General features: G+C 26.7%; 6 protein-coding genes and 1 long non-coding RNA gene across 10 annotated transcripts; 4 read left to right on the top strand and 3 right to left on the bottom strand.

Moving 5' to 3' along the window:
- Nucleotides 1-4,508: 4,508 nt before the first annotated feature.
- LOC132925745 (uncharacterized) lies at nucleotides 4,509-10,829 on the top strand. Its single transcript, XM_060990113.1, is given in 5 exon segments — nucleotides 4,509-4,674; nucleotides 8,759-8,809; nucleotides 8,912-9,093; nucleotides 10,613-10,756; nucleotides 10,758-10,829. Coding segments are annotated over 5 exon segments (615 nt in total).
- A 17,277-nt stretch (nucleotides 10,830-28,106) lies between these two features.
- LOC132924219 (phenoloxidase-activating factor 2-like) lies at nucleotides 28,107-51,344 on the bottom strand. The gene is made up of 6 exons (XM_060988393.1): nucleotides 50,954-51,344; nucleotides 39,020-39,276; nucleotides 35,678-35,974; nucleotides 34,270-34,538; nucleotides 30,786-30,949; nucleotides 28,107-29,183 (listed from the first exon to the last, which is right to left on the bottom strand). The coding sequence occupies exons 1-6, from the start codon at nucleotides 50,990-50,992 to the stop codon at nucleotides 28,971-28,973; spliced, it is 1,239 nt and encodes a 412-aa protein (XP_060844376.1). The 5' UTR covers nucleotides 50,993-51,344; the 3' UTR covers nucleotides 28,107-28,970.
- A 7,725-nt stretch (nucleotides 51,345-59,069) lies between these two features.
- LOC132928072 (leucine-rich repeat-containing protein 51-like) lies at nucleotides 59,070-62,491 on the bottom strand. Its single transcript, XM_060992639.1, has 3 exons — nucleotides 62,392-62,491; nucleotides 61,188-61,405; nucleotides 59,070-59,442 (listed from the first exon to the last, which is right to left on the bottom strand). Exons 1-3 carry the CDS (start codon nucleotides 62,489-62,491, stop codon nucleotides 59,122-59,124), a joined length of 639 nt encoding a protein of 212 aa, XP_060848622.1. The 3' UTR covers nucleotides 59,070-59,121.
- A 1,946-nt stretch (nucleotides 62,492-64,437) lies between these two features.
- On the top strand, nucleotides 64,438-68,646 carry LOC132927936 (uncharacterized). The gene is made up of 3 exons (XR_009661905.1): nucleotides 64,438-64,732; nucleotides 64,822-64,986; nucleotides 68,453-68,646. It is a non-coding gene; the product is annotated as an uncharacterized LOC132927936 (long non-coding RNA).
- A 6,642-nt stretch (nucleotides 68,647-75,288) lies between these two features.
- LOC132926332 (uncharacterized) lies at nucleotides 75,289-81,820 on the top strand. 2 transcript variants are annotated; one of them, XM_060990680.1, is made up of 18 exons: nucleotides 75,289-75,530; nucleotides 77,409-77,470; nucleotides 77,636-77,664; nucleotides 77,738-77,788; nucleotides 77,858-77,879; nucleotides 79,516-79,592; nucleotides 79,700-79,727; nucleotides 79,800-79,852; nucleotides 79,921-79,948; nucleotides 80,008-80,078; nucleotides 80,140-80,170; nucleotides 80,244-80,297; nucleotides 80,356-80,405; nucleotides 80,468-80,533; nucleotides 80,595-80,818; nucleotides 80,887-81,174; nucleotides 81,234-81,491; nucleotides 81,564-81,820. In XM_060990680.1, the coding sequence occupies exons 2-18, from the start codon at nucleotides 77,419-77,421 to the stop codon at nucleotides 81,781-81,783; spliced, it is 1,602 nt and encodes a 533-aa protein (XP_060846663.1). In that variant the 5' UTR covers nucleotides 75,289-75,530; nucleotides 77,409-77,418; the 3' UTR covers nucleotides 81,784-81,820. The 2 variants fall into 2 exon arrangements, with proteins under 2 accessions (XP_060846663.1, XP_060846664.1); XM_060990681.1 differs by having other exon boundaries at nucleotides 81,234-81,495; nucleotides 81,564-81,699.
- Nucleotides 81,821-86,991: 5,171 nt separating this feature from the next.
- LOC132926328 (uncharacterized) lies at nucleotides 86,992-97,688 on the top strand. Of its 3 annotated transcripts, XM_060990677.1 has the most exons (22): nucleotides 86,992-87,143; nucleotides 87,217-87,291; nucleotides 93,198-93,244; nucleotides 93,302-93,343; nucleotides 93,417-93,452; nucleotides 93,520-93,548; nucleotides 93,627-93,677; nucleotides 93,745-93,766; nucleotides 95,152-95,274; nucleotides 95,334-95,437; nucleotides 95,537-95,564; nucleotides 95,636-95,688; nucleotides 95,757-95,784; nucleotides 95,844-95,938; nucleotides 96,003-96,033; nucleotides 96,111-96,161; nucleotides 96,221-96,270; nucleotides 96,340-96,408; nucleotides 96,471-96,694; nucleotides 96,766-97,053; nucleotides 97,113-97,370; nucleotides 97,438-97,688. In XM_060990677.1, exons 3-22 carry the CDS (start codon nucleotides 93,208-93,210, stop codon nucleotides 97,649-97,651), a joined length of 1,833 nt encoding a protein of 610 aa, XP_060846660.1. In that variant the 5' UTR covers nucleotides 86,992-87,143; nucleotides 87,217-87,291; nucleotides 93,198-93,207; the 3' UTR covers nucleotides 97,652-97,688. The 3 variants fall into 3 exon arrangements, with proteins under 3 accessions (XP_060846660.1, XP_060846661.1, XP_060846659.1); XM_060990678.1 differs by having other exon boundaries at nucleotides 86,992-87,291; nucleotides 95,844-95,932; XM_060990676.1 differs by having other exon boundaries at nucleotides 86,992-87,291.
- A 3,423-nt stretch (nucleotides 97,689-101,111) lies between these two features.
- On the bottom strand, nucleotides 101,112-108,360 carry LOC132926329 (ATP-dependent RNA helicase vasa-like). The gene is made up of 9 exons (XM_060990679.1): nucleotides 108,162-108,360; nucleotides 102,970-103,588; nucleotides 102,684-102,905; nucleotides 102,440-102,616; nucleotides 102,131-102,329; nucleotides 101,856-102,056; nucleotides 101,621-101,793; nucleotides 101,457-101,558; nucleotides 101,112-101,391 (listed from the first exon to the last, which is right to left on the bottom strand). The coding sequence occupies exons 2-9, from the start codon at nucleotides 103,579-103,581 to the stop codon at nucleotides 101,353-101,355; spliced, it is 1,725 nt and encodes a 574-aa protein (XP_060846662.1). The 5' UTR covers nucleotides 103,582-103,588; nucleotides 108,162-108,360; the 3' UTR covers nucleotides 101,112-101,352.
- Between the last annotated feature and the right edge of the window lie 8,677 nt (nucleotides 108,361-117,037).

Raw genomic sequence — 117,037 nt, 5'->3', positions numbered from 1 at the left:
AACATGGACCATACAAATACTGTAGCTGAGCAAGAGTCAAAAACCTAATATCAAAATGCAATTTATCAACGGAACTCAGGACCGATTTAAGATCGATTACTAGAGTAAGATCCTTCAAAAATAAGCATAAAATATTATATAAGTATATATCTTATGGAAATTTCTGCTGCAAAAGAATCTATAACCAACAACAAAACTGGATGGATTAAGGAAGAAGCTGATTTCAAATATCAAAAACAAAGTCAGCAAGAAAAAGCAGCCAAGCAGTCAACCACAGAAAAGTTAAAATGTGGGGCATGTGGTCGATCAAACCATACACAAAAAGAATGCCGATACAAAGACTACAGCTGTAATATTAGCAATATCAAAAGTCATTTGGCTCCTATGTGTAAAAGTAAGAATAATAAACCAAAATACGATAACCGCTCTCAGAATAAGTTTTTATCTGATAATAGATAATAATTCAAACGAAAACAATCATGGCGTCGCAATCGCGTACTATTTATCTGACACTTTTTTTTAATATGGTTGAAAATAACTTTCAAAATAAAGTAAAATCCTACATTATTAATTTATCAATTGAAAATAAAGATTTAAAATTCGAAATAGATACTGGAGCTGCACATGGTGTTATGTCAAAAAAACTATATGATTCCAATTTTAATAATTTAACTTTATTACTAAACGATATTTCACTACGTGATTATGTCGGAAATTATATAAACCTATTTGGCTTCTGGATTTTCTAACTTTAAAAAAAAAAAAATAGTTTCTAATTACTTCAAAAATACTTACGCCCTAGGAACTTTTTTGGAGGTAGATTTCCTCTGATACAATAGCCACTAGTACTAGGTTCCTCGCTTGTCTTCGTTTCCATGATGGCCATACGACATCCACGCTGATCACCATGTCCACGCTGGACATCACTGTTTAAACCCGGTACAACATTTTGTTGTGTGGTGATTATGGGGGCCCCACTACCTAGCATCATTTTATAGTGAATATAAATTCTATCTGGGATGCAAAAATAAATTAATTAATTTCAATTAAAAAAAATATTGTTTCTATTTGTCTTGATAGTTGATATAAATGTATGAAAATAAATACTAGATAAATTAAACCTATTAAATCAGTTTAGAAGGTTATATTACTATATACCTGTGTACTATATAAGTATTAATACTTGTTTCAAAACTGTTTATTATTTACTATTATTATTATTATTATTATTATTATATTTATTTTGCAACAATAACATATTTTTGCATATTAAACAAAATACAACATATAAATTTATTAATTAATAATATTGCGGCACCCCCTAAAAGAAGAGCAAATACTTAAATTCATAATAAAAATTAAAAACTAAGTTTTTTCGAATTTATGCGATTGTAATGATATGCTCACACATCATATAACTTATTGTATATTTTATTATCTTTTTTAAATAAATAACGGTAAAGTCGTCGCACGCAGATAGCAGTCAATAAAAACCAATAATCCCTATTGATCACTGATGAAAGAAACGATTTACATTGTTTGGTCACGTAGGAACTCACACTTTATTGCGACAGTATGGCGCAAGGCGTGTGATCTTTTACGTGTGCCGCCAAAGAAAAGGGATGGTCCAATGGGGCTCTCCGCTGTCACTTCTCGAAGGACGCGGAGGCCTTTGTCGGAGCCGCCTGCGACGCTGGCAGGATTGACCACGTCGTCTTCTCTCATCAGTGCGTACGCACCATTAGAATTAGTAACATCTCTCTAGAGTGCATGAGCACCAAATACTTTAATAATACACCCACCACACCGGAGACAGACTGCGAGCGACAACTGGACCATTTTCACTACTACGAAATACTTCAGTGTTGTTTTTTATTTGGATCCGTGTGATCAACCCATTCTAATTTTGTTAAGACAATTACTGGTTAACGAGTTCAACAGCGAATAAGGTAAGGTGCATGAGCATTATTTCATTTGCGTTGATTTGTGTAAATCTGCTTTTCTACACTTAATCTCTATACAGTGTATTTGATTATATTCTCGAATCACGATCTCGAGAGCCCTCCAACCATCAGGAGGAAGGTAATAACGTAATTTTAAGTAATTCTAATATTTACATCTAATTGGTCACCATAATTCCCCAGCACTTATAAGTGTAGGAGAAAGGTTCCATAGATCTGACATTTGTTAAAGGCTTGTGTCCTTTGTACTTATCACTTTAAAATTAACATAATCTCACTATAGGCTACCCATCTTTTATTTTTAATTTCTCTTATTTTTGCGTTATTACACGATCTAAAATCATTTTTCTGCTGAATTCAAATATTTTCTTAGAATCAAGATCAGACAACATTAACTAACTTCAATTTTTTCATTTTAATAAGTAAGTTGTCGTAAATAGTGAATTTTTATTCTTATTGAGATATTGACATGTGCATACGCCTACAAGAGTGGCATCCGTCGGCAGCTCCAGCTGGTACCCACATTGAATTTCACTCACAAATAATCATTTACTACTGACACATAGATCCTGGGCCCCTTAAATAATAGCCGTAGCGAGGCCAAACTATTAACTACTATATTGTTGATTATAATTTATGAATGATGTTTTATTAAATACGTATATATTTGACATAATAAACAGGGCGGTTCTTATATCATTGTACACTCATTAATTCAAAAAACGCTTTTTAAAATTTTTTTTTTCCAAATTTTTAGTCTTATGTCATCATTTTTACTTTTTTTCACTTTTATATTTAACTCTGAAACCATTATCAACTTTCAATTTTCAAATGGCAACCTATATTTAAAATATCATAAAATAATAAGGCTATTTTTTATGAATTTTAATGTTCAAATTATTATTTTTCATTTAACCGTTCGCGAGTTACAGCAGCTAAAAATTGGGTGATTTGAGGTTTCAAGGTGTTAGTCCTAAATGTTATTACAGCTATGAGGCATCGATTTGAACACAATTATTATTTACAAAGACCAGTAATTCAGTTATAAATCGTTATCGTTCGACTAAAGGTACTAATATCTTTGTAGTTTAGTACCTCCTACAAGTCCTATTACCTACACGAATACGGAATACGGACTATCGTGGACTATAGTATCCGTGATATCACAAATTATGATTAATCAGATGAAACCACGGACTAAGATATACAGGACTGGACACGACAAGGTTGGAGGGTGTGGGGGTTGACTACGAAATTTAGTACAACAGGCGGTGTTCGAGAGATATTTTCCTTTTAGCATTACTAGCGCCGTCATAGTGGATACTTTTGGAACTAAATTTGTAATAATGTGATCTAGTTCCATAAGTATTAACTAAGACGGCGCTAGTAATGCTAAAAGGAAAATATCCCCCGAACTCCGCCTGTTGTAATACATTTCGTAACCACAATATTCATCTCGTGTCCAGTCATGTATATCTTAGTCCGTGGATGAAACAGAACTTATCATTTTCAATTTTTATTATCCTGATTTCATGATTACAATATCATAATATGAAAGTACCTCCTAAACTAATAAATTAGTATATTATTATTGATATTTTTATAAGTACAATTATGTGAATGGATAATACATTGTTTATTATCTGGTATAATGTGATTACTAATCACAATTTTTTTTATAACAAAATGCCTTTTTAATAATAATTACTGATAGAAACATAAAGATAAAATTCTGTATTTATGAAATATGCTTTAGACTATAATTAAAATTTAAATTCAAATAAATTTTTTTTAGTTCAAAATTCAAATATAAAACATTTCTGTCATAACAAGTATAAACTATAACTGGAAAAATAATATAAATGATGGAAGTTTGGTGACTTCATTTTCCATTGGAAAATATTACCTACGTTTGATTCGCGGTTAATCGAGAAAAAATAGCAGAACACAGAACCGCTCGGCAACATCATGAACGGCCATACACCACCCATCCGAAACGGGTCATCGGTTATTACAGGTGTGGTGCTCATTGTGATAATCCCGTCGGGCAGGTATCTGCCGATAACAGTGCTGAAACAGAAGTGAACCACAGTTGGGGCAGGGTACACGATGACAGAATGACAACGTCGCACTATGACTTCACTCGTATCAATACGTTATAGGCCAATATGGTGTGATCGGAATTTCTTTATTCGTGATTCGCCTATTGTCCAGTGGGGCGGTAGTGACTACCGAATATACTGTATATGGTATATATGCGCTTACGAAAACATTCCTTTTCAACTGCTGTGCCATTATTGCCACAGCCGCTACTTGTATCACACACTAGTTGAACATAGTCATTCGGCAGTACTTTAGCGGGTTTCTACCAAGGACACGTTATCTATACCAACATCTTTATTAACATTCGTTCGCTAGGTAAGTAACGACGACGATGATATTATTAATATTACCGTGATAAATATACTGTCTTATAGCACAGATATCTAATAAACTATTGTTTTTTTTTTTTTTATCGTAACGAACATTATTGCAGTCTCCGCCAAAATGCATAGGTCTGCGGGATTGACGATGAGAAAACTGTGCGGGGAAATTGTATGTCCCAAATATCACTTGTGCCAGAACCACGATCTTCAGTGCTACCCATGTGGATCGTACTGCAATGAGACATCCAACAATTTCGACGCCAACATATGTGAGCAACAGTGCCAAGGTACGTTTATATTATAGGTATAACCACCGTTATAGAGCACAGAAATATATTCATATACCTATATGTTTTTGTTTTTACGATTTTGAAATTAAACACGTATAACATAGTGGTTAAACTACCTACTCTTTTTCTAACAATTCTCGGCTACAATTAATGCTTATAGCCGTGTAGGTCTCAGATCACACGAGTATATATTATGCTCCATACACAGATACTGGTTACACGTAAATGATGTATGGAGTGTTTAATAATTTACTATACATCTATTTAATTGAGGTCCTTTAATCTAAAATATTTTTTAATTCATATAAATCCAGAAACTATACCAATAGGTAACAATAATAATAATTAGAATCGTCATATCTGTTCACGCGTTATATTATTAAATTATAGCTACCTTATACATAGCCACGATACAGTGTTTTTACTTTTACTTATTATAATAATAATTTCCTCGTCTACACAGTAGTCTTTTATGCGAAATCAACCATGTCGTCGTTTTTGGTGAAAAAAAGTAATTAATTAAATTGTGATGATTCGGCGATAGCGCGCGCGCACTAAGAACCTTATTTTATTTAAAACCAACCTTCTACCCACCCTGAAATTCCGTCTGTTCACCAATCTTAATTACCTACGTAATTTCACATGTACGATTTTACTATACCCACATAACTTATAACATGACTCAACGATTATTTATTATAACAGTGTTTTTCAACGAGTGTATCGCTGAATAAATCCAAATGTGTCAATAAGTACCTATATATTAAATGACACAAAATGTTCAAACATTTTCCAATACGATTTACGAAGATTAATAGTTATTTGATATAATTTCTATAATCATTAAAAATAAATTATCTGTTATCGACATATTTTAAATAACCAATTAAAAATTAAATTAAAATTAAACACTATTCATTATACTGATTTGTTTAATGTGTATCACGAAGAATGAAATATTTGAATAGTGTGTCATCATAAAACTAAGGTTGAGAAACACTGCATCTCACAGTTCTGCAACCAACTGCTAATACCCACTCCCTTCACAATATAGCATTCACGTCCTTTCGATTACAATGAAGTTTGTTACCCGAAAAAATTTCTCCTAGTCCGTAAACTCTAGTAATCACCGGAACCCCGAATTACTATAGATACCTATACATACAATAATAGAACATTATACATCGTTATAAATGGATAAGGTTTTAGTGTTTTATCTTTTCCTCAGAAGATTATATTTATGTACATTTTATATAATTTGAAAATTTTTTTTAAATGTCTACCAAATAAATTAAAATTCATAGTAACAATAAGTAAATTTTAATTTTATAAATAGAACGTGAGCCGCATCTGATTATCTGACTATGACAAGCGCCGCGTGCAGCTCACGGGCCGCCATTTGGCCACCCCTGATATATAGTAACGAGGTGATATTGGTTGGTGGTTTTACTTTGTTATTTTTCTTATTGCCTAGGTATACGATTTGAAGGATAATCCCAAAAGGAATGTCTTACATCAGTATTGTTATCTATTGCTTGTACGTGTGTAGATAATCAATAATGATTTATAGTACCCGTAGCTGTGCATAATTGTTAAGTCTTATGCATTTAGGAGACGCGCGTTCAGAATGTTCAGATTACAAAAACGTGTTACATTATTTCAAAATGTAAAACATTTTTATATTTCAGGCATTCTAATAGAATTGTTGTTAAGTTAGTTTATATATCATATATGTATATGCAATTAAATTATATTTGAAGATCAACTGCATGCAATACCTAACATTACTTATTTTAAAATTAAATATAAATAAATAATTCTTGTAATTAATTAAACTAATTAAAGAATTGTATTTAAAAAAATAAAATATAATTAACAAATTTTAATTATACAACTACGACAACTTGTTTAAACGATTTTCGGTATTTTTTTTCGTGCATTGGGTATTTTAATATTTTTTCTAAGCTATTAAATGGTATAACTACGTACCTATATGTCGTGAAAATATTTTCTGTTATTTACTTGGTACAATTATTGTTTTCGGATGTTCGTGCATTCATTTTATCAATGAATTTTAAAACAAATTTGGACGATGCGTTAAATAATTGGTAGTGGCGCCAAGTAAAAAAAAAAAAATAACTTAGTAGCCACTAACTGAGCTGTACTATTGAAAAATCGTGCTAATTTCCAGCTCTACATGCCTAACGGCTGAACATATTAAGTCGTATAAGATATCAATCGATCAGAAATATTGTGCAGATAGGAACAGAGGGGACTCCCAAACAGAATGGTTAGATGGATTAACGTTATAAGTTATAACCAAAAATGTCCAAGTACTTTTAAGGTCAACTTTTCATACGCGACGAAAATAACATAAATTATAATATGCCCCCGATCCGCCACTTATTAATCCTACTAATCTCATTGCTGCGGCGACATGCGACGTGACGACGACGTCGGACCTACGGCGTTTGCCGTATCACCATTGTAATAACTATTAACTATTATTAGGTACTATATATACTAATAAATAAAAATGATCGAAATTTGAAAATTCATCTTCACGTTTAACAGTCAAATAAAATCGCGACTTTTTGTATAAAAAAAATAGCTAATATCATATCAAAAATACTTCGTTACAACTATATGTAAAAAAAAATCCTGTAGTGACATTACATTTAGTAGGTAATGATTAAACCTTTAAAAAAACGTGATTTAATATAGAAACTAAGTAAAATGCCATTTTTAATATTACAAATGCTTATGACGACAAATAAGATTAATTGTAAAGTTAAACACTTATAGTTTAATACAATTTATTAAATAATACTATAATAATAGAAACACATAAAATCAAAAATTTAAATCGATATATGTTGAAATTTTTGTAACTTTTGATGACAACGTTTTAAAGCAGGTTCAATACAATTGCGTACTTTTTACCTTTTTATTGGCCAAAAAACCACGATTACAAATAGTATACCTATGGCTTGTCTTTTTTAATTAAACACAAATACAACACTTTGAAGAGCCAAAACAAAGTTCATGTACGAAATAAAAGTGGTAAAAATTGTTTCATTTTTATTATTACCTAATATAAATATACAAGTACATAATCTAAATGAAGATTTATATAGATTTATATTAAAACATAAGAATAAAAAAGGCATCATAGACTTTATTTTTGGGTAAAAAACCAAAAGCGAAAAGACATTTCACCGAATCTAGGAAAAAAATCCACAGGAAAAAAAACCCCCGGAAAAAAAATCCCCAAAGTTTGCTTTGTTGAGTTTGCAAAGTTTACTTATATAATATAATTGTACACCCTAAACGGAGACAACAAATGTCGGTACAGCGTCCTCTCAATAGTGACCAATTAGTTTGAGTCCAGAACGCATAATAGCCGTTAATCGCATTATCGACAGATAAAAACGTTATCTACGTATCGAAATCATTATAGTAGTACGATTGACATATATCGACATATGATCGGAACAAAATTTCTTAAGTCTAGAACAATATTATTGGTGGTCTTTTTATTACCCCTCCGCGGACTGCAGGCCTATATTATAACGATAAATTATTACGGTTAAACCTTAGGCGGTTAGTAAACTTCTATAGTTCCTGTACATAGTTCAGTATAGAGTACCTTGTCTCTGAGTAATTTTTATATCTGTGACTGTAATTATGGAAATACTTAAATCCACTCAAGGATCTAGCTGTGTGATCAAGATAATATTATAATAGTTATCATTCAAATTTTATATTTTTTTAAAATTATTTTATATTATTATTTATTATTAAATATTATTTTAGAACAGTTAAGTATATCTTTGGGGATTTTTTTTCCGAATACCATTTCACCAGCCTAACCAAGTATCTATTTATTTTGAATTTTATTCTATTTATAGGTTATTATTAATTTTTCTAAACCAACTTTTCGTACACATACTGTTTCAGGTACATAATTTAGTGCATTTTTTTTAGGTAACAATTTAAATGTCCACAAATTTGATTTATTAATTAATTGACTAACAACTGATTAGCATTAATAATTTATCGTTTTTAATTTTTTTCCCAGATTACATTCATGATTACATTCAACGTTATGTTAAAGCTGATGAAATCCAAGGTGAGTAAATTCCTACAGTTGTAAATTTAAACTACAGTATTTAATAGATTTATCAATTTTTTAATATCTAACTCATAAAACATGATTTCACGACGAATTCAGATTCACTTCAAGATTTGAAATTCCTGAAATTTTGGATGACGTGTTTAACGGTGCTGTTAGTCATTGCGTTCATTTCATTTTTTTTGGCTTGGATGATTTTATGGAAACGCAAGAGGGAAACATTGAACATTGAGAACGGGCGCAAAGATTCGGGTTTCAAAAATAAAATAGTTTCTTTAAAGGTAAAAATACAATATACCTATATTTTTTATTATTATAACTTATACTTAGAACTATAGAGACTTCTAGCATGTTTTTAAATAATCATTCAATACCTTACTAAGTTATATAGAAATTTGTCTCATAGTAAGTACTAGACATTTTTATTTTGCATATTTAGTTCTTTTAAGTACATATTTCACATATTTTACTATAAAAAAAAATTTAAAACAATATGTGACAAAAACAATACAATTTTTATTTTAAACATACTATACAATATTTATTTTAAATTTTCAAGACATTGCAAAGTAATAGATTAAAATGATTAAATATCAATTATTAAATAATCTATCCACTGTGTGTTTTCTCAATTATTTAGGAATTGTAAAAAACATAAAACCCCGTCGGTACGGAAAACCACAATTTTAAAAAACAGGTTAATCATCGGCAATACGATTTATACACTGCTCTGGTTCTTTATAATCGTCCGGAAACGCATATTACGGTAAATTGATAACAATTCGTCTGTTCGTATAATATTCGTTTTAGCCTTGTGATAATATAATTAGATTAATATTTTAGATAAGCAGTAGGCAGAATTTTGGAGTTTTAATGAAAAATAAAATATTCTTAAAGCATAGATATTTAACATTTTTTCATATTTTTAGAGTATAAATGCATGTATATTTTAAAGTGTTTTAGAGGACAAGTCTCTAATAACCCTATGTATAATAGACACTGTCTCAAATGAAAGGAATTTTAGGTGGCGGCAACGACTGCCGCGCACTCAAGAGCAACACTTTATTATTCTATCACCTATATGGTCTTTCCAGCGAGAGAACTGGTCGGTCTGCGGCACGTTCTCTCGCTGGACAGAGTATACAGTTTATATTTTAATAAAGTATTTCATGACCACGGCTAATCATCAGAAACGAAAACTTAAAAAAAATATTTCCATAAAATTCTTATTACATATACAAAAACTAAAAAAATAAATTTAATTATTATTTATTTTTTTTAAAAAATCACTCAATTTTTAATTAATAATTATACGAAATACAGACAACATATTAAAGCATTGACTAGAACATTTTTGTAATTTTATTTATCTTGTGTTATTATTTAACACATATTAATATATTATATAACAATATTATAAAAATAAGTTCAGGCCGTTCTGTGTTTCTATCACACTGGTTACATATCATAAATACACAGCTGAATTATACTGCAAGATGTTATCAAAGTTCAAAGAAGACTAGGTACTTCCATTTTGAAAAATTATAAATAGCTCTATTCTATCCTTTATTAGGACATAACTTATGACAAAATATATTGTAATAAGTAATGCAATATTGAATTGTGTGATGATTGTAGCTTTAAGTCTTGAATATTAAATGCAAAGTTAATAATAGATTTTTTATAAGGCTCCCCCCTCCCCCCAAAAAATTAAGTTAGTAAATACGCCACTATCATCTACGTGTATATAAGACTTTAGTTTATTCTAAAGATTGTAAGTGTTTTTTTTCTTTTACACAGTTCAAAGACAACGCGGTAAGTATAATGAGTGAGACAATGGACAACCCTTTGACTGAGTCAACGGTGAGTTCGTCATTCAACCCACAGGCCAGCACAACAAACTCATCACTGAACAAGATGCCCTGCGAAGATTTCACACTTGAGGACCCAGGATTTTATCAGCTACGTCAACTTGGGGATGTGGAAAATGCCCCCCGCGATCCCTGGAAAACTGTAACCGGTGATATTTTATAAATGTATATGATTTATATAATAGATATGAAGATGACAATCACTCACCTACAATAATATAAAAAATTATGTATATATTTTTTTTTAATAATAACTATTTATTAATATTTTACAACAATAAAATATTTAGCTAATAATATATACTAATTTATTTATCTACTGTAAACAAAACTTAAGTTGGTGTTGAGTTAATAATAGTAATTTTCATTATATTATATTATAACACTTACATCTAATCTATAATAATAAACAAAATAACACCAGCAAAAAGAAGAAAAAAGTAAAACATTAGATTTAATAATGAATAACTTAAATATCTATTAACATTAGATCTTAAGTGGTATTTTTTCACATTTAAATTTAAGATTATTGAACAATGCAAACCCTAAATTATCAATTAAATTTTAATTGTACTTTTATTTTTAAATAATTTATTTTATATAATATACTATGATTTCACGCTTATTAATATATTAAAAGTATCATTACTTCACTTATTTTAAATAAAAGAATGTTATAAGAATATTACTGAACAATAGTTTTTCAGTAAAAAAAATGACTCACAGGTAGAGTAAATAACGTTCATCTTAATATGTCTTTGATAGCTCCAGATATATATTTTTTTATTACACATTTACAAATAGCTTTATTTTGCTGTCTAATTAATAGCTGAAGTATATATTATATAGTACCCCCTCGTACAATTCCATGTTAACATAATATTGATTGATATATTATAAGGTGACATGTATATTATAATCGAAGCTCGGGACTTATAGCACTTAAAATCTTTAAAATAAGCACTAAAAAACATCAGTATAAGCACTCAAATAAGCATTTAAAAAACATAAATTTGAGCAAGAATTTTTAATCAAAAAAAAAACTTTCTTTTCATATGATAAAGTAGGTAACAGACATAAATTGTAACTGTGCTAAAAATAATAAAATTAAACAATACAAAAATATTGAAACAAAATGATTAGGAAAAATTTCCAACTAAGAAATAACAAAATAATAAATATAAAATACAAACTTCAATTTATTAAGTGAATTATTTAAATTAAATTTTACACAGTTTACTTTTCTGATTGATTTTTATAAAGTACCTACATATTATTTATAAATTGCGAATTTTCGAATTTCATTTAACAAATACTATTTTTTAACTACATAGGTATTTTGTGTTTATAAATAGGATATTATTGACATTAATTGTTCTAACTTAAAATACAAAATTAATATCATGATAAACATCTTTAAAGTAGTCAACTTTAATATATTTAAGTAGATTTACATATAGTACTTCCTAATTCATTTAAAATTATGCAAGTGGGAGTCACATATTTATGTGTGAGCTCAGCCAAACCTACGGTTATGCGAAAGGTCTTTTTCATCTATTAAAATTAACACATAATAAATCCGAGCCAACATGGCTTAGAAACAATTTAATTATTTTAACAATACTAAATATTGGAAAATATATTGCAGTAGACAATGCAATAATATTAGATACATTTGCTAGAAGTAACAGGAAATACAGCTTTAAAATTGGCCAATAACTTTTTCTATATATAATGTTCTGTATTAAGTTGAAAATAAATAAAATTTTTTTGTATTATTATTTTGTTGTTACATTTACTTAGATCTAATGACATACATGATGTAATTGTATAATGTATATTATAAAAACAATTTTGACATTACAATTAATAGTAGATGAAATAGTAAATAAAAAAAAAAATGTGTATTAATCTTTATTGTAATTAGGGTATTCGTATGTATTCTATTCGAAATTGAGGAACCTAACCTGGAGGAAAAATTTTTAGGTGTCTATAGGTAATAAATAATAATAGACATAAGGACATCGTGATTTATGATTTACTATATAAATAGTTATGGAAGACAATGACCATAACTTTTCTCTTTTAAATCAAATGTCTCAATCAAATAATAAAAACAATATAATATCTATGTTTTCTTCTTTAGAAAAAGTCTTATTTTAAACCGATGAGTTATTTAATGAAAGTAAGTATAACAAGCAGTAAATTATTAGTATAGTTATTGTAGTAAGCAGAAATTTTAATAATTTTATTGTGTATACCCCTATTTTTGATTTAATAATGTAAAATATTCATGTTTTTAGAAAATATAGTGTCTTCTATTGGACACTCCACAAATAAAAGACCATCTGTATTGAATTCTCCTATTGGAAAAATAACTGTTGGAAATAATGACCAGAACATTTCTAATCTTCATTTAATGTTCCAATCAAATAATAAAAACAATTCACCCAATAATATGTTATTTTCTGTGAAAAATAATACAGATAAATTGTGATATTTTTATTTATACATTTTTTTATAGGTATTATTATTTTCATTAAAGTTAATTTATTCTCGTTAATTGTTGTAGATTTTTCAAACATTTGTAATAAATTCACTAACAAAAATGAAATATGACATATCTGGCATTAATTCAAAAACAAATGATACAAAATATATTCTTTTAAATTCTTTTTTAACCGATTCTGGAAAGAATATGATCATACAATATTTTAGTATTCTTAAATGATCCTTAAGATGAACTGTTTCAATAAAAGAGAATTAACTGCGGTACCAGAACTTTGGTTTAGAAATGGCTCTTATGCTTTGGCATGAAATGGAGTGGCTGGAGGGGCAAAGGGGGCTATATCCACTATAGTCAATGATATTGAAATGTGATAATTATGTTATAATTTTTAAAATGTGATAAAATTTCTATCAGGTATGGGCCAAATGATTAAGATTTTCATGATAACATGACACCTAATGATATTGAAATGTGATAATATTATGTAATAACTTTTTTTTATATAATTTTTAAAATGTACATATTAAAAATATGTATTTTATTATTTTACTATTATAAATCAACTGTACTGATTATTTTATTAATGTACAAAATATTAGTTTCAAAGCATTGTAAATATATTTTTTATGTACTTTTAAAATATGAAAGGGATATACATATGTATATGTATATGTTGTACACACTGTTATTTTGTTAGTATGCAGTTACTTTTGAGGTTATACACATACACATACAAGATAATGTGCTCATTCTTGTTATTAAAATGTATATGAATTGTGATGTCAAGTAAAAATTATTATTATTTTATTTAAGTATTAAACTATTGACTAATTGAACAAAATAAATAAATAAAATAATATTATTATAATATAGTAGTGAATAATAAAAGAACTCTTGTAGTTATATTTAATCTGAGATCTAAACAACTAATTATTAGGTAAGTAGAAATAATTTACAATTACTAAATAGTTGTTATAAAAATTGTAAAGTGTATAAAACAAAAGTAACAAACTAATTAATAATTATGTTATTTAATGTAAAATATGATAAAGTAATCAAAATGATACATTTATTAATACATGAAAACCACACTATAAATATGAATACTTATTAAGTAAAATATATCATTTTCTCAGCATTTACTACCTATCTGTGACACTTAATATTTACAACCTTCAATAAAATCAATTACTTTGTTTTAGAAATCATCAATATGGCAGAAAATTGGGATAATATACCAGGAATAAATCAAGAATATGGACAATTAGACTTAAATGCAACTGATGGTCAAACAGATGAAAATGATTGGATTAATTTAGACCAAAATATCAGATATATACCATGTACAAATTATACAGATTGGGATCCTTTAAATAACAATGGTCAAACCGATGATGATAAACTAATTGAAGAATATTTTAAAAATAAAACTACAATTATTGAATCTGCTGATGATACAAATGAGGATCGGGACGACTCGAATCAAACAACATCTGGTATTGAACGTCAAGCTGATACAACTACATCTGATGTTGTTGAACAATCGGTACATGATTTATTTATTTTAAATATAACTTTAATACATTGTCCATGTTATTATTAATTCAATGTTTTCGTAATGATTTGTTTCATATTTAAATTATAATGTTTAGCTTGCCCTTCATGAGGGAATACAGAGGTATACATTCCAAAATACATATATCATTAAACCACCTATGTTTAAGCAATAATTATCTCAGCTAAAAATGGATGTATAGAAGTCTAGATATATGATTTATTTCATTAGACATTCAAAATATAATGCAGTGTAATTCAAAACAGTTTATAGTTAGAGTGAATTCAATTGTTAACCAAATATTTTAGATTACATTTACTCAGTTTTTTTTATATAAACTCGTTTACACTGTTTTATGGTAAATTTAACATCAAATACCGATACAAAAAAAAGATTATTGATCAAACATTATATTTTTAAATATATTTTTCTACGCATAAGATTGCCAAAATGACAAATAATTGAAGTTCTAAAGTGAAAACATTTTGTACTGCAACAAGTATTATAATTATTATTTCCATATAAAAATGTCAATGTTTTAGTTTTTAAGTATTTGGCTAACATAATGGTGATTAAACTCAATACTCTTTATAATAATCTGAAATGAAATATAATTTTTATTTCATAGTAGCATGTTTTATTTATTTTTATGCTATACTTTATTGAATAAAACTAAATATATTATATTAAAAAAATGTTTATAAAATTATATGAAAATTAAATTAATGCATGTTCTGTATTCTAGAATGTTCCAGTAACATCCGAGTATGTCCAAGAAGAGGAAGAATGGTAATCATAGATTCCTACAACTACACCGAATTCAAGCCAAAAAATAAAAAAAAATAAAGTAATCTTAGTTATTAATTTACTCAATTGTGAATTATTACTCTTTATAAGCTCAAATCGATACAATTTAACTTTTGCTACCATTTAATCCAACAGTATTTTTTTCAATTATTTTTTTCAATTATCACTGAAAAAAATTTAATTGTTACCTATTATTATAATTTATTATTGTATAACATATATTTTTTTAGTTATACTTTATGAGTTAGGCCTGAAACTAAAGACTTAAAAAAATAATAGGTTTTGTTTTTATTTATTATTTATATATTATTGTACAAAATTGAATTTTTACATTTAATTATTATTGTATATATCATATTAAAAATATATTAATTAATATTATTAAATTTTATAAATAATAAACATATAGTTACTTACCAAGAGACTGTCGTACACTTTTAGCTACTCCACAATCAATTGGTACAAAACTTAGATGTGTTGCCCCAGGAGAGTGTTTTCATTTTAGATTATCTAACGGTATACTAAGATTTGTATCATCTAAATTAAGTGAGATACCAGTTTTTATTAGTGTGAATGGTTTTCCTTTAACAAAAAATATTTTTAGTTAATTTTGGCCTATATTGGCTTATATTGTTGGTACCATTAAAATTGTTTTTCCGGTGGGTGTGTATCATGGTTTTTCTAAACCCATGGATAAGTGATGTATTTTTATCAGACTTTATTGCTAAAGCCAAAGATTTATTAACTAATGGAATAGGTATACATTTAAAAGTAACTATTAAAGGTTTTGTTTGTGATGCTACTGCAAATACTGTTGTACTAAAAACTAAAGGATACTCAGGCTTTTCATAATGTAGTCAATGTACAATTGAAGAAGAATATTTTCAAAATAGGGTATGTTTTCCTTTTTCTAAAAACAAGTGCCCTAATATTATAACTCATGAATTATTTTTTTCGGGCACCCCTTATCAAAATTTACTGGATCCGCGCCTGTGTGTGATATTATCTAAACCTCATAAAAATGGACCATTAATTAGAATCAATAACAGTATAATTAAATATAAATAAAATTAAAATTTATACAAATACTTCTCAAGATAGTTATATATTAATAAGAAGTGGTGAAGTAAATAAAAAGCTTAAAACTTAAATTAACTTATTAACTTATTAACTTAACCTTAGGTTAAACATTTCGAGATTAGTAAAGTATACAAATATATACAATGAGTTCCTGAGTTCCGCTTGATGTGATCATTGGTTTATAGAATCAACCATTTATTGGAATCAAAATTTAAAATCCCAAACCAGTTCTTAAGTTATTAATGTTAAATTAACCTTTTATTAGAATCACTAAGTACCGGATAATTGAATCATTTTTAAGAACATTCTTATCGTTTTAATTTTATTTTAAACTTTCACCAAAAAGAATCAAGAATTGTTTTGAAAAAGTTAAAAGGAGCTATTCAAAAATATGTCGAGAACGATACTTTTCAGTTGTTCCAAAAGTTTTAGGTACAATATGTACATATATTTTTATTTATTTATTTTTAAATAACTAAATCATGTAATATTAACTGAATATGGATTTTAATTTCAGGCTAATATGAAAATGAAATTAGTAGATTTTCAAGTACAATAAAAATAGATAGTTTCTTAACTTTATTTTATTTTAATCTAATTTTAAACATACATATAAATATAAACTCATCAATAAAAAAAGATGTTTTACGGAATCAACCGGTTAATAGAATCAAAATGATCTGAACCAATGTAATCACATTAAGCGGTACTCATTGTATTATATTTATGTTAATATAAGTTGTTGTTTTTAGAATGCTTTATGTATTGATAAGACCCTACTTAAAGCTGAAATGCTTATTGTGAATAATAATTTTTTTGTATTAGTAAAGATAATTTTGGTTAAACATCTATTTTATCAGAAATTAACAAAAAAGTTTTTCCAAATTTATATAAGCTATTACAAGTAGCACTTACTATTTCAGTAAGTTCAGCTTCATGTGAAAAATCATTATCATTAATTTGGCGAATAAAAACATGGTTTAGTAATTCTATGACTAACGATATTATTTCAAATCTATCGTTATTCCATATTGAGTGAGACTTAGCTAATATTATTAATGGTAAAAAAGTAAACATTTAAACTTGATGCTATAGGTAATAAACTCCCAATATTTTATAAAACAAATAGTAACAAAATAATAACAAACTATACAGGCGTCAGACAAAAATTACTACATTCCACACAGAGTATGATAAAAAAGTAGTTGTAAAAACTTGGTAGTTTTATTAATCTTATGATCGTATATATAAAATTCTCGTGTCACAATGTTAGTTACGTCCATACTCCTCCGAAACGGTTTGGCCGATTTTTATGAAATTTAATGAAATTTAATTTATGCATTTATATGCATATTTAGTAGGTCTGAGAATCGGCTACTATCTAAGTTTGTAAGCTGTACGATAAGTGGTTCCGGAGTTATGGCCTCTTAAGTGTCATCAGTTGAGGTACGCGGCAGCGGTATACTCAACAGGCGTGGTACGGGTTCATGATATTTAGTTATTTTTGTTGGAATTATCGACTTTCATTAAAATCAAATAATATTTTTATTATTGTCAGATCTGTTATCGTGTATGCATGCACGACAATAATTCCATCAACAGTCGTATTTGACGTGGTGCACACGACCGGTGACGAGTGATGACGAAGTGCCGCTACCGAGTAGTTTTTTCCTTTATTTAACTCCGGTCGACTATTTGTTATTGTTCGTGTTCACGTCTCCACGTTGACGACGTTAAATGAAATAGACAAGCGTCTATGGCATTAAAAGTTACGTTTTACGACAAATGTTTTAATGCTTTCACTATTAAGAGCACTAACTTCCACAGATTTTTTTTCACATCAATATATTTAAGAAAAATAAAATTTTTTGCTTTCGTAAAACAGTCTAATATTTAAATATATATGTATATGTATGTGTATACAATCAAAGATTAACATACATTATCACTACAGGAATTCAATTAGTCCTATTTATGTGTGTTTTGCACATATTTCAATGCCAACAAAACGCAAAGGGGCTAATTTGAGACGTAATACAAGTAGACCCAGAAGCATGCGAAATACAATAGCCTCTTTCACTCATTTACCACATCCTTACACACTTACAATAATAAGTTAGTTATTTTTTTTCTACACTATAAATTCCCTAGAAATAATTTATATGGCAAAACAACGTTTGCCGGGTCAGCTAGTTAATTTATATTAATTTACCTAATAGTTATCACATTTATGTGATTCAATTTAGTATTAATTCACTAATTAATATTTTAAATGTATTACTAAATACTATTTCCTACAAATTAATGAAATATTTTTCAGAAAATTAATTAAAACATTTTAGATAGGTAGGTAACACAATTAAAAAGTAAAACATCTTGTATTATCTAATGTATAATAAATATGATAATATTTACTTTTTAAAATTTGTTGGTTTGGCCCATATTCTAATATTTCTGGATCTAATTCTAACGATTTTACATCACTAGACTCTACATGACTGATTCAGTCAGACTGAATACAATTAGTTTTTCTGGACTGGATTCTACCTCTGCGCTGTCAATGTTAATACAATTTGGTTTGTCTTCTCCATACTCTTCATCGGCATGTTTATTAAGATCACTGGAAACTGGATTTTTAATGGGCTGGTTAATTATGTGTCTTTTTCTTTGCATTATTAACAATATACTAAAAATACTAAACACCGTTATTCGTTAAAAATTGTAGGTAGGTATAATATAATAGTAGAATAGCGTAGTAAAACCGTTTAGTGTAAGGCCGACCGATTCACAAGCACAACTAACGAATCATACCCATTAATCGCGTCTCGTTAACGTTGTATAGCTACCACTATTATTGGACTATTTTTATCCTTGACAGTAAACATTGTAAGTAATTTTCCCAGAACCATAGACGGACGATGGCGATAACATAATAGTCTATTGATGATTATATTATTATAACAAAATATTATTATTATTATTAATAATAATAATATCGATGTGATTACTGAATCATTTAAAATTTGAATTATCAAATAAAATATTTTTTGGATATTAAAATAAAAATAAATAATAGGTTCAAAAATGTACCAGTTCTCATACATGGACGTATAAAATAGTACATTTTTATACAGAGGGCTATAGCCTTATACATAGGCGTAATCTGGAGGGGGGGCAAGAGGGAGCAACTGCCGCTCTAGACATTTTATTGAGGGGGCAATAGTATCGTTTTGCCCCCCTTTAAAAGTTATAACTTATAATTCAATTTCTATTTTATTGTTATATACGCATTAGCTATTAGTATATAGTATAAGTAAATTGTATATTAATTATAAGAGTATATTATTGTAGTCTGTCGATAACGAATAATGTGAAGGCGACTCACAGAATAGTGTACGCGGAATTCACGAGCGAGCCAGAGAGTCAGTCGATCCAGCACTCTTAAAACTAATAAAACTGTACGTCGTCTCGACGACCATTAACGAATTGTACATTGAATTAAATATTTCGACTCACATTAAAATTATATTAGTATAAAAATTCTTATAACTGTTTGTTGTACTTTCTCCTAACAAATTGAACCTCACACTAGTCACACTACCGAAAAAACAACGTTCGAACGGAACAACCCGGACGAGCACAACATTATCATTGAAAAATTAAACAGCATAATGGATTGTATAATAATTAATAATAATAGATTTATCGTTTTGACTTTTTGAGTGTCTCAGTTTATTACCTATTTATTAATAGTATCATTATAAACCGAGCGCCTTCATATCGTAATACGAGGAATTGCAGAGAGATGACAGTGATGGCATGGCGGGTTATTAGTTATTACCACAATAGCACAATGCGAACTAAGATTATTATCATGTTTATTTTTACCATTTATAAGGCCCGTGGTGCCAGTTATTAACTGACTACAATCAAATTATATTACTATTAATAATAACAACACAATAATCATATAATCATGTCAAGTAATATTAAGTAGGTATATTGTATAATTTTTAATAATTTTGTTGAATTTTATATCGTTTTATCAGTTTTATAATGTAAAATTAAAAAAAAAATGAGTTAAGAATTTTTTTATTTATTAATAGTAATAACGCATTTTTAGTTTTACTACTGCTTGCCCCCTCCCCTCGTATTGACTCCAAGTTACGCCACTGGCCCTATAGGCACAAGAGCCATTTATAAACCAAAATGCTGGTACCGCAGGTCCGCAGCTAATTTGTTATTGTCTTTAAACAATACAACAATCTACATTCTATAAAATTAAAAAAAATATATTGTTTTATTATGTTATAAACATATTAAAGTGTATTATATTAATCCAAACGTTAATTAATAATATTCAGGTTCTGTCGTTCTGAATATCACTGTGATATCACAATAAAATATTACAAATAAAACAAATAATACCTACATAATATTAATATAGAACTTATTTAAATTATATAGGTACACTAGATAGAGATCTATCTTAATATAAATATTATATTGTTATAATAAAATAAGTATGTACAATTATTAATTACTAAATATTTAAATTATCGGTACATAATTCAATAATTGTACAATGTGCAAATATTATAAAAATTAGGTTTTATTTATTGTTAAATTAGTAACATTCAAAGCTATTATTAATCCTAAATAATTTTATTTGAATACTAAAAATAATATTTACATAACTATAACATCCGATATTCTTAATTGACTTGAATTTGCTGAAAGATTTTTCACAACGAATATAATATCAAGTTCGGGTGATTTCAATGGTTTAATAAACATATCTTCTTTTCTTGTAAAGGCATGGCCAACAAACATTTCATTATCTAGCAGAAATTTGTTAATTTTAACAGTAGTTCCATTATCTTTATGTTAAAACAAAAAAATCAGGCTCTTTAACTTTAAGCTTATAAGTTTATCATTATCTCTATTATAAGTAGTAGTATTGTTGTTCTTTATACCGCCTAACTATTTGTTGTACCTAATACTTGTTTTCCTAGCCACTGTTGTTAATAAGTAGGTGTTAGAAATAACTTTTTGATACAATTAATTTTAAAAAGAGTATCGTTCTGCTGTATAGTAAAGGTGGAGAGTATGTCACTATAATGGATGTGTTAAATTTGAATGCAATATTGAAATTACTGGTAGGTATCATTATTCATTGTATCATTGTATCATTATATACGAAAAACGATTCTGAACTATATCCTCTAGTATATATTCTAGTATATATTATATTATTAAGTACCTATATTTAAATTGTAATTTATTTTTCTCAGCTATTGGTGAAAATTTCAAGTTTCTACGACTAATACTTTTTGAATAACGACAAATATTTTAAATCGTTTTAGGATATATCGTTATTTTACGCGATTTCGTAAAAAATTAATTTTCATACGCTCATAAATTGTTTTCTATATTGATGTTGGAGTTTTTTTACAGTTATTTGGAGAAAAAATTATGGAGAAGTTTTTTAGTCTTAGATGTAAATCACAAAAATTATATGAATTTTCAACTTAAAAATTCCTTACAAATTTTTGCGATTTTGACATATTTTGTAAACATTTGAACTTTAAATGCTTAAAAACAAAAATTGTGACTAACGATTTTTGTTTTTTTTTTACTATAATAAATGCAACTTATAATAAACTTGTATTCAATTTTAAAGATATTTGGAAAGTAAAATTTATTTATAAGCATTATAAGAAAAAAATGTAGACAAATCGAAAATTCTAATTGTCTATAAATAGCTTAAGAAAATTCTAAATATTTTGAAAATTTAATCGTAAATAGATAACGCTAATATAAACGTTTTTTAAAATTTCAAGTATTTACAATGATTCATTTTTGAGTTACAGCCAGTCGATATTTTAACTAATATACCTACTGGGCGACATTAAATGTTGCCTAGAGAAAATTTTTTGTCGCCTAGCAGATGATGTATTTAATTACTGGGCGACAACGATATTTTGTCAAAATGACAATGTTTGAAATTATTATATAATTTATTTAATAATACTATTTTTTATGTTTAATTATATGTTGTCATTTACTCATTTATTTATATATATATATCATTTCGTTTGATAATTTGAATTTTGGAAGTACAAATTTAATAATTATTTAGAATGGAAAACCTATGTGACCGTTCACCGTAGGTACCCAATACCCATAGAATAATAATAAAAATTTATTCCATGCGAAAATATAACATGTTTCATCTGGTCTTCAGTCTTTCCACCAAATATCTACAAATTAATTGTTTTCGATTTTATTTTAGTCATTGTTCCTACAGGCTACAAGCTATAATAGCTAAAATGTATTTCACTTTAAACCAGGAGTTTCCAACCTACAGACCACTAATTTATGTTGTTAAGATAATATATTAGGTTCCATAGTTTTTAATTTATTTAATTTATTAATTTTTTCATTTGATGTTATTCATTGAACTCGTGATCAATGGGTTTTTCTAACTGCGCAAGTATACAGTAATACAGTAGGTAAATAATATTGAATTATATATTTAATACAAAAAAGTTTTTTTAGGCTCATAATATTTGTTGATTTTAATTTTTGATTATGACATATAGAGTGAATTTATTTTTTTAATGTCACCCAGTAAAAATTCCCTAAAATATCCACTGGTTACAGCAAAAAAAAAAAAAAAAATCGATTTTGTCAAAAACTGGTTGTGCGTAAAAATTCCCGTTTTTCCGTTACTTTTTCAGGGTTTTCCTGATGCTTTTGAAAACTACTGGATAATTTTTACTTTTGACCTCCCCCCAAAGTACCAACTAGATTCAATTTCCTTTTCAGAGAGGGGCTGAAGTCAAAAATCAAAGCATTATTACTATTCCAAAACGTGATGACAGACATAAAAATTTAAAAATAACACACATCATTGTAAATTTGTAAAATTAATACATTCATCTCTTCGTTCATAATCTAAAATATAATAATAATAGGAAAATAATACTAAAAGTTTAAAATTATTAAGATTAATAATTGCATTAACACATTGAACACAAAAACTTAAACAATGACGTATTAGGTATAATGGTAGGAATGCGATACATAGTCATAGTACCTAACAGTATTAAAAGTACATATATTATTATTGGTATGGTATACATTGGTAATAAATAATAATACATTATACATAGCTGTAGGTAGTTAGTATATTTAATTATATAGTAATATAATAAATTATTATATATGTAGTTACAATAGCTACCTATTATAGGAAAAATATGAAATTCTTACCTGATAGTGATATATTGTTCCACCAAAACTTCTGAAACCGAAAAAATTATATTTCTAACAAAATTCCCAAACTTAGTAACTATAAAATTAAGTTAATTGTTATTTCTCGTTGAAATTATATTTATAATCATTTTTTTTTTCAATAATTTCTTAAAGACGTAGAAGGTAGAAGATAAACAAAAACCCTCAAACATTTTCATATTCCATGCGATATGTTTATTGATTTTTATATTGTTAATGCTGATCGCTTAATTTTAATACATTATGATTTTACCACTAATAAACACTTATTTTCAATAAGAAGATTAGTTTTCTACACAATTTTAGTAATGTTCTTAAAGTGAGTTCTTTAAACTATATTGTTTTTAAATTTAATTAATATATATATTAAGCAATACATAAGTAGTACATGCTAAAGTAAATAAGTATATCAATAATTGTATATAGCTTAAATCGAATATAACATAATATGTAAGTTGTAAGTAATTATAATGATTAATGATTTAAAATATCTCAAAAGTTTAAATGCATGGACATCAATACATCATCCCATCCATTTCTAAATCGATTTATCAATCACATTTGAATTGCTTTACCAAAACTAAATTTTTATTTTTTGTTTTGTTTATAGAACAAAAACCGAAGTAATTATATATGCTTAAGTAACAATATTATATTAATGACATGTTGCAGTTGCCAAAAGTAGTAGAAGTCATGGAAGTTTTTGGTAAAGGAGAAGTGGATCCTATTTTACTGAATCATGCAAAGGTTTTAAAAACTTAAAATGCACCTAAATAATTATACATATCGTATATATAAACAATTAAAGGTACTGGTCTAGTTGACTCTCGCCAAAAAAGTATTCCTCCGCTACTCATGCAGGTTTAAATGACGTCTGTTACTTACATCTGTAGTATTTTAAAATTTATAAAAAAAAAAATGACATGAAAACTATTTAAAGCATTTATCATACTTACTATATTTTTAGATTGTACCTACACTTAAATTAAAAATATGTATTCTATCATAAATAGGTCACCTATTATAGGTGGCCAAAATTCTAATACAGTCGAACCTTTATTTCACAAAATTCTCTATATAACGAAATATTTTATGGAATCATGAAATTTTCATTCGAAAACGTTTCTAACTAACGAATAAAATTTGTGTTACTTTTCTTCAACAAACGCAAAAACTATTATTATTTATAGAGTACACACTCATCGTGAGTACTTATTGTATGCTATTATACTTCGTTAAATTTTATCACCTAAGATTATTGTTATAGATATATAAGAGACAATATATTATAAAACCTATAAAATCAAATGTCGCCAACTAGCCGTCGCTGGTTGTTTTTGTATTTTAGTTAATTCATTAATACTTATCTATATTGCATAGAAATTATTAAATACATACATACATATTCGCATAAATTTCGTACAGTAAAAAACAGTTTACTTTTGAGTTATTATAAGGGTCGGGTTGTTAAATATTATAAGCTTGCCAGAAATCAGATAAAATGGTAGATTCAACTCGTGTATACGTTCATAAATTATTAGCAATAACTTATTTTCCAACCGATTAGGTACACATACAACGAAGCACTCATTGTTCTTATTTCATATGCCACCAAAATATATTACCCATTGCTTCAGTATTCAACCCGTATTACCTACTTGTGGTAACAAGTAACACAATTACAAATGTGGCAAATAAATTCTCATTGATCTCAACAATACAACCAGCACCTTCTATTTTTAAATCACCTTAAGAAAGTTTCCATACACATACTTCACTAATAAAGTTATACTAATCTATTACAGTAGATTTGCTCATCCCGATTTCGCAATTACATAAAGTCCATTGATGTTACTGTCACTCCGTGCATTCAGTGCACCGTGTCGTGATAAATAGTTCTAAATTTAAATATATGATTTTTTAAATCATAGAATTCTCTTTAAATCCAAACTTTCAGCTAAAAAAACGTCTTTTTTATTGTTATAATATTCGCTCTCACTGCTCTCATGATGTTATTAATTGTAACTATAATGATTTACAAAAAGTGGATTATAAATATTTGGGTAATAAATTAAAATGGATGTATCATATTAATAATTTAATTTCTAATTTCCATACATTTTTCAATTTCTTTAAGGATGTAAAACAATATTTTAATATTAAAATAAAGAGAATCATTGACATTGATTCGATGTAAAATATTTTTAGTTATGGATTAATGTTTTGGAGTTGTGCTTATAATAAACATTTTGAAAAATTAAAAATCACAATTAATAGTATAATTAAACTTTTGTTGCAAAAACCAAAGTTTTATAGTACAAATAAATCTTATTTTTAAATATTTGATGAACTTAGTATACTTAAGGTATTTTAGACTATGTATTATTACTAGATCCGACTATTAAATACCCTAAAAATCTATTAAATATTTAAGCAGTTATGTTTTAATAATAATTGTCAAAATATGATCTAACAAAAATAAAATAAACTAAAATAAATTCTAAAATTGTACTTTCAATGAAATGATTATCTACTTATATTTTATATATTACACTGCTAATGATTTAAATTATTGATTAAAAAAAGGCGTATATTTCGTGTTTTAAATTTCTGTTCATCTGAAAACCAAACAAAAAATATTAAAAACTTTGAAAAATTTATTATTTTGTGAAGATTTTCGATTCATTAAATTAAAAATTTACGAAATCCTAAATATACTCTATAAATACACAAAATCATAAAATCTGCCGAAAAAATTCAAAAACTTCAAAATATGAATAATAAAATGTACCTATATCGTACAGGACCTTTAGGCCATGAAGTAGATTTTGGTGCAAACTAGCTATTTTTGGACCAATAACAACATGCAAATGCATACAAATTTAAGCCCTAATTTTTACTATTTATAAACATTAATAGTAATATCAAAATATATAATATTATGAAATGTACTTAGTGATATAGACTGACAGACCATCTTTGCTCAGAATCGTTTTTTTGTATACAGTAATGATATATCATTGAATTCAAATTTAACACATCATAGTGGACTCACTCAATACCTATTTTACAGTATAGTAGTACCCACTTTTCTACCTTTTGCAATTCCTGATTATTAAAAAAAAAGTACCTACTGATGAATTTTCAATTTTTACCTATCAAAAGTTCTAACTTTATTCAATTTTCTACCAGAAACTCCTCTCAAAGTTTATGATTGGAGCACTTTTTTTACTATACAAAGTATTGTTAAGTTCAAAAATGAATAAAAAACACACATCACCAGTAGCGCAACTAGAAAAAAATTTCAGGGGGAGGGTAAAGGGTTACATTATTACAATATATATACATAAGATACTACCTAGGTTAATATACTAGGCCTCGGAGAAATTTCGGGAGGGGTTACAACCCCTTAATCCCCCTCCCCCGGTTGCGCCACTGCACATCACAGTAAATTCAATATTGCATATCAATACAAACAAAATAATATATTTCTAAAAGTGAAAAGGAAGATCAAAATTAATTTTCTTAGTAAGATTTAAAAAAGAAATTAATTGAATTTTCATAGATAATTATTTATTAGAAAAAAAAACGAAATTTCCCAAATTTTTGTAACAACCAAAACCAGTTAATTTTATATTATTTTTAGTAGAGCTCAAACGCCTCAAACTTATAAAAACAATTGATATAGAGTAAAGCCTATAAATATCTACTATTATTACATATGAAGTGTTGTCAATCACTTTGAGGTAGATGGTATAACTGGTATGTATGCGTAATTAAAAGTACAAGTATGATTTATGTTAGATGTACCTACCTATATATTTTACAAAATTTGTTTTTTTTTAGAAAGTTATTTATAGCTACTGGTGAATTATTTGATACATTTTCTTTTGGTTTTGAATATAGATACATTAAGGTTATAAAACTAAATTTATTATATACCAGAAAGGCAGAAAAAAAAGTTAATGAAATGTTAAAAAAGTTAAGATAATTATTTTCATTTGAACAGATTTTCTATTAATATATTTTGTTATAACACTTATAACATTAAAATTATAATTTAAATAAAAAAAAATTAAATAAAAATAAGAAATAATTTAAATACAACGCAATTTTTCTACTTACAGCCAAATAACTTTGAAACTAGGATTTAAAATACAAAACAAAACATAATTATTGATATTAATATTTTTAATATTTCATAGTTTCTCTTATAAACGACGAATAGTACAATATAAAATCAAAGAGTAATTAAGTATTCATAACTTCATGTTTAGACTAAACCTTACGACATAGGTAATTTTAGCGTATAGGTAGTTTGTAGTTTCACGTTCAAATGTTATTTCACATAAATATAATAATTAATACAATATAAATACGTTATAAATTTAAATTATGCAACCTTAGGTACTATTTATTTTAACTCAATAGAAATAATAATATAATAATTTAACTGAGGATAATTTATTATTTCATTATTTTCTAAACATCAGACCGAATCATATTAACGTCTAACGGATAAAGTGATAACCACTATACATGTCAATAACAATATTGTGCCATGTATAAAAATGGATTATATAGGGCACATAATATCTTATATTAAATGAATGAGGCCTATCAAAACTGCAGAGTCTTGCGGCGGAGTATTCTAATTAGATGTTTGACTATTTTGAAAGGTGTAGTGTTTAAAATAATTATTATATTATATTGCGATTTTCTTGTTTTATTTTCTAAAATTGGGTTTCTATGGATGTACAATTAATTACATATTAAAATTTCAAATAGATCACAAGTCATTATACGACATTTTTTGTTCGGTATAGTATAATAAGTATTTGTAATAATTATAATAATGATGCTAATGATAAATACACTTGACACATCAATTTACTCCAACACGATTGTACTCTAACCTAGTCAATCTTAGCTTCATTCGACGGGTTGCTTGGTGGCAGAGAAGATATAAAAAGTCGAGAGAGAGTGAGAGCGGGAGGTTATATGAGTGTCTGTAAAGGAGAGAGACATAGAAACAATTTAATTCCCCGGTTTGAAGTTCGGATCATAGTAGCTCGTATCGAAATTTTCCTTAACCATCTGTTCATCGATCCAGTTTCTGAACAGAGCCACGTTCACGTATATTCCGGGTGTCTCGTCTCCGCATCCGATTCCCCATGCTACCATTCCAGCCTGTTGATACTGTTCGGGATTATTATCAAGTGGACACGCCAGAGGACTACCGCCATCTCCCTGCAAATATATTATGTTATAATATTTTATATTTATAAATAGTAGATTAGACACTATTTTATAAATTAGTTGTTAAGAATATACATAGCAAATAAACTCGGAACTACGAGTATTTAATAGTATTAAATATAATAATTTGTATTATTAAAATATTAAATATAAACGGAAACGTGTTTGATGTTTCACATGATTAGGTATATTTTTCTTATTCTGTACATGAAATATTTACTATTAAGTAATTAAGACGTTAGGTAGAACTCAAAATGGCTAAAGACCTGCAGAAGATCACATATTGGGAGGGAGGACCTAGTGTTGTAACGCGAGATTTATTGATAAATGTTTTTCAATTATTCATATATTCTATAGTTTTTAAGTATCATCTAAAAAATCTATTTTTAATATAACCTACATGCCATCCTATACGTAATAATGTTTTATGTAGGTATTTACAGATTTTATTTATTACTTAGGTTGGTAGAATGCTGGCAAAATAAAAAAAACTATTTTAAAGATTCGCTTTTTAATGGTTTGAATGGTTTCATGAAGAAAATTGAAATGACATTTTGAGAATCTTAAATGTTTTTAAATATTTATTTAAAGTATTTTAAAAGTGATCCAATGTAATTACCATTGTTTAATGTTGTGTAATGTATAGAAAAACTTTTTCGAAAATTAACCACTTAACCTACAGTCGTAGTTAAGAAACCAAATTTACAATACAAGGAAGGAAATAATATTAGCTGTGTCATGTTTTATTTTAAGTAATTGTTTTAAAACCTATCAACGATGTATACACGCATATATACTCGCACATATAAAAATATATAAAACAAATACTGTCATCTGTATCGACTGTATCATGTATACATATTTTTGTTTCTCATCTATTATGACTATAACATAATTAAATATTAAAATAATACTCATGGCTTATAGTGTGAAAGAAATAACGATAACTGTGTACAGTGCAAACCGATTGATGAGTTTTAAAAATAAAACAAGATACAAAAAAACTTAAGCTCAAACAGCCACATTTTTTAAATACAAGTAGGTATCAACTATTGAAAAAAACCATTCAAAAAATTACATAATCAAATAAAATTAACGATTTGAAAAATTTGATATGTTTAATGCTAAGCCCTATATAGTAATTAATTTTAAGATTTCCATCATAATTAAATAGTTTGTTTAATAATAAAAAAACGAATTATAATTAAAGAAGAAAAATCTCAATGCACTTAGTATTGTTTTTCAATATGAAGAATAATAACAAGAAATATTGAAGAGTAAAAAGTATACAGATGTATACTGTGATGTAACCTACAACTTACCTAATCTAACCTACTTACCTAAAACATTTTACTTTAATTATTTTTTTTTAATTTCTTGAGAATTTTTAATTTTTTAAGATTTTTTAATTAAATATGTTTATCTATATTAACGTATTTTTTATTTTAGGCAATAAAATACTAAATAGATTATAATTATTAAATACCTAAATATATACTTATATTATAAGTTATAATGCTTGTTTAGATAACTATCTACTAACCGTGAATTTATAACATAATTATAGGAAGAAAATGGTTGAGATACACTTACCTTGCAAGTATCTCTGCCTTTTTCCCCGCCGGCACAAATGAAACTTTCATGTAATTTGTAATTAATTCCCAACCTAGTTTTTCTCAACAGTTCCAAGCATGGATCATATGGTACGATCGGCAAATCTATGCTTTTCAAAATGACTTGATACTCGCCGGTTTTACCTATAACAACGAATCAGAAAGAAATATTTTAAAATAATTCACTATACGACATACGTAAATAATACATGTTTTTTAATTTGTTATCAATGTATATATCATATTAGTTTATTATTATTCATGTTCTTTCAAGTTCATATGTTTAAACATAAAACAAATATATATATCATTATACTAACCACTACTGTCTACTCTGTTACACCGCTGTAAGTAGATCATCTAATATCACCGAAGTTACTAGTTTAGCAAGGTTTTACACGAAAGTCAACTTTTAGATATTGGAATTTCAATTTATTTGTGGTAAGTTCCAACATAATGATAAAATATTTTACACAGTTAAGTTCCCACAAAACAGATATGTTATTTTATTTACTTCGTGATTCATAACAAGTTGTCGAACATTGATTATTTTGGAAATATCAATACTAGCTGTGAGAATAAATGGAATTGTATATGAACACTAAAATGTTTCCAAAACTTCAGACTTTTCTTAACTCTAACTTGACTATTACGAAAAATTCAACAGATTAATAAACCGATCTTTGAAGTTTTAATTGATTTAAATAATTTAGAAAGTTCTACTATTGTCTATTAGTATTTAGTAAAATATATTAATACATGTTATATATACATATTTTTTAAGACAATTGCAAATTGGAATATAAAATAAATTTAAAAATGAAATATATTTAGCGTATATATTGTTATAGCCTATAATTATATAATATTTAGAAGTTTATGAGAAATAATAAATGTATTCTCTATTCTATATAATATATATATCATAATACATTATTTACAATATTGAATATATTATATAGACTAGGAGGTATTGAGGTACCTACCTATTGCATGTCTATTAAATCGCCTTATTGGAACTTAAATATGTATATTGTTACCTGTTATCTCTAATGTAGGAACTTACCTAGGTTGGCCCGTCCACCACAGATGAAAACCCTTATCCCTTATCTGTTACTACATATACCGATAATTCTATAAATTAAAACAAAAAAATGTGTTCATTCGTTAAAAATAGTAACTGAAAAAAACATAAATAGACCATAGAAAAAATCAAATTTTAATAAAAATACACTTTTTTATTGAATTAAAACTAACAAACTATTAATTAGTTATAATTGTTAATTGGCTTTATACGTCGTACACGGTGGTAATTATAATAGTGTTAAATGCTTATACCTAATGTAATATTACGAGTATATACAATATGTAATCAAAAATTTGTATAATATGAAATCTAAAAATGTTTTATCAAAACGTTTTATCGTTCAAAAACCAAACTTATAACAAATAATTTCTTTTTTTCTTAAAATATTTAAGCACTGAAATCATCCTACAATTTACGATGAACACATGAGAACACCTCTTATTGTATCTTTTTGTGTTTAATTAATGCATTATACACGTTTTATTATATAGTAATCCTTTTTAAATGCATCCTAATTTTACTTCAATATCTGCGAAAAATATCATTTAGAAATTGGGAGATGAAATCATCTTTTTTTTAAAGTTCCTATTGCATAGATTATATATGACATAATTCATACTTACATTAAATTATTGGTTATCGTGGTAATTTTAGACCAACACCCTTTTTAGTGAGCCAGGAGGCAGTACTACGCACCCCTATTTAAGTTGGATACCAACAATTTGGCGTCTCAATTATATACTAATTTTGACTTTTTTGAGCTATTTGTAGACAATTTTATTGAATTTGTTTCTTATATATTTTTTTAATGCCTACAAAAAATTTATGAATAGATAAAAATGCTTGATAATATTTTAATACATAGAGCTCTCAATAAGTTGTTCATTATTTTCCAATTGAAAAATTAAAATTTTTAAAATTTAAAGCCTTATAAGTATCTTTTTGAAGTTAGACAAAATTCATCGACATTTCGGAAATTTCAATCAAAATTCAAGTCTGTAAATAATTGAAATTTTCCCCAAATGTTTATACCTATCATCATTTTCTATACAAAGTATAATTTTAAAATTATTTTTAAACTATTTGAGCCATTTGAGCTATTTATAGCTATAGTTATAAGAAAATTTCGATTTTTTTTTTTTTATGAATGTCAATAAAAAATATTTGATGGGTCAAAATTTCTGAACATTTAATACAAGATCACACATAAGTTGTTCTTATATTACTTTTATATAAGATTATTGAAAAAACATATTATATAAATACAAATTTTTTTTATATTCATTTTAACTTTAAACTTTAAATTCTTACAAACATTTATCAAAATTATAAACTATAGTTTGTTGTAAGAAATGTATAACATTTTTAATTTTATAGTTTAAGTTTAAAAATATAATATATCCTAAAAAGTATTTTATACTGGAACTAAGAAATCTAAAAAATGGACAAACAAATATAATATTTTGTAAACATTTGTAGAAATTGTAATTTAAAAATATGACGTGTTTCAACAATGAATAATCGATGTTAGGTGACCTAACCTATATAGTTATAAATCATTAATCAATTACATTATTCGTGAAGACTTAAAACTTTCACTTATAGTATAATATTATTATAAATTTTACTATACAACTACATAATGACGTTTTTATTTATTTTAAGATATTATCTATTTATATTATGAAACTATATTTTACTGGTTTACTGATTTTACAGAAAGATATTATTATATTTTTTAGTTATATAAGTCAAACAAATATTATTATACTAATAAAATATTAATAACGTAATAAATGTAATATTTTCGGAAAAAATTGGTAAAATAGATTACTTTAATAGATGATATGTAAAAAAGCATAATATTATGAAGTATACTTAGTGATGAAGACTGGCAGACCGTCCTCGCACAGAATCATTTTTCATATACAATGATATATTATTGAATTCAAATTTAACATACTCATACAGTGGCTCACTTAACATCTAATATTCTAATGTATATAGCAGAGCGGTACCCACTTGTTCGACTTTTTTTTTATATTCCAACTACATTAACTTTAGCGATTGCAAAGCTAAAACATATCATGTGATTCTTTTAATGAACCACACATTAAATTAAAACGATTGTAAGAAAATAAAAAAATGATAAAATATTATATAATTTGTCTCACAATTCAATGGCTCCCTGTAAAAAATAATGAAAACCCTATCAACAATTTTTTATATAACTAGCTATTAATTAATGATATTGGGATTAATGTCATAATAGACATTTTTCGCAGATATTACAGCACCTTTACACAATTTTGCTGAACGATCAAACATATACTAATGATTGTAACAATATTTTACAAATAAAAAACGGAATGCTTACCGAATACATTTTTGCCCCAACCACTGGCAATGCATCTTTCATTAGAAAACACGTAACTCTGGCTGGGCAAACAAAGTGTGCCCACATTTTCTCTGAGTAAGAACGGCTGGGTGACAATGATTAGCGCCACATCGTTGTAAAGTGCACCACCGTAATATTGTTCGTGTTTGATTATTTTAAAAACCTGACCGTCTTGTGACGGTAACAGTTCGTTTTCCGTTTGTGTATCCCATTCACCAGCACGAATTACTAATTCGTTCGGGTCTTTGCTTTTATGGGAAAAAGAACATTTGATTACTGTCAATAATAGTATAACGTTGTAAAAGTATAAGTAAAAAGAAGAGTCATGCAATGAAGTCCCAAATTTGGAATAATATTTATAACCTGAACCTCTAATACCTAATACAGTAATATACTAATATGCTTGATTATTTCTCATACTAATATAAATCAATGGTAGTCCATTATAGGTGCTCGGTAGTGATATTTGACATTAATAATAATGATTAAAAAAAATTTAATTGCAATAAAATACATGTATATCATCCCTTTTATTGGTATCATTAGTTAATAATAATTATATTAATATTTTAGCATTTGATATTCTGACAATAATCTGTTTACTAACAGTCAAAAATCTGTAAAATATTTTGTAAACTCAATTACGTTATTTTTTTGGATCAAATTACAGAAATAGTTTTTTTTTAATATTATAACGAAATATTTATGTTTTATTAAATTTTTCAACAGTAATTCTTTTTAGAAAATAATTTTCCTGTCTGGTTTAGGAAACATGTTTTAAATCGACTGAATGTTTGGGTATGACACAAGTTATTTCAATTTTTATAATCAATAACAACTATTTTATAGTTGTAAACTTGTAAATTGCAATTACAATACTATTTTTAGTTTACAGAATGTTGACTGATGAAAATTAAACATTAATCGACTAATATAGTCGTGAATGTACTTGACCAAGTATCACGTAATAAACAACTGTAAATATACAATTTGCAATTGTACATAATATTAATATTGTAGATATCGATATTATTTTTATGATAAAATGAATCATTAGAATAATCATCAATTTTAAACAATTTAACAATTTTATACTATGACATACCTATTCATAAAATTTAAAAATAGCAATATTAGTAGTAACGAGAAGATTATCTGTAAAATATAGTTTTCTGAATGTTCGTTAAAGATTTATTTTGTAAAGGTGTGAATAAATAATAGAACATTTTGACAGAAACTATGCCGATTTTTGGTAATGTATAGTTGAAAGGTAAAAATCAATTTGAAAAAATATATGCATTAATCATATCTAATATAATATGGTATTTGGAAGTTGCAGTAGAACTTTTTAAAAACAATAAATAATAATAATTGATTAAATTTTTACCCGTGTATGCAATGGACTGCAGTCAACACGACTTGTGGGTGAATCAATGAACCACCGCACAGGTAAGTTTTCGATTGATTGTATGAATGTAATTTGAGTATTGCCACCATCCAGGGGAACTCGCCGAATTGCGCTTCGTTGTGGCTGTGTCCAGTTATTCTGAATCCTACACCAGAAGGATTCCGATGGCCACAGATCGTGCGCTTTTCCTCGTAAGAAATATTTGTAGTCTCTGACGATTTCATAGGGTCCCGGCAGCACACCTTCAAGTAGTCAGGACACGGGCCTTCTTTAAACCTGTAGATTAAATGTGATGATGGTTATTTATGAGTTTATGGCTAACATAATAAAGATAATATATAAAAACATATTCACTTCTCATTTATCTATTTTCCGCGAGGGACAATGTAGTTAAAAGCAGTGTATTTATTTCATAATTCAGGCGTAAAATCTTGAAAAATTTACGCCTACTTAGAATAATCGGATTGAAATATTATTTAAACATATTTGAGTTATTACTACTTACTTATTAGTTATAACCCTTTTTTTTTCTTAATGGCTTACTAGCTATAGAAGATAGATAGAAGATAGAAGATAGTAGATTTTAGATTTGAAGTATTCGAAGTAATTTTAAAATTATAATATTATAATATAATATTTTAGAGCTGAGCAAACTTTTTTTTTTTTTTGTAAATGAGTATACACAATGTTTGCTTTTCATTTTTATAGTGATTTTGAATATAAAATTGTATCTAATTTGTACTTTAAAGAGGTACAACATTTCAAATATTTTTTTTAAATAACCAGGAAAAAAAATAATATTCTTACGCAAATTCAATTTTAAAAAGTATAAAAGAATACATATTTACTTCCTTGATTTTTAATCAAGTAAGTATGGTAATTGAAATAAAAAAAGTCTAAGTTTTTAAAACTTCAAGAATTTTTGTTAAATAGGAAAATGATAAATATGTAACTCAGTTGTAATGAGTAGTTGGATAATTAGGCTAATTTTAACATAAAATATTAATGAGAGAGATCCGAAGCGGTAAACCGATTTGAATCCACAAAAACGTCGGCGTGAACAGTCCTAAAATTTCTATTTTTTAATTTTTCTCCAAAATTATTATAGCTAAAAAGTTGGTTGATAGCTCATTAAAGAGGGATTATCAAGTAGACACAAAATATGAGATTAAAAATTTTCAAAAAAAAATTATTTGATTTTTCACAGTTAAAAAAATAGTTATTTTTTGCTAAATTTTCATTTAGCGTGGTAGATTATCGAAACTGGAGAACGGATTTTGTTATTATGGGTCTTGTACTCTTGTTAGATTTACATTGGCTAGGAGAAGTGCTGTGAAGATTTTCAGAATTTTATCTCCAATCGTTAACTCATTACAAAGCTATAAAGTTAAAAAACATAAAAAACGCCCAATAAAATGTGTTTTAATTTTTTTGAAGCTCTGCAGTGAATTTAACTATAAAAGATAAAGTTCTGAAAATCTTCACTGCACTTTTCCTAGCCAATGTGATCTAACAAGACCCCAAACAACAAAATCCGCTCTCTTGTTTCAGAGATCTATGTCACTAAATGAAAATGAAAATAAAATACATTATACATACATAATATTGCATACAAATGGTGTTTTTGGCAAAAATTAATCGATTCTATTACTGTATTACTGATAATAGTAAAATAAATTACTTTATACTTAATAGCAATATAAAAAAAACATGAAATATATTTATAGTGATAAAGGCTGATAGACCGTCTCCGCTCAAAATTGTTTTTCGTATCTATACAATTATATATCATTAATTTCAAATTTAACATAACAGTAACCAACTCGACTCCTATCTTATCATAGCAAAATGTTATTCATATTTGTCCACTTTTTTGACAACTGAGATTGTTTTAAAATCCAAACATTTCTTATTTTTATTATCAAAAAATTATTAAATTTTGGATACTTACTTCAGACTTATTTTTTTTTTTTAATGAAAAATATATTCAAAAACCAACTTTCATAATAACCTAGAATTCAGGCTAACGAATATTTTACACCTCAGTTTGAACGTGCTACATAGTTTAAATAATTGTTTTCGTATCTAATGATAGTCACAGTGTCCCACACGCAGCGATCACTACAAAATTAAAAATATTTTCCAAGTACTTTATTAAAAGTATACGCATGCCTTTAGTTGTTGCCTTCATACTAATGAATGATACAGCAGATCTTACGTTTATCTATTTTACTCAATTACTCTATTATTTTTAATATTAGAATGGATTTACTTATTATACAATTTAAAGATAAGAGTATTATCTAGCATCCTACGTAAGTAATAAGTATTTTTATATTTAAATAGTTCAAAAAAGGCCAAAAGTATTATTAAAGTATATCATGTATCGAAAATGCTATTATACACATTTGGTGCAGGACATATCGAATATCTATTTTAATCTGTTTATTTGTTTTTGAAATTTTGAATTATAAAAAATTTAACAATATCAATTTTGTCGAAAACTGATTTTGCATAATAATTCATTTTTTACTTTGATCCCTCGAGTTCTTATCTAAACGACTACACAAATTGCATCCGGCTTTATCTAAACTACTACATGAATTGCGTCCGGTTTTTAAATTTTTAAGTGAAGTTGATTCAATATTTGAGGATGGAATTTTTAATAGTTGTCCAACATTTTTTACACAATTTTTTAAAATCCTGACTTGAAAAATAATAATTATACACCATTGGTATTTTTTTACTTTTCAGATTTGAGATGTGTAAATGTTTTAGTATTAATATCGATATTTTTACTAAAACACTTACACATCTCAAATCTGAATTTCTAAAAAAAAATATACATTTTTCACTTAAAATAATAATTGCTGAATTTCAAAAGCAATTCACTCATCATCATTTTTGCAATTCGTGTGGAGCGATGAAGAGTAGTCGCGCAATATACATTTATTTTAACTGTATATTAAAAATAAAATATCATTTAATAATTATTAATTTAAATATTGTATTTTTTATAGTATGCGTGAACGCTTATACAATACTTATATATGTCACTCAGTAGTCAGTACCACACTGTCACACTCGAGAACGTTTTTTATCACTAAAAGTATCTACTTTTTGTAGAACTGTTTGTTCGTCATAACAATGTATTATCAAATAAAACTTTAGAAAACAGATTTGAATTTGTCACTAACTTTACTTTAGAACTATACTTCCCTTTTTCATTTAATGATTTTAACTCATATTACAATTTCAACGTTTTAATCATTCTAGTTATAATAAACGATAAACGTATAGTTAAAAAATGATAAAACATACCTAATGTCTATTAATCCTTCGCCATCTGTATTAATCGTGTTGTTTTTGCACAAATAATAGGGTACACATACACATTGATCCGCTGGTAGTGGGAACAATTTATCAAGTACTACATCAATACTTGTCGACGATGGTGGTGGTGGATACACTTCCGAAATTATGTCATCAATGCTTGTCGTTGATGATAGTTCCTCTTGGCCAGAAACGCTAGTCACTGTCACTTGAAACAACAGCGTGATAAACAACAATACAGATAACTACAAACAAGGAACAAAATAAAAAAATGTATATATTATTATTATGTATTATGTATTAATTATTAGACATCAAAATAAAATACTCTTCTAGAATTTAGTTTGCACTTTTGTAGCAAATATGTTTCTCAATATATACATATACTATAAGTAATCATCATTTATTACTATAACTATGAATTAAGTATAACACAGTTCATAAATTGTAATAGTTTCTATACGAGTATATAATGCTTATAACCAGGGCTACGATTTATATGCAACAGCATGTTTTTTTTTGTGACTTCTGATTATTGATTCTGTCAGTAATTTCCACCTAATGATGATATAAATGGTGATGTTTTTATTTTGCATGTTTTTGCATATTTTAGATAAAATGCATATATATTGAATAAAATTAATATTATTGCATATTTCTATTTTAAGAATGCGAAAAATGCATGTTATATAGTATATTTCTACATTCTAACTACAGTTGATAATATTATAGGCCATGTAAAAAAAATATAAGCTCCAAGTCAAATACTTAAATTACGTGAAATGTTTCCAAATTTACCTTTACCTACAAAACCAGTAGGTATTGATACGATGGACAACGTGATTGACTGCAATAACGTATTATGTAGATAATTTCAATTCATTTAAATCTGTGATCTCAGAATTAGATGACGAATCAGATTCGATAAAAAAAAGCTAAAGAATTGTTTGATAATCAAAGTTTAAAAATGATTTAGTATATATTATATTAAAAGTAATTTTTGCTTTTTATTCCAAGTCATAATTAAACTAAAGCACAAGAATTTAACACTTTATGAAAGTCTACAGATTATAATAAATGCTATGGATCGACTTCTTGAGTGTAACGGAAGAGTCGCAGATAAAGTTAAAAACAAAATACCCTAAGTTTTACAAAAAAATAAAGGATATAAAACTCTATCAATAAATAAAAGTATTAAATGGCAAATCGGATGGGGACAATATTTCAGTTGTAATTTAACACCACGACAAATTTTTTTATTTAAATATGCGGTAACTACATCATGTGACGTTGAGCTTCAGTAAATATAAATGATAAATCAATACTACGATCCAATCGCCGATCATTTATATTCGAAAATTAAAAAAATATGTGTTCGTAGCATGTTATATTTGAATAATATTGAATGAGTATTGAAATTTGGTTAAATTCTAAATTTAAATATTTATAAAAAAATACTATGACAATAAATTTTCGATGTTTTTTTTAAATTGATAATGAACCACTTATTAGGAACCTTGTATTAAATTTTTAAGCATTTAGCGTAAAAATTCACGTTTTTCTTAAAATTGTTATTTATACTGGTAATTTTATTTTTGGCCTCTACCTCTATAAAGTACAAATTAGATAAAATTGTCTATCTAAACCACCCTCAATGTTGGGAATTTAAACATTTTATCAAGAACTTATAGTGTACTCAAAAACATAAAAAAAACACATCACTATAAAACATTGATCACCTCGCTCAGAATCCAAAACGTTTCTGACAAATTATAATTTATAATTTAAATTTTTTTATATATAACATTACAGTAGGTACCTACATCATAAAAACAATCTGAGCTTGATAATTTCTAAATAAAGAACACGATTATCGGGTTATTTATGCTTTGCAATTAATTTAAAAAATATATATACGGATATAAGTATAATCATTTCTAACACCACATTCCGTCATTTTCAAGGCCAAAACAAGTATAATAACATAATTATGTTATTATTGTTATTTGTTAGTATTAAATTTTTACATATTATTAATTATTATTGTAAATTATTTTTAAAATTAAAAATAATAAAGTTTTACAGAAACATGTTTTATAATTTTGTTAAATACAAATTACTATATTACCTACAGATAAATATTTCAGTTTTTTATAACTGATTAAGTGATGAGTATAAAATGATTTGATAACAATTTAGCTATAGAAATTTATTTTTATGTAAATTATCCCTTTCTATAAAAATAATGAATTTAATATTACTATCTAAATGTTTATACTTTTGATATTTAATTCGAAGTATGTATACTGAATGATTTTCTGATTTTCAATATTATTTCTTTTCAAATAATACATACGCATTCATACGTTAAACTGTGTTTAAGTTTGAGTACCTATATAGTTGCTAATACCGCTCACTTTCCAATAAAAACCTACGTAGCATTAATTTACTCACAATTTTGAATCCAAGTACCTAAATAACATACATATTACATATATAAATCTAAAATAATATACTATTACATTAGATGTAAATACCTATACCAATTTAATGATTAGTAATTTAGTATATTCAATAATTAATTAGTAATTATGTAATAATAAACTAGGAAATTATGTTATATACGAACAATAAATATGGTCTAATACTATTTAATTATTAAAAGTTCACTGAAAATAAGCTATGTAAAAAAAAATATCTAAACAATCACACTTGTTAACTTTTTTGAAGTTCTGTAGTTTTCCCTTACACTTAAAGAAACTATGGTCTATGATAAACCTATAGGTAATGTAATAATTGAACAATGACAACTTTTAAATTGGTAGACCGACATTGAACAAGCTAAGATATGAATAAAAGTAATAAATAACAAGACCATAAGTACGCCAATTTTTCCTAATAGTATATTATTTTGATTTACGTACTCTCCTACGCTCAACAACAGCTGTTTGTATATATCTTTAGCATCTTTAATCAGGGTTATGTGCCATATAAACAAATATTACACCGTAAATAATTTAAATTATTAAGTTTGACGCATTCAAGTATGTAATAGTAAAATAATTTTAAAAACTTTAAGTTGAAAAAGTTGACATACATTGCAAATTGGCAGTTCAAACATACTACGGGCAGGATGGGTAAATGCCCTTATATAATTTTTGGTACCCAACTAGGCCAGTTATAAAAACGTTGTGTTTTGAGTATCAATAAAATTAAATTCACTAGTACCGGGTTACATAAAAAATTGATTAATTTAATATAATTCAATAAAATGTAATAGTTCAATCACAGGTCACTAAGCTATGTCTAAAGAATCATTAACTCATTATTGATTCATTAAATATTTAGTTATAGTTCATACAATCCAAAATAGGTATATTTATTTTAGAAAAGATTTTTGCTTAATATGTATTATATTTATTTCATATTTTACTATTTAGATAAATTAAATATACTCATGATATAACTATATCAAATATATTAGTTAATTTAATTCCATTTTGTTTTTAAACAACAATCCGTGTATGAAAAGTATCAGAAAAGTGAATTATAATAAAAAAGTTTATCATTCATGACAATTAAAATTCAATACCTACGCATTAATATTATACAGGGTTTTCATCTAGTTCATGTCCACACGCTAAGCAGTAAAAATATCATAAATTTAGTTCTACATACTTTCAAGTAGGTATACTTTGCAGTTTTTAAATATATAACCATTCATATTCTAAATGCCGAGTAGAATAATTTTAGTTAACATTTTTTTAATAGAATATTAACGCGATACTTGATACCAAGTTTAGTATTTTGGCAAACATTTTTTTTTTTATTAGATTTCACAAAATATTATGCTAAGACGTCGGTAAATTGGTTAATAAATTGCGATATTCTGAACAAATTCGAAAATGTAGTTAGTTTTTATAATCATACAATGTATGGCAACGTCGAATTTTTATTTCATATATAATTATAAAAAAATTAAAACATTTTAAATACAATATATTGTGATATAATCTATTTAGAATTAATATTGTAATTTTTTAAAAGAATTTATATTTAAAATTAAAATTTTTTTTTCTTACATATCCTTTATTAAATCTTAACATTTTGAAATTTCAAATTATGGTAACAGTCCAATGCATGACTTATAAATCGATTTTTAGCCTAATACTAAATTTAATACTAAATTTATTATATAAAAACTTTACAATATAATAAAATTCTATAATTTTAGAAGTCATAAAAATATAGGTAAATATTATTACTACTTAAATTAGAACCATGTTTTCACTATGTCGAAAGTATAATTGAGTAATTCATCGGGCAATAATTCAAAATAAAATAAATCCAACTCAGGACAATAAAATATTCGTATACTCAATACAAAAAAGTAAGCAAATGGCTGAAATGGAGACTGTTCTGTTGTACATTAGGTGTCGAGTATAGCCGTATAGGTCACTATTATGGGTGTGTTAAATTTGAATTCAATGATAGATTATTGTATATGAAAAACGATTCTGGTGGATCTATAAATATTCTAAATCGTCTTATTTTAGTTTTAATATTACGGAGATTGATACAATTTTTTTTTGAAAAAATTCCATTTATAATACTATTAGTATTTAATTATTATAATTTATAATAATATAAATTTTTAACAAATTATAACAATTTATATAACTCAAAATTTAATAAAAATCTTTCTGTAAATAGCGTAAAACTTCAAAAATATAGATTCATATACAGTATCAATAAATAGATATCTTAAAATTAATTAAAAAATGCTTTTGTAATTTTGACGAATTTTGTCAAACTTTGAATTTGAAATGTTTACAATAAAAAATGAGACTAAGTATTGTTAATATTTTTATACAGACAGAAAAACAACTTTTGTAGTATTTAACATTCAAGAACTTTGACGCAGCAAATAACTTTATCGACATTAAAAACATTTCAAAGAGAATCAAAATATTGTTAAAAACTTTAAGTAACTACGGTTATTCATTTTTAAATTAAAACAAAAATAAAAAACGTTTGGGGAGAAATAACTATTATACGTGAATGAAAATATCGCATGAAAAATAAAAAACCAAAGGTTAGAACGTTATCAGTGATGTAGAGTTGAATATCTTTCGAGGTTTTATTTTTTAAACTAGATTTAAGCATTTTACATTTGTAAATTTGTAATATTTAACATACTCATTACTCATATCTTGTTTAAAAATTAAAAGACCGAAAAATATCCAACGTTATACAATCACTGATAATCTTCTAAGCTAACTTTGATAATAGGTAAATTCACTCTAATACTAAATCTAACCAGGGAATCAAAACAGTTTTTACCCGGGTAACCCGGAAAAAATTTTACATGGTTTCGTACCCGAAACCCGTAAAAAATGTTATCCGATTTTTAACATACGTAAAACTCGTAACCCACTAAAAATGTTCACCGGTTTTAAACCGAAATATTTTAACCCATTTTGACACCCAGAATCTAACACATAATAATGGGTTCTACTGAACACAAATTTCCTATGTTGTATATAATGTAAGACGGAGACCACACAAACGTCAAACACATGTGGGTACAGTATATCGGATATACTATATCCTCTTAAATATTAATGCTAACAAAACAATATTGATTGTGCTAAACTCAAATTTTTTATAATGTGCATTGGACAGATATCTAGAGTAAATAAATAATTCATTAATATCATATTTAATAACAATGTTAAGGCAAAAAATTACTTATAGATTTCGTACTGAACCGTTACCAAAATTACTGCAATTTATTAATTTAAAAATATTGTTTAGGAAAATTCTATTTTAATAGTTTTTGAACTTAATATTTTAAGAAAAAAATAAGAGCTTAAATTATATTTTCTAAAAATGATTTTATTTTAACTTACATGATAATTTTCAGAACCCAACAATTTTAATAGATAACCATCATTTAATCATCCAATGTCAGTTTTAAAAGTATCAACAAGGCATAAACGAAATCATTAATATTTCTATAATTCTAATTTGTATAGACACCAAGCACAAATGTATTTATAATTTTAACTTTTCAAACACCAGTTAGTTAATACTGTTATTAATAAATATTATTATAAGGGGTAAAAAATATTACATCACTATAATAGTTTACTAGACAAACAAAACCAACATAGGTATTTCAATGTGCCATTAAAACTAATACATGAATTACATTTTTTTTTGTCTGTCTGCTGTTAAAAGTAAATACTATATTATAATATATTACCTAATATACAACTAAAAACTATTTTAATTCTTAGTAACAAAATAAATATAAGTATATACACTGATGAATATAAAAAAATAAATTATTGTAAGTCATAAATTCATAATATGCCTATAATAATTAATAATAATTAATAAATAATAAGCATAGAGCGTAAGTAATAGAAAATCGATAATGACATAATAGAATATGAAAAAAAAACCAGTTTTATGTTGAATGTGGATATATATATATAATACCTACTGGTTAGAGTTGATATGTACTCGTATTAGTCGTACTAGTAACTATTTGTCTGTATATAAAATATATAAACATATAATTATTACATGTAATACCTATGGTATTGCTTTATATAAAAAATAAATTCATAAGCATAACCAATGATGAGTATGATCTGTGAAACATAATATTATTAGTCCAATTAATATAGGTACAAATTATTTTTATTAAATATATACAAAATAAAAATTTTAATGTGAAACAAAATATATTAAATCCTTTAATGATTTAAAGTTATTATTTATAAAATAATTCAACAGTCAAACATTAAACATTGGTCAAGGTGTGTATAATCATATATTAATATTAAGACTCAAGTAACATAGTACCTATCTAATAATTTTAGTACAGTTTTAAATTATAAAGTTAATATTACGAACTTATCACTTTATTATGGGTTATATCAATTTTATATTTATGAATATGAAAATGATTTGTTCTCGAGGTAATTAGGTGATACACTATTATGTAAATGAGAAGTCAAGTAAGTTGTAGGTAGATTAGTTATAGTTTAGAGGATGAAATGACTGACGTCTGTGGTGTTTAGCATTAAGATCACCCCAATTATAATATTATTATCAAGAAGGTTAGTTAAGAGCAATAAGAAATTATGATATAAGAAATTATAAATCGGATTGTTATTCAATATTTTTGTTTACGATTCCATCTAGGTAGTTAGACTTGAGAATTGAATAGCTAGATGGGTTGTCTATTTTTGATCTGGTAGTGATATAATTTGTTGATATTAATAATTCAGGTGTAATACATACATAGAAACTTGAAACATTCCACAATTACATTTCAAGAGAGTTAAAAAAAAAATGAATAATATGTTAGTACCAAGTAGTAAATACTAAATAAATTCACATAGAAGATAGAACCGTTTTTCGTATGAAATGGTTAAACATTGAATTAGAATTTAATACATCCTTTGTAGTAACTTATTTGACACTTATTGTAAAACAGAACGTAACTTTCGGTTTTTTATTTTTAGGCGTTGTAAATCTACCATTAATTATGTAATAGGTTTCCGTTCAATAGTTATAACATACTTATATAGAAGTATAAAATCACTTAAGCTGCTCTGTATACATGGATCATGATTCATGGGATTTTTATTTTACATATTCATTTATTCTTAATGAATAATTGCATTATCATCATTACCTGTAATTTGCTTTTGATAAAATATTAACCCCCCTGCTAAACGTCGACCAAGGATACTCGAGAGTCAAAGATCAAAATTATAATATATTATAACTGATATCATCATATCAATAATAATAATTAATATTTTTTTCATGTGTAAACTGATTTTAAATTTGATCGATTTTAATTGAAGATCTATTTCTAAGTTTTTAATGATAAGACATATAAGTACGTACATGGAGGTAAATTAAAAAAAAAATGAATGAATGTGATAAATGTAAGTAAGATGACACATCGGTCAGGTGAAGAGTAAAAAAAATTGAGAACTATTAAAATTAGACATATTTATGACGTGAATAGCAAATATAGTGTTCACACGATTAGTACTATGCTTTACCTATTAAAATTAAAAATTGTAAGAACTACAAAATAATTAATCAAATTTCCACGATCTTAGCTAATTTTGACAACATTTTAACTCCGAACTTATGAAAAGTTAAACATTTACATTTTCGATATTTTAAAATACCTATAAATGCAATTGAAAGTTACTTTCAGTATAGAAAACTATAATTTAAGTATTTATAAAATGTTTCAAGTTTTTTCAATTAATATTTTTGAATAATAAAAATAAATAACAAAAATCGCTAAAGTATAAATTGTTATTATACATTTTAATTTTCAATGTTCTCAAAATTTGAACTTCTAATGTTTATAAAAATAACGTACCTATGTGGCTTTGGCTTTACACCATTATTATTTTTTTTTTTTTTTAATTCCCAGAGAAAAAATATAAGAAAACTAGCATTACCGTAAATGTAAAAGTTAGAAATTTTATGCATTTTTAACTACAGAATAGTTTTTAAATTTTTGAGATATTCATGTATTAAACAAACTTTTAAATTTTGAACGCTTATAAAAAATATCACTGTAATTTAGATATTTTTTAATTGAAGAAACCAAAAATTAAATTGAATTTAAATTATCAATTTTTAGCTACAATAATTGAAAATTTGAACTATATGTAATTAAACTACAAAATAATACATTTTTGCATGTTTATCAAAATTTGAATTTCAAACATTCGTAAAGAAAAACCTTTCAAGCTGAATATTAAAGCATTTTAACTGCAGCTAAAACTAACATCATAGACAATAATAAAATAATAATAAAATCATAATTCATTTGATCAAAAAAACTAATCGCTACACTCAGAATCTAAGACATTTTAAATTATATTACTTATATTAAGGTCAAATCTATTTAATGATTATCATATAAACGTATTATTTGAATATTCTAGGTATGAACTCATCTAAAATGTATAATATTTTACTATATGAAATTTAAAAACTAATTATAAATGTATAAAAACTACCTATACTTTAGGTAAAATTAAATGTTTTTATTTCTCTAGAACATATTGTATTTAATGTGTTAATGTGAACTACGAAAGACGCGTATTAGGTGCACATAATATACTATAAAAGTTATAACACATTTAGGTAAAATATACATTAATGTATTTTTAATTTTAGTTGGTTCCGTAATTAAACAATCACAACATTCAGTAGACTTCGGAATACTTCATTAATTGGACTTACTTAATTTATACCACATTATACCATTATTATTTTAATATTGTTTATGCAGACTGTAGATCATATTCAGTGTTTAATTTAATTCTTGTTATGTTTAAGATAAATATTTAATTTTTTAACATGCATTGTATAAATTTATTATTTTCCTCTGCAAACATGTAATTAAAATAATAATCGTTATTATAAGGTTTCATTTCTTGGACCGGTAGCACGCTATATATGAATATTAGAAAATAATTTAGCAATAAATATTCGACTTCAAACTAAAAAGTGGTAACTATATAAAACTAGATTTATAACACGTCGTAACAGTTACATTTGTCAATGTTATTGTGATTTTATAATTTTGGTAACTCGATTGGAAAATTGTATGTAATCGTATTATTTCAAGTTTTTATTTATTGACCGTAAAATAAAACGTAACATCAACTTCAAAGGCCATTAGTTACAAAGTAGTATTACATATTAATCAATTAAACAACTAGATAACAACTATTTTTTTTTTTAAATATGATTATTGATTATATAATTTTTATTTCAAGTTTTGTATATGATATAATTGTATACAAATATATAATATATTATTTTGTACTAGTTCTTATAAATTATAATAAAGAATTTACTAAGCCAGGCGCGATTATCAAAAATAAAATTTATATAAACAAATGGCATATAGGTATTCCTTAACTTGATTGCAATTTGTAATTTAATAAATTTTACATTTTGTTCAAGTATAAAGTAAATATTAATATCTTATTATAAATAATTTACATTCCACTCATTTAATTATATTATTGTAAATACTCAGTAAAAATAATGAGTATTTTAGAAGTACAGTGCACTTGATGTGATTTATCAATAAAAAACTCTCTTATTTTTTAAAAGTAATTTCAGCGTGTGCCTATTGAATATTACAATATTGCTGTAGATAGTATAACATGTCAGCTATCAATAGGTATCTTTAAATATTAATATCACATTATCAATTATATATCAATATCCATTGTTTATTAAAACTTTACGATTTATCTACGACTTTTTTAGACGTCTAGTTTAAATTATTTTCTTTTCTACGGTCATCCTTAGACTACACATTTAACTTCTACAGATAACTTGAAAATCAATTTTTTTTTGTCACCGTATTTCTAAAGCCTATATAATTTTTGGAAAGTAGAGGATATTTTCAATTAAGCATAATAACGATCGCTAAAAGAATAATAAGCAAATTTTTTTGAAATGATTAGTAAGTATGACGAATGGCGATGAATTTTTAAAATGGCATGTATTATGTTCAAATTCGCTAGTAAAAAGCAATTATATGTGCTGCCTGTGTAGTTATAATCCATACTGACAATAAGACATCAAACCTTAAACTGCCGACTTTTTAGTATTTATTCAATAAAATGCCATGTGCTTATCAAATTTTAGTTCCCTAAGTCAGCGGTAATAAGTGCGATAAGCGCTAGCATTAATATATTATTTATATATGATTGATTTTTGTTAGTTTGAATTTAAGATGGATTTTCCTAAATTATAATACATGCTTTTTCTTTTTTTTAACACCGTTCCTCGCGTTTTTTATCATCCAAATCGTTTACCAATGTAAATGAAATAAAATCGGCAGTTGTGCGCAGCCATAAACAGTCGAAATACATCAGCATTAAACAATAATTCACTATAAAGTCCTTGCCGTACTAACATAAAGCCACTACTCTCTTGCAACGACCGGTTGCAGTCTATTAAAGCACTGTAAACTACAAGTAACAACCGACAACTAAACGGTAGTGAGCAACAAAATTTGAAAAATGAGTTTATTATATCAAAATATTCGTTATTTTATGACGCATTTTTTGATTCCTTATTAAAAATACTGTAAATGTAATAGATTTCATATAATGAGCGCGGTTAAACATAAAAATATTTACAAATATATGAAGATATACTAAGCAAAAAGGCAGTAACTGACCACATCATTTATGGTAATTTTGCTTAGTATCGACTCGAATACGGTATTTTCGTTTTGTATTTATAATAATTTTATAGCCGTATCACACAATGTCATGTAATCATAATTTACAAAGATACTGTTAACATTACGGGTTATATTATTAATTCTGCGATTGTGATTTGACCCATCGACTATGGTACATTATTATATCATTATAATGATAATATCTTCAAGCTTCCAATGTTGTACGCGTAATATGTTTAAATATGCATAATAATACTGCTTTTCCCTCTGTAAACAATAATATTTATGCCATACGCCCCTAAGTACGTATTTGTTTTTTTAAGGTCGGTATTAAGACTAGGTATCTCAGAATTTATCTACGAGTGTTATTGGGTTCTCTACAGGAAAAGTTATTTAAGCATCGTTAACATATTATTATATTTTGATAATGTGACAAAAAACGACGAGACGATTCAGAAAAAGTTATTTTTCTCAAAACTACTACATTGTTGCTTACTGCCTTGGGAACTGGGAAGGCAGTAGAGGTGGTGTTTACAATATATTTATATGTATTCCTCGACAGACGATCCGTATATTCGCTCTGTATATAGTATTATTCGGTCTCGTAGAATAACCGTCGCACATAACGACTACCTATACAATATATCACTCACCGGCAGCGCCGAAGGTCTCTTGAGGGTCGGGCCCGACATGTCAACCAGAAACGACGTCGATCCTGTTCGGAAATGTTCGGCGCGCCTGCCGCTCGGAGTAACGGAAAAACGGGCAACCAGCGCGACGACGCAAACGCGACGGACGGACAGAGTGTAATGTTATGATATTGTAATAACACCGCGTAAAGGTAAAACGGTGCGCGCTGGATCGAGAGAAATGTGAAAACAATAATAATTTTTATCGTCGTTTTCGGCAGTGGTCAACGAAAAACACCGTCACTGTGGCGCGGCGACTGTCCGAGGGATGTAGTGGGGCGCGATGCCGTCCTACGGGAACGCTCGACGGAACGGGTGTGATGGGCGCGAACGGTCGGGAGCGTAGAGAATACGCGAAAACCGCGGAAAACCGGTGATGGCGGCGGTCCGATGCGCGTACAGCGTTTCGGGGAGACCGTGCGCGCGCCGCTGGTCGCCCCACCCCCCTCTCACTGCTGACCGGTGACCGTCGGCGCCCGCGGAATGTATTATTATTATTATTATTATTATTATTATTAATAAAATATGGAATTTTTTTTATCATTATTATATGCACGTATAACAGGATTTGTAAAGGTCATCCAAGCACATCATTATTATTATTAGTGTATTAAAAATATTAATACACACGAGCAATAATAACACGATATTATTAAGTACTGTGTGTTATACGTCATGACGTCGTATGCCATCCGCTGCGATTTTGTGGGATCGCAAAAGATAATATGATAATATTATTCCACAATTCAATATAATATATTATGCTCGTGACGAGCAAAAATATAAATTATTGTTATTATCGTGAAACCGGTCCCGGATCGGCGGCGGTACGAAAAACCACTCGCCGTCGCCGAAGGAGACCTTGCTCGGAGTGCGGAGAGTGTGGCGATCGGTGCGCACTGCGCGTCACCTCGGGCAATCTACGTCACGAGTCGCCGTTCCAATACGTCTTTTCAACTTTCAAGGTAGAAAACAGAGCGATCCATAATACCCACCTACTAAGAGTGTTCGCCGCAGACACCGATTCCGCAAATACGTACTAACCAGACGCGCATTCGATATTTAAAGATCTGTTTTTTTTTTATATACATATTTAAGTATTCCTGTACCTATCAATTATGTTTGATTTTTACGCAGCTGTAATCGAAATTTTACACGTGCAAACTGTGCATCGTAAACAAGGAAAAACGTACCAAACAGTGTACCACTGCACAGCACGACGTATTAACTCATCAACAATAATGTTATTAATTTCCACACGAATTCCTTATCCTCGTCACAATTATTTGTATTAAGGAGTGTGCGACTATGTTTACTGCTTCTAAGGATTCCGACGAAAGAACGCTGCCTTTTAATAAAAACAACAGGAAAACGGGAATCTAATATCTATGTACTATTATACATTTATACTCAATACCAGTTTTAAATAAAATTGGTAGCCTCTTTTTTTTTTTTTATATAAACACTTTAAATTGTAGACTTGAAACTATTTTCCTTTCATGGGACATTTATAATTTTCAAAATATTTTAACTGTCGACTGTTTATAAATATATATTTTTTTATTTTTTTACGATTTATTTATTTGGTATTTTTGTTTTTTGGTTCAAAAGTTTGAAAATTTAATGCTGCAAGGTTCACTATTAGGCATATATATAATTTATAGATTATAGACCATAGGCGCAATTTGAGGAGGGTTTGGGTGTGCTTAGCACCTTCAATTTTGAAATTAGCACCAGCATAGGCGTGCGCACAGGGGGGGCCGCCCCCCTGCGGCCTCTTGCTTTTTCTTTAATAAATACATAGATATCTATATTATACTAGATAGGGAACATTTTTACATTTTACATGGAAAAAGCTAAGCCAGTTTTAATCTAATAGCACATATATAGATAATAAACTAGATTGCTAACTGTTGTTATCGATAATGGAGAGATTTGAAGCCACGAAATCGGTAATCGCCATTTTTAAAAAGAGCAGCTAAACGCTAATAAGACAGAATACAATATCATTATTCATTACTATAATATATTTATATTATGTGTCAGGGGGACTTAGGGGGCTCAGCTCTCCCAAGTATTTCAATAGACCCCAAAAAATCGAAGGTAATATGTTATACTTCTGTATAAAAAGGTGGTGCGGGGTCACTTTACATTGGCTTATTATAGCCCCCCTAAAAATCTAATCAAATTTCTGCTTATGCTAACAAATTTTGGACAGTTAATAATATAATTTTTTGATCAATATTTTTTTATTAATTAAGTATGTTTATTAGGTATTATTAATAATAAAAAAATTTAAATATTGTTCAGTAACTTAAACAAATTTTAGAGTGCATTAGATGCATGTTTACTGTTTAGGCTCTCCTCTATCTTTAATTGATACAAAACTATCGATTATACAGCATTCACAGTTAATATCTCGATAAAAATGCTTGGCAATATATCCACATATATAAAATACAATATATTGTCAATATTCGCATTATAAAAACTACCATTAGATACAGTCATGACTGGGCAGTATCTTAGATACTAGTATTTAAGATTTGTATCTGAGATACAATTATATCTTGTATCGTGAATTTAAATACTTTTTTGACTTGTATCATATTATAGTTATATCCAAAAGTAATTGACCATTTATCTGATATCAGCTAGCGGTCTATTTTTTTTATCACAGTGTATCTATCAACTACTTTATTTACGTTATTTCACTATTTTTTATAGGTATTTATGTATTATTATGCTGTTTCAGTTTCAAACTATTATTATTATTCATTTTTATTATAATTATGTATTATTATTATATATAATAGCTAATATATTTTAATACCTTTATATTTTATTTTTATATTTGCATATTGAATTAAATAAATACTTTATAAAATTAACAATTAAATATTTAATTATACTAATTACTAGTATTCATTAGTACAAGAATCTTTTAAGGCCCCCCCACCTGCGGTCAAAGTCTGCGCACGCCTATGAGCACCAGCAAATGGTTTCACGTTAATTTATATTTTAATAGTAATAGGTATCCATAAGCTCAAAATAACATTATAAAAAAAGATAGAGAAGCTTCAGCACCCTCAGTTTTTTCATTGAAATTGCGCCTCTATTATAGACATTTAGTCGACAACAGTCTCTGAAAATGCAGTTGCAGTCGACGGATAATCAACAATTTGTTAAAAATATCGAAAATATATAAACGCAAATGGCACTCATCACACAGGACACAGTCTTGTTCAATGAAGCCCATTATCATTTTAAGCCCTTACGTATTTTTTCTATTTTCCACAGTTGAATTTTCAAAGTACTATTATTGCTTATACATAACGAGAAGGCATACAATTATTCATACTATTCTATGGTACGTTGCCAGACACAAATCAAAATCTATAGATTTATGAAGTATATATACCTACTTTATACAGCGAAAGTGAATTTTCTTTAATTTTTATTCCAAAATATGTTTTACCGACAGATTAAATTAATTTGAATATAAAAAAAAATAATATTACTACATACAAAATACAAGCATCTACTAAAACACTTAGTAGATATATATAACTTGTTTTTTCCAGGATTCTTTCTCCTATACGGGTTATACCGCTAAAAATTTTAATAGCTGTTTAAAATAAATAAGGTTAATAAACTAAACTCTTAAAACGATATAATTATACAAATATATTAGCGAAGTCTTAGTGAAATTGTGCACTATATATTGACCTATTCACAGTGACGTATACAAGGCGGACGTGGGGGTTAGATCCTCTCCATTGACTTTTTGTTATTTTTTGTTTTTGCTTACATTATACAGTATGCACTATAATGTAATATTTTATGATATTATTATGATCTATCGAGCAATTGAATTTTGACAATTTTGTCAATACTGAATACCATTATAATTTTATTTTATTTGTAGCAAAGCAATGTTTATTTAGTCGAAATGGTCAATGACGACTATGATTATACTTTATTATAGCTTATCTCATTATTTATAGAGACAATACTTTTTTTTTTATTTTATTTTAAAATGAATATTTACAATCTGTATACGCATATAATAAATAAGTAAATTTTGAGGGTTTAAATTAAAATACAGGACTTGTAGACTTGAGTGAAGGGAGTGACACCACAAGACAAAACTTTATATTATATAGTATATATGTATAGTGTATTCTATATAATATATATACTATGTATGTAGGCTCGACTAAAAGAGCTATGTTTCCATTGTGAGTCTGTGTTTAAAATATTATCAGATATTACCTGTCGTTGTTATTAAGTTATGAGAAATGACTAATGAGATCTTTTTCGCTACGGGTTTAGTTCACCGCATACATAGTACGTACCTACCATACATTTATCTGAAATTAAAAAAAAAAAAGACACTTACGGGATAGTTGAAAATGTGTTGAAATTTTTTTGTAACAGGAACGGCTAAATAGCCTAACATTTATTATGGCAGTTAATAGAAATATTTAATTACAGCAGAAGTTTTAGACTAACTAGCAAAAAAAAAAAAGCAAACTAAATTTGTTATAATTTAATTATTATTTATTTTATTTATACATTTAATGATGTAGCATTTTATAGTACAGTAGTTTTGACTTTATGGAGTATTGGAGTGGATAATCGTCCATATTGTGTTTAATATACATTTTGAATCAATTCAAATTATATTCATAGTTCCTATATTTTACTACCAAAGTACCAAAGTAAAAAGTTTTGGGAGGGCAGAGGAACTTAATTTTTAATCTTTAAAACACAATAGAAAAATTGAGGGTGGTTTCTAGTAGTTTTAATTCTTTAGATGAGTCAAAACTTTTGACTCAAAAATAAAAAAATTCTAGTATACTTTTCTATATAATTTATTAAAATATGTAATAAGGAAAAACAAAAATAAAATTTAAAAAAAAGCGGGAGTTTTTACATAAGTCCGGACTCTGAAAAATATGATTTTGTTTTTTGCTATAGTTCAAAAATAAATAAATAAAGAGAGACTAAAATTATTATTAAATTTTTCAAAACATTTTTGCTCTTTTTTGTTATATTTATGTAGATGTAGACTGTCTACAGTAGACATTTTACATTTTCAACATTTTTAATTTTTTGTTTGATAAAATTGTTGTTTGTGAGTAAAAAGCACGGACATTTAGTAAGATGTACGTCATAAGTTTTTCTTACAGCAACCTAAAAATATTAAAAATAGTTCGTCATAATTTTTTTTTATAAGTGTTAAAGCTCAATAATTACAAAATCACGAAATTATGTATAAATCATGTTGTAAATAAAAATATATAGAATTTTTAATTTTCACACCTATATGGCTTGACAATGAAACACAAAATTTCTTTTAATTTTATTCTAATGGAAGTTCAAGAAAAGTTTAATTTAGAGCCACATTTTTCGTACATTTTACATATTTTTTTAATTGTATATTTAAAATGTTGATAATTTTAAATATTCAAATTTATTCTCAAACAATTTTTAATATTTTGTTCAACACAAAAAATATTTTTCGTAGAAACATTCCTCTATAAGTCTAGCTATAACTCAAATTATCATTTTACAATTTTCCATGCACGTCGCACAATAAAGTTTCAAAATATTTATATTAAAGTAATTTAAATGTATACAAAATACATAGCCACAATTTTCGTAATATGTATTTAAATTTTAAATTTTCATAAAATGTATCAAAATCACGAAAATTTTCAAATTATATTTTATTTAAAAAAGTATTAAATTTTAAATTTTAAAAACTATAATGCCCGAAATATAATAGTACAGTGTTCATCTAAAAAATAACGTTTATTAAAATAAAATAAAATATCCGTAGAAGGACTTGAAACTTTCTGTTATGGTGTCTTTATTACTTTTAATTCATATAATGCAATTTTTAAAGTATTTTTATTAATTTTAAGCAATTATTATAACCTATTAACGTTGGTATTGACTTAAAACTTTATAAGTTAATACTTAATAATAGGTATAGTAGTATTACATAAATTATTATTATTATAAAATATAATAAATAATTTGTTTTTTTGAAAATTTTAGTTTAACCTTATGCCGTATTACTTATAGAAAAATAAATTTCTATCAGTACTATCTACCGTTGTCCGTTGTATAGCTAAGCTTTTCATTTTCTCAATAAATAAATTTATATTCAATGCATTATAATAATTAACATTATAGTTCTATAATTACAATTATACAATGTATTATTTTTTGGGGATTATTTCTATTTATGCTTGTATGTATTTAATTTGCTAATACAGTATAAGATCATACTAAAATTTTCAAAAAAACAAATTAGTTATTATATTTTATACTTTTATAGTAATAATAATTTATGTAATATTACTATAGCTATTATTAAGTATTCACTTATAAAGTTTTAAGTAAATACCATCGTTTTGTGTAAAGACACTTGACTATAGTCAACTATAAATATACCTTATACACGTGAAAATTAAAAAACATTGACATAATTTTAGAAATAAATTGGCAACAAATAAACATTCGATAGTGATAAAATATCCATAACCAGTTTCATGCATATTTAATTTAAAACAAACAGTAATAATTTCCCTTTATGTTAATTTTAATGTGAGTTCAAGAAATATAATTTATATATTTTCATGGTAAACCATATTGCACGAACAAGTTGTCCTGATTGGATTACGATCTACGGCTAATGGAACCACTTAAAAAATTACAACTAGTACTTATAACAAATCATAAAATATAATACCAACTGACCAACCATAAGTGCAAATTTAAAACAGAAAACATTAATACGAAATTACAATCGTGCCACAAAGATATTACTTACCATGAATCCATGAGTTACCTATATTAAGTTTTGTGTTTGATTTAAGATAAATTGCATCATCATTATTATTATGATTATGATTATTATTACATAGTATCATTATTCATATAAAAATATTACAGTATATACAGATATACAACACGGGATGAAACTTATGAAAGTAACGAGAAGGAAAGGAAATTCAACTATTCGGTATTTATTTTTGTTACAAATCGTAAAACTATTTACTCTTTACTGATTTTAATAGATAATAATAATTTACGATAGATTATATAGACGTTTTCTGTAATCACTATAATAGATAGATTATGTCATATATATGTGTGTTTTATATTGATGTATCATTAATTCCCATTGTTACGAATATATATACACATACATTTAATGGCGTTTTATCAGCTCACACAACACAAACATAATATTTTGTTTTAATTTTTCAATATCTAATTACACTAAATAGGACATTATTAAGTGACAGTATAAATTATGATACAAGTTCACAATGTTAAAGGATACAAACAGACTTGAACAACATTATTCTTAATAGTTATTATGCATTATATTCTTATTATTCTTATTAGGACATAATCATTAAGTTACTCGACGAAGCAGAAAAATAGATACAACTTTTTTCTTTACAAGGCCTAAACATATTTTATATAATTATTATACAAAATATTATTATAATATACAATATAAAAATAATATAAGTACATATTATTATGTACTTTTTTTCAATGATATGTTTTTTTTTCTAACAAAGTAACAAATATTTATAATTATTAAGTATTATGTATATGCATTTGTATAACTAATAATTTAATTCAAACAGTAACCAATTGCTTATTAGAAACAATCAGAAATGTATATATTATATTTGAAACATTTCATCTTGGTACAAGATACAAGAATTGTCCTATTAGGCGGCTTTTACTGTTTAGCCTTACTCAAAATAAAACAGAATGTTTAGATATTATTATAATAATAAACTAATAAGTAATAACCAAAAATTTGTTTCATAAATAAATAATGAGTATTTCATTGTTTTATTTGTTATTTAAAAATGCGTAATTGATGGTGAATAAAGGAACGGTAAGCGTATTTCGTATATAAGTAAGTATATAACATCATAGCCACGGACGGTTGCAGGTTTTAGCAGAATATTATGATTTACAAAAATGTAATTTTTTGATTTTTAAAATGTCATAATTTTGTTTTGTTTTTTTGTTTTTGTTACATTTGTTACAGCCAAACGAGATGAATTGTCAAAAAACAGCGTCGGATATTAACGCGTTTTTGTCGAATCTAATGGGCAACGAAAATCTTCCGGATACGCGTTCGTTAAGCGCGCACGGACGTTCTTGTCAAGCGATTTTCTTTCGTATTCACGTTCCGAGCGTACCACTACCACATTGTCCAGTTTTCGGATGTTTGGCAAAAAATGGATAACTGTGCTCCGATAACACGAAATTTCGCACATAGGATTGTTATGCAACGTCAATGTCCGTAATTTCTTCAGATTCCGTAGTTTGTATGTGTCCACAAAGTCTTGAATGTCGTTCCTGTGTAAGTACAACATCGACAGATTTGGAAAAAGCAGAAATTCCTGGAACCATTTATACCACGAAGGGCATCAATACAATTGTATAGTATACGTCATGATTCATGATTTACAATTTACACAAATTAGAAGATAAAAATGTTGTTAGTATACAAAAATGTATTAATATGCTAAATTTGGAATCTGTTAAAAGTGACCTTACATTTATTCAATCTCATTTTTTTATACTAGTGAAAAGTATAAAAAATTTGGAACATTCTAGTTTAACTTTGTGTGATTCTACTCAAATTGTAAATAATGTTATTTTGGCTATGGAAAAAGTACCAGGACAAAAAGGAAAAATAATTCAAGAAAAATTGTTTTATTTAATTGAAAAAAATGTTGGATTCCAAACCGCGAAGCAGATAACAGCAATTTTGTCAGGGAAAGAAAACAGTATCATGCCATCAAACTTAACTCCTTCTATGTGTTCATGTATGAAGTTTGCACCAATAACTTCGGTGGATGTGGAAAGGTCGTTTAGTACATATAAATCAATTCTAACTGAAAAAAGAACTTCAATGACATCAGAAAATATGGAAAAATATATTATTGTTCACTGTTTTGAAAATTATTAAAAGAACCTATTTTAATATTTTAATTATATTGTTCTGACAAGTTTTAAAATTTATATTATTATTTACTAATGTTTAAAATATTTAATTTTTAAAATATTTGTAATTTTTTTAAGTTATCTATTATTTTTTGAGAGTAATTTCAAATGATCTAAAATATTTATAGAGGATTTTAGTTTTTTTTTATTTGTATTCTCTTTTTTAAGTTTCCTAAAAGTTGTAGATTGATTTAATATATAGCAGTGGATATTTTCAATTTTTTTTTTGTTTTTGATAAAATATTTAGAATTTTCTTTGGGTAAAAGTATGGGTTTTTTAAAAAAAAAAACACATTTTTTAAAGTTTAAAATAATGCATATAATTGCATATTTAGCCACTTTTTCTTTGCATATTTGCATCATATTTGACACTTTTTAAATGCATATAAATCCGGGCTCTAGTCATGAATAATCTATAAAACAAAATATGAGGGAGCTGGGGATCTAGAGCGTACCATTAGTACGTAATCATTTTCAACTTAAATGTTTTCATAGCCATCGTGTTGGGTAATGTAGAAAGTTCGCTTCAAATATTTCAGAAGTCTTACAAGAAAATTACATAATAATTCATAATATCGGTAAATGGTAAATGATAATAAAATATTTATAAACAATTATTATGTATACTACTAAGGATAATATTTACTTAAAAATAGAGTTATATGTAACAAAAAAGAAAAAAAAATTGGTAAAAACATTTTTCTAAGCATTACAATACCAAAAAAAACTTTTTATTTATAAATAAAATTCAATAACATTTTGGAATTATAAGATCTAACTTTATAATTTAAGTATCTAATAATATAATATGATATTTAAATATAATATTTATAATTTAATTTTAAATATCAATTTAATAATATTATTATTAAATAATAATATTTTGTTTGATAAAATATGATAGATTTATTTTACTAAAACATGTTTAATACAATTAAAAGTACCAAACTACCAACAAATCAATCAAAAATTCAAAACTAGAAATAGTTAATTTACCTAGATAGGAATACAGTTTATCTTAGATGACAATCAGATACTGAGATACCTAATATCTTATTTATCTAGATGAGATAAAGATGCTGTAGTTTTATCTATATATTACTCAGTGCTCAACACTGATTGTAGTACATATACTTACGTCACTGATTGATGTTAGATTATTGTCGGACAAATCTAACCACGAGAGGTAATCAGCCATTTCGAATAAACGATCAGCCAAATTCCGTAGACCATTGACGTTTTTCAAATAGTTTTTGTTCAGCCAAAATGAACCTGTTTTGTAGCGGTTGCTTTTTAGGTTTTTCTTTGGCGCTCCCCGTACTCTCAATGGCAATGGCTTTTCGTTTCCGTTCAGCTCTGAAACAACACATAATTTGACGAATGTTTAGAATTGTTTTCTATTACTATTTATACATTAGCTGTGATATATATATATATATATATATATATATATATTATTATTATGTATTAGTATTATTATAAAATAATATAGGTATAAAAGCTGTTTAGTGTAAACAACACAATTTATATTATTATTAAAATATAAATAAATATGTGTATTGTGTAGGTTTAATAGAATATAAACTAATTATCTTTTGTTATAAGTAAAAAAAACTTTTCTTTCGTTTATTGTTTTGATTTTGCTTATTATTTATACTCAATTAACTCGATAAATTTATATAATTAATTAAATATTGTTTTTAGTATTTAACGCAATCACAGAAATCAAAAACTCTACATTTCCGATGCAGTTCTTCACTAATTTATTCATATGAAAAAATACTTTGGTCATTTATATTCAACATCTACCGAGTTGATGTCGGTTTGCACAAATTTGGTTTTTACACTCGAATTACGCGCGTACTGCTTCTTCTTGACCATTATTCTAGCCATTTAAGTATTTTATATTAATTATTATTTTTTTGTGATTCAACCTGAAATGATCATTAATATGAATTGTTAATAATCTAAAAATAGTATAAATTTTCTGTATTTAAATGTTAAATTGACCGATGTTGAAGTGAAGAAAAAACCTTATAGTATAGAGGTATGACATATACTTATAAGTAACTATTTCCGGATGGGACAAACTTTTTCAGGTATGAGATAATCACGCCATTGATATGAATAATTGCATCTGTATTCTATACTAACATATTTTCATATAATACTGTAATACTAATCAAAAAGAACTTGGTAAAATTAATAAGGCGTACCTACCTATGATATGGTTAATTATTGTTACGATTTGAAAATATACATAAGTACATACCTAGTGCCTACACAACTACCATCAATACGAACAATACAAATAGGTATGGGTAGCTCTTGGCTATGTATACCTTCAAGTGAAACAAGATTCCTGTAAGAAAAATCCAATGGTTTTGCGCATTTAAAATATTGATAGGACATGCTACACTTAGAATCGTCATCCTGTGACATTTGATAACACGTGTGTAAGTAATATTCGTTGTATTTCGTTAAAAGTTGATATGTTTATCAAAATGTGTGTGTGTATGATTTGCAGCGTAGTCGATTGTGTTTTTATTTGATCACGATGCACACGGGTAATTATATAAAAGCTAGTCGCCGTAGCCATGGTTACCCCGTTGGCCGTTGGGTTTGAATTTTGTAACTAATTAATTTTAAAATACTGTAAACCAAAGGCTCAACTAGATCGTCCATTGTGTGAATATGTCACTTATAAGCTATATATTTGCATCTCAAATTCTCAAGAATACTTTCGCTGGAAAATGTAGAAAAAAGATTTACTATAAATACAAATGTTACCTACCTACAATAAGGAAGTACAATGTGTCGGTACCTATTGGTCTTAGTGTCTACTGTCTAGTTATGCTCCATCAAAATGTTATACTATTGAAACAAACCATAAAATGCATTATGATTTCAAAATCCTATTCATGTGTACATGAAGGGAAATGTACTTGCACTGTCTGATTTTTTTTAGGCCAGGTAATAGTATTTTTTTCTATAAAGGGTTCGTTAATACACGTATACTGTCATGCCTGAATATTTTATTAAGTGTGACTAGTTAGTTAAATTTTTCTACCGCGCCCGTAAATCACCTGGTAATTCAATTACTTAAGTTATATTCTTCATTTTAAATTATTTTAAGAACACAAATTTTATTTAAAAAAAGGTGGGCAAATGAGTATCGTTCTGTCCGTTCTACTATACGGTAAGGTTTTTTCATTTAAGTATAAACTACCTTGAGGAACTTTGTATTCAATTTTCAAGCTTTAGCAGTAGTATGAAAAAGAAAGTTCATGACCACTCCACTTGCTCCATTCCCCCACCACTACTACCACTTCCTCACCACTGAACTGATATCACCTTTTTTCACCCCGCTACTGCAGTTTCAATAGAAATGTATACTATTTTATTACCTATAAAATACAAAAATCTCATAGTTTTGTTTACGTATATTTCAATTCAGCATTTTCATACTTACTGTTACTAATACTTATACCTCCCATTCCACTGTAATTAAATTATTGGATAATGCGTATTATTTTACTATGTAGGTGCGGTGGTGTTCAACCCACGAAGGTATTCTATGTGACTCGTAACACATTTTTAAAATAAAACAAAATATTCAAAAACAGTAAAAATATTATACAAAATACAGTTTTTTATTAATTTATGACTTCTTTTAAAGAATTCCAAAAATACAATAATAATAATAACAAAATAAAAAATATAAAAAAATTGGCTTGCGCTTTTTTTGTCGGATATATTCAAATAAAAATTTTACAATTTAATATCGATATCACCCATACTCTTATAAGTACGTATTGATCAAACTAATGTGTACCGTGTACCTCATCTAGAATCTTTTCGGTAGTCAATAAAAGATGAGAAAACAAATCCACTGTGGCAATATGTACTACATGTAGGTATACAATTTGTATACCTAATATATGTAACAAAATTATATTATTAGATTAAGATTGAGATTGAGATTATATTTGGTAGGCCACTAAAGGCCGCTCGAAGATAATTGTTTACCAAAGTGACAAACTGACAAGCCAAAAAAAAACGTTTGGCATCACTGATATAGTAGTATCATTGATTATAAATATTTTATTATTTAAAATCAATGGTAGTATATACTAAATATACTATACATATAATAATATAACTGCTTACTACGAGTAATATTATCAACAATAGCATTATATTATATATTACTTCGAACAGATTATGGCGATTGTGCCTCCCACAACTAAATTGTCATTGCCGGAGACCAAGATATTTTGCTTACTATATAGTATATAGTATAGACGTTTTTTAGAGTTTATTTATATAATTATATTTATAATAACATCTAAGAGTCAAAATTCATTTAGTACGTTTTCAATCTTAAACCGTTGAATACGCTCATTTATCGTTCGATTCAACTTAAAAATATCTAATTAAGTAATTTTAATTTTTAGCTGTACTGAAAGTTGTGAACTAAGTCGATATTTCACTGAGTTAATTATTATTATTATTTTATTTTTTTAATAAGTTTTTATTATTATTTTTTTAAATGGCAGCAACTTTTGTCTCGCGATTAGTGATTATAGGATTTTTACTTCCATCATCGTGGGGAGTGAGAAATAAATATGAAGAACAACTTCTCAGTACGGATGATTTAATAATTATATATGGTGTAGAATTGTAAGTAACTGTGAACCTGGTGTTTTTATTTATTTTTTTTTTTTTATTTTTTTATTTAATTTTTTTAAATTTAATCTTTTATTTTTAAGTGTTAAGAAACGTACTGAGGAAGCTGCAACTTGGGAAGCCGCGACTCGGGAAGCTGCGATTCGGGAAAATGTTAACGAAAGCGAAGAAACTTCAATGGAATCATCCGATGAAGAAGATCAATGACATATACTCACCAGTTTTTAGTACATCGGATCCTTAACTCGGTGATATATTTGATTTTTTAAACACTTTATATCTTTATTAAATAGATTTTCATGGGACGATAAAGATATAGGTATTATACCGATCGTTTATCATTATACGAATATATTACAGTTGGTGGATCGACATATTATTTGTATAGGTACTTGTACAAAAGTATTTTATGTTAGTATATACATCATATAATAATAATTAGGGCTAGGATTTCTACGCATTTGCATGTTTTTTTACTTAAGTACAAATTTATTGGTTATCAGATATATCCACGATTTGGCCTATTCTTGATTAAATAGTATAATTTTTTTTGCATATTTTGAACATAATGCATATAATTGCATATATATAAATTGTTGAGAATCTTGTTAATTTTAAATGGTATTTATTTAATAAACGTCTATAATTATTGGTTTATTTTTCGAATTATCGTAAATATACTACCTATTAAAACTAAAATGAACTTAATACTAAAGAAGAATAAAAGATTCAAAACATTTCTAGAAATGTGTAAAATTATAAACAGTGATTATAAAACGGAAGAAAAAGATGTTAATATTACTTTAAATCCGGGAACAAATTATGTCATTTAAATATGCTCCAATAAAATCGTGTGATGTGGAAAACAGTTTCAGCCAATATAAATCTTCGATTTAATCGCCTGTCGTTCACATTTGAAAATTTAAAAAACATAAATTGTTTTTGCATATTTTGGTAAATAAAATGCATAGGTATTTTACAATTTTTTACTAGGTACATATAAATCCTAGCCCTAATAATAATGATTACAATGAGTCTATACAGTCAAGCACTCGTATAAAATCGAGTGTTGAGTATATTTTACTGATATTGTTGGTTTTATTATTAATATTAAACATTTTTAAAATGTGTGCTGTTTGCGAGCATCATCTGCGGCTATAGACAGGTGAAAAAGATATAAAAAATGTTTCAGCTATTCTCAGTAGGGAAATAAATTACTCAGATAGGTATAGCTGAAAACATACTTGATTTACTACACCCTCTATTTCTAATAATACAAATTTATTAGGTGTGATTTTTTAATTATTGAGTGTATTTTATACATATATATTTTTTTTAATTATTGGATATATTTATTTTGTTATTTTTTTAAATTTTTAAATATATATTTTACAAATAGAAGTATACATATTAAATTGTTAATAAATAAACAGCTTAGTACAATACTATTTCTCAAATATGGATACTAAACTATACTCATAGTATTATAACTATAATAACACATAATATGTTATTTTACTATATTCATTATTCATAATTATATAATTATATATAATATAATAATTAATAATAATAGTAATTATATATTATGTATTATGACATATAATTGTCTATTATACGATTTTTTATTTAAAGAAACTCAATATAATTATAATATATAACAACGATATTAAAATTTCCAATAACAAATTTTTATTTTATACCTAATACATCCTTTTTGTTAGTTAATATTTATTCATTTTTAAGTTTAATGGGTTAATAGTAAATCCTATATGTGTATATTTTATAAACGCATATTTTAGTTTTATTTAGTACTATATAGAAGTCCCGAACCCTGATTATAATATTATTATTATATTATATTATATTATATTATATTATAATAGCTGTACTCTAGACATCACAAAAAAAATATACTTAACATAAACAAATTGTATACAGTATACTATATACAATATACATATATATAATTATTAACATAGATTATTATTGTTATATCGATGAATTACCTATACACATATTAAAATTGTTTGTTGTTTGTATATCAAATATAATACATGTATTATGTTCATTTTTATTTAACAAATAATTCTTTTCAGAACTATATAATCATAGCATGTGACCAAGACATTTATTTTGATACTTAAAATATAATATCACCCACGGTCATATTAGGTAATATAACGTATAATATACCGTGTGTTCACCAATTTAGGGAACACTGAATTTCTCGGCCGGATTATATTGGAATAAATCGAATTTTTTTTTTTACAAGCTATAGTGGCATATAAATATACATTTTCAGATAAATTTCAAATGTTTAATCCTCTCGGTACGTGCATGCGCAATACAACTTGCATTTTTTTAAATGTAAACCGGTGTTTATTTGATATCAAATGCGAATAGACTGAATTTTTAAATCATTTTGACCTATTAACCATGATTTTAAAAACAAAATTACCTGATTAACAGAATAAAAGCCATTTCAATATAAATAAAATTTAATTTAATTGGTTATTTTTTTTTTTTATATACATATATACGTGTTATAACTTTATAAGCTAGTTTAACATAATATGGATGTAAAATTATATTTTCTTAAAATAATACGTAAAAATATTCAAAAAGTAACCAATAATAAATAATTATATAGTTTTATGCATTTTATGAATCGTAAAAATGTATTATTTATTAAAACTGAAATGACTCTTATTCAGTCAATTTTGGTTTTAGAACCATGGTTAATAGGTCAAAAAAGTCTATCCGAATTTTGTATCAAAAACACCGATTACCATTTAAAAGAATGAAATTTATATTGTGTATGCGTGTACCGAGAGGGTTAACAATATGAAATTTGTCCGAAAATATATGTATTTATATACACTAGCTCGTAGAAAAATTCGAATTATTCCAATATAATCCAGCCGAGAAATTTAGTGTTCCCTAAATTAGTGAACACATGGTATATTATAAATTATAATATAATAATTATAAAACGTGCTATAGTGGTATAGTATAGTAGTATTAATGTATTATAATCTATAAAAAGTGCATATCGTGTAATTACTAATTATTGAAATCATGAATTGTTTTCTTCTGTCGGTAACTCGGTGTTATACAGAACAAACTGTATTAACAGTAAGTCGGTACCTATAACTAAATGCCAATTGATTTTTTTAGCTGATCCATTGTTATTGCATTAACACTTTTTTGTAAAATCTTATCAGTAGGTATATTTTTTTAACATATATGATTTTATGATCCAGCATTTCCATTACTTAGTATCATTCAGATGATGCAGTATTGCAGTAGCCGTAATTACAGCGGACATTCCCATTACTTATCACTTATAACTTATAAGTTATAACCTATACTTTTCGATATTATGATGCCGTTTGTAATTTGTATTACAGAAGGTGTAGTATCCCTAAATACTTTAGTAAAATATAAAATTTTATAATCATAAAAACGGCTCTACCGTTCTTATGCTGGTAGATCAATGATTGGAAAGAACGACGTTCATGAACTCACGTTCATATTTTTAGTGAAATACACGCAAACGTCACTCATTTTTTTTAAATAGAACGTAAACGTGAATGATGTTAATATTTTTAATGCATTTTTAGGACGTTCAGATTTATTTACTATTTTATAAACATTTGTATTAATATTGATTATTAATTAATATTTAATAATAATATTTTTCTATTTCAGTAGACGCCGCTTATAAGACTCGCGGATACAAGGTTCAGTTGCTTAGAAGACTCAAATTTCGTAAAAATTAATAATTTTTGGTTAAAATTTAGAAATAAGTTAGAAATAAATACAACAAATTTTATCGCTTATACTACAATTTATAGTGCGAGTTATAATAATTTTAATGTACAAAATGAGTACGAGTAGTAACAAACCAAAATTACAATTTTTTTCATAAATAATAAGTATGTACATACATATTTTATAATTTTTTATTAACATGTAATAATTTTTATACTAGTTGATAATATAATTTTTAATTTTTAATCATATTTTTTACATTTATTTATTAATAAGTGATATGTAATTTATTTATATTAAATTAGATTAAAATAAAAGCAAGTATGTAATAAAATAAAATTCAAAAATATGTAATTAAAATGTTTATTTTTTTTTCCTAAAGATTCATTCGGTTATAAGACTCACTTTGTGCTAGTCTCAAAGTGAGTCATATAAGCGGCGTCCACTGTATATTTATTATATTTATTTGATTACAAATTATTATAAAAATTAAATTTGTGAAATTCCAGTGAACCTCGACATACATCAATAATATTATGAATTTTAACTAATTAGTAATTTGTAATAAATTATTACAACTATTCAGCTAATTGTAATGAAAATGGTTTTAGGTACAGCGTATAGACCTATAGTTATAGTGACCAGACGTACTCTTTTTTGGCGTGTGTCCTAGTGTCTTTAACAATAGTGTTAAGTACATGATATTGTACTCTTTTTTTATAATTATTATGGGCTAATACGTGTTTATGTGTTTTTACTGTTTTTTATAATTTAATTATTAATTTATATTTTATGGTTCGACCTAAAGCATTCTTATTGGTTGGTAGCCAGAAATGAAACAAATATAGAACTATCTAAAGAAGAAACTTGAAGAATTTGAATATATTTGTATTTTGTATTAGCATTACCCATGTTTGAAAATTATTCAATTACATTTTTATTCGAATAATTATTAAGAAAATCATTCGAATAATTTTGTATTTGAATAAGTATTTATTCGAATAATTACCTAGGTAATATTTTGCTCAACTCTGCCTACAACTGTGGTTTGTGTGACTCCATTATTTTAAGTAATTAAAATAAAATAATAGCCTTAGATCAAAAATTTTTAAATTTTTAAATATTTAAAATATTGATTTAAAATGCTTATTTGAATTTCCTTAAGTACTATCCAAATTAATTTTGTTTAATATAAGGTAATGACATCAAAACGTCATAGACCGGGGCTATACTCGGCGTATTCCGTCGTGTGTAGTTGCTGTAGCCCCGGCCCCCGGCCATACTCATATAAGTCATATACTAAGTGATGATATTTTTGAAAATCTAATTGTATTAAAACAAAATAAGATGTTTTGAAGTTAAATTAAATAAAAAAATGGTTTTTTTTATTTCTAAGTCTATAATATGATATATATATATATATATATATATATATGTATCTATAGCTGTATTTTATTTCATGTTATAATTACACGATGAGGATGCAAGTTGTTTTTATTTTTATTCAACAAAGTTATAAAAATGTATTAAATTAAAATATGAATTATTTATTTAGCATGCACCTATTTAATGTTTTTGTTTTAATATTTGAATAGTCTTGGTTAGGTATATTACGAATTACACTTGCGTTTTTTTCAATTTAATCTAAACTGGTCTACATCCGAAAAGTTATTTTTTTGATTTTAACACGTTCGTACTACACGTTTGACACGTAGTCGGCACATTAGTTGTTGACTTGAGTTTAATGTCTCATCATTTTTGCTAGTGTTATTTGATTATTTTGATTTTTTCTTCTGGCTATTTTTGATTAGTTATTACATTAGTAATTGAATGGTGTATTTATTTTGCTTATATGTTTGGTTTAAAAATACATCTGTTATTTAAATTTTTTCCGGAATGTAGAGACGAAGCTGATTTTATTAGTATAATACTAAAATAATATACATATATTTATATATACTGCATATTATCGTCTTATAAATTTAATTAAATCTAGAAGTTTTTAATTAAAATATTATTTATAAATTATAAGCAAATATATTTATAGTTTTCACAATGTTATACATGTATCTATGTACCTTCCGTTGACAAAATAAAATTAAACTACTAATTAAATAATAAATTATTTATAAATTATAAGAAAATATATGTATAGGTTCAAATGATATACATGTAAACAGAGTGTAACAGAAAGATATGACAAATTGTAGTCCGGTAGTCGAATGTATTGCAGTACTCGAATTGGGGTGATGCGCAGTGGGACGGAGCTCCACTATTTTTTTTTTTGCGTATTTCAACTTTATTTTTTTACAGGAACGGGGGGTCGGCACCAACTTATGTCCAAAATAATTTTTATTAAATTGTGAATTTTAATTTATAATGTTACGAATTTTACAATTTTTAAGTATCAAAATTACTTTTAATAATAGTTTATTAATTTATTATTAATATTATCACTTCTATAGTCCTATATATTTTTTTTTTTTTTAGTTTGCTTATCAATTAATTATAATATCACACTGTTCTTTGCCTATAATTTATAGCACCGAATGTATATAAAAATAATAATAAAGTAGAGCCGATGTCGACGCGTTAGGTTAGGTTGTCGATCGGGTAGAAATTTGTTGCAGCGAACGGTATAACGACATGCCCGGCATGACAAATGTGCCGCGGCATTAAACGTCGAATGTGTTTTCAAAAAATTGAAGTTATAGCTAAAGATCGGATTTATATGCATTTAAAATTTTAAAATATGCACTTGAATGTTTCAAACATACCATATGCGCATAAAAAGCACAATATATGCAAAATAATTTTTAATTATTAGTTATTTTAGCTAGGTAAATATGTATTTATTTATTATAAAATTATAAAATTAAAACATTAATGATGGAAAAAAATAAACTACAATATTATATATACAATATATTTTATGATTGTGATGAAAAAATAGACAATTTAATATTTTAATCATTATTGGAACAATAATAAGTAACAATAATATGTCAATCCATTTTCTAAATGATGGTAATTTTGAACTTGGACACTTAGGCATTGTAAAGAATATAAAGTAACCAACACAAACAATGTTATATAAAATTAACAAATTTTTATAATACGTTTGACTATTGCCAAATGTACACTTAGAACTACAGTCGTCAGTGTGCCCGTCCGTGTTCTGTAGTATTGACTAATGAAAATAAATCGATAATGTTAGACAAAATAGACAACATAAAAATATTCGATATGAAAATCAGTATGCAATGAATAAGGTATACCTACCTATTTACCAACTAATAAGTAATAAGTAATTATGACCCTACGGAAACGTAATAATATATATTTTTAAAAATATTTTCAATTTTTGTGTTGTCGCCAAATTTATAGATAATAATTGTAAATAAAATTATAAAACAAAATTAAAACATTTAAATAATGTATACGTAATATGCAAAAACAAGAGTTTTTATAGAAAATATATATATTTTCACTTGTACCCAAAATATGCAAAAATATGCAAAATAAAAATGTATAATATTATTTATTTTGATATAGTTGATGAAAATCCATTTACTGCATGTCATTGCTTATAATTTATAAAAATATGAACATACTATTATATGCAAAATCCGGTCTTTAATTATAGCTAACTGTTCTAACCTGGCCCCGTTTCTCGGCTGTGTCGCCTGTGTGCCTAGTATATGCTTAATTTAATCAATAGAAAATCCATTGACCGTTGACTACAACAATTGGCATATGTTGAGTATTTATAAACTTATATTATTATTAGTAAGTATACTTATATATATTATTTTATTTACATATTTATAAATGTTTAAAACTGTATTCTTATGTATTGAAGATTTATTATTCATAATTATTTTTTTATAAAACGGGGAAACCATAAAAATACAATTGATAAATAAACAAATTTATGTGTAGGACGAGTAAAAATATGGCCAGAGTGTGAGACTATAATAATTAAAATATTAATATTATTTATAAGATATTAATAATTTTAATAATGTAATACAATAATAAATTATAAAAATAACTCATATTTTAGTGTTTAAGTTCAATTATTATTTATATTCTATTTAATTATTGGAATTTATTGTTTAAAATGTCAATTTATAAATACATGCCCTCGTCTTACAATATGTTTTGAAATAGCAACCAAACGCTTATTAGTTATTAGTGTTATTACTATTAGAAACATGATAATAGCCGGATGTTTATTTATAATAATGACCATTGGCAACATTTTACGATTTACGATACCAATTGTTTTCAATCATATTTAGGCATTTAGCAGTAGGTAGAATATGGTCTATGGCCCTATGGGCATCAACCTTAGTATTTCCAAATGCTTAACATATCAATATTAAATATTATAATAAAGTGTAGCGTTTTCAATAATTTTATTCTATATTTCTGTAATATATAGGTACGACATTTTACACCCACCTATCAGTAAAAAAAATACCAAGGGGGATTTATCTCTCATCCCTCCCTGTAAATTCGTCACAGCATACGCTTAAAACAAAAAGTATATGGATACGTCACGTCATCACTATGGATGAATGAACAATACCGACAAATATATTATAAAAACATTAAAACTTCGAATGTCGGCAAAACAAATACTAACACGAGTACACAAATTTGGGAAAAACTACCAAGCTAGGTAATTGTGCGTAACCATTTCGTGGATATTTATTTGTCTACGTTGACGACGATAAAGTGCACTAAATTGTAAATCCTTATTAGTTATTATGTTAAAATTACTGGTTCGTTTCGTTTGTTTTTTAAACATGTCAGAATTTTTTTCAATTCTAGAGCGATTTGCAATAATTATATTTTTTTAGCACATCGGTTTTTAGCAGCATCGCTCATTTCTTTTTTTTATATACATATTTTGTCTATATTATAAAATCAATGTAAGCACATGTCACAAAAGAATTTAATTTTAATGCAAGTACTCAACTAACAGTTTAAGTATACTGTGTACAGAATAGTTTACCATTTACTATACAGATTACAGGAAGTCTGAAATTAATGATAAATTGATAACTAATAAGAGTGCCGATTTGTTGTTTTTAGAATATGTATTAATTTTAGATTTTAGAAATAAAACTATAGAATTATGATATTAATCATTATTATTGTTGTGCACACAACAATATTATGTTTCTTTTCCTTCTCAAAACACACATACATACATACATACAATATACACGTAATGTCCCCGAAAGTGTCTAAATATAAATATATTCTAACTTTATCAATAAATTATTAATTAAAAATATAACATTATGACAATAATTTCTTAGTACCTACAGAGTATAGTTTCTGAAAATATTATTAAAATAGGCATGTTTTTTGAGTTTTTTCGTTAATTAAGTATAATAATGGTTAAATGGCAACAACCGGGCACCGGCTCATTGGGCTGCTTTTAAAATCAGACAGGGGCAAAATATGCCCTCCTTGCTCCCACCCCCACCCAAATGACTCGACTGATTTATGCACATTGGCTATATGTTGTTACTAAGCCGAGCCATCGTGTATTAGTACAATTATTATCCGTACGTCCTACTGATTCCGACAATTTTATTATGGACCGATATAATGAATAATTACAGTAAAACCAACACCATAGTAGCAAAATAATTGATAATGACAAAATGCCAAATATCGCACAAATTCGTCTAGATACCTAAGTTATGTAAACTAATGGTTCAAAAAAAACTTGCAAATGCAACAACTTCCGAGCCCAATAGTCTATACATAACAGTAGAGAAGGATAAGTATATATCAGCGTTTCCCAACCTTTTTAGTTGTGCGCACTACCAATTTAGAAAAAAAATCTTTGATGCCCACTAATGACTAATACCTAGGTAACACACCTATAGACCTATATACACATATTGACATATGTATATAATATATTATATAATATTTTTAAGTATTAAGGTATATAATAATATTATTTTAAAATTTTAAATATTATATACGTTAGTAATGTTAATATTATATGGTCTACGGGCCTTTGGCCCAGTCTTATAGAGCATTATCTGTGTTTGTATGTTGGTTTTTTACAATTATTCAGTTTCTAAGTTATTTATGGCTTGATGAGCATTTTTAATTTACGCTATATTATGTAATTCGCTAAAAAATTATACTATCGTAAAAAACCAACATACAAACACTGAAACACAAATAATGTTCTTACCATCTAGTTTTATAATAGGTCGATTCACTCCAATTTTTAAACTCACGGAGCTAAACATTATATGCTGTCTGCTGAGCGTAAATTTGCTATGTTACGTACTTGCAAGACGAAAACAACATAATATGCGGGTGTGACGCGCTCAAACAATTTTAAATTTAAATTTAAATATATTTAAAAATTAAGTGGTTATTTAACATGGAATAAATGTTATATATATAAAATAAATTGCCGAAGTTTATAAAATGTTTCTTATCGGTATGTCGCTGATTGTAAAATATTAATTTTTTTTTCCAAAGTTTAAATATCGACTTATTGAAAAGGTGTAATCACAGAATAGATGCAATTAGTTTAATTAATTTCATCTATACTGTGGTGCAATTTTACCGCAGTTTACTTTACCATCTCGCGATAAAGCGACCGTTTTGCCCATGTACACAGACTGCATTTCCACTCACCATGTGCACAGTGGTCAGTGACACACTGCGTACGGGTGCGCGGAATCGGACACGTTTCGGTAGACGACGTAATGTTCCCTCGTGGTCCGAAGTATAGTCATTAGTCGGACAGTGACACTCAATGACATTTCCTGCAGGTGGCACGCAGAGTAGTCCCACGAGTTGCGTTTCTTTGTGCTTTACTGTTTTCTATGTTTACCGTGTTACGTTTTAAGCGTTATTGCATCTTATTATTTATGTGCTAGTGTTACACTACTACGGATTTTCGGTTTACCACAACTTATTGTGCTCCTGTGCGTCCACATTAATAGCTGTTTCTTGTTTTAACGTGAGTATTGTCCGTGCTGACTGAAGGTTTTCAACGTGTATGTCGTTTACGAGTAGCGGATACTTCATTATCTGTCGATTTTAACTAGAAAAAAAATACTTATTTACTAGTAGTAACAAATGACAATAAATAATGAGGTATCCGCGGTAGTGTGTATTAAATCGATACTGCGAAAGTTGACATTTTTCGGTCGGCAGTCTTGACAAAGAGGCTATCTCTTTCTTATTGATTTTAAGTACCTACCTAGTTGTATCTAGTTGTTTGATTTTTGATTTTTAAACTTTCTAAACAGTAAACACAATTTAGTATTGTCACACGTTGAGTAAAAGAGTAAAGAGTAGTTGATAAAATATTAATGTATCAAATAATTATTTAGGTATAATGACTGATTTCACTATACAAGATCTTTTATTAATTATTATGTTCATGTTTAGATGCACATTTTCCTTAAAAATAGTAATTTTAATGATATTAAATCATATGTATAAATAAATGTGACATAACTGATCATTTTGCTACTGATATTCAATTTGGATATAATGATGATATATTATTGGATACTTGGATCCAAAAATAAAAATGTTGAAAATATTAAGACACATAAATGTGGGTAATTATGATTTTAGTTATCTAAATAATATCAACTGAACATTGGCCATCATTACTTAATTCAATTCCAGTTATGTAAATATAACTATTGATATTTTCAATAATAAAATACATGTATTTTTATTAATATATCTGCAACAATTGTAACATCAAAGTAAAAAAGAAAAAAGAAATAAAAATCTTAAATTACAAAACTTGATAACAAGTGGTATTGTAATGACTATAAAAAGTAAGGAAAATTATCTACACTTTTTTTAAAATTAACCATTTAATTTTACCTTAAAAAAAACAATTTTCTGTACACAGAAACATTCTAATAATTATTTGTTAAGCTAAAGAGTTATGTAGGTAAATTCTAAAAACTAAATAAACTTGGAAATAATATTATCACAGATAATGAGTTTGATATTTACAATAAATTAAATTCTTTTTTTAAGAGTTTGTAAAAATGACATTATTTTTAAAATAGATGAGTATAAGGAATAGAGATATTTAAATAAAAATTATTTTGTTAAGGATATTATATTCTTAAATCAAATTGATGAATTAGAAGTTCAAAAATATATTCTAAAATTTAAAACACATTCTTTATATTTTGAAAATAGTCTGAAAAACTTTTTTAAAAATAAAACAATAACTGAATGTTATATTATTGTTCTATTCCATTATTTTTATCACTTTCTAAACTTTTGAAAAAATGTCTTAAAGATTTGTTAGTTTTTTTTGCAAAAAAAAGATTGATAAGGCTACTAGAGACACACATTTCATTGTTAATGATTCTATCCATAAAAAACTAGATGAAAAATAAAGTTTTAGAAATTTTTCTGGATATAAAATGGTATTTAACACAATAAACCATACTTTATTATTTAAAAAAAACTTTAAAATACAGGAATTTGTGAAACTTTAATAAACTAATTAACTCTTACTTATCAAATAGAACACAAAGAGTTAAAATTAAAACTGATGATATTTACAGTAATCTTCTACACTTTTTAAAATAGTACGCGGTTTATTCGAACATTTTTTTATCCGATGTCGTATGACATACATAATATATTATAATATATGAATATAATTTTTTTAATTTTAAATAAGACTTATCGCAAGTACCGATTGAAGGCCACTGTTCTAATATATAATATAATAATAGCCATGTTAATTACAGTTTTCATCTACTAACGCAAAAAAAAAATTAAAAATAATCTGTCTTCAATATGTTAAATTTCTTTTACTTTATACTCATATTTTTTTTTCATCCCCATACAGACTGATAAAAATGGACAAACTTTTCAGAAAATTTCCAATTGATAATACAATTGACCAACAAAGTGAGTAACTATTTTATAAATATATTTTCATGTTTTATTATGTACTAGTACTATTACTTTTCTGGAAACATAAGGTTCCAAATTTTCTGTCGAAAATGGTATGTGATTTGGTTAATATAATTTATAACCTTGTATTTTAATGTTATTTAAAAATGTAATTTTTAGATTCTTATGGATTTGTGGACAATAATACAGTGAGTATTTAATTATATTATTATTATATTTTATTAAATACATTATTAAATGTTATTTTCCTTTGCACGTTAGGTCGATAATAACAGATACGGACGTGATATTTATACATCCGATAATGACATTGTGCGTATGTGCAGAGTATTATGATTTTTATTATTAAATAATCTTAAGGTTTTTTTTTTCATTCAACAGGTCCCAGGATCCATGGAAAATAGTAAGTGTTTAGTTTTTTTAAACATAATTATGTTATTAGGCTGGGTCCAGATATTTTATTTTTCAGATAAGATTTTGTATCACTACTTATCATGCATTTATTATTGTTTAATAATAACACATTTTTGAATTTTCTTCGTTAACTCAATGTCAACGCTGATGATTTTATTTTATGAGATATGGTCGTATTTACCTATATTTTAGGATATACATACTTACAACCCATAAGGCAGCACGTTACTCAATATTTTTCAAATACAGTAGAACCTCCATTATACAAACCCTCTATTATCCAAACTGCAATTAGCGTATTCGAACGTTCTGTTATCCGAATGTTTGCGAGACTTGGCTGCAGAAAAGCGCGTTGCCAACTCGTCGTTTAATAAAAATCTATAATTTTGTCAAAAAAATATAATAAACATTATATGGTCCTCTGTATGTAATGTATTTCTAATAATTTAATGTATGTAATTCTAATGAAATATTAATAATAATAATAATAATAAATATGTATGTACCTACTACCTACATAATAATATTTTACTGTTAAAAAAAAATAAATGTTTTATTTTTTTTAATTTCCAATATTCAACCTTTTGCGTATCCAAAACAGGTGCGGTCCCAATTAGTTCAGATAATTGAGGTTCTACTGTAATGCGAAAATCCATAAAAAGCCATAATTATGAATAATTTATAATTCTCAAATTTTCCTTGAAGTGGAAATTATTGAGTAGTGTGCTAGGTTTTAAAAAAATATGATTGAATATTGTTTTTAAATGTTTTGATTGTTTTTAGTGCATTTAAATTGTTTTTTTGTTTTTCTCGTCATTAAACATTAAACCATACATACTATTTCTTCGTCTTTACCTGAAACTAATATAGATGTATGTAGGAAATGGAAAAAGTCATTAACTTTTTGATGTGAAACATCTAATGGCGCGGTACGGTTATGAGACCAACTGTGGTGTAGGTCTATGAATTTAATGCACTAAAAAACCTTAAAAATATATTTAAAATGTTAAAAAAATGCAATAAATTATGCACTGAAGATGCAAAAAATGCATTTATAATGCCAAAAATTATAGTATTAAATGCACCTATACTGCACTAAAATGGTTTTTAAATTAATTTTTATATTTATACTGATATATATTAGTATATTATATGCATAAAAATTTATTTATTTAATAAAAAGAGAAATAATTATAAAATGTTGATTTTGAGATTGATTGATTCTTTAACAATGCAATTTGCCTGAAACATTTTTTAAAAGGTTTGAAAAGATGTTAATTAATGGAATTTAATTAAAAATATCAAAAAATGAACTAGAAAAGGAAAATATATCCTAAAAAGACAAAAAATTGCAAAATAAAAGTTTCGTGATTGGATTTATGTTATATAATAAATTATATATAACATATATAACTATGTACTTACATTGCTACGTTTCACAATCACAAAAAAAGAAAATGAACTTTCCTACAAATGCACAGCCCTATCTATAACCAATAAGTTATAAATGGATATAGTAATATTCTCTGTCTCAATACATAATATTATCAGGTCAGACAGGATGGTTTGTTTGGCTGTTTTTCATACTTTTCTTTTTTTTTAAAAACATTTTGCTTATAATTTAGGTATGAAAAGGACGAAAACGAAAAGCAGTAGGAAGAAAAAGATGAGGAAGAAGAAGAAAAAAGCTATTATCAAAAAAGTAAATATTAGATACTTAGATATTATATAATATATAGCTTATAAAATAATACATAAAAGATAAGTTTTTTGACTAGTTGTATTAATCTCGTATATTTTTGTTCATAGATTTTAGCAGATCAGAAAAGAGGGAATGGTATGCTTTATTTTTTTTTTTTTAAATTGTAGTTTATAAATGTAATTTGTATTATTTTAATTTTTAAAACAGTACCATTTAACGCTGGTTCTATTCCACTGGTTGAAATATCAGAAGAAGAAAATGTAAGTTTCATATAAAATATTTTACAATTTGTTTAGTTTATAGCGTATATTATCTGTACCATTTATAGATCTTTCCTGATTTGCAAGAAGAAGACGGTATGTTTTGATGTTTTTCGAAATTATTTTTATTCATATGGTTTTTAATTTTATTTTAGTTTCCAACAACGAGAATTTATTGGAGCTTTCCTCAATTTCCGAACTTTCCGAAGTTCCCGAAGACGACTATGTGGGTGTAACATACAATATTTTTTGATTTTTTTAATTTAACAATTTTTTTGTCCTTTTAGATGTTTGCAGACGAAATTGTAGTAAATAATGGTAGTGTCTATAGTATTTCAAACTTGGGTTTGTATTTAGCATTTTATATGCAATTTAATATTTTGTATTATAGGTTTGAACTTGGAAACTGAAAATCTGGACGATGATGCAAAGAAAGAGTATAGTAGTATGTTATAATTTGTTGTTTTGTATGCATAAGATTTTTAATTTTCTTTTTTTTTCAGTTACCAAGGTCGTTCCATCACCGAATAATGAAGATACGTCTGATGACTGTGTGCGTATTACATCAAATAGTTCTGGTTTAGAATTTTTTTTGTAATTAATTTTTGTTTTTAGATGTCAAGTATACAAATGAGCATGACCGTTCACCAAAACTTAATGATGGGATTGAAAGTCAACAGAGTAATCAAACAAAATATAGGTTTAACTTCGTTTCATATTTATTGAATTTACTACTTATCAGCCCCTTAGATATTGTCCCTTTTGTGAATACATAACAATTGAAGGGCTTGAAATCCACATCATGCAAATGCATTATTATATTATGAATGAGCCAATCGAAAAAAACATAAATCAACTGCTGTCGATTCAAACAGAAAGCTGCAAGTTAATCCGTCTCAACACTGTTCGTGATATAGTGGGCCGAAAGCTGTGGCAAGACCCAACAATAAGGAAAACACTGCACACGTAAGTTAATACTATTTAAAGTTTATAGCAAACTTAAACCAAATCACTTGCATATTTATTTTTCCCAGTCTCTTAAAAATGCTTCAAGTAGAACTGTGGCTAGGGAGTTGGGCATTACCTAATGTGCCATTCTTTAATCATTTGGCACCATATGTCAAAACTTCATACATCAATAATTGGTTTGAAAATGAGAAGAAAGAAGAAATCGATGATCCTCCATCATCTCCTTCATCAGTCATAACAAAATCAACCTCAATCTATACGGAAGGCAGTGAACAAGACTTTAACTACAATGGTCATTATTCTCATGACAATGTTGATAATATGTCGGAAGGCATTCCTAACGTTCCTAATTAGTAATTTTATTTATTTTTATACATTACTATCAAAATTAATTCCAACATTTATTTTGTAGTTTCGAGTCATTAACTGAACGACTTCGGAACGCTGGTTTGCTGAAGAAGCTGAATGCGGATCATCCACTTATATCACTTTATCGTAATGTATTTAGGAAAAAACAACCCAACAAGCCTTTAGCTATCAATATGCAATTGGCCACTACCAGCAGGGTGTTGCGTTATGTACAAGATAAATGCATTCAAAATGAATTACCTGTTCACCATTGGCTAGTGCTACTTCAGAAGCCGGATTATATTATTGAGTACCTGAGACTGTAAGTAAGAGTACTGAAACACTGATGAATAAAATTATAATATTGTTTTATGATATAATATACATTTTACAGTCGCGAAAAACTTGGCCAAACTACAAGTACCACCATGAACTATTTACAAGTTTTAATGCCTATGTTTGCCTATGCCATGACATCTTTTCCATACGATGATCCAACGTTCCCTATGGTGGATGGGTTCCCAGACGATAAAGTGATCAATGGGTTCAAGTATACTCTTGATCAACTTCTGGAGGTGTTTCCTGATTCCATAGATTTTTTTTCAAATATCTAATAAAAATAAATAAAAACAAACTTGTAGTTCTACACCATATATGTTCATTAAATCATCGGTGCTTTAGTGGGCCAACAACTGGATGTTGATAAAGTATAATGTAGTCGTGTCGAATGAAAAAAATGACAAAAATATTTTTAAGTACAAATGACAAAATTCTGATGTAGACTGATGTGAAGGTGCTTGCACTAACTCTGGTAAAATCATGTCTGTCGGAGTCCTATACACTCTACAGGACTCCAGGACAGTTAATTTTTAATGTCTTTATTAATTTGGTGACTTTCCTTTAGTATTTAAAAATAGTTTTGTAATTCCGTTATTTAAATCAGGTAATAGATTATCATGTAGAAATTATAGCCCCATCTCACTATCATTAACTTTATCAAAAAAATTTTTTTTAATTTTTTTTAAAGAATTCATTTTTTTCAAGTTTACAGTTTCAATTTTTAGTTGATTTGTTAATTACTGATGCGCTTTTTAAACTGGATAACTTTATTTGTAGATATATTGATGTTAATAATAAAGTAATGGGCATTTTTCTAGACGTCCAAAAAGCCTTTGATTTCGTAAATCACAAGTTATTGCTAAAAAAGCTATAATATTCAGGTATTTGTGGAGTTACTAATAACTAGAGAACAGATTTTATTTTAATAAAAAAATAAATATATGTACCAATTTTTCTTAAAATATGGAATAAAAAATCTAAATTATGTAAATATTGAAAACATGTATTATAGTTGAAAATTTCAAAAATATTAAAAAATTAAATACAAGTAATAAAAACGATATAGGCATATAAAATATAAAATCTAACTAATGGCCCTTGCAGCCGTTGTTTCAAGAGATTAATAAAAAAAAATATATAAAAAAAATAGTTATTAGTTATAACCTATTATAATCTTTCTGAAGTGAAAGAACTCAAATAGTTAAAATAAATGATGTTATTTATAGTAAAGCTAGAAGCATAACTAGTGGAGTTCTGCAGAGAACAGTCCTAGGCCCCCCTGTTATTTATCTTTTTTATAAATGATATATTGAATAGAAATAGTAATATAGAGTTGATAAGTTTTGCTGATGTTCGGCTATATTAATATCTGAACCAATAGTCTATAACTTGTACTTGAAGCAAATACAATTTTAAATAATGTGTATGCTTGGTTTTGTAAGAGAAAGTTAAAGTTAAATATACTAAAATCTAAATTTATTTGTTTTAATTCATCTTTTAATAATGTTTTACATGGGTATTATTTGATTGTATATTCTCTAAAATGTAATCCTAATTTAAATAGAAGGGATAAGTGATCCAAAGTGTGTGAAACTTGGAAAAGTTAATGAATTAAAATATCCTGGCTTAATAATAGATTATAAATTTATATGGGATAGTTGTATAAGTTATATCAATTGTATTTTATGAAAATTTTTCCATGTATTCAATGAAGCCAGTTATATATTTATTTATTTATTTATTTATGAACGGGCTTGAAGCCCAATAGTACAAACAATATTTATAGTAATGAATATAAACAATATAAAATAATAATTAAAGTGACCAAACAGCAAACAATACAATTGATAAAATAAACTAAAGGTAAAAATAGCAATAACAGAATGCAGTACTAGATGTAAATTATAAAGGAGTTATTACAAACTATTTTTTCATATGTATATGGTTCATCCATTTGGGGAGGAACTTTTAATAGCATTATTTATTTTATAAGCTGAATGTTAGAATAAATGGTTTTATTAAATATTTACTAAATCTTCCTTAGCAAACAAATATACTATTTTAATTTATGAAAAACTCAATATAAATAATTTCAAGGTAATTTATAACCAATCTGTATTAATAGATTTATTTAAACACAAACATTTAACACCTGTATCAGATCATAAACATAATACTATAAGCCAAATATTAACATACGTTTACTGAACCATCAAAAAGTGTCTTGATTTATGTTGCTTGTTAAATATTAATATAAATCAGTTTGATAATTTAAAGTCTTTAAAAACTTATCTTAGGCATCATTGATTAAATATAACATAACTATAATAAGATAATTATATGAAATTGTATACAATTACCTAATTTAAATATGTTTTATACTATTGCCAAATAAATAAAGTACATTTTTCGAAAATCAGTCAAAACCATATTATGGAACAAAAATTAAAAATAAATAGCTAAATGTTTATTCTAACATTTTGACTGAATTATTTGAAATAAAAATATCTGGAATTTAAGCTAAATTTGTCTGAAAAGTATAAAACGGCGTACCTATAAAAATGTAAAGTATACATAATGTCATAATAAAATTTCAAAACTAACTTTATGAAAGTAATAATCATGAAACGTATTTGTTTCACAATTTGCTATTTTTGTGACTATGCAAATGCTAGTATGCTACAATAGGTTATAGGTACCTCGTAGTACTGAAATAAACTTAAATAACATATATGTTTTATACTTTTTTAGTCTGTCTAGCCGCGAGAGAACGCGCCGATTCTGCGCAACCCCTCGCGTCACAAATCACAATGCTATCGCGTTCTCTCGCTAGACTTGTGTATTTAGGTTAGGTAATAAAATAGTATATATTTCTATTGCAGCTGTAACGGAGTTGCGGAGTAAGAACTGTGACATAGATTTGTCATAAAGTGACATAAACCTATGGTTTTATCGGCGAGGGAGTATAGTAGTGGCAACGGCGGTATCGGTTATGAGTTTATGACTTATGACTAAAAAACCGAATTTAATTTACATGATAACGCACAAAACTTTTATTTTAAAAATGCAAAAAGTTATATAATATATAAAACAACTGAATTAAATAAATTTCCAAAATATATTCAATATATTCAAAATAAATAAAATCTTTTATCGCTTAAAAGTTAATGTATGTTTGTACAACAACAAAAAACTACGTTTTACGTCTACATTATTTATTGGTGCATACAGCATACTGCATATTTAAAAAATGCAATAAAATAGTCGTTACTCGTTGCACATGACACCTAAATTAATATCTGCAAGAGTGCAGGACGACCCTGGGAATCTGGGATACCTAGGTAAAATATGACATTTTTCCTAACCGCGTGTTTACATAATGTAAACTACGTAGCTAAATAGTTTAATTGAAAAATATATACATCGTAGAGCTCATGGTCGCCCGTATGAAATTTATTAGGGAAGGTCATAATGAAATCAAACACAAAAAGTACCTACATTAAAATAATTGATTCCTTCCAAACTACAAAATATGTCAGAATTATATGTAAAAATGGAAGTCTTCGCGATTGTTCTATTGCAAACCTTATATTATTATTTATTATCTGTTCAATGAATTTTTCTTTTCTTCTATTAACTTTTTCACGATGAACACCTATACTAATAAATCTGACCATTTTAATCCAGGAGAATTGTCATCGCCTAGTTGAAAATCCTATCTTTCAAACACATCATACATATATGATAATTAGGGACCGGATTTATATGCACAAAAATCCTCAAAATATACTTCTAAAAATGCTGTAATATGTTATAAAATATGTGCTTAAATATGCACTTAAAGTTTTGTTTAGTTATATAAAAAATGTGTAAAATGTATTAATATGTAAAATTATGTAAAAATATTTATTAATTAATACGCGGTATTAAAAAAGTATAAAAAAGCTTTTAAAGTATTTTGTCGTCTTCGTCGCCATTTAACATTCTGTATCTTCAATCTATAAACTATAATAAAGTATTAACTCAAATTAATAAAAACGGAAAACAAAAATTGAATTCATATTTTACTTTATTGCATTGGATGATATTCCTTAATGACTAATGTGTTCAAACGTATATTGGCTGTCAACGTGAAAATACGACGAAAAAGGAATATAATATGTGTTAATGTGTTATAAATAATAATATGCACTATAAAACTACAAATATGCATTCAATATGCATTTAATAGATAAAAACGTTGAAATATATAAAATAAAATTAGTATTATTTTAATAAGAATGATCTAAATCGGGGACAATGTTCATCAGATTTAAAAAAGCTTATTCCAATATATATATGCATTTGCATATAAATCCGGTCCCTAATGATAATAGTTATATTGTTTTGTAGTATACCCGTATAATATAAATATATTTATTTGTTTTCAATTTTAGTCAATTATGTCGACAGTAGTATTTATGTTTTAAACCTCTGTATAATATAATAGTATATCATATTAGTAAACATTTTTTTTCTTCGTCAATTTTAAATGAATAAATAATATATAATTAAGTCAAAATATTAATGAAACGTTTAATTAAATCAAAATAAAGGTTACAATTTTCAAAATTATATTTTAATTCCAGTGGGGGAGGGCAAATGTCCCGTCTTGCCTCCCTCTCCGGACGCCCATGGTAGAGCTAAAGTAGGCTAGTAGCATATGTTGATGAGAGAAATACGATTCATTGTATTTTGTACATTGTACAAATGCATAAGTGCATAACATATTGCATAACAAATTGCATAATAATTAATAACATTTATAAATATCGTCAATAATAGTTATAATAGTAGCTGGCCCTATATTTAATTTAATTTTTATGCACACAATATATTGCTATGTACACAAAACCGGTACCCCCGTACTCGTTCATTTATAGTTTCCAATAATTCACGTCACAATATAATTACTAAAATAGATATCAACGAAAATAATCAAAAATATTTCGCGTTTATTTTAGGAGGCAAAAATAAAATAAGATAACAAAATTTCAATGATTTTTACTTTTGAGTCCTGATTAGAAAAAAGAAAATATAATATTCAACGTTTATTGAAAAAAAGTCGATAAAGTATTTAAACAAGTATTTGATTTTCAAATACAATTCCAATACATCCAAAATCGTATTTAAAATACTTTCCAAATACTTGGTTTGAACTTTGAAACGTATTAAATAAATTTACTCAAATACTTTACAAGACTGATAAAAATGATTCATTATAATATAATTTTGTAAATTATAGGGATAATATATGATACGAATCAATAAAAACGTAATTAGTAATTACTAATTATTATACGTTATTACAATAAATTAATATTTTAATTTTTTTTTTTAAACGATAAGTAAGGGTGATAGAGATAGAGTGACCGTTTCGACCAAATACACTGACTGCATTTACACTCACCATGTGCACAGTGGTCAGTGACACACTGCGTACGGGTGCGCGGAATCGGACACGTTTCGGTAGACGACGTAATGTTCCCTCGTGGTCCGAACTACTCCGAAGTGTAGTCATTACTTCATTAGTGATTAGTCTGACTGTGACATTTCCAGGTGCTACACCGAGCAGTCCCGCGAGTTGGGTTTCTCTGTACTTTACTGTTTTCTGTGTTTACCGTGTTACGTTTTAAGCGTTATTGCATCTTATTATTTATGTGTTTCAGTACTACGCATTTTCGATTCACCACAACTTATTGTGCTCCTGTGCGTCCACATTAATAGCTGTTTCTTGTTTTAACGTGAGTATTGTCCGTGCTGACTGAAGGTTTTCAACGTGTATGTCGTTTACGTGTAGCGGATACTTCATTATCTGTCGATTTTAACTAGAAAAAAAATACTTATCTACTAGTAGTAACAAATGACAATAAATAATGAGGTATCCGCAGTAGTGTGTATGAAATCAATACTGCGAAAGTTGACATTTTTCGGTCGAAAGTCTTGACAAAGAGTGATAGCGCCTTTCTTATTGCTTTTAAGTAGTTATAGTTGTTTTATTTTTGATTTTCAGTTTCTAAACAGTAAACTCAATTTAGTATTGTCACACGTTGAGTACCACGGTCAAAGAGTAATTAATAAATACTAGTGTATCAAATAATTATTTAGGTGTAATGGCCGATTTCACTATAGTTACACACACTATACGAAATTAATTCATGTTTAGATGCATATTTTCCTTAAAAATAGTAATTTTAATGATATTGAATCATATATAAATAAGTGTGACATAACTGATCATTTTACTACTGCTATTCAATTTGGATAAAATAATAATTTTGGGTCAAAAAATAAAAATGTTGAACACTTCAACAAACATAAATGTAGGTACTTACCTAATTATATCAACTGAATATTGGTGAATTCCAGTTATGTAAATTTAGCTCTTGATATTTTCAACAATTAAATACATGCATTTTTATTAACATACAATACCAAAGTAAAAAATAAAAACAAAAACAAATACAAATATTAAATGACAAAACTAGTTTACAAGTGAGATGTAATGTCTATACAAAAAAGGAAAATTATCTAAACTTAATAAAATTACCATTTAATTTTACCTTAAAAAAATTTTCTTTATTCAGAAACATTCTAACAGTTCTTAAAGTTAAAGAGTTATTTTATGTAGGTAAATTTCACAAACTAAAAAAACTTGAAAATTAATAAAGGAACTGGGAAAAAAACATTAAAAACTAATTTAATAAATAAAATCAAACTTAGGAATGATATTATCACAGAAAATAAGTCTAATACCAGTAATACCTAATTGCAATGAATTAATCTTTTTTTTAGGAACGTTTGAAAAAATGACATTATTTTTAAAATAGTTAGAAGAATGGAGATGTTTAAACAAATATTGTTTTGTTAAGGATAGCATATATATATTCTTAAATCCTAATGATGAATTAGAAATTCAAAAATATATTCTAAAATTTAAAACATATTCTTCATATTTTGAAAATAGTTTAAAAAACTTTAACTCAAAAAATATTTTAAATATTATTTCTCGAGGGATAAGCATCTGACAAAAATTTTGTACACCAGATTACTGATTTCAATGATAACCTATGATTGTCAAAGATTAATTATAATTATCCAGGATTACTAAATATAAAAAGTACCTAATTAATATTTTTTATTAATCAATTTTTAAATCAATTATTTAGTTATTTGCAAAATATATTATTGTTGATTAACTATAATTAATTCTAAAATGTAATCATTATTGATCTTAAATTAATCTGACATTTTATTCTGAGTTTATTATTTTTTTTTATTATGTATTTTAATTAGTTATGTATTAAACATTAAACATTGATAGAAAAACATACTAATTATGATAGGTAATTGAAAATAAAGTAATTCTTTGCTTGTTACTTTGTTTATTATTTAATGCATTGCTTGTATTCAAAATTAAATGTATAATCGTCAACTGTGTTAGGGAATATTATATCTGCTGTGTTTTTTAAGTCTTGGGAAATTGAAAGTTTCTGTTTCTATGTTTTGATTTTTAAAATCGTTGTATACAATTTAGTACTTCTATTCGTGTAAGCCTTTGTAATATGTCTTTTAAACCAGCGGTTCTCAACCTTTTTGAGTTTGCGACCCCCTATAATGTCACCAAGATGTCTAACGACCCTTTTGTAAAGTAAGCATTAAAAAATTGAATAAACTGTTATTGTATTTATTTATGTATATATTTTACAAAAAAAGTAATTATTTCGACTTACAGATAATTTTAAATAAATAGGTAATATAATATTAAATTTAAATTTTTTTTCGTCTTAAATATTTTACAAAAAAAGGTATACTATGTACATTTGAATATTTTTTAATTTAATGACTCTTTTGCTGTTGTTGATTTGAAATAATTTTGTCAATCCTTGGCTCAATAGATTTGGATAGACTTATTCTCATTGTTGGCGATATATCCAGCCGATTTCTCGATTTAGTTTTAATTGTAGTCATCGTAGAAAATCCTGCTTCGCATAAGTATGTCGTTGAAAATGGAATTAACTTTTTTAAAGCTTCCTCTGTCAATGCAGGATACTCAGATTGAATTTTGATCCAAAATTTACTTATGTTTTTATTACTATGAAAAATCTGTTCCAACCCTTTGTCTGAATACAACTCAATTAATTTTTCTTCATTTAATGATGATAATTTATTTTTTTCTGATTTAATAAATGGATTAATAACCCATAAATTGTTTAAACGAATATCTGTCGTTGGATCAAAATATTTAAGAAATTTTTCTTTTAGTTTTAATAAATGAATCGCAATAACATTTTGCATTTCATTTATTTCATTTTCATTTATTATTTTTTCTTCCACCATATTAAAAAAAGATGGGAACATATCAAACGTAAGCTTTTGTGATCTTTTTTCCCAAAGTTCGATTTTGTTAAGAAATGCTTCTATTTTATTGTTTGATGTAAAAATATTAGTATAGGACCCTTGTAAACTCAAATTTAAATCGTTGAGAATAGAGAATATATCTGAAAGATAAGCAAGATTTGCTAACCATAAATTATTTTCAAAATAATCACCCAAGGGTGATTTTTTATCTTTCAAAAATATTTCCACTTCGGTTTTAAGTTCAAATAAACGAGTTAAACATTTTCCCCGTGATAACCATCTGACATGTGTATGTAATAGCAAACTAGTGTAATCTGAACCCATTTCGTCACACATGACTTTAAAAATACGCGTATTTACTGCACTAGATCGAATAAAGTTTATAATTTTAATGCAGGTATTTAAAACATTAAATAAATTTTCACCCATATCTTTAGTGGCCAATTGCTCTCGGTGAATGAAACAATGAGATGAAACAACTGACGAACCACCGATAAAATACTCAGAACATCGCGTAATCGATTATATTGTCATCTTATCTGTAATTAGCCTTGCATTGTATTATAAATAAATAGTACGTTTTTATCGACTATCGGACTATCCAAACAAAAATATATATATTTTAACACTTACTATTAATAAAATTATAAGATTCTAAGTGAAACATTTTTTTCCCACATGAATTGGCGACCCTAAAAAAATTGTTGGCGACCCCCAAGGGGGTCGCGACCCCCCGGTTGAGAATCGCTGTTTTAAACTATAGTTTACAACAGTAAAATAACTAGATGAATCGAGTTGTCCTGAATAACTGTTCACAGGCTTGACTACTGAAATATCACGGTAAGAAAATATTTGGTTTCAAATTACCATTACTATTTTTGAACTGTTTCACTAATTTAACTAATGCTACAGCAATATAAGAAAATCCATTGGATGTAATACAATTTTCTTTTAATGTATATTCTTTGTTCTTAATTATAGAGTTCCTTCAAATTCTTAAGCAATATACTGAATACCAAATACGGTAAATTCTTTCTTGAACACTGATATTTTTATCTAATTATGATAAATACATTATTCATAATTTTTAATACATGTTTATTGTTTTATGTGAAACTTATGTTTATATGTATCCCAGTAATCCCACCCTGTTCACAGGGTCAACACATTGGAGACGAACGCCTCGTTTTCGAGACTACGGTCTCTGTTGTAAGATGAGCGAACTATATAGTAAAAAATAGTACTATATGTACTATACACGGTACACCATGTTATTACGTTTAGGACGAGCATCGCATTCAATGCGATATGATTAAATAAATACGGATGGTCATTTCCCGCCAATTAGGTAATTTCTTGTATGGAAAATAATTGTTTTATCGTAATTCTCTAGTATTTCACTCGCTAATAGTCGCTATTGAATAATCTGATTTACTTGTTTTTTGATATACCAAATTCTCTGTTTGAAGATTTAAAAATAAATATCATAGTCTCTTAAACCCAATAACAATATTTACAGTTATTTCAATTGACAAAAACCAGTCGTCCAAGATTTTATATTGTCGTATTTGTTATAAATACCCGTAGAGTATAGGACTAATAATATTGAAATAATGTTATTATGTTATATTACTATAAATTATAACCATTTATAACTATATTTATTAACTAATATAAATTAATTAATTATACATTTTACAATGAAAAAAAAGGAAGTAATAATAAAATTATACTTTTTGATGCGCGATATTGTTCTATAAACAGCACAATAATAAAAACATGTTCATTATAGGATTAATAAATAAAATAGTTAGGAAAAAGACAGAAGGTGTTTTTGTGATATTTTCACTATGATTTATATTATTGTAATAAATTGTAATAAAATATCAATATTCTAAAACGTTTTTTTGTACACATTGTTCTATTAAACACGACGCTCCTCTTTAGACTAGTGTTGGCTTTGTTGGTGAATTAAGTGTAGGCGCCTCACCTAAAAATGTGAATTTCTTGGTTCACTAATAGCACATATTTCGCTAATAATTTTTAACGTATTTATGATATTATTTAAGAAAAAATTCTTCTTCATTTTACTTTAATATGAATTATTATTTATTCGTAATTGTATTATTGTATATAATTCTGTGTATATTCCAAGACAATAAACCAATAAGAAATGCACGAAATAATTAGTACGTAAACGAACGCTGGTATTTCAGTGTATTTCCAATGACGTCAGGTCGTCAGAGAGGCCCAGCTTAACGTCGCCTCTCTGTGTATATTAAAAAATAAAAATAGATGTAGTATTATAGTCGGCCCGCAGCCACGGCTGTAGCACGCTCAACAACAAAACAAATAATCAATTGTTATTATATTATAATAATTATTATTTCTATGTTTTTTAATTCTATTTGAACTGTTTAATTTTTGTTATTATAGAGGGGATACATAAGTCGCCTCACTAAAAATTTACAAACAAAACCACTACTGCTTTAGACATAAAACCGTACCGCTTTCGGCGCTCGTTCTCAACGTAACAATAAATTAAAAACAGTACCGTTTAATGACTAATGTACCGATGCAGTGATCATTAAGCTTTTTAACTCGTGAATTCGTGACCCACTTTTCTTAGCATATATTTTTCGCGACCCATTTCAGCATTGTTGACCATGGAAAAAAAATTGTAAAGTAGCTACCATTTGTTGCCATTGTTATCGTTATGTTTTCGTCTGTATTATGTTATGGTTTTCATCACTTTTCCAATTAAAAAGTTGATCCAAAAGAAACCAAGACGATGCTATGTTAATACGGCTAAACTACTAGACTAAACTCAGCTACCATTTTACATTTATATTTTATAATATAAGTTGTATTATACAACATTATCAACTCTAAACACAATGACATCAGCAGGTAATTTATAAAAATAATCTATACAATTTCTTGATAAATGTCAAGAACTTTTATTGATTAAGTCGGGCTATCGTTATACCAGTACTTCCTGTCTTCATTTGATTGTTCATTCTAATCTTCTACAAATTTAAAATAGTACAGTTAACTCGAAAATTATTTTATCCGATGTCGTATGACATACATATGCATATATATAATATATGAATATAATTTTTTAAACTTTAAATAAAACTTATCGCGACTACCACTGGTCTAATATATAATATAACTTATAACAATAGCTGCGTTAAATACGGTGCTCGGCCACTAAACACAAAAAAAAATAGTCTATCTCCAATATGTTAAACATTTTACTCATATTTTTTTCATCTTCATACAGACTGATAAAAATGGACAAAGAATTCAGAAAAATTCCAATCGAATGCTGTAAGTTATTGTCTTGTGTATTCGTTTTCGTGTTATACGGTGTACCATTTGTTTCAGATCGTTCCAGATTCGATATTAATTCAATGATGGACCGACCCAGTGAGTAACTATTTTATAGATCTATTAGCATGTAATACCTACTATGTACTAATATTATACTATTATTTTTCAGGACAACACATAAGGTTCATCTCTCCGTCAAAAAATGGTACGTGATTCGCTTAATATAATTTATAATTTTGTATTTTAATGTTATTAAAAAATGTAATTGTTAGATTCTTGTGGATTTATGGACAATGATACAGTGAGTATTTAACTATAATATTATATAATTGTTATATTATATAAAATATATTAAATGTTATTTTCCTTTGTATGTTAGGTCGATGATAACAGATATGGATGTGATATTCTTATATCCGAAAATGACATTGTGCGTATGAGTAGTGTACTATGATTTTTATTATTAAATAATCTTATATTTTTTTTTCATTCAAAAGGTCCCAGGATCCGGGGAAAATAGTAAGTGTTTAGTTTTTTTAAACATAATTATGTTATTAGGCTGGGTCCAAATATTTTATTTTTCAGATTAGATTTTGTATCACTATTTATCATGCATTTATTACTACTTAATACTTAATAATTATTAATTATACATATTTTTTTTGTAAAAATATAAATAATAATTTTTCTTGTTTTTATTGCACTAGTCTCATTAATTATTTTGTTTATACTCAATTGAGCCGTCTTTTATTTTTAAATGTTTGATAATACTGATGTTTAAAAGACGATCTTGTCTAATTGAATGTCACAGGTACCTAATTCAATTTTAATTTTGAGAAAGATCTTTGTCAAAGCAACTGTTACGGCCTACTAAGGTTAAATAAAACATCACTGTGTGTAATGCTAAAATCATTTTCTAAAATAAAAATGGCAAGTTCTTTAGTACGTTTTATTTCTGAAATGTTTGCAAACAACTCTTTTATGGGAAGTAATTGACGTGTAATGTCTGAACTATAGGTCATCATGATATAACTGTAAAAAATCATAAACAGCTTTGCCTAGCTATTTATTCGTCTTTACCTGAAACTAATATAGTTGGGTGTAGAAAATGAAAATAGTCATTAATATTTTTAAGCCTTCAAATCTTGTGTTAAGTAATATTAAAACCATACATAACTTCTATACAAAAAATACAACTTCAAATAATGCTTACCTACTTATTAATGTTTTATTACTTTATTCTAAAAAGAAAAAAACAATTTTTTTACATTAAATGTAATAAATTTATTATATTTATTCAAAACATACCTTTGATAGATTCAGTGTTTCCTTAGGAAACCTAGATTTCCATTAATTGTTTCTAAATCAGGCGATTTTGGTTTTATAAAATTATCTAATGACCCTTATACATTTTTAAGCTCTTTTTAAATTTGATTTTTTATTTTGATACCCTGTCTACTCAAATATTATTTTGAAGCTATTTAATTTTTATTTATAAAATAGTAATTTTAAATATTTTCAATAAATATCTAAAACTAAAAACATTTAAGCACCTATTACCAATAAGTAATAAACTAATACAGTAATATTCTCTATCTGAATAACTGATATTATCAATACTAGGATTCTATAAATTGACAGTATTTTATGCCTTATTGTCGTCAGACATAATATTGTCATGACATACTAGTTTCAGTAACATAATTATGTAGATAATATGTATAATAATTTATAATATATTAAGTTTCAATTATAGACTAGTTAATAATATCCGCATTCCGGTACCTATACCGTATCGTCGTGTACACAGGTGTCTCGAATATTCGTAATTTGCACCCTCCTAGCTCTATATATTGTTATTATATAGGTATTACAACAAATAATATAATATGTGTATATTACAGATTATAGTATGTATATAAGATCCCGGGGTTTTCCAATACCGAAGGCTCCTGTGAATTGCAAACTGAACACTCCCGTTAATTACGCCACTGACACGAAGGCGTCATACGAGTCGGAACAGGACGGTGTGTTTGACCGTTTTTCATACTTTTCTTTTTTTTTAAACATTTTGCTTATAATTTAGGTATGCAAATGTCGGTGAAAAAATCAGCAACGAAAAGCCGTAGGAAAAAAAAGAAGAAAAAGAAGAAGAAGAAGAAGAAGAAGAATGCTATTAACAAAAATAAAGTGAATATTAGATACTTATAGAATATAGATACTATATATTGTACAGACTTGATAAGTTTTTCGACTAGTTTTATTAATATCGTATATTTTTGTTCAAAGATTTTAGCGGATCAGAAAAAAGAGAATGGTATGCTTTAATTTTTTTTTTTGAATTGTAGTTTATAAATGTAATTTGTATTATTTTAATTTTTAAAACAGTACCATTTAACGCTGGTTCTATTCCACTGCTTGAAATATCAGAAGAAGAAAATGTAAGTTTCATATATAATATTTTACGATTTGTTTAATTTATAGCATATATTATCTGTACCATTTATAGATCTTCCCTGATCTGCAAGAAGAGGAAGGTATGTTTTGGCGTTTTTCAATTTTTTCTTTATTCATATGGTTTTTAATTTTATTTTAGTTTCTAACAACGATGCGACTAGAAGCGAAGATTTGTGGGAAGTTTCCGAAATTTCCGCGCTCTCCGAAGTTCCCAAAGACGACTATGATGTGGGTGTAGGTAACATACACTATTTTTCGATTCGTTTAATTTATAAAGTTTATTTTTTTGTCCTTTTAGATGTTCGTAGACGAAATTGTAGTAAATGAAGGTATGTCTATCGTCTCTATCAAACTTTGGTTTGTAATTATTTTAGCATTTTTTGCAATTTAATTTTGTATATTATAGATTTGAACTTGGAAACGGAAAAGCTGGCCAATGATAAAAAGAAAGAATATAGTATGTTGTAATCTTTTGTTTGTATTTATCAGATTTTTAATTTATTTTTTTTATTTCAGTTACCAAAGCCGTTCCATCACCGAATAATGAATATACGTCTGATGACTGTGTATGTATAAAGGATTACATCAAACAGTTCTATTTTAGAATTTTTTTTATAATTAAATATTGTTATTAGATGCCAAGTACCCACCGAAGGAGAATGACTGTTGAACAAAAATTAATGATGGGATTGAAAATCAACACAGTAATCAAACAAAATATCAATTCAACTTAGTATCTTATTTATTGACTTAACCTACATTTCAGCCATTTAAATTCTGTCCATTTTGTCCATATATAACTCTAAATAATCTCAAAAGACACATCATATGTAAGCATAGTTATATTATGAAGGAGCCAATCGAAAATAACACAAAACAATTGCTATCAAATTCATCTAAGAGCCATAAGTTAATCCCTCTCAACACTGTTCGTGATATAGTGGGCCATAACCTGTGGCAAGACCCAAAAATGAGGGAAACACTGCACACGTAAGTTAATACTATTAATAGTTTATAACAAACTTAAACCAAATCACTTACATATATTTTATTTTTTCCAGTCTCTTAAATATGCTTCAAGTGGAACTATGGCTAGGGAGTTGGGAATTACCTAATGTGCCATTTGTTAATCATGTGGCACCATATGTCAAAGCTTCATACATGAATTATTGGTATGAAAATGAAAATAGAGAAGAGATAGATGATCCTCCACCATCTCCTCCATCAGTCATAACAAAATTGACCTCAATCTATTCGAAATGCAGTGAACAAAACTTTAACTACAGTGGTCATTTTTCTCATGACAATGTTGATAATATGTCAGAAAGCATTCCAAACGTTCCTAATTAGTAATTTTTTTTATTTTTATACATTACTATTGAAATTAATTGTAACATTTATTTTATAGTTGCGGACCATTAATTGAACGGCTCCGGGACGCTGGTTTGCAGAAGAAGCTGAATGCGGATCATCCACTTATATCACTTTATCGTAATGTATATAGGATAACACACCCCTACCAGCCTAAAGCCATCAAGAGGTATTTGGCCACTGCCAGCAGGGTGTTCCGTTATGTACAAGATAAATGCTATCAAAATGAATTCCCTGTACACCATTGGCTAGTGCTACTTCAGAAGCCGCATTATATTATTGAGTACCTGAGACTGTAAGAGTTACGATACACTGAAGAATAAAATTATAATTGTTTTATGATTTAATATATATATTTACAGTCGCGAAAAACTTGGCCAAGCTACAAGAACCACCACAAACTATTTACAAGTGTTAAAGCCTCTGTTTTCTCATGCCATGACATTATTTCCATACGAAGATGCAACGTTTCCTATGGTTGACGGGGTCCCGGACCGTAGAGTGATCGATGGGTTCAAATATACGCTCGATCAACTTCTAATGGCGTTCCCTAATTCCATAGATATTTTTTTTTAAATTTAAAAAATATAAATAAAACAGACTTGTAGTTTTACACCAATATGTTTATTAAATCATCCTTACTTAGAAGATCTCCCCTAATGATAATATATTATATATTTTTATCATTTATTTATAATTATTCTTATCTCAATTGAGTTGGAAAAACATATATACAGTGGAACCTCGATAACTTGATTAATGAGATCATAGGTAAACCAAGCAAACAAATTAATAAAATTACAAATGAGGATGATATTGCCATTGAATCTAAAACTGAAATTTGTAATGAATTTAATGACTTTTTTGTAAACGTAGGAAATAATTTAGAAATAGGACATACATTTTGATATAATTAATTTCAATGATAAAAATTAGATCAATGTCAGTATTTTTCTTAATCTAATTAGTAGTGAAGATATTAGTGAATTTATTGATAAGATTAAAAACTATAATTCTATTTTGGAATATAGTTTAACAAATTACATCCTTATAAAAATTTCCATAGTATAGAATCTATACCATTGTCATTAATTATTAATGTCTTTATTAATTTGGTGACTTTCTTTTAGTGTTTAAAAATTTTATTGTAATTCCACTATTTAAATCAGGTAATAGATCATCATGTGAAAATTTTAGATCTATCTCACTATCATAAACTTTATCAAAAATCGTTTATTAATTTTTTTTTTCAATAATTAATTTTTAAGTTCACAGTTTGGATTTTTAGCTGGTATGTCAAAAACTGATGTGTTTTTTAAACTGAATAACTTCATTTGTAGATACATTGATTATATTTAATAAAGTAATCGGTATATTTCTAGACGTTCAAAAAGTCTTTGAATGCGTAAATCATGAGTTCTTGCTAAAAAAAGCTAGAATATTCAGGTATTCGTGGAGTTGCTAATAACCTACCAACTAAAATCTTTTTGAAGTGAAAGAACTCAAATAGTTTAAGTAAATGATGTTTATAGTATTAGTAGGATAGGCATAACTTGTGGAGTTCAGCAGGGAACAGTTTTAAGTCCCCTGTTTTTTTATCTTTTTTATAAATTATTTATTGAATAGGTATAAATATAAAATATGGAGTTGATAAGTTTTGCTGATGTTTGGCTATATTAATATCTGAACTAATAATCGATAACTTGTACTTTGAAGCAAATACTATTTTAAATAATGTGAATGCTTGGTTTTGTAAGAAAAAGTTAACAGTTAAATTTATTTGTTTTAATTCATCTGTTAATTATGTTTTACATGGGCATAATTTGATTGTATATTCTCTAAAGTGTAATCCTAATTTAAATAAAAGTGATCCAAAATGTGTGAAATTTGGAAAAGTTAATGAATTAAAATATTATGGCTTAATAATAGATTATAGATTTATATGGGATAGTCGTTTAAGTTATATCAATTGTATTTTATGAAAATTTTTCCATGCATTCAATAAAGCCAGGTATATATTAGATGTAAATTATAAGTTATTTATTAAATGGTGTATATGTATAAGTGTAAAATATACATTTATATGCATAAAAAAATTTCAAAACTAGCTTTATGAAAGCATGAAACGTATCTGTTTCATACTTAACTATTTTTGTGATTGTGCAAAACCAATATGCAAATGCTACAAGTAATAGGTAACTCGTAGCACCAAATTAAATTTATACATTTAGTACCGAAGTGTTATACAAAATGATCACACCAGCCACCAGTCTTGGCATTTTAAACAATGCCCGGTCAGTATTTACAATGAGTCAATGACCAAATTTTTCTACCTCTACCGTAACATATATACTCTAAAAAACCAAGTAACTAGTAAGTAAAATACGTAGCAAACGAATTGCGTCCGAAATTACAGATGCTCGCGCGTGGTGCATATTTTTGCGAATTAAAGTTGGGTATTATGTCATAATTGGTCAATGTCGATACGTCATTTGACAATTCCCTATGAATGAGTTTTTAGGACTCATCATAGAGATTGTCTATTGCCTTTCCTTTTAAAAAATTGCTAATTTTTGTCTGTTTAATATTTCGTTTTTATCCTTTAATTTAGCATATTCCTTACATGTTTTTTTGAAAAACTTCCAACGTTGTGTATCAGTTTTCAATAGTTTATGAAAACAAAATTTAAAATCGTTTATAAAAATCAATGTTTTATTTTTTTTTTAATCATAACCTCACTCAAAATTAAACTCATATTTTTAAATAGAAATAGAACAGCGCACAATAATTGTCAACGAGGTGGAATCGAAAGATATACTAACCAGTTACATTTCTTTTATAAATACTCATATAACAATATAGTCATAAGCTTGATAATAGCCAATAGATCACTCTAATATATTAAAACTAAAAGCACACTATTGAAACTGGTGAAAAAAAATTTACTATGTCGTACGTAGGTACGAATGTAACTGTAAGACAGAGACAACACATGTATGTGCAACGTAGATAAGATTTCAGTCAGAATACTCAGAATCGTAATTGACATATTATATTATTTGACAAGTAGCGTAATATACGTTGTTCGTTACACCAATACGCACGGATTAAAATAAATTATAATTTTCATTTGTTATTCTAATTTTTAGAAAACTTTTTGTTATAAAAATATTTAATTAGCGAAGTTAAATTATTTTATACAAATTTTTTTAGACTACATTTTATAAAATATTCACAGACATTAATTAAAATATACATTTTAGTTTTGAATAATTATCATTTATCATTTAATACATTTTATTAATTTATATTTAGTAGCTATATTATGTAGGACTAAATATTTTAAAATATATATATAAGGGGCGGAGGAGATAAACAGTATAGCCGGCGGAATCGATATAAAATCGACAGATATGCCCGTGTAGGAAAAGTAAGCAACTGCAGCAACCACATGTTACAATCACGATGCACTAAACCATGCAAGTATTAAAATTACAATAGTAGTGTTTATTTATTAAATTTAAATATTAATATAAATTGGCCAAGGGATTATTGTTATACATATTTTGTAAAAATAAAAAATAGTTGCATATAATATAAGTTCAGTTTTGTAATAGGGAATATATTATTACTCATAGTAAAATATTAATATATTTAAAACCATTATATATACCAATTGCAAAATTGTTTCAGACAGCAAGAAAATAATCCATATTTCAAAAGTATTTGATTGTTTGTATTTCTGCAACCATAGCATAGATTTAAAATGACTAATGGAAACAATCTTAGTTGGGCAGTACATTTGTTGAATGCAATTAATTTTCCTACCAATTATTAACTAAAAAATTTGAAAAAAAAAACAAACACTTGAGCACACATGTTTTTACCTTTAGATAAGTAAAAATTCACTCTAGTAGTAAAATTGATTCTACTGAATACAAATTTAAAGACAAGAATTTTTGTTATCTGTAAAACAGATAACAAAAACAGGTATTTATCTAAATAATATCATCAAGAATAAAACCATAAGTCAGTATTATTTTAACTGTTCTATGTATTTCAAAATAAGTTAGTTATAATTTAATTTAAACATTTTAACATAAACAACAAGATAATGTTTATAACATTTTAAGAACAGAAGGTAAAGGATTATAAAACCAATTTAAGGTGTACAAAAATTTAATAATTATGGACCTTAAAATAGTCAAATAACTTAATTTAATCAGTCCATATTTCGAGTAAGTTAAATAAATAATAATACAATCAATTAATCCAATTCACCATTCATCGTCAGCAGCAGCAGCAGCAGCAGGTTGCTGTTAACAAAATTTAAATAATTGCATAATTACATAATTATTAATAAAGGCCAAAATATAATTACCGAAGTCTGTCTGACATCGTTGCAAGCATTGCTACTTCCACCATAAGAATTTCCACCATAGGAACCTCCCCCATCTAAAAATGATGGTACTTCCTGATCAGCCTAAAAACCAACATTTGTTAGAATACAAAAGAATAAAAAAATATTTTATAAGTTGACATAACCTGTTTTAGAATCCTAACAAGGTCTGAAGATAAGTTATTGTCACTGCTACTGTCATAAAATGAAACAGCTCTACCAGAATTCCCCAATCTTCCTGTTCGGCCAATTCGATGCACATATTCATCAATAGAACTGGGCATATCAAAATTTATAACACAATTAACACCTTTTATATCTGAAAAAAAATTAATAATAAATTAACAAAATTAATAATAAAAAAAATCAGAATTTACAAACCTAGGCCTCTAGCAGCAACTGCAGTAGCAACCAATATTTTCATTTTATTATTTTTAAAATCTCTTAATGCTTGTTCTCTCTCTGGTTGTTCACGATCACCGTGAATACTAGTAGTAGGATAATCTTTTTCACTTAAAAATGCAGCAATGAAGTCGGCATTTCTTTTCTGTTCTACGAAAACCATCGTTCCTTGACAATCCTCTAAACATAATAACAATATACACAATCAGAACACGCAAATAATTCAGAAACAAATTAAATAAATTAATAACAACCTAAAGATTCCAAAACTTTAATTAGTTCTTTCTTTTTTTCGAACTTGGAGACCTCTCTTATTTCTTGTTTAACATCTTTACAAGCACCTCCAATTTCACCCACCGCGACAAACACATAGTTTGGCTTTAAATAAGCTTTAGATAACATTTGAATATCATCTGCCAAAGTGGCAGAAAATAAAAGTGTTTGTCTGGTATGCTACAAATTAATAAAAATGTACATTTGTATACAAAATATATTATTTATAAATATTCATTATCAAAGTAAATTAATTGATTTTTAAAACCCTTATAATAATTTTAACTTACAATATCCACCATTGTTTCGTGGTTCAATATTTTCTCAATATCCGGTTTGAAACCCATATCCAACATTCTATCAGCTTCATCTAACACAAAGAACCTTAAAGATTTAAATGATACATATCCTCGACCCACAAAATCATTCAAACGTCCAGGTGTTGCAACTAATATATGGATACCGTTCTATAAATTCAATCATGTATAAAATATTAACTTCAAGTATTGAATATAAATTTGAATAAAGATTTACAGCAAGTGTATTCCTCTGATATCCTGTTGCAGTTCCACCATAGAGAATCGATTGTCTAATACAAGTTCCTTGCGTCAATTTAAATACTACATCACGAATTTGTATAGCTAACTCTCTAGTTGGTGACATAATAACACATTGAGGTTCACAGTAATCCCGATCAAAAACTAAATCTTGTGGGTTAGAGAGCAAAGTATGCACAATTGGCAAAACAAATGCGGCCTATAAAGTATTGTTTATTAATTCATTATTCGACATTTAGTTAGTCAAGTATAACAATACTTACAGTTTTACCAGAACCAGTTTGGGCAGTAGCCATCATGTCTCGTCCACTAATGATAACAGGAATAGCATATTTCTGAATTGGCGTAGGTGTTGAATAATTGCATTTGACCAACTTTTCTATTAATACTTCACGCAAACCTGAACTCTTAAAGGATTCAATATGCTTGGGGACAGAATCACCACTAACTTTTACTTGAATATTTTCATATTTATCGAAATTGCTTCCAACACCAATTCCATATTCATCATTTTCATCAATTTCTGGAGGTACATATGTTGGTCTAGGTTTATCAGAAACTGGTGGTTGTTGGTCATCACCAAATACACCACCTTCCTCGTCACCATTATTTCTATCCATTCTGCTTCCTCCTCTACCTCCTCTTCCTCTACCACGTCCACGGCCACGTGATCCACCATCCCGATCACCATCGTTATCACCAGGCCAATCATCACCACCACCAGCACCACCATTTCCCCAACTATCTTCACCTTGAGAGTCAAAATCGTTATTTCGATTAAAGCTTCCTCTTCCTCTACCTCCTCGGCTACCACCACGACCACGGCCTCTTTGGTTCGAAGAACCCGACTCATCATCCCAACCGCCGTCAGACATTGTAATTCTAAATTTAAAAAAAAAACATGAAGAAATTTAGTTATGACATATTGTGAATATATTATTTTTTACATCAAGTTCATAATTTGTACTCTTTAGCACAATAAGTATATGTGATAACAGAGTAAATTGATGCATTTTTTGTACAAGAAGTTACCCATTACAACACTTGACTGGGTTTAGTTATATACTTTCTATTCTACAAGTCAAAGTGTCAGTTCCTTTTCACACAATGCTTAAGGTTTTTAAATACATGGTTTGAAGACAATTGTGAAAACTTCTATAAAAACATGCAGCTGGCTCAGTGAGGGACATACATTAACTTCCTAAGTATTAACAGTCCTAGTCTAGGACTGTTTAAATTTTGTTAGTATTATGCCATTTTTTTGTCATAATTTTTAGCCATTGTGAATGCCATCAGTTACAAAACTGAAGGTCATAGTGGTTTAATTAATGTTTTTTACTTATTATTAAGAATTTTAACTTTTGATTTGGAGTATTAATTGTTAGTGAGTAAGGTAAGCGATACACAGATACAGAAATTAAAGGAAAGTCTCTTGATGCAGGTATGGTTATTTCAAGTTAGATGTTTATTCAAGCTGATTAATAAGTACTAAACTGTGTTAGATGTTGGGAAAGGAATATTAATATATAAAAGAGCAAAAAAGTGATGTGTTATGTACGTTATGTTATGGTTTATTTGGATTATGTTTAATGTGCCAGTTTGTGTACCATTCAGACATCAAAGTTGAGATGAGTCAAAGTGACAGTAAAGTTTTTAACTACAGAATTGATAGCATGCTGTCATCTGTGTAATCAGAAACAATGGTATTTGGTATTTATGAGACAGACTAATCAGAAAGAGACAAAAAATTCAATCCTGGAACACCAGCAAAAATTTCTGATTTCTAAAACACATTTCAAATCAATTTAAAAGTGAAGATTCTTTAAGTAAGATTTAAATAATAAAAATAATGACTGGAAGGATTTTTTTTTCAATTTGAAAGTAATACATTTCACTGTAATTCTATCAAATTTCTAGCTAATATCAAGGAAAGTGCAACTGCAATCTTATCTTTGATGTGTGAAATTTAAATCAAAATTGAACAAACCTAATTAATACATATTAAGTGATGAACAATAATTATTTATTTAGATAATATTTTAATATATATGAAGACATTTTAAGTACTTCAATATTTATTATAATCCAGTTATATTGTACCAGGTGAGGACCCTCTTAAATTTATGAAAAATTAAAAGGCCTTGATATATTGAAAATGTATAAGTATATTCTATGTTTTAATTTTTTACTTTAATATTGCATATTAATTAGGAATTTAAATTATAATTTTTTTTGTCTGATTTAGAAATCGTTTTTAACTATATGTCAAATTTGTTCTATTATATTTTAATTTTAAAGCGAGTTATGAGTTTTGAACAATTATAAACAATTTTTACTCATGTTGCGCGTGGGTGAGAGAGAAAACAAATAGTGCGCTGAAATCATCCTGAGGGAACTAAATTTTTACTAGCCCTGTGCGTCAGTCAAATATCCTAGTTCCAGCACTGATTAGAATAGGTCCATAGAAGTCACAAGTATTAGCATAACAAAGTACCACTACTCATATCTATTATCCATCACCACATAAGACACAAACAGCATGAACTTTCCCACCTTATTTGATTATGGGAAAGATGGCGAAAAACTTACAACTTGTTTAGTGATGTTTGATAACTTTTTAAATATTAAAGAGTGTAAATGATATTAATATTTTATCCAATATAATGTAAAATCTCAAATTGATACTTGTATTTTCATCAAAGGGTTACACAACAATTTTTTAAGAAATTATACTATATTTTCACAACCATCTCAGCACATTGAAAGTTTATTTTAATACATGAAATTTTCAAACACTAATTATATTTTATCTATTAAAAAAAAAAAACATATGGATCCCAAAATATAAGTAACCACCATGTCATATTTTAATTAAATTAGTAATATTCATTTAAAAAATGTTTTCAAATTTGTTTTTGAAAATACTGGCAAAAATTAGGGCTTAAATGACTATACAAATAAAAATAATTCACAGGTTGGATAGGTTTCAAAGTTGGTATCAAGGGTCAAACAATTTGATATAAATAACACAGAACCAAATTATCAGATTTTAACTAAAAATAAAATTTTACATTAATACAAATAATAATTATTTAATAGTTACTGCACATTTAATTTAATTAATATTTAACTTAATATTATAATATTAACAAACAAATTTTACTGTATGAATCATATTTAAAATAATATAAGTGTAAAAATATTAAAAGTATTAAAAATAATTGCTCTTATAAAAATGTTGTGTATACAAAAAATTAAAAATGACCTAAAAAAAATTGTAAGTTAATAGATAAGACGACATTTTAGGTAAGTCATGAAAAATGACTTAAAAAAAATGTAAAAATTACTTGAATAATCTACCTAATTCAAACACCAAAATTAACTAATATCCACAAATTTCTATTATTTACCATAAACTATAAAAGTTTCATATTATAAATTATTTATTTAAAAGCTGTATTTATAAATACATATAAATTTTGTTTTTGCTTAACAAGCGAAATTAACATTTCTCCAAGTAACTTTTTTCAAATTAAGAGCAATAAAAAGAAATAAACAAAAATTAAGAGTAAAAGGACTGAATGTCAACCATACTTAAAAATTGATAAGATTCAGTATATAATTATGTATTTTTAAGTATTCAGCAAATTTTACATTTCAAGGCAAAGTAAAAAATTTTTTTATTTTATTTAGAGCAATTACGTTTTTATTAAAAAATTGTAGGTTAACAAGGCCATGGTAAGTTGAGTACAATTTTATCAGCAGAATTAAAAATTAAGGTATTAATCACTAACTGAAAGAAAGTTATTTATTTATTTAATTTTAATTTCATATAATGAAATACTAGTTGTCTTCTAAGAATTATTTAATGAATTCTTAATAAGTGTTTATTATCTACCTACTATATTATTTCAATAAAATAATGTGTCAATAGCTTGACAAGTTAAAACAAAAATATGTCAATTAAAAAAAATTAGAAATAAAAATTTTTATTTATATATAACCAACTTAAAAATAAGACTGAAACAATAACAAGAGTGTACAACATATTATTTTATTTGTACTTAGTAATTATTAATGTACTCCTTTGCGGTATTGGCAAAATAAAAATATATTTATAAATAAGTTTAATAAAAATAATGAAATAACAAATCATTATTGGTAATAGATAAGATTATGTATTGTATACCATTTGTTTAAATGTGTGTACAGCAATCTGATAAAATATAATGTAGGTAGAAACAAAATAAATTTAATGAATACTGTACGATTCATATAAAAATAAAATAAAAATTTTAAGATATGTACTAGGGTTACTAATTATCAATGGGTACATAAAATAATAAGATGATAAATGTAATATTTAAATGTTTTTTTTCATGATTATTTTTATACCTAGTTGTTATACCTATATGTTGTCTTTACTTACGTTTCTGATGTACGTTCTATTCTATATCCAATTCTTTTTTCTCTAAGTAATAATCTAATATGTTTTTGTTATTAATGCTATATCTATATTATATGATAATTTGTAATTAATTTAATCGTTTTGTAACTCTCAATCTTACACACAAGTATAAGCTTACAGGAGATGGATAAATCATGTTTTATTTAGTATGTCATTCTGTGAAATATATTTGATGAATAAAAAAAAAAATGTAATAAATTATTTTACAATTAATTTTAATAAAAAAATACAAAATAATAAATGATAAAATTGTATTAATAGTACAGTTTAATTTAACAATAATTATTATTTAAATTAAATTAATTTTAATTTTTTATTTTTAATAGACGATTAAATAGGGAAAACGTTCGACTGTAAATATTGTATTTGTATGGTATCTACGGAGTGTATGCTATAAATGTTTTTTTATTTAGCATAAAAGTGGATTATTACTTTGTTTAAATAAGCATTTTATTTTTGAAAGCATTGAGTTCATTTCGCTGGAGCCAGTTATCAGTCATCATGTGCAATGCCAAAACGCAACAAAAAACACGTGATACAAAAAAATCGAATTTTTTAAGTTAATTATATTACTATTTGTAAAATTAATAAAACGGTCGGTACTTTAAATAACAATCAAATGGCCTACCTTAAATGCGAAAAAAAAATTAACCAATTAAGTTACGTAATAAAAACAGATCGGGGATAATGTTCAACGCGTTTGGTATTGATAAAAATAATACTAAAATAATAAAAATACGTGGTAAAATATGTTACAAGAATGTCCGTTCCAAAGTTAAAACGATTCGAGTAACCACACGACATGCAACGATAGAACTTCATACTCTCGCCACGTGACTTTTGAGTATAGTCCCACGTCAACAAAGTGTGGTTTCCGAAAACGTGGTTTGATTCGGCGGACTTGTCGCGACGCAACGGTAATAAACACGAATACAACCCCGAGAACAATAATAACGATGTATAAAGAATATCCTGTACAATACTTACGTTTTTAGATGAACGGCAAACAAGAGCAAAAATAAAACGGACCGTTCGGGTTCGCAGCTCGTGTACAACGTGGGAGCGGTGTGCGAGACGAATAAACCGGACAAGAAAGGGTGCGTACCCGCGGAAGAGCCAAAACGAAATAACGGCCGCGGACTGCGGAGCGCTGTGTACCGTTGTCGTCGGTTGTCAAGTTACATTTCTCGGTACGCGGGCGGGAGACGGTGGTGCGTCGACGCGACGCGACACGCCGGCACAGGGCGCGCTTGGTCGCCGCCGGTGTCCAGCCGGATCATGGAAAAGAAACCGTCGAAAGTTTTCGAGATCCACGGTACGGGCCTATACAGTCTGCCGCCGATCGTATTTTTCTACGCGAAGACGACAAGAAGACGTGCCGAATTACGGAAATTATCGGTCAGCGGGTTGGCTGGCGGGCGGGTGAGGGGACGGGCGACGATGACGACGGCGCGTCGGCCGTCGTCGGTGTCAAGACGTCGTGTCGACGGACATTTTTTTTTCGCTGAAAACGTGTTTTCGCGGGAGCGCTCGACGAGATTAAACGGCTCGAACGGCGAACGTGTTTTTAAAATTTTGAACACGCCGCGCCATTATGTCATAGTAACGTATTATCGTGCGCTAAATGGCATGCGTGCAACCGCACCGAGTCGAGTGCACCATATTACGAGTAAAGCTATTTTCCGGGGGGGGATAAAAGTTTGCCCAAAGCCCCGAACGTTTTTATTCTGAATATCTCGAGCAACCACATCATCGACGGCGTAACGTTATTACGATGACTGTTTTTTTTTTTGAATTCCCATCCGTGGCGGCGGACAGTGTTTGGAGATTATTACGAATGGTTTTGTTTTTTTTTTTTTCGCAGCGATACTTCCGTGGTTGTGCCCCGTGCCACGATTGATAAATTTACCATTTAACATGACGTATACTATGTGTACAACACCCGACAGATTCATAATCATTTTTCACAGATGCGATCGCGCATTAACGTGTATTACAGTGCATGGCGCTCGCCGTTCTCTATATGTGCGTAATGCGTATGTGAAAATTGGGAACTATTATTAGTAGGTGGGGGAGAACGAACAACTTGAAATACCCGAAAATACAACGAGGAAAATCTGCAAATAATTTTGTACGTAACATCGTATCGGTACGAAAGGGCGGTCATTCTATTACACATTCTATTGCAATGATCATTCAGTGGGTTGTAGTAGTTTTTCCCTGCATTGGTGTTTGTTTGGACTAAAAATTCATTACATTTTTATTTATACCTAAAGCTAGAAAATTCCCTCATAAGTTGTTCTTAGTGTTCTTACAATCATACTGCAATTTAAAAATAAATAATTTTTGACATAATATATTGCGCATAATTTGTTTTTAATTTGTTATTGACAGACAACAGTTAGTTGACGTTCACGTAATCAAATTACGTTAGCAGTTCATGAAAATTAATAAGAATTTTTTTTAATCAAAATATCGACCACTCACTTAGAAAATGTTCAGTACACGTACACCTAGTACTTTTATAGGGACATTTTATTCAATGTTTATACAGATAAATGTAGAAAATATTACATTTATTATCTGTAGATATTCTTGAACAAGGGTGAACTAGGAGGTATGAAGGCCCAATATTAAAAAAAATATTCTACTTAAAAAATTTGAAATTAAAAAGTGACATTTAAAAAAAGCAAAATCTTAAAAATTATTGGTAATGAAAAGAAATAATATTATTTGTTTTGTAACCATGTAATGGCATGTTTTGCAATGACTTGAAATTTACTTAAAAACAAAAATATTTCTAAATACATTGAACATTTTTGAGAAACCTAATGCTTATTTTTAAAAAAATTACTAACACTTTAATTATTTTATATTCACATGACTTAGGCATTTCCGAAGAATTAATACATAATAATATTATATTATACGAGTATTTATCCATTTTTTATAATAATAATATAATAAATAAGAACAATGCCAATTGCCAATAATGGTATTGTACTACTGTACAACGTGTAAGTCTATTATTTATAATATAATAATATATGTCGTGTATATTATATACCTATAATATTTATATATTTTTTTTATTCATAGACGTATGTAGCGGTAAAAATATAAGTGTATATGAGTGTACAGTTTATTGTAATAATAACTAATAAGTAATACTACTATACTACTATAGTCTATAGTAATAGCATATTGTAAATATTATTAAACAATAAAATGTGTTTGTACTTTGTACTAATCGAATATTAGACATACATTTTGCTATTAATATTTTTAATGTAATTTATAGCTTTTAAAGAAATATAATATAATTTACTTACAACTTAGATATTGTAATTTATATTGTTAAGTGGACAGTAAGTAAGAAGATTATTTTTTTTAGATTTTTTTCTATTGACCTATTGTTTATCTAGTTTTCTATATTTCTATCTCTTTTATACTAGCTAATTGTATTATTATTATTATTATTATTATAATGAATGGTTTTATATAATAAAATAGAGGTAATATATTTTTGTAAAATACGCTTGTTTAGTTCTCAGTTTATTTAGATAAATAAACTGAATTTCTTTTAGACGTCACTTTGTACTAACAAAAAAGAATACATTTTAGACTTAGACAAAGAACCGCCTTTACAGGACTATGATTGATATGATCTTTCTAATTGATGTCCAAGCCCTTTTTTGATGAGTACAATAGTACAACACTACAACTATAGTCTATAGGCCTCCAACTGCGTTACCGCATTATGTTAATATTATGTTGTACACATAGTACAACAGTATAGAATGACCGTTTTCTGGACGTAACAACTGGGCTATTATTTATTATACATATATTATGTTAACTTATTATATTAACAGTACAATAGTCAATGTTATTCATAATACATGATATATTTATGTTTATATATTTTTGGTTTTTATAATATTTTATTTATGATGCGTATATAAATGCATGTAGCATGTATACAATTGGTACCTCATATCTACATGTACATTGCACATTTAACATTTAAAATACAAAATAAAATATGTTTTACTTCTCTTAAAAATATGGCTTACCGGAAGAGTTTAGTTAAAAAAAAACCCATATTATAAAAAAGTCAGATGATAATTATATTATCTCCATCAATCATTCGGATTTCTTACAGATAAGTGATCTCCGTAATAAGCCATATCATGGAATGACCAAACTATATTTTCACGTTTGATTATATTATGCTGCAAGCGACGAGTGTGATTATTCAATAATCAATATCCACGATATGATGCTGCGCGGTATACTGTCATTTAAGTCACTAAAAAATACGCGTCACTGATTAAGATACATGTTTTAAGATGGCACATTGTTTATTTTGTTTTACTCGGCGTTTATTTATTATGTTTTTGTAAGACACATGTTATTAATAAAACTAAGAGGTCAATATTACTCGTTTACATTATTACATTTAACATACATCGGTTGTCTGTCCATTTTCCACCAGTACATTATGTATGATATTATATAAAAGTACACATATACGTTTTTTGTTTACTCAGCTATAATAGAATCTGTAAAATATAAAAAAAAATTTCGCACGATAAGCTATTATATAAAAACTATCAACGAAGACAAATTCTGAAATGTCCCACGTCCGCTTTATTCTCACGTTTTTGTAATATTTTTGATAATCGAATAGAAATTTCAAACTAAAATAGTATAATCTTCATCTGGACGAATTAGTTTAAATTGAAAGAGATCTGCTCTGCAAACGTCATATTTTAATGTGTCAGTGAGGAGGGTTCAATTAAAAATAAAAATCATCAGTCAATCAATCATATAATGTAGTTCGTTACGGTTACGATGTTGGAACTCGGAAGTGTCCCTATACTTAATAAACTAAAAAAATTTCAAATGTCTATAAATAATTCAAAATGAGTCAAAAGATTTTACATAAATATTTGGTAATAATATCAAGTATTTATCATATATCGTTCTCTAATTATAACAAAATGTCAAAAATCGTTATATGAATAGTTATTTTACGGATAAATATTGTTGAGTACAAATTTGAAATTCAAACGCTCATGAAAATTAATTTGATTTTCCGGTAAAACCATTTTTTGAATATAGATTGAAAAACTTAAAAAGAACCTTGTATTAAATTTACAAATCTTAAAAATAGTTAAATATAAATAATATAATATCATGACTGTAAACTATTGTTATTTTTTAATAATTAGTAAATAAACAATTTATACATAAATAATATATAAAAAAACAAGAAAATACAAGAATTTTTACGATTTACTAAATTAAATTTTAAATTTTAAATGTCTATAAATAGCTTAAAAAGAATCAAAATATTTGAAAGTTATATTATGTTTAGGTATAAAATAATCTTTATTTCGTGAAAATTTCAAGCATCTATAGTGATTCATTTTTGATTCATCACTAAAAAAATCGATACACAATTATATGCTCAGAATCTGAAATTTAATCTTTATATACCTATTATACTTTAATTATGTTTAAGAAGTAGGTATTATTCATCTAATACACTAGTATTTCTTAAGTTCGACAGTATATTACTTATTCATGTATTCCTATTGTAATTAAAGTATTTCGAAGTATTTAAACTTACATAATTACTTTTATTATCAATACCAAATAACCTATCGATGTTTTTATTTAAAATTTAACGATTTACCATTTACGTAATTTTGACGTCATCATAATAATTTCTATATAAATAAAGCATAATACATTTTTTTATAAACCGTCGGTTGATGCTTATTGCTTATAGAATATTATAATTGTTGAAATATTGGTCGCTCTTGATATTGCATAGCTGTAAGTTGTATGTATATGTTGTATATATGTATATTACATATATATTACATTGTTGTATATTATGTTATAATATAGTGTTATATTTCAACGTAAATTGTATTTTATTTTGAATATTCTAAGACGATGTTTTCAAAGCACAAAATATATTACTATACTATATTGGAAACATCTGGATGATAATTGGGCCTTTGGCTGATGCAATTAATGTTATTGCTCAAATACAAAATGAAATCGAAGCAGATAATACTATAATAGTAGTATATCGGAAAATCTATTTAAACAATTTAATACTAAAATATTGAAGATATATCATATATTATGGGATTTAAAACTGAAAAATATTTTGGAAGGAAACGCGACTTTTTGAGATAATACAATATTTGCAGAACTAAGTTTTTTTTCAATGTTAATTTTTAAGGCATTTTTCTTGTTTTTAGAGCATTTAAATCCGTATCTGATCAATATATTTATTATTGATCGCATTACGCAACATCGATCACTGCAGCTAATCCATCCGTTGTTTCGGTGGCAACATGTTTTTTCAGCCCGAAAATGGCGAAAAAAGTTGATTAATCTTTTTAATATTGTTCCTAGCAACGTCTCATACACATCCTTATGTGCGGGGAGAAAAATAATAATGAGAGCGTCGTGGTCGACTAAAATAATAGTTTCATTTAAATTATTATTGTTAAATTAAATTATTATTTTGAATTTTATTTTATATTTTCTTCATACGAAGATATTATAGTATTAATTAATCACTGTTTTTCATCATTTTTAATATAAAAGAATAATTAATTATATGCCCATAGTAAATATAAACGAAAAAACATATTCATTACACTTTTATCGTTTTACACTCGAACATATTTTGTCCGTGAAGTAAACGTGCCGACGAAAAAACATTTATGTATTATCATGCATACAGCTGGTCTGCTGCAAAATATTCTATTAAAAATAATTTTATATTATTTCCTAACGACATAATATAAAAACGGACGTACGAATGAGTGTACGCTTGAAAACAATAGAATATCAAAATCTATTATTATAACAGTTTTTAAATAATATTATATTTGTTTCATAGGTACTCGCAATTTCTAAATATTTTAGGTTTTTCCCAAAATTAACGATAATCATTTATAAAAATAAACGATTGATCGGCTTTTGCTCGTACATTGTACCATCGGAACAAGGACTGTAGCGGCGGCACAGGGCACAGGCACACACACTCAGTGCTCATGACTCGCCTACGTACAGAGCCATTGATCAAATATTATTTTCTTTTTAACTTATGAAATAGGTGGGCTGAATATGTGGATATGTGAATAGACTGAAGAGAAATTGGTGACCAAGCACCATAAAATATAGATAAATTTTAATAGAATATGTATTATAATGTATAGTTGATTACTTGATTCACTGTTCTCTATTCAGTGTAATTTTAGACTAGACGAGCGTTTATTTTTATTATCAACTGTACAAATAAAATACTAAAATCCAAAATTGCTAACTATTGAAATTTTGTTTTTAACGATTAGATTAACCTATACACTGTCGTACAATCGTAATTTGCGTTCAACAAGTCATACAAATTATGCTCGACAAATTGAACGATATCAGGTAATTACTAATTTTTACGAAGTTAGTAATAGGTATACGCTTATATTATATTACATATAATTCAGTATTTATCAGTGCTGGTATTTATATTTCAACTAGAACTATAAAAATCACGATATAACATTCAATCATACGTATTTTTGATGTTATTAAAAAACAAGACATTTATTCAACGTTCCACTGATTAGTTAAATTAAATTAAAAATGTAATTATGTTTGAATTAAAAATAATATTTAAAAATATTCACATTAGTTTTAAAACAAAATTTGAATATTATTTATTTCTATTATCAATATATAATAAATAAGAATATAAAATTATATTAAAAAAAGTTAATGAAAAAAATGTAGTCATATTTTGTTAATAGTGCTTTACTTAGTAGCTTTTATCCATACTTATAAATAATCTGAGTAATTAAGTAATGTGTAGCGCCAAAAAAAAAACGTTATAAATTCAATTTAGTTGCGAGATTTTAATATAAAATTAGGACAAACTATTAGAAAATGTTCAGTTTTTATTTGTTACATATTACATTGTATTTGTATACGAGTATGGAAACACCGAACAGGGAAAAATCCAAATTAAATTATTATTATACTAATTATAATATTATAAATGACAAATATTTATCGTTTATCAACTTGAAATAATATGTAAGTAAGTAATAAAATGTGAATTTATTGGTACCCGTATGGCGTATAGTTGTATTCGTATACTCTTTTGAAAACTACTACAGCTAGTAAGTTCGAATGTGGTCTGTGTTATAAATTCTGGTTTATTTTTATATTTATGTAATATTATAGTGAATTATATTTTTATTTTTATTTTACATTACAGTCCATTTTTATTGCTAATACAAATTTCCTCCACCCTTCACTGTATAGGTACGCATGAGTGCATGACTTAGGTCCACCTTCAAACGCGAATCTGGTCTCAATAATAAATTTCGCTATCTTTTCACTACAATTCTACAACTAGCTATTGTTGTTTCGATCTTCCGCGTGGTCTTTTCCTATTTAATATTTGTTATTCATAAGTACTGTTCTGTTTTAATTTAAAACTATTATCGGCTCTCCAAACATGACCTAACCACTCCAAACTTGTTAATTTTATACATTTTACAAATTTGTCTTTTTAAACTATTTTATCTATGCATAAATATTAATCTCTCTCGTTATACATTTAAATTTAAAAATGTATTTTCCTTAGGTATATATTTTAATAAAATTCTCAGAAAAATTATCTTTTAGAGTACCTATGTGATTAAAAATCGTGTTGTTATTTATATTTATATACCTAAATAAAAACTTCAAATATTTTATTATAGTTTACTGTTATACTTCAAAAATGTAGATTTGTAACTCGGCTATATATTTCAAATTTGATTTTCATATTTTTACTTAAATAACTATCATAATAGTTACGTTCAGTTTTGTGAAATTTTTATATTGCCTATTTGTTTATTTTCTGTGAGTATTGTAGTGATCGCCGTGAAATACTAGTATTTATAAATTTATAATCAATGTTACAATGTATATTATACTAAAAGTAATGAAGTACCAACTAAAAATTATAATATAAATAAAATAATATTAAGCAACAAAATAATCTGATTACCTAGTACGTTGTTAATTAATGTTAATTATTAATACGTTTATAGTATATTACGATTTTCAATGTATCTAAACCAAAAATTATTGTATTATGTTCAATATTCGTGGTATAAACTCTAAAGGCGTACGGCCTAATAATAATGTATTATAAAATGAATGCGTCTAAATTAAGAATACTGGTTACTGAATAAGATAAAGAGACATGTTTATAACATCCAGTATGGCAATATATTATACATATTACATAATGTATGTACGAAATAATTTACGTTAGTGATAAATGTTTTTTTTAATTTAATATAATATGTACAGTGTACACATCTTTTTTGTGTGTTTGATAAAATATATTGGGTGGGTGGATATACTAAAATTTTTGTTCTTGTGTTAAAATAGCTCCCTTTGTCACTGCAGTTTCCCCCTTTAATTGTGTAAGCACCGTTGCTAATATATCGGGTTATACCTCCCCGGTATTTTTGAGAATACAAAATCGCGTTTGGAAATAAATTATGTTAAATTGGTTTCATTTCCGCCTGTGAACTCGAGAATAAATCGCAAAGCAGAAATAACATCTATAATATATATAATTGATTAGCTATAATTACTTCTATAAAGGTTTGGTTTAGGTCTATTAAATCACGACCCGACCCGTTACAGTTCTACACTCACTGTGATTAACATATCGGTTAAAAGGACGTCTCACCCGCATGTGTTGTCTCCGTCTTACACACGTACCACATAGTAAATTTTCGTTCAGAAATTATTAAATATTTGAAAATGCT

Source organism: Rhopalosiphum padi, chromosome 3 (assembly GCF_020882245.1).
Source record: "Rhopalosiphum padi isolate XX-2018 chromosome 3, ASM2088224v1, whole genome shotgun sequence".
Lineage (NCBI taxonomy): Eukaryota > Metazoa > Arthropoda > Insecta > Hemiptera > Aphididae > Rhopalosiphum > Rhopalosiphum padi.
The sequence above is the reverse complement of the archived record's forward strand: the minus strand, read 5'-3'. Positions and strand labels throughout refer to the sequence as shown.

Coding starts and splice junctions, on each gene's coding strand:
- LOC132924219 (XM_060988393.1), bottom strand. CDS start 50,992: ATGTCGGGCCCGACCCTCAAGAGACCTTCGGCGCTGCCG. Junction 34,539..35,677: donor GCAGTCCATTGCATACACGG/GTAAAAATTTAA, acceptor TTCCCATAAAAG/CAAAGACCCGAACGAATTAG. Junction 30,950..34,269: donor TTGGGGCAAAAATGTATTCG/GTAAGCATTCCG, acceptor TCGTTGTTATAG/GTAAAACCGGCGAGTATCAA.
- LOC132928072 (XM_060992639.1), bottom strand. CDS start 62,491: ATGTCACAGGATGACGATTCTAAGTGTAGCATGTCCTATCAATATTTT. Junction 61,406..62,391: donor GAATCTTGTTTCACTTGAAG/GTATACATAGCC, acceptor GTGTTGTTTCAG/AGCTGAACGGAAACGAAAAG. Junction 59,443..61,187: donor ATCTAACATCAATCAGTGAC/GTAAGTATATGT, acceptor AAATGGTTCCAG/GAATTTCTGCTTTTTCCAAA.
- LOC132926332 (XM_060990680.1), top strand. CDS start 77,419: ATGGACAAACTTTTCAGAAAATTTCCAATTGATAATACAATTGACCAA. Junction 80,298..80,355: donor TGCAAAGAAAGAGTATAGTA/GTATGTTATAAT, acceptor TTTTTTTTTCAG/TTACCAAGGTCGTTCCATCA. Junction 81,492..81,563: donor ATTATTGAGTACCTGAGACT/GTAAGTAAGAGT, acceptor TACATTTTACAG/TCGCGAAAAACTTGGCCAAA.
- LOC132926328 (XM_060990677.1), top strand. CDS start 93,208: ATGGACAAAGAATTCAGAAAAATTCCAATCGAATGCT. Junction 93,549..93,626: donor GATTTATGGACAATGATACA/GTGAGTATTTAA, acceptor TTTGTATGTTAG/GTCGATGATAACAGATATGG. Junction 97,371..97,437: donor ATTATTGAGTACCTGAGACT/GTAAGAGTTACG, acceptor ATATATTTACAG/TCGCGAAAAACTTGGCCAAG.
- LOC132926329 (XM_060990679.1), bottom strand. CDS start 103,581: ATGTCTGACGGCGGTTGGGATGATGAGTCGGGTTCTTCGAACCAAAGA. Junction 102,330..102,439: donor ACGAAACAATGGTGGATATT/GTAAGTTAAAAT, acceptor ATTAATTTGTAG/CATACCAGACAAACACTTTT. Junction 102,057..102,130: donor TAAAGTTTTGGAATCTTTAG/GTTGTTATTAAT, acceptor TATTATGTTTAG/AGGATTGTCAAGGAACGATG.